This window comes from Apus apus, chromosome 3 (genome assembly GCF_020740795.1).
Source record: "Apus apus isolate bApuApu2 chromosome 3, bApuApu2.pri.cur, whole genome shotgun sequence".
Taxonomy (NCBI): domain Eukaryota; kingdom Metazoa; phylum Chordata; class Aves; order Apodiformes; family Apodidae; genus Apus; species Apus apus.
The window spans coordinates 3148772-3251355 of NC_067284.1; the positions used below are offsets into that span (position 1 = coordinate 3148772).

Below are 102584 nucleotides of genomic sequence, written 5' to 3' on the forward strand. Positions count from 1 at the left end.
TGTTAAGACTGTCATAAAAAGTTTCCTCACAAGGAAGGAGTTTTCCTGTGAGAAGCCAAATGTTCTCCTTATTTTGCTGTGTGTTTAAAAAAAAACCCCCCGACCCTCATTAAAAATTGTGGGTCAGGGGATTACACACTGCTCTGCCAAACAGAACCATGATATAGGGGTGAATGAAAGGTCCTGGCTACATTTGCTGTTGACCAATAAAACTGGAAATAATTTATGAGCTAAGCTATCATTTTTGCATCAAGTTTCCTACTGGTGAGAATAAAGAAGCTGACAAAAGAAAGAGTGATGTGCAGTGAAGGTGGGGTTAAAATTTCCTAATTAAAGATCTACACTTCTGAAATATATATATATTTTTTTAATAAAGCCTTATAAAGATGAGGAAGCTGTAAGTCATTAATTAATATTGACTGCTCCCTTTAGGAACTAGTGTAAATTTGGTCCGAATAAAGAATTGCCCAGAGAGAGTCAGGATGTGTAATTATGTTTTGCTGAAGGATGAATAATTCCTCTTGAAAGGACCCGTTTGCTGGTGCCCTGCATTTTAATCCTGACCCCATCTCTAAAGGTACTTCTATTTGTGCAGGGAGAATGGTGCTAGAATCATAGAACCATCCTGGTTGGAAGGGACCTTGAAGATCATCAGGTCCAGCCATAATCTAAATCCCCCAACCATAACCTGATCTACCCATTCAGTGCTTAAATCATGTCCCTCAGCACCACATCTACATTTCTTTTAAACACCTCCAGGGATGGTGACTCCAGCACCTCCCTGGGCAGCCTGTTCCAGTGTCCAACCACTCCCAGATCCCAGCTCAGGAGACAGGCAGCTGGCTAAAGCCACCTGCAGCTCTATCCTAAACGCGTGCCAGTAAAGACATGCTTTTCTCCTCATCTGGAACCAGTACTGCACCCAAAGCAGTGCCCAGCTCCATACACAGGCTCCCACCTGGGCACAGGGTGCTGGGGAGCAGGGGCAGTTCAGGTGCTGGAGCTCTGCTAGCACCTGTGCACACCTTGCCTTCCTTCCCAAGGGAGCAGCAAAGGGTTAATCCTGCAGCACAGAGGACTTCTCACAACAGCATCCGTGATCTGTTTGATAGGATGAGGGGGAATGGTTTTAAACTGGAAGAGGGGAGATTGAGGTGAGACATGAGGAGGACATTCTGGAGTGTGAGGGTGGTGAGACCCTGGCCCAGGTTGCCCAGGGAAGCTGTGGCTGCCCCATCCCTGGCAGTGTTGAAGGGCAGGTTGGATGGGGCTGGGAGCAACCTGGGCTGGTGGGAGGTGTCCCTGCCCATGCAGGGGTTGGCACTGGATGGTCTTGAAGGTCCCTTCCAACCCTTTCTGTGATGACTATTCTACGATCTCAAGCAGCACAAGTAATTTGTAAAAAAAATCAGCTCTGTTTCTTTTTGATGAGCTCCTTGGACACGAGCAGCACATTGTGCACGTGCCTTTGGCTGAGAAACTGGATCTGCTGTACCTCTCTGTGGTGTAAATACCTTTTCCTGATGCTTCCCTCCACCTCTCCATGCTTCTGCCTGTGTCAAGCTGAGGGAGGAGGTGCTACAAAACGTGGCATGGTTTACTTGGTGGGAGGTGCAGGGAAGGTATGAGATGCACCTTCTTCCACCCCACCCTCCTGCAGCTGTCATGCACCTGGGGTTTAAATAGAGAAGGTAACTGTGAGTGCCTTTGCTTTCAAACCTGGGTTGGATTTAATGGCAGGGGAGGACGTGCTGTCCCCCCAGCCCAGGCCCTGCAAGGCAGCCTCCCAAAAGCCAGCTTCCCCTCAGCTGTCAGGACTGCTTGAGGGCTGCTGTGAGCCTTTCCTACTAGGAAAGTCTTCCCAAAACAGGTCCCCAGAGGAAGGTGCCACCCTGAGATGTCTCCAGGCTGGGTGGTCCCTGTCTCGTGACACAGGCAGATTTATTGAGAATTGTGGTCATTGTCATCCCAAGAGGCTCCAGTGGATATTTAGGTAATCTAAAAGCTCATGGTTGGAGGGAACGTGTTGCTCCAACACTGCAAGTCTGCCAAGGCAGGAGAGGGAAGCTGGGAGCACCACCCCTGGTGCTGTTTGATGGGTGTCCCATTGTCACCTCCTGTCCCCGTGCTCTGAGATCAATCTCTCAGGTGTCTCCTGCTCCTGGGGTGCCTCCCTCTGCTCCCTGGCCCTGCAGCTCAGCCTGGTTTTGGGGCAGAGCGAGCACACTTGAGCCATGGGGCCTTCAAGGAGTGGTGGGGGATCTTCTGGGGAAGCTTCCCTGCTGACCTGTGCGATAGAGAGAGAGGATTTGTCATTGTTTTTCATGTGAGAGAATAATCGAGTGGATCAGTGTTACCCAATTTATTGCCACTAGGAAGCAAGGTCTGGTGAAGGATGTGTCTTGCAGAGGACACATCCATTTGGCATGGCACCTCAAAAATCCTGCATGGGGAACTGAAGGAGGGCTTCAGTCATACTGTCTCTGAGGCATTTTTAAGATCTCTTTGCCAGAGAGGATGTCTTTGCCCTGCCATGGAAGAGTGCAGCCCTGGTGAGGGCTCTTGTCTTGCAAATGTCAAGTGTAGCTTCTCGAGTGAGCACCCCTGAGAAGTGGTGCAAAAGGTCTCCCTCCCCTTCCCTGCACCAGCTGCCAGTAGAGGAAGGGCTCCTGTTATGGTGCCAGGAAAAGAGGGGGCTCCAGCAGGTGGTCTCTCTTCTCAAGGTGAGCAGGTGGGGGTGGTGCAGGGCCCTGCTCTGTCCTGGGGGGACAGGAGGGACTCCAGTGTCACCAGCAGGGAACAGCAGTGCAAGAAGTAGAGCTCCAGTCTGGATGTGCAGGAGACAGACACGCAGAAGGTAGAAACCAGCAGAAGAGATGCTGTCTTCAAGAAACTCTTTATGATCATTATTTATGTATATGTGGAAACTCAGAACCCTTTCCCCTGCTGCCTTAAAATAATGTTTATAGCATTTATCTCCTGATTTCATCTGGCAGCCTCCATCTAGTTCCCTATAAACGACGGATGAGAGATGTGCCCAGTAACTGTCTCTTATGGCTCAGTAAATACTTGAATTTATTTGCATTTACATTGTGCTCAGGCAATGCAGCACCACAAAACACCACGCCGAGGAGGCTGCTTGGCCATTAATGTGCTGAGAATTTATGGGAATGACTCCCTTTAACATTAGTGGAAGTTATTTACACAAATCGCCCCCCAATGGGGAAACAGCCCATCATGTATGTAAATACCTGTTAGTCACTGCCCCTCAGTTATTCCAAAGGATGCCTGGCAATCTACACCAGCACTCTGGGACTGGTGCTCAGGAAGTTTGCCTTAAACTGTGGTGCTTGTGGAGGGTGTTGTGTCCCATCTGAGCTGGCATGCCCTCGGGGGTGGCTGCAGTCCTTCATGCTTCAGTGGGACACTGGGGAGAAAAGCTCTGCAGGGCTCGGTGAACCAGTGACCCCTGTGGGAGCAGGGGCAGCTCTGCTGGGATGGAAGAGCTGGAGAAATGGGCTTTTCTGTCCCACCTGGTGCAGCTGGGTGAGGCATTCCCATGTCCCACCCAAAAAGCCCTGCTGTGTGTCCTGCTGCCTTTCAAGAGGAGCTGCAGTGACCCTGACCCTTTTGTTTCTGGGGAGGAACCAGCTTGCTCTCCCTCTCCAAGTCTGGTTTTTCCCCCTCTCCCACCTGGGTAAAAGGCAGCAACGTGCCTGGTGGGTGCAAGTCCTGCTGTACCTGCAGCTCAGCTCAAACCCCTTTGCACCACCAGGGCTGCTGTGCAGGCTGGAGCTGGGTGTCCTCAGCCTGCTTTGGGGACTTTTTAACTGAGCTGGTTTTTGTTACTGACCTGCCACTCAGCCCTGCTCGGTGCCCAGGCTGGCAGAGCAGCTCAGAGCAGCTCTGTCCTTTACTCATTGCCTGATTTTTTTTGGGCTGGGTGCTGAGGCTTCTCTCTGGCTTCCCAACAACACCCTGCTGAGGTGAGGTGGCTTTGGTCAAGCTTCCCAATGAATTTTAGAGGGATCCCACGCTGCTGAAACTGAAAATCCACAAGTCCCAGTGAGGTGGGGCTGCATGCTGTGTTTCTCACAGGCATGTTTTTAATCCACACTTGCCCCTTCTACAGCTCCCTGGGTCCAGCTTGTCTCTCAGGGACCTCTGTTCTGCTTGCATGGGTGCATGTGTTGCCATGGGGCCAGGAGAGGAAGCCCTGCTCTTAGCTTGCTGGTGAGGACTGGGACTGGACAGGGTGGCCAAAGCTGGGCTGTGGTTGCTGCCCCCTCAGCTGTCTCAGCTGCAGGAGAGGAGGTGAAAAAGATGCTCCTTCTTTTCTGCCCATCCTGTCCCCCCCTTGCCAGCCCTCCCTGCTCAGCCACCGAGCCCTGTGCAGCATCATTTTCCTGTTGGCCAGAGGAGACAGTATCCAGGCAGGTGAAGAGAGAAAACCTCGTGGTAAGAAGATGACAAGCTCCAGGAAGGAGCATCTTGACCCTTGCCTGGGGCACCGATGCCCCACTGCTCAGGAGGCACCTCACAGCTCTGATAGTCCAGGGATATTTCTCACTTGGTGCTCTTCCCTTCCTGTGTTGGTTGGAGACACAGGAATGTGTCCACCTCAAGATGAGGAAGAACTTCTTTACTGAGAGGGTTGAAGAGCCCTGGGACAGGCTGCCCAGAGAGGTTCTCTGCAGACTTTCAAGACCTGCCTGGATGCCTTTCTGAGTGACCTGCCCTAGTTGTTCATTTGGTGTGGTTGTTTGGTTTGGGGTGGGGTTTGCTTTGGGGTTTTTTTTGTTGTTTTTTGACTTGATGACCTTTGGAGGTCCTTTCCAACCCCCTAATAGTCTGTGACTCTGTGTTCGGTTCCTCATGGGTTTGCTGCAGTTGTACCAAAGTTAAGCCTGTGCAAATACATATATTTTTTTTTTTTGGGGGGGTGATGCTAAAGAAAAACCAGAAAACAGATCTGTTTGTTACAGCAGACAAGGTGAAGGTAGATTAGCTCTGAATCAAAATATCAAGTAATTAGGCTAATAGGACCAATCACAATGTCACTATTTCAGCCTTCCCACTCAGCTCCAGCCACCATCCAAACCCCCCATCTGATGCTGGAGATGGGCTCATCACCCAGCATTACATCAGGCAGCCTCCCATCCTTGCCAGCCTGCTGGGGTACGCAGTGCCCCTCACCCTGGCCTCAGGGCTGGGTTGCAGGATCGCCCCTCATCCCAGATCCAGCTGAGAAAAGCTACACCAGCAAAGATGCAGCTCGTTGCTGGGAGGCACTTTGGAGCTGGGGCTTCTGCTCCGTGCAGCCGGGTGGAGGAGGCAGCCACGTCTCCCCCCATCCCTGCCTGGCCACCAGCTGCTGCATTTGCTGCACAAATTCATTTGTGTCCCCATGCTGGTCCTTGGAGATGGTTGGTCTTGAGCTGTGCAGCATGGGAGGAGCCTCCTGGGACAAGCCTTCAACTTCAGAGGCCCTTTTGCTAAGGAGGATGGGAGAGATGGTGAAATTCCTGCCATCTCACGTGTTTCAGAACTGATATTAAATTTACCTGCCGTGGTTGCTCCCTATGATTTCTAATTAAATGAAGTTATTAAACTGGGAGACAATATTGCAAAAAAAAAAGAGAAAAAGATGATTCATTTCTTATCCTTCCCCCCTATTTTTACAGAATTAGCAGTGGCACTCCCTGCTGACAACAGGGACTGATGCTGCTTTTCAGGAAAGAAACTCAAGGACTTGTCCTTGCTGAAAAGCAAGATCTGCTCAGGTGAGCTGCCATGAACCTCGTGGCAGGGCCTTTATCTCTCCATCAGCTGAGACTGTGTGCAGCAAGAGGGGTCTGATGCAGGTATTTATTCCCCCAGATAGACAGGAGGCTGCTCCATGTGGAGGAGAAAGCAAAGACTTGTCTGGAGGCAGGCACAGAGGAACATCCTCCTCTGGGAAGGGGGAGAGCAGGACTGATTGAGGCTTCTGGTGGGTGCTTTGCTCTAATGCATTTGGAAGCTGGGGAGTTCTCCCCAACTCAGTAGTGTTTAGCTCTGCAGATATAGAGGTGTCATGCATAGGGATGTGCATAGGGGAGATTTAGGTTGGACATCAGGAAGAAATTCTTCACCATGAGGGCAGGAAGGCACTGGCACACTGGGGTGTGGTTTTTTTTAAAGCAGGTCAAGACAGCAAAAGCAGACATTTAACCAGCAGGGTATTCCAAAGTGCCCTGCCCAAGGTATGCAGGCAATGACACACAAACCAGCTGGAGTGTTTTTGTTCTGAGCCTTGAGTTTCTAGGTGATGAAAACAGGGTTGTTGCCAACCAGAATGTAAAAATCATTTAGAAAACAGGAAATGATGGCTTGTTGGAGGGGGAAATGGATCAAAGCAGCTCTGAAAAGTGTAATTCATTTAGAAAATGAATTACAGATATAATCAAACAGGGGCAAACTTTACTCCAGGGTGCTGCATGCTTTAGTAACCAGCCCCAGTTAGCAAAGCTTTCCTTCCCAGTCACAGGGAGTCACACCTTGCTAACTTCCCACATGGTGTTCCCACAGTTCAGTTTTAGGTCTGGGATATTTTGCAGTTTCCCAGCATGTTTTTATTCCAGATGTGTCTGCTCTGCATTGCCAGACCCAGCCTCCAGCAAGGCTGCAAGTGGCCAGAGCTCACCTTCCCAAAGAGGGGTGCACTGGGGTGAAACCACAGCTGATGGCCCCACAAACCAGCCTCCCCAGGGGTCACTCAGGCACCAGAGTTTTTCTTCTGGAGTGGGAAGTGGTGGCAGTGGGTGACTGTCTAGTTCCCAAGCAGTCCTGGGTAACACAGCAGACTCTAGCAAGTGATGCACATGCTTTCCTTGTTCCTGAGCTTAATGATTAAATGAATATCCTTTTATTGATGTTGTCCAATTACAATGTTTAAATGTGGTTTGAAGATAAACACATGTTCTGTGCATGGAAGTGAAAGCTTTGAACATCCTCAGAAGCTCTGGCCCCTGCAGTCTCTAAAGACAGAAACATAAGAGCTGTTCCAGTTTATGCCAGAAAAGGATGAATCTTTTATAAGTATTATTTCTCAAAATCTAATATAAAAGTGCAGCAGGTCCCTGAGGAATAAGGAGAACTTTATGTGGGAAATGTATGAAATTCCTGCCCTCTGTTTAAGACAAGAGATTTCCCTATTGACTTGTGTAATATCACTTCAGATTTAGGGGGTTCATTTCTTGCCTGGGACAGAGAGATCTGTGCTAGGCCTATCAGCTGGTGTGCACCAGCCAGCCCAGCGTGGTCATGGTGGAGAGAAATCATCCCAGAGCCAGTGGCTGGACGTTACTGGTGACAGCAAGAGGCAGAGCAGGGGGTGTCACAGGAGCACAGGGACAGGACACGGCTGCCCGAGCCCCCTGGCTCCTCTGCACTCTGCTGGGACATCATTTGTGTGGGAGAGGGGACGTGGATGGTTTCTTCTGTGCTCACACTGCCTGCAGAGCACATTTTAATGGGAAAAGAGGGTGTTCCAGCTCTCCTTCCAACATGGAGTTAGCCCAGGTGATTTCATGCTGTGGACATAATTTGGCTAGGAAGGAGGCACGGAAGTTTTATTCCATATGGTGGACTCAAGAAAGGTAGGAAAAGAAGGGGGTTGTACCCAGGACCAGGGCTGTCTCTGTTAAAAATGTGTTTCCTTGGGAAGGTAATTGAGGGTGGCAGTAGGTAAGACACAATGAAATGAGTAGCACAGGAGGGCAATAAATGCCAGCAAAGAGCACCCAGACCACCTCAGACTGCTCATCACAACCGTTTTTTCTGCTATAAAGTTTATTTGTATTTCATATTACACCTCTGGAATCATAGAATCACAGACTGGTTTGGGTTGGAAGGGACCTTCAAGACCATCCAATTCCAACCCCCTGCATGGGCAGGGACACCTCCCACCAGCCCAGGCTGCTCCAAGCCCCATCCAACCTGCCCTTCAACACTGCCAGGGATGGGGCAGCCACAGCTTCCCTGGGCAACCTGGGCCAGGGTCTCCCCACCCTCACAGGAAAGAACTTTTTCCTCATGTCTCACCTCAGTTTCCCCTCTTTAAGCTTCAGCCCATTGCCCCTTTCCCTCTCACTACACACCTGTGTAAAAAGCCCTATCCCAGCTTTCTTGTAGGCCCCCTTCAGAAACTGGAAATTTGCTTATAAGGTCTCCCTGGAGCCTCCTCTTCTCCAGGCTGAAGGTCCACTGGGTCTGGGGAAGACAGGGAATTTTTCAACTTGACTCCTGTTTCAGTGCCAGAGACTCTTTCTGCTTATTCCAGATGGTTTCAGGGAGCAGCCCAGGTTGTGCAGCCCAGGTCAGCTCCGAGCTGGCAGGAACTGAGGAAAGGCTGGGGCACCATCAGCAGGGCTGGTGGGAAACAGCTTGCTGTCCTGCCAGCGTTTTGGGGGTGGAAAGCTCATTTTCACTCTGTGCTGGGTTTAAATCATGGCCATTTCAATGTACATGGGGAGAAAGTGTATCCAGTGTGGGAAGCTGGGATGGAGTCGCCCTGTGAGGATCACACACAGCATAGGAGAGCCATGACAGCAGGTGATGGGAAGCTGGGACCTCACGCTGGGCAAGTCTGCCCTCAAGGGGTCATCTCCTCATAGCAGAGCATCCCTTTTTATGAGTGTAAAAGGGGCACAGCTCTCAACACTCTTCACTCTGCCTAATATTACCATCCTCACTGGTGCTCATCCAGACTGCTTCATCCATCTCTCCCAAAGCAAACCTGCAGCCCAGGGGCCAACCTTAACCAGATGGATGCAGCTGCACTGCACCCCTGAGCCCTGGAGATGGACATTAGTCCTGCTCCTCTTTTATTTAGTAGTATAGCTGGAGTTAGAGAGACTCCTATTTGGTCTTGAGTGTGATGGGGACCAGGTTTTCATGCTCCCACGAGCTGGGGAGTGCCCAGGCAGAGGGGGAGCAGGGCTGGGCTGAGTCTGCCTCTTTTACTCCTTTTCAAACAAAAGTTTTGTTGCACCTTGCTCTTTACTTAAAGAAGTATTTTTATACGTTATGGTTTCCTAAAATTCCCAGGAAGCTCTCACTGCAGTGAGCACCAGGCAAGTTGGGAGAAGCAGCCTGAATCCTTGCACCTCTTCTTGTTGGTGCGACGCTGGTGAGAATTCCTCTCCACTGCCTGTTGGTATTTATTCTCCTCCCTCTCTTCCACAGAAAGGTGTACAAAATCCCTCCTTAACTTCTGCTGTGCCAAATGCCCTTGAGAGGGATTTTGTGTGGTGAGAGGGCACATAGGATCTCGAAAAATGGGAAGTGCTTGGTCATTGCTTCTTCTCCTTGCTCATCTCCCACCATCTGACTTGAATACATTGGTCTCCTGTGAGTTAGGTACCTGCTTCTTCTTCCTGCTACATATAAATGCCAAAGTCATTCTTTTTTTTTTCCTGGTTCAAGAAAACACTGGAAGCAGTTCAGGGAAATTATCTAGGTATTTGGATCCTTCTTTGAAGTGAGAGGGCAGCTTTGTGAGGCTCACCCATTTATGGCAGACACTGGTTGAAGATGTCCCATAAATGTCAAAACTAGAGAAAACTTGGGAGGGGGAGGAGGGAGGGGAAAAGGCAAGCAGTTAGAAAAGAAGAGGTCAAAGAACTGCCAGAGGGAAAAAAATAGATGAGTATCAGCCAATTACACACTCAGCTGGAGAACTGAAAAGGCCATAATAAACATGTTGCTCATTCCACATTCATTTGTGCCAAATCTTTGCCCCTGAAAATTGAACAGGGAGCAGAAAGGATCTGTGGCTGATGGGTGATGAAAGGATCTGGCTTCTGCACGAGACACAGAAGATGAGAAAGAAAGGAACTGCATTCAGAAGAGAAGTTGGTGCTTTCTTTGCTGGTCTGAAGGCTGTAGATAAATAAGATGTTGCTGTGTGTGCCTGTAGTTCAAGGCGGGTGAGCTCGTTAGCCCTGCAAGTTCCCTGGTAACAAAGCTTAGTGGCAGGAGGGGACTTCTGGAATGCAACCTGTAAATTACCCTGGCAAAGTGTGTGATCAGAAACGAGGGTGTCTCAACTAGCAGTCACTTGGCTGAATGTGTGGAGCTTGACCTGCTATGATGTAAATCCCAATTTAAATTTAATTGCTAGTTCCGAGTAATTCAGCCTCAGTTTTATGGGCTGAAGCCCCATCCGGGCTACAAACAGTCCTGCATTTGCAGAAAGCTTTGCTCCAATGTCATCTAATTAATTAACAACAGATATTCAATTCTGGAGTCCCCAGCATAAAAAGGATGTGAAGCTACTGGGCAAAGTCCAGAGGAGGCCACCACGATGATCCTTGGGCTGGAGCAGCTCTGCTCTGGAGACAGGCTGGGAGAGTTGGGGTGTTCAGCCTGGAGAAGAGAAGGCTCCAGGGAGACCTGAGAGCACCTTCCAGTGCCTGAAGGGGCTCCAGGAAAGCTGGGGAGGGGCTTGGGACAAGGGCAGGGAGGGAGAGGACAAGGGGGAATGGATGAAAACTGGAGGAGGGGAGATTGAGGTGAGACATGAGGAGGAAATTCTGGAGTGCGAGGGTGGTGAGAGCCTGGCCCAGGTTGCCCAGGGAAGCTGTGGCTGCCCCATCCCTGGCAGTGTTGAAGGGCAGGTTGGATGGGGCTTGGAGCAGCCTGGGCTGGTGGGAGGTGTCCCTGCCCATGCAGGGGGTTGGAACTGGATGATCTTGAAGGGCCCTTCCAACCCAAATCATTCTGTGATTCTATGATCCTGGCCATCTTTGCATCTCCAGCATTTGGGGTTGGAGCTGGAGAAACTGAGGGTGGAGGATCTTAGTGTTGGAAACCCCATCTGCAGGAAGAAGCACTGGCACAATAAATATCACCTTCTCACACTCAGTCCCTGGCCTCAGGTCTCTGCCCTGCCCCTTTCACCTTGCAGAGGGAGGTTTGCATGGCCCTCTCGGGTGGCTCCACCAGCAGCCTGTGTTTTGCCACCCTCAGGATTTCAGGAGAGGGGAATTTTAAGAGGCTTCCCTCAGCAAACGGAAAGGGCACCTCTGCATGCCCAGAGCCTGAAGCAGAAGAACTCGGGAGAGGGAGGGGAGGGACTCGAGATGTTTTGCTAGGAGCTTGTCTTGCAAACAGTTAATGACAGGCTGAGGCAAAAACCTGCAGGAGGGACTCCATCCTCTCCTGCAGCCCATCCGTGTAGGAAGCAGCCCAGGCACTGCCTTTCCCTGCAGTACCACAAACGTTGCCGGTAGCTGCACGTTTCTTTCACCATAAGGGAGAAAAGGAGTGAGTTGCCTTTGTTTTCTCCCTTTTTTTTGCACACATTTGGCTTCTCCAGCTCAGCCAGAGCCACCCTTGCCACCCAGCTGGCCTCGTTGCTCCCGCTGGCCACCGCTTTCCTGTGCTGCTCTGCCCACTCCTCCTCGCTCTCCCTGAACTTTTATTTCCTCCCTTCCCAGCCACGGGCTGCTCCTCTGCAACAAAAAACGTCAGGGCAAATGAAGACAGGTGAGATGAAGAGGCGAGGCTGGCCTGGCCTGCTCCTGGGGGTCCCATTCTCACCAGGGTTTGCAAGTTCTTCTGGCTCATTGAGCAAAGCTGAGTGAGGGGAGGGGTGGGTGGGCAGGCAGCTACTGCCCTGCCTGCTGTCACCAGGGTGCTGTCCTTCCCAGGAACACCTCCTCAAGGACAGCACTGTCACTGCTGCTGGATATTTCACTTAAAATACAAACGAGCAGGCTGCGGGGTGACCCCAGGAACCGTTTTTCCTTTTCTTGTGCTCTTGGTGAGAAGGAGAGGAGCTGACCCCCATCAGGATGGCTGGGTCTGGAGGAAGCCTGTGCTGTCTCTCGCCAGCTGACTTCAGCCTTCCCAGATGGTGACAGGGAGGGGACAGGACTGGGTGCTGCTTGCGTGGTGCCTGGTCCTTTCCTACCCCAACACAGTGACTCTGCCAAAAGCAGCTCTGCAGGGCCTGCCCCCAGCATCTGCAGGGTCCCTGCTGAAGGGGGGAGCAGCCAGCACAGCACCCGTGGCAGGAACCTGGCTGGGGTTCTGCTGCACTAGGGCATATTCACAAAATTAGAAAGGTGTTTTCTGGCTTGAGCTGGGCTTGATTTGGATCCTCCAGCAAATTATATATTAAAGCTTCGTGTGATGCCTATTGCAGGGTAACCTGACAGCACGTTTTGCAGCTGGAGACGTGCAGGTGAAAGGGGCTGAAATGAGCTGCAAAGGGAAATGTGCCATTTCCTGAGATGCAGATATCCTAGAATCCTAGAAATAATCCAAATATCCAAGCAGCACTGGGCCAGCCATGTCCAGACTGGCTGCTGCACCTCCTTTGGTACCCATGCAGCAGGGGACAAACACAGAACAGCCCTAGGTAGGGTTTTAAAAAAATTAAATCAACTAATTAAATGGATTATAAGTTAAATTAAAGGATTGATTAATTGAAATGAAATTAAAGATCTATTTAAAAGAAAAGCCCCAGGTAGTTGTGTGAGCAGAGGAGAGAAGGATGCTGGGTTTTCTATAAAAATAGTGCCCTGTAACTGCCTGATTCTGGTGGCTGAGAGGGTGTTAGAGCTTTTCCCAGCACTGAAGCTTTTCTTTTCTGTCCTCTGCTCTCACTGTCTCACAAGACAGCTGGTCAAAACTGGGGGGGCACAACTGGGGTCTCACATCCCTCTCTGGTACACATTTCCACTACACCTGCAAACCTTTGCATCCCTTGCTCTTGTGCCCCACCAGGTCTGCCTGAAACAAGTCAGCAAGTCCAAAAGCCACCTGAGGAGTGAAGGAGAGCAGGGGGTTGTGGTTGCATGAACCCTGCAGGGAAGAAAGATGATGACTAAAAAATTGCACAGCACTTCCTTGCCCAACGTGCGTCTCGGGCAGAAAGGGGGGGCACAGGAGGAAAACTTGCCCACCCCACCCTCACTGGCACTGTCCTCTGCTCTTGTCTCTGGCTGACATGGTGGCCACAGGCCAAGGTAGACAGAGTCATAGAATCCTAGAACCATTCAGGCTGGAAAAGCCCCTTGGGATCACCCAGTCCAACCATCATCCCTACCCTGCAAAGTTCTCCCCTAAACCACGTCCACTGACACCACATCCAAATCACCCTTCAACACACCCAGGGATGGTGACTCCACCACCTCCCTGGGCAGCCCATTCCAGTGTCTGACCACTCTTTCTGGGAATAAATGTTTCCTAATGTCCAGCCTGACCCTGCCCTGGTGCAGCTTGAAGCCCTTCCCTCTTGTTCTGTCACTAATGACCTGTGAGAAGAGACCAGCACCCACCTCTCCACAATGACCTTTCAGGCAGTTGCAGAGACTGATGAGGTCTCCCCTCAGCCTCCTCTTCCCCAAACTAACCATTCCCAGCTCCTTCAAGGGTTCTTCATCAGGTTTATTCTCCAGGCCCTTCCCCAGCTTCCTTGCCCTCCTCTGTCCTCGCTCCAGCACCTCGAGATCTCTCTGGAATTGAGGTGCCCAAAACTGGACACAACACTCCAGGTGTGGCCTCACCAGGGCTGAGCACAGGGGGACAATCCCCTCTCTGCTGCTGCTGGTCACCCTATTTCTAACACAGGCCAGGATGCCAGGGGCTCTCTTGGCCAGCTGGGCACACACTGGCTCATGCTCAGCCCCTTGCCAGTGGGAACCCCCAGCTCCTTTCCTGCCAGACACTTCCCAGCCACACTTCCCCAAGCAGTCTACACATCTACGCAGTGAGGGATGCTGGTATGTGCTGCTTTGGAGGCTGCTACTGCTTTCAGTTCTAGCAAGGAGAGTTAAATCTCTGCTGCTTCTCTGCAGGGAGCAAATGATGTATGGCTACCAGGTCTAACAGAAGATCACAGCTCATTAGAAGTCCATGTTTTTCCAGCCCAGAACAAAACCACATTCACTTCTCTTTGAATCTGCTCCCAGGCTGTGCTGTGGCACTGCTCTGTGCAGGGAGTACTTATAAATACCTCTGGAATATTTGGGGATCAACACCCTTGGGAGCAGCTTCAAGCAGAAGAAAAGGTGTCTGTATCTTCTCCAGCCTTTTTTCAACTGCTTTGTGAGAACGTTTAAAACACGAGATAGTGGGCAAAATTCAACTTAGAGGGGAAACATATTATTATATCTGAGTGAGAGGTACTGAAATGTTTTGCACACCCTTCCTTGGGAAGCAGCCTGTGGCAGTGGTTGGGATGTAGGTGCTGGGAGAGTGAGGAGCCTCTCAAGCAAGTCACTTCACATGTCTGCTTGCCTTCCTGGCTCCTGGGAGGGATGCTGTGGGACACATTGGAGAAGTGAGAAAGTGAGACACTGAGTGGGTATGAAGTTCCTCACCCCAGACCCCAGGGAGGCTGGGACAAGCCCAGGAACCTCAAGTCCACCTTACCTGTGAGACTTGAGTTTCCACCCCCCAAAAGGCCATGCTGTCTTCTGCAATGCAATGTCCTGCTAACCAGAAATACCCTGAACACAGGGTAAACCAGAACTGGCCATTGTGGGTAGGGATGAACAACCAAGGGTGGGATTCACCTGAGCATTGTAGATATCTAGATATAAGCTTGCTTTCTTGGGCTCACTTTATAAACAGAAGAACCATGTATACGTAGGACACAATTAACCTCGCCCTAATGTCGCAGAGAAAATAGACAAATCACAAGTCACCCCCACCTTTTAGAAATGGGATTAGTTCTGGATTAAGACACCTAGATACAGGTGTCTACAAGGAAGTAACAAAGCTCCCATCAAATTGCACCTGGTCAGTGAACCTTAGAGCCACTGAGCCCACCATAAACTACATCTCTGTCTGGCCAGCTGAGTGACTGCAGACCTTCAGCCTTGTTGGCTGATCTTCACTGACACCATGGGAGGTCAAACATCCAGCACACACAGAGACACTTCTGTGTAAGGGTCTGTATGCAGACACTTAGGTGTCTTCATCTGTGATTGAATTATTCCCTATGGCTAAGTCTTGTTGCCTAAAATAGTCTCCTAGCGCCACCTGAGGTGACCTGAAGTGGCCAAGACTTTTAGGCAGATGTGACACAGGTTGTAAGAGAGATCATCTCTGAAATGTGCCTTTGCTGAGGTGATGGAATGAGGTTAGAAACGAGGTGGGGTCAATCCCATTCTTGGTTCCCCAGCTGGCACAGATAGCTGAGTCATTTGTTTCTTTAATGATGGGTTTGGGAAAACAGGCCTTTCTACTTAGATCCCATTGGCTGGACAGTCTCAAGGGTTTGATGTAGAAATTCTCTTCCTGGGATCAAAATGGACAAGAGAGTCCCTCAGAGAAGCAGCTTCTTCTCACTTCAATCCCCAAGGCAACAGGCAAGAGAAGAGAAGCTTTGCAAATCACTGTAGAGGAACCTCGTGCCAGGGCTGAAAACGATCCTGACCTTTCTTTGAGCAATGGTGAGATGCTCCCCATGCAACATCATCAGGCAATCACACCCAGCCACGCAGAGAATATGGGTTCAATGCTTTTATTAGCAAAAAAAATTCCTCCTGTCTGCTTCACCAAACACTGACTTTTCAAGTAGTATGTGGTGCTTTGGTTTTCCTGATGAGGGGACGTGTAACACCTCGTGACCCTGAATGCTGCCCAAGAGGAGCAGGCAGGGATGAAGCTTTGCTTCTCATTTTGCTCACCTCCTCAGCAGGCCAGCATCTCCAAGCAGTCACAGCCACAGGGCTGCCCTGCTGTGCACAGAGAAGGAGGGGCAAATAGTCCTGTGGCTGGCTGAAAAGCATCCCCCTCCCTTTTAATGAGGTGATATTATTGTTCCCCAGCAGAGTCTGCTTCCCTGAGCAGCAGCTGAAGGAAGGACAGACAAGATGACAAGGAGTTTGTGTCTTTTCCACTTAGGGCTGTTGGGTTTGTAGAACTGGGAGCCACGGAGCTCTGCAGGAGCCAGGAGTTGGAGGCAGGGCTGCAAGTGCTGGCAGGGACTCCTGGGTCAGACTCTTTCTGCAGCTGGGACCAGTGGTTGTACTGGGAGAGAAGGGAGTTCTCCTTCAGCTGCTGGGAAATGGGCACATTTCCTCCCCAACTGCACTTTTGTACCTTCCTTTGGCTTAGGGCTTGAAAAGCTTGTTCCTTCCCTGTGCATCATCCCTGTGCCAGCCCAGGCACAGGTTTGCATGAGTCCTGGTGTAAACCAAGTTGAAATGATCATCCTCTGGAATTACCAATATAAAATTTAATGTGATATTTTTACCTTCAGCCCTCACAGTTACTGGGGTGCAGGTTAAAAGCTGCATTTATTGCAGACATTTCTTTTTATTAAGAACAGATCTTTGCAGTCCATCAAAAATACTCAGCTTGGAAGGAAGGAAATGCCCTGTAGCTCCCTCTGCTCTCAGCTGTGGTTCCCAGCCCTGTAAGCTGTGTTGCTCACTGTACAGGAAATACACCAACACCTGGTGCTGAGCAAGCACAGTGGAAAGCACAGGTTGTTGGCAACATCCTACAAAGGCACTGGTGTTGGTTTAGGACATGTTTTTCTCTCCAGCCCAGCCATCCACAGGGGCAGAGTGCTATGCACAGTGTGCTCCTTGGGAACTTCTTTTGTCCCTCTGCTCCACACTTATGAGACCCCACCTGGACTACTATGTCCAGTTCTGGAGTCCCAACACAGGAAGGACATGGAGCTGTTGGAAAGAGTCCAGAGGAGGCCACAGAGATGATCCTTGGGCTGGAGCAGCTCTGCTCTGGAGACAGGCTGGGAGAGTTGGGGTGTTCAGCCTGGAGAAGAGAAGGCTCCAGGGAGACCTTAGAGCACCTTCCAGTGCCTGAAGGGGCTCCAGGAAAGCTGGGGAGGGGCTTGGGACAAGGGCAGGGAGGGAGAGGACAAGGGGGAATGGATGAAAACTGGAGGAGGGGAGATTGAGGTGAGACATGAGGAGGAAATTCTGGAGTGTGAGGGTGGGGAGACCCTGGCCCAGGTTGCCCAGGGAAGCTGTGGCTGCCCCATCCCTGGCAGTGTTGAAGGGCAGGTTGGATGGGGCTTGGAGCAACCTGGTCTGGTGGGAGGTGTCCCTGCCCATGCAGGGGGTTGGGACTGGATGATCTTGAAGGTCCCTTCCAACCCAAACCATCCTATGATTCTTTGAAGTCACAGCAGAACCTCTGCTGCAGAGAGGGGATTTCACACTTCTGCAGCACTTGTCCAGGTGTCAGGGTGGGGAGAGCTGTTTCCCTGCTTCCTCCACTCTGGGATCTGGTGGGGCAATGTGAAAGTCAGGGCTGGAAATTACATTTCCAGATGGCAATGTTTGAGAGACAAGTAAGGAAGGATTGCCCTGTGCCCAGCCCTGCATTAGGTGATGAGAAGGCATAAATAAAAAGCAGTTGCCTGCTGTTATTTTTAAACTAAGATCAGCAAAATCATAGACCCAGGTCAGACTGAGCTTCACCACCCTTGGTCATCCAAAGCTAGTGCCTTAGGAAAAGAACAAGGACAGGGCAAACACACAGTGGCTGCCCTCCCAAACACTCTCCCAGGCTCTTTGTGCTGCAGTGAGTTCCTGAACTGAGGCGGTGCCCGTGTGAGTAGCCTGTAATTTTGCTTCCTTGAATTTGCCCTTAAATTGCATCAAGTTCTCTTAACTTGCCTTGAAGCTGACAAAGTTTCCAGCAGGTCAAGCCCAGGTTGTGGCAGCAGTCAGAGCTGCCCCGGGAAAGTCTTTCCAAGGGAACACCCTCACTTTGTCACTCAGGCAAGCCCTTCTGTCCCTCTGCCTCTCTGGCCAGCTCACAATTGGACTGTGTGTTTTTTCCAGCCTGCTCAAGAGCTTTCTCCTCCTGGCTGTAAGAGGAGGTTGTGCTGTCACCCCCCCCCACACACCATCAGACAGAGGCAATTTTTGCTTGTCTGCTCTTCCCCACTGCTGGGGAGCACAGTTGCCTTCCAGGAACTGCAGTGAATCCCACCAAAGGCATTTTCCATTTCCCTCAGCATCAAAGAAAGGAGAATCAAGTCACGGTTGGTTTTGTAATTAAGTGTGATGACAACAGCTTGTGTACTGCTGATGACTCCTCTCTGCTGTATCAGCTCACACACGTTACACTGAGATGATTTTTGTGCACAGGCCAGTTGGGCCTCGTGTGTCAGCACGTGTGGCAAGGGGTTTTCAGAGGTTTTGCCAAAGCAGAGTGGCTGAAGTCTCAAAAGCAGAGGTAGAGGAGGAAAAAATGGTGATTGCTGATCTTTAACTGGGTTTCCAGGCCACTGTGTGTTTCGCACCTCACCAGCTGTGAAAGAAAGCAGCATCTCAGTCAAAGAAGTGCTCAAGTCTCAGAGGTGCCACCACCTTTTACCATCAAAGGACAGTGTGATAAAGGCAGAGCAGTGTGGTGTTCAGTGAAGGACCATACCCCCTGTCTCACAGTGGCCCCCCCTGTAGGAACCACTGCTCTTCCCCAGGCAGGGGGCAAAGCTGGGCTGGGCTTGTCTTCATCAGTCTCTGCCAAGATCCTCTATGAAGAATTGTCTTGCCAGGCTTTATTTAAAGCAGACCAAAATGCAAAGCCTGAAGCACTAGGCTTTCAGGGTGGGTTTTTTGTGCCAGATCCAGTGGAATCCTTGCATTTCCCATCCCTGCTGAACTCCCTGCCTGCAGCCAGCCTGTGACATCCCAGGCACCTTTTGTTGTGGGAGGTGAAAGAGGCAGCAAGGGTGCCCCTCAGAAAGCACTACAGGGAGGAAAATGCACATTGCTGGAGACAGAAGGAAAGCAGTGGTGCTCAGGATAGACAGAGCCTTTCCATTTGACTCCTGCTGTGACAAGCCTGATGGTTTTAACCCTGAAAGTACAGTCTCTGCAGTCACAGGAGATTTTACTTGGTAAAATTCAGGGCCCCAGGGCAGGTTTTTAAGTGGTTCCCAAGCTGGCTGAGCACTTGGGGAGTGCAACCACAGTGGCCTTGGGCAATGGGGTGAAGTGGGCACTGCAGGTTTGTTCTGATCTGATGTTGGACATTCAGTCTGTGCCTCAGTTTTTAGGCAGCTGATGTTGAAGACTGAAAATTTCATCGTCAATCTAGGACTCCTGCCATATGTAATGGATCTATCTGAAATGAGCAGATACCCCTGGTGTTATGAAAAAAAAACCAACACCCAGTTTTTAATAAACTTCAAATAAATATATTTACTGGAGGGTAGGGCTGGGAGCTCTTTGTTTTTCTTATCCTACTATGTAAACTACTGCCTGGATAAGACCAGAGAAGTGAATTGCTTATTAGTCAGTCATGCTTACCAAGTTTTAACTGGACAAAATTTAATTGCCTTGGAAGCAGAGAAGCCCTCAGGTGCAGACACTTGTCACCAGTGGCCCCTTGGCTGAACCCTTCCCACTATGTGGGTGAGCAACCCTGATTTCATTCCCAGCAATGGCTGCTTTGATCAGTCCAACCACACCAGGTTCTGAAATGGTGAGATGGGAAGTGTTGTGAGCCATCTGTAGATTTCAGAGTCTGTAGATTTGGTAAAAAATTGTAGCTGTTTGTAGGAATAAACAAACCTTTGCCTGCTTTGTGTTTTTGAGCTGAGGGGGTGCTCTTGGACCACATCTTTAAGGCTGTGTGGCTGAAGGGGCTGAGACTGCTCTGTAAAAACAGAGAGCGTGAAGTCTTCTGTTATCCCTGTCCATGACATGGACAACATCAGCCATCACAAGGCTGACTATAAAAGCCTGGGAACTGCCTAGACCCTGACATCTAGCAGTGCATGCAGGCAGGACTGGGACTAGTATTCTGCACACACACAGGAAAGCAAATGCCTGAACAACCCAACATTGAAAGAGTGTTTCTGCAGGTTTGTTTTTATTTTTTAATTGATCTTTGTTAGCACGTGACCCTTGCCAGAAGCTGTGAAGAATGCTCCCTAATCCCTTGGTACTCTGGGCGTGGGTGTGTATTTGTTTTCTTTACTGAAACCTGGACAGAGGAAAATGGACCAGATTCTACTCCATGACCCCTGCTCAGCTTCATCAGCTCCATGGAGTTGTGGTGAAGTAACAGCTTGGGATGGAGTTCATCCAAAAGCCCACTACTAGCACGTGTGGTAACAGATGCTGTAAAATTGCAGAGAGTAGATGTTTGGCAACCTCCTAAATGTTTGTCTCCTCCTCTCCAATGCCACTACCTTGTGCAGGTCCTCGTGGTCCAGCTCAGCCTCCCTGCTCAGGAGTGCTGCCTGGGAAGTGGAGGGGAGTCCATTTTGGTATTGGTAGCACTTCTGAGGTGAGGGAGGATTTGCAGAACCACAGAATCTGGGAGGAAAAAAAAAAACCAACACAATAGGTTGAGAGAGACCTCAGGAGGTTATCTACTTCAACCCCCCTCTGAAGCAGGAACTGACTGAGGGGTGCAAACTCCATCTTCTCTGCAGGATGCAGGGCTAACGTGGCCCTTGTGGGATTCACCTGTAGGACATCTGAAATGAAGGCCTCACCACCTCAGCCAGCTCCCTGTGTTGTATTTATGGTCAGTGGAGAGAAACAGGCATGACAAGGGTTTGCCCCACTTTGGAGAAGCTGAGGCAGCTGAGCTCAGGTGAATCCCACCCAGGAATGCACAGCTCTGGGATATTTCTTCCTGCTTTATGATTAATGGTAACAGGGAAATGACAGCACAAGAAAACTGCCTTTGGGTGAAAAATCTACAATGAAAAACAAATAAAAAGGTCTTCCTTCCTTCCTTCCTTCCTTCCTTCCTTCCTTCCTTCCTTCCTTCCTTCCTTCCTTCCTTCCTTCCTTCCTTCCTTCCTTCCTTCCTTCCTTCCTTCCTTCCTTCCTTCCTTCCTTCCTTCCTTCCTTCCTTCCTTCCTTCCTTCCTTCCTTCCTTCCTTCCTTCCTTCCTTCCTTCCTTCCTTCCTTCCTTCCTTCCTTCCTTCCTTCCTTCCTTCCTTCCTTCCTTCCTTCCTTCCTTCCTTCCTTCCTTCCTTCCTTCCTTCCTTCCTTCCTTCCTTCCTTCCTTCCTTCCTCCCTCCCTCCCTCCCTCCCTCCCTCCCTCCCTCCCTCCCTCCCTCCCTCCCTCCCTCCCTCCATCCCTCCATCCCTCCATCCCTCTCTTTCAGATGAGCCACGTGCCATGCCTGCCCCCCAGCCCAGCCCCCAGGGAGATGCAGCCCCCCAGGATGGGGGGCAGGAAGCGCGGGCGGCCCCCGCTCCAACCCGCGCCCATCAAGGTGCCCGTTCACAACCTCTACTCTGCACCAGCCTTGCCAGTCATGAAGATCCCAAAGAAGAGAGGGAGAAAACCTGGGTATAAGGTAGAGATGCGATTTTCACTCTCCTTCTCCACCTCCTGCTGGTTTTAATACATTTTCTTGTTTAATTTAATTAATTTTTAATATATTTTTATAAAGATGATCCCAGGGCTGGAGCAGCTCTGCTCTGGAGACAGGCTGGGAGAGTTGGGGTGTTCACCCTGGAGAAGAGAAGGCTCCAGGGAGAACTTAGAGCACTTTCCAGTGCCTGAAGAGGCTCCAGGAAAGCTGGGGAGGGGCTTGGGACAAGGGCAGGGAGCGAGAGGACAAGGGGGATGGATGAAACCTGGAGGAGGGGAGATTGAGGTGAGACATGAGGAGGAAATTCTGGAGTGTGAGGGTGGTGAGACCCTGGCCCAGGTTGCCCAGGGAAGCTGTGGCTGCCCCATCCCTGGAAACAAGGTCAAGCTTGATGAGGCTCTGAGCAACATGATCTAGTTAAAAAGGTCCCTGTGCACTACAGGGGGCTGGACTAGATGACCTGTAAGTGTCCCTTCCAACCCCAGACATTTCATGGTTCTATGCTTCAGCCCCAGGTGGCCCAGCACTCTCTGAAGAGAAGCTCTTTCCCCGCTGGCTGCCACACACGCCTCCTCTCCATCCCCAGGAACTTCCCTTGGGCAGCCAATCTGGGCTGCTGCTGCTTTTCAGTGAGTGACAGGGAGTAAAAAGGCATCCTTTTCTAACTGATGGCTTCAGCTGCTGGAGCTGACCCTGCTGAGCTGCAGCACCCGTGGCACCTGGCCTGGAGCTGCTCACTCGCAGGATCCCTGCGCTGGAGCGACGTTTTCTGTGAGGCACCTTTGTGTGCTCTGCTCTCAGCTGAACTGAGCTCCTCTCCAGCACAAACTCTTCCTCTCCGTGTCAATCAAAGGTCGCCCTTATTTTCTGGGGGGGAACTACTAGCTTGATTTTAATTAGCTCGCTAACTGTGTGACTTTCAGATACCACGAGACTTCAAACACAGTTGAAAAAATGACTCCCTGCCCAAATGGCAGGTGACCAATTTCTTTATAGCAACCAGATAGCTGAATTATTACAGAACAGATGGAAAAATACTTCTGAATTTGTAGCAAACCAGGAATTTACGGCCCAGATTTAAATTTATTTTGACTGAGATGTGAATAACAGACATTTTTAATCACATGCTCTTTATAGCCAGATGACCCACTGCCTGTTTTCATTGATGTCTGTGTCTTCCTAGAAGGACATTTCATCAGGCTTCACCACCAAGCAAAGTCCTTTCCCTCACTATCCTGTTTATTTTTCACAGCTTTGCTTATAAAATTTTATCAGCTGTTTTTCCAGCAACTGTTTTGTACCTGATGCGCAGCTATTTGCCATAAAATGCTGTACTTTCTATAAATACAATATTTTTTCTGGCTGTCTAAATCTCTTTACAGTCCGTTCTGGCAGCTGGGAGGTGGTCAGTAGGTGGACTGGGTTTATTTCTCTGGCTGTAAGTGAGGGACAGTTCCAGAGAGCCACCTGGAAAGCCCCATGGAGGAAGGCTGAGTTAGCATCATGGGAGGACTGGTGGTGTTAGAGGACATCTGAGTGACATGCAAAGACCACCACGTCCCTCCCAGAGGCCAACATAGCAATGGCCCTGTCTGAGCAGCCCAAGGACAGTTTGTCCCCCCTGTGCCATGGCAGCAGCTCCCACCAGGGGAGGTGGCCCCAACCCAGGCCAAGCAGTTGGCTGGGACCTCGGTTGGTCCTGCCAGGTGGGGTGGGCAGTGAGAGTCACTCCAGGCAGGACAGCAGGTGGAGTGACAATTGTCATCACAGGGCATAGGCTCCCCTGCTGCCCTAGAAGTCACTATTCATGATGACAAATAAGCAGTGAGGATTTTGGACACACAGGGACTGAAATTGCAGACAACCTTAAGGTGCCCTGAATTATTCGTCACAGCAGGGAGGGAGAGGACAAGGGGGAATGGATGAAAACTGGAGGAGGGGAGATTGAGGTGAGACATGAGGAGGAAATTCTGGAGTGTGAGGGTGGGGAGAGCCTGGCCCAGGTTGCCCAGGGAAGCTGTGGCTGCCCCATCCCTGGCAGTGTTGAAGGGCAGGTTGGATGGGGCTTGGAGCAACGTGGGCTGGTGGGAGGTGTCCCTGCCCATGCAGGGGGTTGGAACTGGATGATCTTGAAGGTCCCTTCCAACCCAAACCATTCTGACATTCTATGATTCTATGTAATACATATATCAGTATACATGAATGTCTTTATATCAATGTATATACTTTTATGGCTGTATATATATGTACAAATGCATACATATATATATGCATTTATGATATATGCTTAGATGTGTATGTTCAAAAGCAAGCCCAGAAGCCTAGAACAGGGGCTACCCAAAGTTTCACAGTGCCAGCCCAATTCACCATAAAAAAGTGAGTCATTGACACGCTACAGAAAATAACAAATCATGCTGCTTCTCACATGGGATAAACCCCAAACTGGATGGGGACCTTGATTTTTGACACAGCATCTTCCTCCCATTTATTTTAATTGCTTGGAAAACAAACTGACAGCACTTTGCTGTTGGTCTTTCCTGCCCCCAATCTGAAGGCAAGACAGAGGACAACACAGGCAGGTGAGGACTGGCACTAGCCCGGGTTCCCCATGTGCTCCAGCTGCCACACAGCAGGAGGTCACACCCATAGGTTGTCTTGGATTCACTTAGTGAACATTTTCTCCCTTGTTGAGGAGGGGAGGCAGTGGTACCACGTGGAGGTGGTGTCTGGCACTTCTGAGACAGGTGTGATCCAGCCTCTGCCCCAGGCACTGAACATGGCCCTGCAGGGAATGGTGCCTGGATGAGGAGCCACCTTTTTTGCTTATGGTGCCCATCTGCTCACAGAAGCTGCTCTGAGGGAAACTCTGGGTTGAGGAAAGGAGCAAGTTCAGGAAGGGCTTGGTGGAGGTCTGGCTGGAAAACCTTACACCCACCCGAGCAAAGATGGCCTTTTTCTTTGTTTTGGTGGGTACCATCTCAGCACAGGCTGCTGTGCTGCTGAAAATGAGAGACACCTTGAATTCTCTCTTAGTGAAGCTCTTGCTGGGATAAGCCAATAACTGGGGAATTATCCAAACTCCCAAAGATTTAATGATTAAAAACTCCCTTGGATGGCACTAAGTTCAACAGCCTTCCCTCTCTCTTCCCCACATCTTTGTTTTTACCATTTCACTGAATCAGAGACCATTATTTTAGACATTTGTAGCATAACCATGAACAACACGAATCTTTCTCCAAAATGACTTCACCTCTCCACCAGGACTTGCTCAAGGTTTGGGTTGCAGATAGTGGTGTGGCTTAATTTCTACCTAAAATACACTTTGTGCATTATTTCCAGCTTGGGTGTAAGCTCTGAGAGGAGCAACCCTCTGCAGGTCTAACAGGGCTAAAAATTCCTTTCCATTCTTGCTCTTGTCACTTACAGCATTTTTACCTTTGGCCACTGAAAAAGAATAACAAAAAAAACCACCTGCCAGAAGAAGAGCTCAGTGTAGTGTAGCAGATACATGAACCAGCCAGGTGTGTGCTTGGCTCTCTGCTTTTCTCCTGCTTCTGAGTGGGACCTTCAGGTCATATCCATCACATCAGCCCTGTATAATGATGAAGACCTGATCATCATTTGATGGGTGAGATGTTACCAGGTAGCAGGAGCATAAAGACATAGTGATATTGCACCATAAGTTCCCCTCATGTTTCAGTTCTCCAAACTGGACTGCAGGTCACAAAGGCTACTGGGTGCAACAGTGCAGGAGTTTGTATTTACTACCTGGTAATAACACACTGTGGCCCACAGTCTGAGCTTATTTACATGGGTGTCAGCCCAGCCCAAAGTAGTCTCTAGGTGCCACTGGATTTACACAAGATTTACAACCCTGTAACGAAGAGCAGAATTTGGCCCTAAATTATGATGCAGTTAAAGACCCCGTGTTTCTGAATTGCAGAGAATTGTTTACACCCACATGAAATGGGTCATAAAATGCTATTGCTCTGATTTGTTAGAGTGTTAGACCCAATTTGCTCAGGTGTAAATAACTACCGGGTGGGTGGCATAATATTTGCATCCTGGAACTGAAGGCACTGCTGTCTGCTGCAAATCAGTCAGGCTTCAGGCTCCAGCATCCTCCCGGGAGCAGAAGGGATGCTCCTGGCCTGAAGAAAGTGATGCAATAGCAGATTGCTAATGAGTGGGAGTTCATGGGGAGTGACAGGCACAGAATAAAACTGGAGTATCTGGTGTACACTTTCCTTACTCAACCGGTTGCATTTTGCAGCTGAAGTCTCGTGTCCTGATGCCTCCCTTGGCGACCTCTCCGCCGCGAAGCACCCCGGAGCCAGATATCAGTTCGATCCCCCAGGATGCAGCTACAATCCCCAACTCGGCCACGCCACAGGCTCTCACAGGTACCCAACCTCAGGTGCTCCTTGGCCAAGGGGTGAGCAGGAACCATGGGCTGGTAGCCAGGTGCTCTGCTTTCCACAACAGGCAGAGCTCATGAAAATGGGGTGTTTGTAGATGAGACTGGTGAGCAGTGACACAGAACCGAGGTGTCCCACAAGGCTATATTTTGATTGCTGTGTGTCGAGTTCAGTGGAGATGTCAGACCCATTCCTCTTGATATGCAGACACCAACATCCCCTGAATGCTGCCATTTTATGCCCCACACTCACCCCATCGAATGTGTTGCAATGACCAGACAAAACCCTGGTGTGAACATGAAGCATCTGTTACAGCTGTGGGGAGAAGAAGGGTGGAGAATCCAGAGTCTGACTGTAGGCAGGGTTACCAGCACATAAACCCCAGTGCCTTATCACAGCAGCAGACTGGTCATTTCTAACTGTAGTCAGGGAAAAAAACAGCCTTATTCTTTTATGGCTTATATTACCAGAAGTAACATAGGTCAATGCTTTTAAACTGACGTAAATGAGAAGAAAATCAACAAGACAGTTGATTTACCCTGAGATTTCAGCAGAGAAATGGATTAGATAACATTAGAATCTAAACACAACACATCAATCCCATTATTTCTTAGCTGGGATGCACAGAGGAGAAGTTTTCCATCTGCTCTGGTAGCAGAACGATACTAAACGTAGGGACAGTGACTTTAATCATATATTTTATTCCTGTTTATACCTTCACACATGAAGACTGGAAAGTGCTTGGCAAACATCAGCTGAGCAGTGTTTCATAGTGCTGCCCTGAGAGGTGTGCCTGGTGCTGCTTTCAAAGGGGGACAGGTAGGCACAGCCCACCAGCCCCAGCAGATCCCCAGGGTGGCTGCAGAGGCTCCATGGGTTATTTCAGGCTGTGCTGATGCAGTGCCCCACAGCTCCATCTGCCTGTCCTCATGCCACCTTTTCTCTCCCAGCACCTTCCCAACAGTGCATGTAGGCTCCCACTGGAGCAGGGTTTGCAGGAGGCAGAGGCAGCTAAAACCAACTTTTACCTCCCTATCTGCACTGAAAGGACAACAGGAGCCCTCACTCGCCCGAGAGGGACCAGACCACTGCAGAGTGCACCCAGGCTTCACAGAAGCAGTGGCCTGTCACAGCAGAAGCCACATCCTGCAGCTACAGTGAGGTCTGGCTCAGTGGCACACCGGGAAAGCTGCACCCTGGCAGCTCCCTGCAATCCGTGTGTGCTGCTTGTGTCTTTCCAGGTGTTGCCCCTTTGTTTGGCACTTGGAAGGTGCAACGCACCATGGAACGAGAAGTATGATTGCTATTATTCTCCTCTTTACCCAGGATGTGCTGCTCGAGCCCCTTCTGCTGCTCAGTGAGAGATGGGGTAGCAGAGTGTGCTGTGACAGTCGCACTAGATTTTCATTACGGTGATGCAAACTGTAAATTATTTCCAACTTCACACAGCTGTCATCATGTCCTCCACTCCACTCGATGGTATTTTTTTGTCACATATCTGATTTCTGTCAGAGGATAGTGTTATATTGTCTGAGAGATGACAGCTCGAGCACACTCAGCCAGCTATTATAATATGTCTCACTTTAGCCTGACTCTAGGCTGTGTCTTAGTGGCCCTAGTTACCACAGCGTTATCTCTGCTTCCTCCAAGACACAGTGAGTCTCAACCAAGCTTAAAATAAGTCCATGCTAGCCAGAGGAGAACACTGAATTTTTGGCTATCACTGGCAGGCCTTATGGCATCTAGAAAAACCTGCCTTTGCAAGCAATGGCACATGAGAGGAGGCATGCAGGGCTTGGCTGCAGAGAGGCCAGGGCATCCCTCACAGATCTCCTGTTTGGCACAGTCACGATGTTGTGGTCCCAAGTGGGGACTGAGCACTGCATGTGATGTAGTTTCTCTTGAGGTGATGCAGTTTGTAGGGTGCTGGTTTGGACACGGAGGGCAAGGAAGCTCCCAAAGACCAGAGTCTTTGCCATCACACCGTGTGGCTCAGTGCAGCATAACCCTCCAGAAATTAGAGCTGCCCTAAGTTTGGAAGCAGCAAGGAGCCAAAATCTCAGAGCACTGCTTCGCAGAAGGCCTCTACACGAACCAGTCTAAAGACATGTAGAGTTAAAAAACAAACCCAGAACACACCTCAGGGTGGAGGTTACCCCTTGCTGTGAGGCCACCCCGCTAGTCGCTGTCCCTGGGCATTTTTTCTGGTGATGGGCAAGGTAGTCTGCAAAAGAGCAGAGCCCAGGCACACACAGGAGCTTCTTTAGTTAGTTCTTAGATAAGAACTAACTTAGATAAGTGGCTTATCCTCCCTTCTGGCACCAAGCAAAGGCCCAAACTCCACTCATGGGCAATCAGTGCAAGGAAGCCTGGCTGGGACACCCCAAAAGGCAGGAATTCACCAGCAAATGGAAGAAATAAACAGCAATAAATAAATAAACTGGTGAAATAAACAGAAACGTATACAGCCAGCATCTGCTCTGAGGGCCATTTTGTGATAACTGTGTACAGTTCTGCAGCCCTCAGCACGGGAAGGACATGGAGCTGTTGGAGAGAGCCCAGAGGAGGCCACAGAGATGATCCTTGGGCTGGAGCAGCTCTGCTCTGGAGACAGGCTGGGAGAGTTGGGGTGTTCAGCCTGGAGAAGAGAAGGCTCCAGGGAGACCTTAGAGCACCTTCCAGTGCCTGAAGGGGCTCCAGGAAAGCTGGGGAGGGGCTTGGGACAAGGGCAGGGAGGGAGAGGACAAGGGGGGATGGATGAAAACTGGAGGAGGGGAGATTGAGGTGAGATATTAGGAAGAAATTCTTCACTCTAAGGGTGGTGAGGAACTGGGATGGGTTGCCCAGGGAGGTTGTTGATGCCCCATCCCTGGAGGTTTTTAAGGCCAGGTTGGACGAGGTTTTGTGCAGCCAGGTCTGGTGGTTCCCTGCTCATGGTAGGGGGGTTGGAACTGGATGATCTTTGAGGTCCCTCCCCACCTTCACGATTCCGTGATTCTATGACTCTATAACCTTGTCGGGGGTTGTGTTTTGTTGTTGTTGTGCCTGCAGTCTGCATTTACGTCAACAAACAAGCGCACCCGGGGCCTTACCTGGACAGAAGGAAGGTGCAGCAGCTCCCGGCGCAGTTCGGGCCCGAGCGGCCGGCGGCTGCCCTGCAGCAGGCTGTGCAGGCCTGCCTCGACTGCGCCCTGCAGCAGAAAGCCGTCTTCTCCCTCCTCCAGCAGGGCTACGGAGGCGAGACCGTGCCAGGTAAAGCATTTCTGGAAAGGGCTGGTGGCCCCTCGGGTGTGGGATTCAGCAAGGCCAAGCGTCAGGTCCTGCGCTTGGGTCACAACAACCCCAGGCAGCGCTACAGGCTTGGGGAGCTGCCCAGCAGAGAGGGACCTGGGGGTGCTGGGTGACAACTGGTTGGCATGAGCCATCGTGTGCCCAGGTGGGCAAGGACACCAGCCCCATCCTGGCCTGGATCAGGAATGGTGTGTCCAGCAGGAGCAGGGAGGTGCTGGTGCCCTGTGCTGGCACTGGTGGGGCTGCAGCTCCAGCCCTGGGGGCAGTTCTGGGCCCCTCACTGCAGGAAGGACATGGAGGGGCTGGAGCGTGTCCAGAGGAGAGACACCAAGCTGGGGAAGGGCTGGAGAACAAGTCCTGTGAGGAGAGGCTGAGGGAGCTGGGGGTGTTGAGTCTGGAGAGGAGGAGACTCAGGGGGGACCTTCTCACTCTCTTCAACTACCTGAAGGGAGGGTGTAGCCAGGTGGGGTTGGGCTCTTTTTCCAGGCAACCAGCAACAAGACAAGAGGGCCTGGCCTCAAACTGCTCCAGGGGAGGTGTAGGTTGGATATTAGGAAGCACTTCCCCATGGAAAGGGTGATCAGACATTGGGATGGGCTGCCCAGGGAAGTGGTGGAGGCACCATCCCTGGAGGTGTTCAAGGAAAGGCTGGATGTGGCACTTAGTGCCATGGTCTGGAGATGTGGTGGTGTTGGTCACAGGCTGGGCTTGATGATCCTAAAGGTCTTTTCCAGCCTTGGTGATTCTCTGATTCTGTGAAGTGCTTCTGTCTTAACCTGACCCCCAGTGCTGACTGTCCTGGCTGTCCTGTTGCCACGTGCGGCTCCAAAGAAGAACCCGTGGGGGATTCAGCTGCCTGTGCTGCACTTCGTGAGCCAAATCTGAGCTCAGCTGTAGGGATTGCAAGAGTCCCACAGCAATTCCTCATACAGCACAACTACACAGACATATCAGAGAGAATCAGACATCAGAGGGAACTTCTCAGCAGCTCCTCATCTCCCCACAGTGATACTTCTCGCTGCATCCCAATGAATTTCCCATGTCCCACGCTCAGTCCCCTGGCCTGGCTCTCAGAATGAACATGAACTTTTCCTCCAGCCACAGTTTTGTGTCACAGCACCCTTGTAGCACACAGGGATGCAGTGGGAATGGAACAACGATGGGAATATGGGAATAATGCTCTCCAGTGAGCTCCACAGATGAGTCAGGCATGAATACAAAGCCAAGAACTGCAAGGCCAAGCAGTTTTGCAGGGATCACTGCAGCTCAGCTGTGCCATTGGGACCCTCTGGTGTGGGAGCCCAGGCTCTGACCTGCTGTGCAGCATATAAATCCTGCTTCTTCCCTCTCCTCTAGTTCACTTTAGTCACAGGTGTGCCTTCCCTAAGGGACATCAGGAATACTCTAAGAATTGCTCACAGAAACGCAAGGCTGACACAGTTTAGTGCAAAGCTCATTTTTGCCTGGATCTGTGCTGTGTGTATGACTTCCATTACAAGCAGGAGAGTCACGTTGTGCACCAAGCCTGCCAAACCCCTTGGTTTCAGTTCCTCTGAGCTGTCTTGGCTTCAGGTACCTGAGCTAAAAGCACCTGGTCAACATTGCTCCCAGCTTCTGCCCCTTCTAATCATCAAGGAGGGGTGAATGGCCTCCTAGTCACGGTGTGGCTCTGAGATTGCAGCTCACTTCCAGCTCAACACCAGAGGCAGGTTTTGTCATGCACTTTCCAATCTCCCCATGGCTGGCCCACAGATGCTAGAGTATGATCCTTTACAGCAGCTCAGGCCAGCAGGAAATCTCTGAAGTTATCCCAAAGATTATAAGCCTAACATTGCAATTTATACTTGTTACTAAAGACTGGAGGCTGTAGGACTGGAAAAAAAACCTTCCAATTGGTAGAGTTCAGGCAGCCACATCATGTAGTCTTCCCTGCAAACATGTTGACACCTGAATGTGTCCTGCTACAACTGATTCTGGAGAGTCTCTTGTGACCCCTGCACTTCTCTCATGGCTGAGGCCTATGCCCTTTTTGATTCCTGGCTAAATATATTCCCTGACAGCTTTGCCCAGGAATTTTATTTGCTCTGCTCTCACCCTTGAGCTCAATCTTAGGTGAATTTCTAGAGAGCAGTCCTCATCTTGCTGAAATACACAGTTTCTTTCAGGTCCTCTCTGCATTGTGAGGAAGATCACTGGATTAGTGAGAGAAGTGTCATCCCACAGTCCCACACAGCAGACATGGTGAAGGCTGCAGTGCCACAGGGAAATCTTCTGTTCCCTGATTTTTGCTTTGACTTGCACCTCTTCAATTGTGAATTCATCCTTCTCAAGCCTGGATGACCAGAATGGTGCCCATCAGTCAGCTCAGGTTTCAACAGAACTTTATATAGCAGAATTGACACTCCTTTGTCTCTCCTGGAAATGCTTTGTCCAGTATCTCCTTGAAATCATGGAATGATTTCGTTTTGAATGGACCTTCAAGATCATCCAGTTCCAACCCCCTGCATGGGCAGGGACACCTCCCACCAGCCCAGGTTGCTCAGAGCCCCATCCAACCTGCCCTTCAACACTGCCAGGGATGGGGCAGCCACAGCTTCCCTGGGCAGCCTGGGCCAGAGTCTCCCCACCCTCACACTCCAGAATTTCCTCCTCATGTCTCACCTCAGTCTCCCCTCCTCCAGTTTTCATCCATTCCCCCTTGTCCTCTCCCTCCCTGCCCTTGTCCCAAGCTCCTCCCCAGCTTTCCTGGAGCCCCTTCAGAACAACCCTGGTACCTTTTATTCATTCACAGCCATGTCTTTAATTCTAGTCTCCCCATTATCTTTTAAAACCTTGGGTTTTGCTGAAGTCAGCCTAATAGCCCATCACTGGCAGATCACTTTCTTTCCCCTTCCTTAGACCAGGGTATCATCATTTCCTCCTTCCAATCATACAAGACAGTTTTCAGTTGGATGCATATATTAGAAATCCTTGCACTGCTGGCCATGCCAGTCAGCATCTTTCAGCACTCCAGGAGGAAGGTGATCTGGGTCACACAAGCTCCTTGAGCTCCTCCAGCTCGTTTTGCACTTCAGGTGGGGTAACTCTGTGAAAGACTTTAAGACATACCAACACTCCTGTGAAATATTTTCCCCTGCTCTCACCCTGGAGCTCAGTCTTAGGTGAATTTCCAGAGAGCAGTGCTCATCTTGCTGAAATACACAGTTTCTTTCAGGTCCTCTCTGCATTGTGAGGAAGATCACTGGATTAGGGATCTGCTTGCCATCCATCCCCAGGTATTGAATTCCTCCTGCTTGCTTTCCAGTTTCAGCATCTTTTGAGGGGAAGCAGCATCTCCTGAACCTGCTGGCAGTGAACAGCATCGGGTATGTCCTGCGCTTCCTGAAGAAGCTCTGTCGCAGCCTCTTGTGTGACAACCTCTTCAGCAACCAGCCCCTGCCACAGCACAGCGCCGTGCCTGAGGGCCCAGAGGAGTGTGGAAACAGGAAGATGGAGGCAGGTAGGCTCAAGATTTCATATGGCTAAAGAAATTACTGTCTTTTTTTTTTTTTGGTCCTGTACTGTCTGTGCTAGAGAACTGCAGGTTCCTGTGGGACCTTCCAGCAGGCTGATCTGCAGGATTTTTCTCAGTGGCTATAGAGGAGGTTTTCATGTGAGAACCACTGTAGTGAGGAACCCCCAGCAGTGATAGAGATTTTTGTATTATTTTATTATTTAATAGATATTTTACAAAAATATTTATATTCATTTATATATATTTTTTGGTGTCTTTTATCTCTTTTCCTAAGGCTCGTATGATCCCATTGCCTTTGTTGCTGTCAATTCTCTCCCATAACTTTCTGCCCCCTCAAGCACACCTGACCCTGGGGTAGAAGCCTCAAAGGCATTAAATTCATTCAAATTTCAGGCAAGTGGGAAGGTAGAGGGGAAATTTCTCTCTCCATCCAACTCAAGCACCATATGAGGCACTGAAGGATCCCCACTGGCTACCAAGCCTTCCCTGCTTGCAGACCTGCCATAGAGTGCTGCCTGTCCCCACTTCCACACCCCTCCACTCATGCACTGCCTTGGCTTACTGGCTGCAGCAGCAGGTGGGAGGCCTCTAAGGTAGTGGTATCAGCTGTAGGACACTCAGCCTGGATCCACATCTGTCACCTCCACCCCTGGGTGTAAACCCACATGAGAGTTGAGACTGCTATGAGGTTTGCTTTGCTATTGCAGGGGTGTTCCTGCTGGCTTAAAATGCCAGTGGGCACCTGCAAAGTAGCAAGTTCCCTGCTTTAGTGCTTGGCCATGTGGGGCGAAGCCTGGTGTGGCAAAAGTTAGTTTAGAAAAAAAAAGAAAGATAGAAAATTATGGCCCTGACCCTCCACTTCACCTGCAGGCTTCCTCCTGACTTAAATTATTTTTCCTTCCCTTTTATTAACAGCACTGTGGGTGTTTGGGGAGCACACTCTCTCATGCGTTCAGTTCAATGGCAGATACATGCTGGCAGCTGAGAGAAAGGTGTTTTAGTGTCCACCATTATGATCCACGAATCACTTGTTTGCCAGGAAGACCCTAAGTGTGTGCTTCCCACACCAAAGCTGGGAGTGGGCTGTGCACACAGTGCAGAAATTGCCTTTTTGGGCAAAGAAATCCAGCTGCCACTTTCACACGTAGGGGAGGAAAAGCAGGAACCCAGACTGAAAAGCAGTATTCATTTTATTTTATTCATTTGGACTAGGACATTTACAGCAACCTGAATATTTTTGAGAGGTCAAGGGATTTCTGCAGCACTAAGTGAATGCAGCCCAGGAGGCCTGGCATTTGCATTTGCATTTTAATTTGCATCTTAATTTGCATTTACTTTTGCACGGCAAGGCTGTATGTGATGGGAGGCAACACCAGAACTGGAGTTTTTACAGTTACATTCTAAGCATCACCCTCACCAGATCATTCCCACTGGCTCTGCCCAGCCACTGAGGAAGGCACAATATGTTATTTTTGCCCCAGAGCAGGCAGGAGAGAAGTATGTAGGGAAGGCTTCTCTTCCCTGGCTCTCCTACTACAAGGTTTCTCCCCCCAGCCTGGATTTGTGCCTGGGGTTGCACCAACCCTGATGCTCTTGGCCTTGTTGAACTTCATGAGGTTGGCAGGGACCCACCTGTCCAGCCTGTCAAGGTCCCTCTGGAGGGCCTTCCTTCCCTCTAGGATGTCAACTACTCCACACAGCTTGGTATCATCAGCAAACCTGCTGAGGATACACTCAGTCCCACTGTTCATGTCTCCAACATAATATTCCTGTTGATCCTGTCAGAAGCAGCTCTGTTGGCACCAGTGGAATAAGTCCAGTTTTAGGCACTGGGGCTTGAGCCACTGAGTCTACGTGTAATGCTGCATTGCCTAAATCACCTTCCATCTCCTCTTCTCTGCAGCAAGGTCAGCACAGGGGGGAACAGAAACAGGGTTCCCCTGTAGTGGCAGTAATGAGGACAGTAGGAGCTCTTCTCACAGGCAGGTCTGTGAGGGAGCCTGTTGGGACAGAGCTCTGATGGAAGGAGCAGGGCCATAACAAAGCACTGCAGGAAGCCAGGCAAAGCAGCCACATTTTTCATTGTTTCTGTTCTCCAGCTTGTAAGCGAGATGTTCTCTCTTTAATAATCATGTGCTTTCCAGCCCCTGTGTACCAATGGATGTCACACATGTATTGACTTCAGTGCAGTTACTCTTGATTTACACGTGCAGCAGTGAGAGGGGGGGGCAGGCATCGTGTCCAGTCATATTAATCCCCTTACACCACTCCAGAGTCACCTCTTAACCTTGCCCTGCAGCACATGCCCCTGAGCCATCATTCCCCTGTGCTCACAGCAAACTGCCAGGTGCTAATGGCTTGTGTAGCTCAGGTGGGATTTGTTGATCCATGCATGTATCACTTACAAGGATGTTTTATGTGTCTAAGAAGCAGGTGTGCACTGGGCTGTACCCAGCACCAGGCTCTGCAATCAGCCTTGCTGGCTGAGCACTGCCCTCAGTTTCCCCAGGCCCCTGTGCTCTGCCTGCCCTGACAATGCCTCTCACACCAGCAGCCAACAGCCCCACACATGGGGCAAAGGCCCCTCTCCAGCCCTCTCCCAATGTCAGTGGTTTCACTGCCTTGTCTTGGCACGTCTGGGAACATACCCCATGGCTCTTTCTCAACTGTGAGGGAACTTTCTGGCTCATGAGAGCAAACTGTGGGGAGCAGTTGTTGGATGATTCCCAGGACTACATCTGGGAAGTGCCTGGCTTCAGGTTTGCATCACAGGTAGACCTAAGATGTCTGTCCTACAGAACCTCGGTTGAAAGCAATCCTGGACCTGCACCCCAAAATTTTCCATGGGAGTGGCAGTGCAGTTTGAGGTCAGATGATGGCAAGATCTGGGTTAAGTCTGCAGAAAATGCTGTCAGGAGTGCCAGGGACTACATGGATGAGAAGCCAATGGGGCAGGGATCCTGTGAAGTGCCTCCACCTACACCCTCTGCATTCAGCTTCCAGTGGTCCTCTCGTGCTGAGCCAGCAGAGGCTTGGGTGTGTGCATGGAAAAGGGACATTTTGGAATCCCCTACATACTGTTGAGGTGCACCAGTGCAATGATGGATTGTTATTTTTTTAGAGGAAAGCATGTTGGCTACAGAACTTCTTGTGGACACAGCGACTGAAGAAGAGCTTCTCTTAAAAAATGGGGTGCTGGCCTATGTGGGAATCATCAAATACCATAAGCACCTTCTTCTTTCCCTTTCAGTTAATTATTTTCTTTCTCTTTCAGTCCTGAACCCTGGGCTTTGGTGGTTTTCTGCTGTTAGATAATTGCTGTACTCCACAAAGAGCACAGCTGCACAGAAGCAGCAGCTGCAGCAAACCTTTCTTTATCTGAGGACTCTTGTGGCCACTCTCTTTGTCCTTGCCAGGGAGGGAGACAGGAAGGCCTGTGAATAAGGTCCCAAACCTTGCTCCTCTCTCAGGTCAAATCTGCACATGTAGATGCCATATGGTGTCCTCTCCAGCTGCTCACAGGAGAACAGCACCTCTTCTTGTGGCCGTGGCTGGAGGTAGGGCCCCACATGGAGCAGAAGCACTGGGGGGTAGAGGTTCCCTTGCTACATCAGTGCCTCTGTCATATGCATAGGAAGGTGGGCTCTTCCTATTCACGTGCACTTGAGAAGCTGGTATGAGAAGTGCTAGAGCAAGGCACTGTAGGAGTGTGAGTAGGAGACAAGCCACGAGGCTGGCAGCTGAGTTTCATCTGAGACTTTCCCACTGATAGTGTGGGCAGGTCACCCTTCTCTGCATTGCCTTTATTTGAGCATCTATCCAAGGGGGACAATAATTCTTGCCACCATGTGCAAAGCCCTTCTAAAACAGCCGGGGGGGGGGGTGGGGTGGGGTGGGGGAGATAGAAAATCACATATTATTACAATCAATATTTTCTCTTCCAAGCACCAAATAAGCAGCTCAAAAATTTCAAGCCCTGAGAGGGCAAGAAAAATGTTGGATTTTCCCTTTCTAGTACTGTGGCTTGTTTAATCTTTTCTTGTTGCACACTATGAGGAACAGTGTTCCTGGCTGCTCAGCACACTCAGAATAAATGGCTTTTATGGCTATCAATAGCTGCAGCTCTCTTCAGCATTTAATTACCTGCAAAGGCCATTTATTGCCTCATATATTCCTCTACCATGAGTATTATCCTTTCAACAATAAATAAAATATTAAGGTCACTCCTAAAAAGGGAGCAGAGGAACTGCACAAGCCATCCAGCCACAGCAAAGTCTGATATAAAAAGTTGTTCTGGTCTTTGGGGCACTGGAATTGATAGCAGAGCCTGCAGGAGAGCAGAGAAAGGGTGGGATGGCTGCAGGCATTCCTTCCTTCCCTCCTTCCATCTTCCTGGATGCATGAGTCTGTGCATCCATCAGCAGGCTGGGTGCCTCCTCCTTCTCCAGACTGGACCCAGCCAGTCCCAGGGCAGGGCATCCCACCAAGGAACCCCCCACTGTGGTCCTGCCTGCAGCTGGAGCACCATCCCCAGGAATGACTTCCTGAAAGGACATGTCCAGGCTGATAGCTCTGTGGCAGAACAGAAAGAGAGGCAACAGCAGCTGGAGCTACCTGGTTTCATTCAGAAACCTAGGGAAGGGCAGGAACAGTTTAGGATGGCACAAGAAGTAGGAAGTAAAAGCAGGAGGGTGAAAGAAAGGAGACAGGCAGTGCTGCTGGGGACAGGTTTCGTGAGGGTGGTAGTAGAAGCTTTAGCATTCAAGCTCTCTAAACCTAGATCAGAAGAAACCAATGGAAGGGGCAAACCCTGACAGGAGGAATAATAAGAGATGGGTGGGAGAGATGAAATTCACCTGTGATATAATTTGCCTGAACTCTACAGAATTGGCACAACTGGATAAACTGACCTTGCTGACCTTTCAGCAGTGTGATTACTGTTTGCTGACCCCCACATGAAGAAAGAGTCCCTTTCTGCTCCTTTACATTTATGAAAGTGTATCTCCTTGTGAATGCTGGGCAAGGAAGCAGACATCCCTCCAGCAGGTCTGTGAGGGAGCCTGTTGGGACAGAGCTCTGATGGAAGGAGCAGGGCCATAACAAAGCACTGCAGGAAGCCAGGCAAAGCAGCCACATTTTTCATTGTTTCTGTTCTCCAGCTTGTAAGCGAGATGTTCTCTCTTTAATAATCATGTGCTTTCCAGCCCCTGTGTACCAATGGATGTCACACATGTATTGACTTCAGTGCAGTTACTCTTGATTTACACGTGCAGCAGTGAGGGGGGGGGGGGGCAGGCATCGTGTCCAGTCATATTAATCCCCTTACACCACTCCAGAGTCACCTCTTAACCTTGCCCTGCAGCACATGCCCCTGAGCCATCATTCCCCTGTGCTCACAGCAAACTGCCAGGTGCTAATGGCTTGTGTAGCTCAGGTGGGACTTGTTGGTAAGTGTTGATACAGTCAGCCCAAGGGAAATCGTCCTTCTCACCTTCTGCTGGGCTGCTTTGCCTCTGGTTTGGAGAAGGTGCAAGAAAATCCATCCCTTTTGTAAAGCTACCTCCTGGGGGAATAGGCACCGAGCTCCCAGCGGTGGCTGAGGAGAAGGCCAAAGGCTCTTCTGTCCTTCAGCTCAGTGTGTGCTCAGAGCCATGGCACAGGCACCAGCAGTGCTGGAGATTGCCTGGGCTGCAGCCATGGAGGTTAGAAGAGAGAGCAAAGCCATGAAATGGAGTTTAAAAAAAGGGAAATAGGATGCTTTCTTTTTCCACATGAAAAGGTATGAGTGAGGAAAGTGGATGAAATGATGGGCATAAATGCGTGGAGCACGATGGACGGAATCATATCCTGTATAGAAAAGAATCGTAGAATCACAGAATGGTTTGGGTTGGAAGGGACCTTGTTCTGGTTTGGTTTGGTGGGTTTTTTGGTAGCAGGGGAAGGGCCCCAGGAGTGGCTCCGGTAAGAAGCTGAGAAGCTCCTCCTGCTTCCAAAACCCAGCCAAGGAGTCAGTAGAGGGACAATAGATGCGCCTCAGCAATTAACATACGAAAGAATCAACGTCACACCTGAGCAGAGAGGCACTTAGGCGAGAAGAGCTGAGCTGGAGGAGGAGAGCGGCGCTGGTGGTTGGTGAGGAAGAAGGGGAAGAAGGTGCCCAAGCAGAAGTTTCCCTGCAGCCCATGGCGAGATGGCAGCTGTGCCCCTGCACTCGTGGAGGAACACTCTCTGAAGGCACCAGGAGGGGTGAACTTGGCCACTGGGCTTGGATTGTGTGGCCAGAGGATTTGCTGCCTGTGGACTCTGATTACGCAGTTGTGGAAGCCCCCGGGCTAGGGGAGGTTCCCCCCCCAGAGTCTCCTCCAGACTGAATAACCCCAACTCCCTCAACCTGTCTTCACAAGAGAGCTGCTTCAACCCTCTGATCATTTTTGTGTTCTCCTCTGGACATGCTCCAACAGGTCCATGCCTTTCTTGTGTTGGGGGCTCCAGAGAGGGATGCGGGCTCCAGGTGAGGACTCACCCGGGCAGAGTTTGTGCTGGGGTGGTGCTGGCTGTGGCAGCACTGAGAAAGGTCAGGGTACAAGGTGGGGAGCTGCATGACCAGCAGTTGGGCAAGAGAAACAGGTGGGGAGCAGCAGTGGAAAAGTCAGGAAAAGAAAGGATTTGTGAAGGACAACTAAGGCTTTAGTGCCCAGCTGTGTTGTATTTATATGGCAGAAGAAATACCAGAAAGTCCAGTTTTGCTGCAGCACTGGGCAGGGAGAAATGAAGCAAAGACTTTATAGAAGATCTTATATCTACTTAAAAACACATGTACAGGCTCCTGCTTTTAGGTGCTCTGCTGCATTTCTGGGTGAGATGATTAGTTACTAGCGGGCAGATGCAGCTTGTTTTGCAGTTACTGCACTTTGCTCTAGACATCTCACTTCTTGGACCTCAAATTACTTGTTTTCCAAACAAACAAACAAACAAATGCTGTCGAATATTTTAAGCAATATAATTCAGGGAGATGCATCATGGTGGTAGCAGAACAGAAACGCTCCCAGCACTTCAGCTGCTTAGAATGCCAGAGAAGAACACCTTGAAAATTCCAAATAACACAGGCATTTTCATCTAGTCTATTCTGTCTACAGGCTTTTTTTGACTGTTATCAATGCTGATTTATAAGCATGCAGAGTACATTATAAACTACCTAGACAGAGAAGCCCCTCTAGGTTCTGCTCCAAGCTGGAGACAGAAAAGATGGATGGCAGCCTCTCCTGTCTCCCTCTGCCAGTGCAGAACTATGGCTGTGCTATGACACAGAACTCCACAACCCCAATAAATCTCCTTTTCTTGATGCACACTTTGGTGGAACATAAAGGCAGGGGAGAGGATGGAGGAGCAGGTCTGAAATTGGGAGGAAGGGATCAAAGGAAGATTTTTTTTTCTGAAGGCCAGATCCTTGTGTCACTGAAATCCCTTTGCCTTCACTCAGGGGGCTGCAGTGCCTGAACCATTTGCCTACACTGTGACATGGGGCTAAAACCTCTCCATTGCAACACAAGACATCTACTCAAACATCCCCAGGCACTTAAACAAATAATAATAATACTCCTCAATGGGTTATTTACACACATGAGCACCTTTTATTATTAAATCTTGTGTATTTCAGCAGCTAGCTTGTGAATTTACCTTTTTACTCAGTTTGGACAATAAAACCATGTTGATCTGTTCCCAGCTGGTTTCATTCCCTGGTTCTACTGCATTAAACACAATGTGGCTGTTGTCTGGGCTGCAAACAGTTGGGGGAAATGGTTTAAATAATGAAAAACAATTGCCTGTGCTGAAATCCTTGTAATCAGGACAACATTGGGTTTTGGAATATTCTTTAAAAAATTCACATTCTTGATGTTAGCTGCCTGGCAGCTTCTCCTTGGGGGACTCAGCATTTCAGTTACTGCAAAATACTTTTTTTAGCAGCTAGGACCCAGCAAGGTGGTACGTGGTGCAGTAAAGCCTCGGAATAAACCCTGGGGAATTCACTGCTGGTTCTCGTGGTTTCCGTGTTCCTAATATCCACATTCACAAGTGGATGAGGAATATTTACATTTTTCTCTTCTGACTGACTAGTACCACCCTTTCCCCCTCCCCCCGTGGATGGAACTGTGTGTTCCTATAACCCATGCAAAGTTATCCCTGAGACACCAGGCGTGACAGCCCTGAAACTCTGTCAGTGGATGCCCTGGGCTGCCTGCTCACTTGCTGCCTCTGCAGCAGCCTCAGGGATGCTGTGGCTCCTTGGGGACACGTCTCCATGTCACTTCACTTCACCTTGGCAAGCAGCAAGCAGCACTGCTGCCACAAACCAGATGTCATTCCCTGTAACATTTTCCTTCTCCAGCCAAACCCTGGAAAGGGTCCAGCCCGTGCCCAGCCCTGATGGGTGCAGATGCATGCACCAGAGAGGGGTGTTGACATGATGTAGAAATGCCTGCTAAAGGGTGACATTATATTTTCATTGTGCTGCATGTCTGGACAGGAGATGGAGCTAAAAAGAATGGGCTGATGCTGTAATCCCAGAGTAAATCACAGCAGGCAGAGCTGGAAAGTCTTAATCCATCACAGGAAGCTCTTATCTTTAGATAGATGCATGCAGGCTCAAGCTGCAAGGAAGATAAGGTCCATAGTCTGTTTCTGACTGGACGGAAATGTGTGAGGCTGTTTGGCAGACACAGAAAAAGTGGGGTTTTTTTGTTATAAGAGCTGATGTTAAAACAGAAGATAGCAATTCAGAACTAAGGCATCTCTTTCACACTCTTAAATACTGTTTAGATCTCTCTGGTCTCTCCTTCTCCTGCTTAACTAGGTTGAACTGATAGTGAAACTCACCAGAAGTATTTCCTTCTGCTTTGCTGCATTTGCTTTTTGTGTTTCTCCACTTCTATTTTTCCTTCCATGAAGGTTGAGCTGGATGGTTTCTAACCTCCACAACTGCTTAGAACTGTCCCCTCCCACTCCTACCCCCTGCCTCCCAGATAGGGCAAGTGCCATCTTCGTGTGGGAAGCTGGAGCCAAGCTCAGGAACTATAAAATACAGGTGAAGATAAAACTGTCCAAGGAGGTTCTCCACAGGATTTTGACACTGTGGCTGGCTCCTCTCAAAATGACTGGGAGATGAGAAAAGGCTGGCCCTGGCTGAGGGAGAGGAGAGGTCTGAGGAAGATATGATATCATGCAGCTTAAAATATGGAGTTCACATCTGGTCAACCCATTATAGAAAATATATGGTAGCACTTAAAAAGGCACAGGGAAGGGTCAGAGGGCAAAGCCCATCACTAAATGATATGAGGAACAGGAGACAACGTGAAAAAGGAAAAGTGGGGGAGAAGAAAAAAAAAAAAAGAAAGAAATCTATATTGACTCTGAGGAAAAGAAGTTAATGGGGAATTTAATTAGAGCAAATACAAATGCTTGAGCATTGCAGGTGGTGGAGTCCAAGGTTATGAAATGACATAAAAATATTGGTCTAGAAGGAAGGGCAGTTGCCCCAGGAAGCTACTGGGGTGCAAAAGAGGACATCCCTGGTTTGGGAACACTGTCTGGGGTGCTCAGAGGGGGGCATGAAGGTTTCCATGGGTGCCTTGTGCAACCTTCACAGGCTTGTGCAGGACATGGCCTGTTAACTGGGAAAGAGGATCCTGGTCCCAGTTCACTGCCTTGACCTTGGGCTCTGCTGTGCAAGTGACAATCTGGGGGCAAACCCAGAGAAAGGCTGGGCTATCAGGAGAGGGAAAGCTGGATGAATGACAGAGTGAGATGGATGGAAGGGGAACAGCCTGGGGAAGAAATGGCTAGGCAGGTCAGCAGTGCAGGAGGAGGGGAAATAGCAAAGAGACAGGAAAATAGCTGGGAAAATGGGAGAAGGGTGATGCTGCTTGTGTGGGAAAGCAACAGTGGAGCAAGGTTGAGATGGTGGGAATATGATGGAAGAGCCAGTAGGAAGAGATGATGGGGAAGAATAGAGGGAGGAGCAGATGGAGGGGAATAAGGAAAGGGAGCCTGAGACAGGTAAAGGGAGAGAGGGATGCAACACAAGAAGTGATGTGGGAGCAGCAGCAGCTGAGGAAAACAGCCTAAGGTGTGTTTGTCTTGGGAGGAGAAAAGGCAGATTACAGAGTGTCTCTGGAGTGCAGAAAGAGCTTTTACCTATAGAAACAATTTTAGCACAATATGGTTGTTTGGGGTTTTTTTTTAAGACAAAGAAGAAAAAGTGAGTGATTAGATCTGCTCAGGAAACTGTCAGCTAAGGATCATCTTTCCTGAGTATACACTCTACTTCATTTCCTGCTTGACTTGAAATTGATTTTCATTTGCTTACCTAATGCACAGTGGGAGACATGATTTTTTTTGTCTTTCTGGAGTGTCTCTATTCCCAGGTGCTACCAAAGGTCCATGGGATGTGTTCTGCATTCACATCTATCTCTGTGGATGCTGTAGTGGCATTTAGCTGCCACTGAGGCAAAGGACTTGACATATTACAGAGATGAGAGACAAAAAAAAGTATTTTTCTTCATCCTAATGGAGAACTGGGCCCCAGAGATGACAGATGACCTGATCAAGGTCATTCCAGAGGTATGCAGCAGAGCTGGGAAGTGAGCTGTAGGTTCTCATGCTGGTTTAACTCTCAGCTGACCCATCTTCAGGTACTGGGCCAGGAACCACCCAGGCTGCTACTTTGAAGAAACGCAGCTAGAGGAATGTGGATTTTTAAATGAGGAAAGTAGTTGGCTTCTTTTCTCACCTCCTTTGCTGCATTTTAAGGTGTGCTGCACGTAACAGCCTTGGGTTTTCAATCCAGGTGCCTGTGCACCATTCCTGGAAAGGAAAACTCTGCCAAAATGGCTTTGAGGATCTCAGGGTGGTGAACAGTTGTAACAGAGACTGCTGTGCTCAGAGCAAAGGCTCAAAGCAGCTTTCTCATAAATCCTGCTTTAAAACATTGGGTACTAATTTCTCATCAATGTGTGCCCTTCTGCTGACTACCTAGAAAATAAAATACAGAAGTGTGACAGAATTCAAAAGAGCTAAGCTGCAGATTTATGAAAATGTTGCATTTAAAGCCTCAATAGAGAGTTACCGTTTTCCTCTCTTGTCATGGAAAACATGTTTTCCCCTAATTGGCCAAAGTGGGATTAGTAGCTGGGAAAGCCATACACTTCACAAGGCCTTCTGGGAGCTCACAAAATGCAGATATTTTTATACCCATTGTTGGTAGAGCCCCAACTCACACAGCTTCTCCGTTGTGCAAACTAACAAGGAGTTGCAGAAATAGGAACACAAAGAGCGTCCACAGTCTTTTGTAGGTTTTGGGCAGTGGAAACTGTCCATCTCATTGTCTCCTGTGCCACTATAAGGCCCTGGACCCTTCACACAAGCCATTGCCATGGCCCTCCCCTACCCCCTGTGGCTGCTTCTTACAGTGGAGATGTCAGTCATAGGATGAGAGGACAGTTCAGGTGGGAACAGACCCCAGGAGGTCTCTGGTAGAATGCAGGGCCCAAAGCAGGGTCAGCTTTGTGGTCAGACCAGGTTACTCAGGGCTTTGTTCAGCTGGGTCTGGAAAACCTCCCCATGCCAGAACCTGCACAGTCTCTCTGGTCAACCTCTGCCACTGCCCCAGTGTCTTCACAAGGAAAAAGTTTCTCCTTACATTTTCATTTCAATTTTTGCCTGTTGTCTCTTGTTCTGCTCTGCACCACTGTGAGTGGCCTGGCTCCATCTTCTTGGTGACCTCCCGACGGTCCTGTGGGCTGCTGCTAGGTTTCTACCCCCAAGCTGCCCCTTCCCAAGGCTGAACAAGCCCTGTTCCCCCAGCTCCTCCTGGCAGGGCAAGTGCTCCAGGCCCATGGTATCTTGGTGGCCCTCTGCTAAACTCACCCATTTCTCTGGTATCACAGAGACTAAACCATGACACCAGGTTAGACCCCCGTGGTCTTACTGGCCCACATACAACACGTTAACTGCCACCCACTAAGCCTGATCCTCCAAAGAGTTTCTCACTAATCCCAATCATAATGTTCTCACTTAGAAGCAATATTGTGGGAGATGGTGTTGAAAGCCTTGCTGAAGTCAAGGCCATGACATCCACTGCTCTCCCTTTGCCTGCAAACCCAGTTGCTTTATGATAAAAGGCAATCAGATTGGTCAGGTGTGGCTGATCCTTGGTGAAACCCATACAGACTGTCCCCAGTAACCCTCACCTCTTCTCTGCTACTCTGGGGGGGGGGTAATGAAAGGCACTTGTCTTCTCCTGCCCTAATGTGTGAAGATCAGAAGCTCTGAAAAGGCTTCCTTAGAAACCCTGGCTGCTTGAGATGATCCCTGCTTCCCCCTGTCCAATGAAGACATGAATATGACTTTTTAAATTCCCAGAGCACCTTCCACTGGGACATGTTTCAAACGTAATGAATGAAGGTTCCTGCTTGGTCCTTGGAAACAGGCATCATTACTTCCATTTTTGAAGCAGAGACATGTGGAATAAATTGATCTAGATCAAGAAAAGAGTCTTAAGCAGGGTCAGAAACAGAACTGACAGCATCTGGCTCCTTGTCCTAGTCTCATACACAACTCATGAGTGTCCTTCCACCTGCTTGTGTCCTGTCTCCCAGGACTACTGGGTGTCTGACATCAGTCAAAAATCCCTGGTGTCTGCTCACAAGTTTTGGAGTAATTTATATCCATAGCAATAAAAGCTGTGTGACGTTTACTTAGCAGGGCTCTTTTAATGTGCTGTTTGTTGTTTTGATAGTCTGCATCTTCTTCATATTGTTATCATATTAAAAGAGGATCCTTTTCCTGGAATAAAGAGGTAATGATTCACAAGAGGCATAATTATTCCACGTGGTGCAGGCAGGATGCTGCAGCAAGAGCTGTCTTCTTTATGCGTAAGAGGCTTTTATTGCAAGTGTTCTACACAGTAATTAAATTCCTTTGAATGAGGAGGCTTGATTGGATTTTCTTGGGTTTATTGGGAGGAGTCTGGAAAGCCAGGTATTTAGCTCAATTGCTGGACAATTTAGGCTTCTGTTGGAGGTTAGGGAGAAAGATTCAGAGTATCTGATTCCCATTTCTCTTATGCTACTGTTCCGTTAGCTGAACTGCTCTGGAGACCCTCAGGAGGTTTGCAGACAACACCAAATTGGGTGGGCGTGCTGATCTGCCTGAGGGTAGGAAGACTCTGCAGAGGGACCTGGACAGGCTGGGTTGATGGGCTGAGGCCAATTGCATGAGGTTCAACAAGACCAAGTCCTGCATTTCAGTCACAACAACCCCAGGCAATGCTACAGGCTTGGGGAGCAGTGGCTGGAGAGCAGCCCAGCAGAGAGGGACCTGGGGGTGCTGGGTGACAACTGGTTGGCCTGAGCCATCGTGTGCCCAGGTGGGCAAGGACACCAGCCCCATCCTGGCCTGGATCAGGAATGGTGTGTCCAGCAGGAGCAGGGAGGTGCTGGTGCCCTGTGCTGGCACTGGTGGGGCTGCAGCTCCAGCCCTGGGGGCAGTTCTGGGCCCCTCACTGCAGGAAGGACATGGAGGGGCTGGAGCGTGTCCAGAGGAGAGACACCAAGCTGGGGAAGGGCTGGAGAACAAGTCCTGTGAGGAGAGGCTGAGGGAGCTGGGGGTGTTTAGGCTGGAGAAGAAGAGGCTGAGGGGAGACCTCATTGCCCTCTGCAGCTGCCTGAGAGGAGGTTGCAGGGAGGTGGGAGTTGGGCTCTGCTCCCAAGTGAATAACAACCAGAGGAAATAGCCTGAAGTTGTGCCAGGAGAGGTTTAGATTGGATGTTAGGAAAGATTTCTTTACTGCAAGAGTGGTCAGGCACTGGAGCAGCTGCCCAGGGAGGTGGTGGAGTCACCATCATGGAGGTATTCAAGAAATGTGTAGATGTGGCACCTCAGGGTGGCCCGGGTTGTGGGGGATTTTTTGTTTCTGTTTTGTTTGGTTGGTTTTTGGTTGTTTGTTTTCTTGGTTTGGTTTGGTTTTTAGTGGGTATTTTCTGGTGGAGTGTGCGTGGTTGGTGGGGTTTGTTTGGGGTTTGTTTGGTTGATGGTTGGACTCAGTGACCTCAGAGGTCCTTTCCAACCATGATGAATTTGTGGTTCTGTGAATTACACCCTATCTGTGTTTGTGTGAGATCCAAGCTCAGAAATCCCTGGCAGGAAGCAGCAGGGTACCTGAATGCATGCTGCAAGAATTCAATTTATCTAAGGAAAAAAAGCCTTGCTAAAGGGAAGTTACTTGCAATTGCAAAGGCAAGTGCCCTAAAGTGAGGAAACTTCACATTTACAGCTGCCCCTCAGATCTGAGGTTTGCCTTATGGTGAGTCCAGCCTTGGCCCAGAATGGGATAAAGTTTTGAAATCCAGCAGCAATAAAATGAAGTCAGGCAATCATGGAACAAAAATCTGTGCTGTGGCTTGACACACGAGCCAGGATGCTGGCATGGCACAGCTCTTGAGCATTTGAGTTGTCAAGCTAAATCATGTTTGTTTAACATCAACTACAGCACACAGTTGCCAAGGTTTTGTTGGTTGGGTTTTTTATTTTTGCAAAGGAAAAGAGTAAAATTGTAAATTAAAAGGAAAACTCTATTATGTACAGTCTCAACATCTCTTAGCAATGGGGTTTGGGTCTTGTAGCATAAATTCCAGCATAATTTCTTCCAACAGGCTACACAATCTGTCAGGAGGAGTGTGTTGCTCAGACAGAGATGGAGATGTACAACACCACGGGGGTGATTTCACCCTTCTCAGGTGTCTCTGGAGGGAGAGAAGTCATGATAAGGAAGGTGACATTTTCAACAGCCCAAAGAAATATTGTGGGGCAATGGGAGGCACCTTCCTCTTCTGGGGGCTCCCTGTTCACCTTGTTTATTAACACCTTGGTTCACCCAGGGAAGAGTGGGAACTTCTGAAGAGCTGATTGCCAGGATTTGTATGGATCTCAGAGAGGTTTTCTGGGGCTCTGCTTGTGTCTCAGTGGTGGAAGTGGAGGAGAGGGTCCTGGGTCTGGGTGACTGTTGGTTTTGCAGGGAGAACGGCAGTGGGAATGGGAAGAGCTTTGACTATGTTTTGTGAGGACAAAAAAGGCAAGCAGGAAGGAGCTTGGGTATTGAGGAGGAGACTGGGAGTGGCCAGAGGAGGACAATGACACCGACAAAGAGATCTCAAACCAGACAGCAAAGCAAGATGGACTTTGACCTAGGTCTGAGGGGAACTGGCAAAAAAAGTCTGTGTCCTGCAAAACCTGGGGCTAGAGCTGCCTCATGCCTGAGCATTAGACCCCCAAGCAGAGGGGAATAGAAGTCTCTAAAATAGGTCTGCAAGTGCCAAGTGTGGTTTATTGGAAGGAGTCTGAAAAGCAAAGTATTTGGCTCCTACACAGTGTGAGAAGTGCAACCCAGAGGAGAGGTCTGCAGTCATCCATGATGCTGACGTGTGTCTGAGGCCAAGGCAGGTCCCAGTGACTCACTCACACATCTCTGCCCCTGGTAAACCTTAGGTGTGCTCCTCAGCCATCAATCCTGCTCTCCTTGTGGGATACCAGGCATGATGGACATCTGTAGCTGAGGATATTTTCTGGTTAGTTTTGGGACCTGCAGCCAGAATGCTTTGGTTCTTTACCTTCACTCCCTCCTACTGGCTGCCAGGCATTATGGACCCAACAGATAGATTGCCCTGTTGTCTTTGTCTTCTTCCTTTCAAGTTTCCTGTTTTAAAATGAAAGACAGAGCAAACAACCACAGCACAATTGCCTCCAGTCTTGGTGGAATCTGGGGGAACGTTATGAGGCAAATGGGACCCACCAGTCAGTGGCCTAGGACTTTATGGAGATTGTTGCCATAGGCTGATAGCAGATGAGTCACATCAAGCCATAGTTTTCCTCTTGTGACCCTCCTGACTTCTGAGTGGTTGTCATCTCCTTCATTATTTATGAATTCTCAGCAAGGATCCCTCCAGCAACCAGCTGTCTGCAAAGACAGCTGGAAAAGGAGTTAAACTTTTTGCCAGAAGAAAGGGAATTTTGCCAAAAAAGTACAGAAATATATCATTTTAATTATTTTTTCAAGGGCTGAATTAAAATTGCTTCTGTCTTACGGATGTTTCTTTTGTGTCTTGGCTTCCTGAGCAGAAACAGCCACACCTGAGGACTACCTGGTTGATCCCAGCAACGCAAAGCGGTTCAACCTGGATCCTGCTGATCCTGCCTCTGGTTGCACAGGCTCCACCTACACCCCCCGGCAGAGTCCTGCAGATGGTTGTTCTCCTGGAGGCTCCTCTTCCTCCTGCAGCCATCGTCCTGCCCAGGCATCTTCAGGGGGGTCCTCATCTACTGGCCTGAGGCATCAGACCTCCAGCCCAACGATAAACGGGAGCTATCTGGAAGGAAACAGAAGTGGTAAGATCACACCTTCCCTGGGGGTATTAGTGGATCAAAAAGCTGAACATGAGCCACCAATGTGCAGTTGCAGCCCAGAAGGCCAGCTCCATCCTGGGCTGGATCAAAATAAGTGTGGCCAGCAGATGTAGAGAGGTGATTCTGCCAGTCTGCTCTGCCCTGCTGAGACCCCACCTAGAATACTGTGTTCAGCTCCGGTGCCCCCAGCACAAGAAAGATGTGGACCTGTTGGAATATGTCCAGAGAAGGGCCACGAAAATAATCTGAGGGCTGGAGCAGCTCTCTGATGAGGACAGGCTGAGGAAGTTGGGGCTGTTCAGCCTGGAGAAGAGAAGGCTCCAGGGGGACCTTAGAGCACCTTCCAGTGCCTGAAGGGGCTCCAGGAAAGCTGGGGAGGGGCTTGGGACAAGGGCAGGGAGGGAGAGGACAAGGGGGGAATGGATGAAAACTGGAGGAGGGGAGATTGAGGTGAGACATGAGGAGGAAATTCTGGAGTGTGAGGGTGGTGAGAGCCTGGCCCAGGTTGCCCAGGGAAGCTGTGGCTGCCCCATCCCTGGCAGTGTTGAAGGGCAGGTTGGATGGGGCTTGGAGCAACCTGGGCTGGTGGGAGGTGTCCCTGCCCATGCAGGGGGGTCAAGACTAGAAGATCTTGAAGGTCCATTCCAACTCAAACCATTCTGTGACTCTATGACTCTATGAAAACCATCACTCGCTTTGCTGTAGTTTTCCCACACTAGTTTCCCTGGTTTACCTGTTACTCTGTTACACAGAGCACAGATAAGCACTCAGCTCTCAGCATTCTTTTTCTTTACTTACAGAGTCAAGTTTACTCAAAGCAAAGTGGCTAGAATAGCAATGCCCTGCTGCAAACAACTTGTAAAAGGTTGTCACTGAGAACCAGGGGCCTCAGTTCCAAAGAAAAGGAAATGAAAAGCCTTTTCTTTCAGATCTTGCTCACTCCCTCTTGGGCCAGTGTCGTCAGGTGCTGGGAGAACAAGAGGCTTCCCGTGCACAGGATTCATTTTCCCTTCTCCCACTGCTTCCCTAGAGACTCCCTGGGACCCTTTTGTCAAGCTTCTTAGTTGGCAGCTGCGAGGAGCCAAGATTTAACAAGGTTGTTACTTCCTTGCTTTGAAAAATCTGTATCATTCTACATGGGGTCAGTCATTATCCCTTCCTAGCAACACAGGAAGGGTCAGAGCAGGTCAGACCAAAGGTCTGTTGAGCTGAGCATTGTGTCTCCAGCATGAGACAGCAGCACACCCCCAGGGAGGAGGTAAGTGCAGAGATGGTGGCACTTCCCTCTCCACCTTCAGAAATTTGTGGCTCAGGAGCTTCCTGAACCAGAAGTGGTGGATTCATATTTAGTAACCCTTCATAGATTTTTCTTCCCTGTATCACTCAGTGGCTTATTGAATGCTTTTTTTTTTTTTAGCATCCTCAAATTGCTGTGTTCCCATGCTTGAAAATGTGTTGTGTGGAGAAAAGCTGAGGTATCAGGGGTTTGAATCTACTTTCAAGGGACAGAAGCTTAAAATCAGAGCCCCTTAAGCTTGCTCAGCTGTATTACGTTCCCTTCTTGTTTCTGACTGTGAATCTCACTGTTTCCCAACCTCAGCCTTATGAAAACTTGCTGTGGTCCTTGATCAGGGCACTAAGCTTCAGGAGACAGTGCCATCCATCTCTCTTATCATGACTTCCCACACAGTTGGCAGTCTTTACAAAATGAAAGCCTAAAAGATGGCACATCTTTTCTCTAGAACTGAACCAATGGGAAAATCATAGAGGAGTGATTCAATAGGCTTTGCAGGTTCCTATATTTCTCTAGCTTGAAATATATTAAAGAACTTCGAGGAGAGAAGAAGAGATTGCTTTTGCATCCGGCACCCATGATGTGTGGATGTCTTTGAAGCTATTTTTAATTTCAGTAATTTTACTTTTCAGTGAAGTCTCTTCTAAGCCTTCAATAACCAGCAATAGGACGAGAGGAAATGGCCTCAAGTTGTGCCCGGGGAGGTTTAGATTGGATATTAGGAAAATTTTCTTTACTGAAAGAGTGGTCAAACACTGGAACAGGCTGCCCAGGGAAGTGGTGGAGTCACCATCCCTGGAGGTGTTAAAAAAATGTGTAGATGTGGCACTTTGGGACATGGTTTAGTTGGTATGGTGGGGTTGGGTTGGTGGTTGGAGTTAACGATCTTAAAGATCTTTTCCAACCTTAATGATTCTGTGACTAAGCTGCTACATAGGATACTTTGGAGTGACAGGACTCATCCCAAAACTGCTTAATGTTTTTAATGTGATGAGTATTTGACTCTTGCATGGATTAGCTCCTCTGGGTCCTTTGGGTCCTTTGGTCAGCTCAACAGCTGCTCCCTAAAATGGGCAGTTATGCAGTGAAGAGCACAAAAACGGTTACTGATGTATTTATATTGCTTATTTATAATTATCAGCAATGTATTAGTCCCAGTTTCATCCATTGTAGATAAAGGTCTGTCACAAAGGTCCTCACAAACCCATGCAGAGATGGGTTTGCTGTCAAGGTCTCCAACAGAAGGAACAGCAATTCCTGGTGCTCCACCAACATGAACCACTGTGCAGCAGCCCAGATCGTTAGTGTGTGTTTGTGCCACCACCATCCTCTGCATCTCCTCTGATCCACTCAGCTGCTTTCTGGGGCCTCCAGCAGGGTCTCCCACAGCGCACGGGGAAGAGCTGGGATCTCTGAGGCAGAGGAGGGTCATTTGCTCTCAGACACAGCCAGGCAGTTTGCAGTGATACCCATGAAGTCAAGGTGCCCACAGATTCATCACGAGATCCCTTCCAGCACGAAACGGTGCCGCTCCCACTCACCTCCTGGTTTCATCTCCTTCTCTGTTTGCAATAGTGTCAACTCTGTAATGCTGGAATTCCCACTGTAGTGTCCTACAAAGCATTGCTCCTCCTTAAAATTAGAGACTGAGTTTCTTCACAGCCCTCACACTTCACCCACTGTGCTGCTTCCTCTTCTGCTGCCAATCACAGGCTTTAAAAATCCACGTCTCTCTGTACTTGCTTTAGAGCAGCCACACTACAGTTTGATAAGTGACTTTGCAAAATCTCTCTTGAAAAGGTCTTCGGAATCTCTTCTCTCTCCAATGCTTCTGCATGTGTTTTTCCTCTTTCTAGGGATAATTTATGTGCTGCTGAATCAGAAGTGAGCAAAGATGAGTAAACGGTGCATGACAGTCTCTGTTCTTATCCTTCTCAGTTTGCATATTTACAAGGCAGGGATGGGCAGGACTCATTAAAAAGAGGAAGAATTCCTCTCTGAAACCTCAAAGTGATCCTCTTTGTTTGTGGATATTTTTGAAAAATAGCTTGCCTTATTTATCATGGTGAGCAAGCATCATGGAAAAACCTATAACCATAAAACACATCTCAGTGCATAGCAGCACATCTCTTTCAAGCAGAATGGATGAGATTAAACATCAAAGCTCTCATTAATGTGATAGGAAGTTTGATGCCTAAATCTCCATGATTATGCTAAACAAAACTGAAAAAAAAGCCAACCAACCAACAAACCCAAACAAACAAACAAATAAAAAAAACCTCAGCTGATTTCAGAAAGCCAGTTAGGGCTGCTAACAGATAAACATGCACTGTCCTGTCATCATTTGCCAAACTGAAGTTCTTAAATCATGTAAGGAATAGTCAAGGACATCATAAACCTTTCCAAGTCTGCTTACAGAACAAACAAAGCCTTTATTCCAAGTATGAAGAATTGCACATTCAACCACAACATCAGAACCTTAACCTTGCCCTGTAGCTTGTTATTTTTATGTAGATTTTATTATCCAATATTAGCAGTTAATTATTATCACCTGAGGGCCTCTGTTAAAGAGGCAATCCTGCTTGCCAATGCATTTATTTCCTGAAAACACTGGGGGAGTGCAGGGGCTGAAGTTCCTCTGTTTCCAGAATAACACTGCCAGCACCCCACGGGGACCAGATCCAACACATCCCAAGGCAGTGGCAGAGGAGCTGCTGGTGGCATGGCAGGGGCACCAGTGGGTACCACTTCTTGGGCAAACACAGCCTGCCTGTTAATTCCTGAGGACATTTACAGCCTGAAAGTTCCAGTGCTGTCAGTGAGCTGCCTTGTCTTTTTCCCCTGCACAAGACAGGCAGGGCAAGAAAAGGCCAAACAAACGTTGAAGGCCACATCTCATGCAGCTGGGTACTGGGCTGCTCTTGCAGTGGGTGGAGGAGCAGCTCCAACATTGTGTCCCTGTGCCATGCTTGCCATGCTGGGAGCAGGAGCAGCCACAGTGCTGGTGGGACAAGGACTCTGCCCTGTCATGGCACAGGGCTGAGGCAACCAGCCAGGTGGGGTACAGCATCTCCTGCAGGCTGCTGCCAGAGCAAATCAACATGATAAGCCCAGTCTCCTATCTTCTCCCCAGTGACCAGTGATAGGACAAGAGAAAACGGGGTCCAGTTGCACCAGGGGAAGTTCAGATTGGATATTAGAAATAATTTCTTCACAGAAAGAGTGGTGAGGCCTTGGAACAGGCTGCCCAGGGAGGTGGTGGAGGCACCATCCCTGGAGGTGTTCATAAAATGTGTGGACATGGTGTTTTGGGAGATGGTTTAATGGTCAGGGGCTGTAGGGCAGATGGTTGGACTTGATGATCTTGAAGGTCTTTTCCAACCTTAGTGATTCTACGACTCTTTCCAGAGCTCTCTGCTGACTGTACCTTGTTAATCCCCCCCTGCACCCATAAATATCCTGTAATTGTGTTCTCCCACATGCCTGTGTTAGCCTCCTCTTTTGCTTAGTGTGGCCTAGACTTCCAGAAATGTGTCTTCTACAAAGTCTTCCTCCTGTCCTTGTTTACCTGGGAGGTGGTTTGTTTTTAAAAACAATTCCCATTTCTCTGCACCTCGGAGGGCTTGCTGCTTCTGCTTAGTTTCAGTAGATCTGCTGCTCCTTATTATCTGCTCCAGTGCAACCAGAGAAAACCTTTTAAAATTTCATTCCCACCCCCTTCCCCTGAGGCAAGGAAATCATTTAGGCCTGCAGCAATATTAAAGTTCATCTGTCACTCCCTTTCCACTCTTATCTATCAATGACCGTGCTCCCTCTGGGCTCTGTTTGTTTGCCAAGAACATATTTAGGGAGTCTGTTATTTATCTTCCCTTCTTTCACAGGTTTAACTCCATTTTAGCATTAGATTTCTTTGTCATGCCTTTGCAGTGGTTCAGTTGTTGGCTTGTTTCCTCTCCATCCTCTTTCTCAGAAAGGTTCTGAGGCCAGAGGTGAGGACCAGAGAAAAGCCCACGTGGGGTGAGAGCTCAGACCAAGACAGGCCACGACTTTCCATCAGTTTTGCTGGTCTTTGCCCACTGACCTGGTATCTCCAGCTGTTTCTGTTGCAGGCAATGGTGTCAACTGGGGTGCCCCAAGACCTTCCCCTGCAGAGGAACCTCTTCACTCTCCTTCCCCAGCCCCGCTTCAGGCAGGAGAGGGAAGTGCTTCCCTCTGATTACCTACATTTCCATATCCCATTCCATTAATTTGACAAATTTTTGCCGTCTGTCAAAAACAGGAAATTGGATTTGACCTAGATTACCATCTCTAAAAATAATTATTGGTCCCGAGCACTCCCATCTCTTTGTAATCTGAGTATTCATTATCTTCCTGATTAATTCTGATGACAGGATGGCATAGGATACCCCGGAGACATGAGACTTCCTCATTTATCTAATTCTTAGGTTAAGTGTGAATACCTTCAGATAAGAAAAAATGTATAGTGCTTGCCCTGCTGCCATCAAACTCTTTTGTGCTTAATATCATCTTTCAGCAAAGTGATGCTATTGGAACAAATTCCGTGCCTTTGTGTCAACCTGAAATGACTCATTTTCTTTTGCAAATAGGGAGATTGCACTTAAATGGGTGAATTTTGCTGGTAAAAAGCCAGAGCGAATTAAACAACAAACATTTTAAAATATATGGAAAACCAGGTTGTTTCAGACTCCCCAGCTGAAAACTATGTTCAAGATATTTCTCTGCAAGCTGGTGGTATCCCAGTTTTGCTAACAGCATTTAAAGGTAGCCCCTCACACACAAGTAAAATAACACATCTTAATTAATGCAAAAGCAGCAGAGGATCCAGGACCCTACACACTTAGGTAGCCAAATTAAGACTAAACAATATCTGAACAGTTAGTATCTACACATAATCCTTGGGTTTATATTATTATATTATAGCTCAGGTGGGAATCTGAAAGGTTTATCTTGACCTGCTAGGTTCTGGAAGAGCTCTAGTCATGCAGTCTCTTTAGAAAGGTCATTTCTATATTTGTCTTTAAAAAATCAGATTCATGCTATTGATCTCTGGATTGCAAAGAAGTCAATAGAATTCCCCTGTCATTTCAACCTTTTCTTCTCATCCCCCTTGCTTTTACTACAGATAATTCCAATACCTGTGAGGGTTCCCAACCACTCTCAGGACTCTCCCTTTGCCCTTTCCTGGCATTTCTGGAAGCAGCAGGTTGTGGGGAGGAGTCCCTGAACCAGGGGCTGCTCTCTTTGTGCCTGCTGGAATTCCTAGGCTGAGGCCCCTGGGCTTTCCTTATATTCATACAAATGTAAAGGAAAAAATGTGGTCCTCAGCAGTGGCACATCTCCCCTGCCCAGGCCATGGCAGTAGCACAGAAACTTCTGAGATCCTTTGGAAGCTGCCACACCCTTCTCCACTCCCTTTAATTTTCCCAGCTGGTTAATGAAAGCCTGGTTTTCTCCCTGACCTTTGGTTTGAAGTGCCAAGCCCAGTATCTCCACACATCAGCTGGCACCCAGACCACAGCAGCTCAGGCAGGGCAGAAATCATCACCTCTCTGCCTCCAAGACCAGACTCAGCTCTCCCGCTTGTCCCTGACAAAGTGACTCGATGTTACTGATGATCCAGGGGTTGGCCAAGATTACCCTGCTCATTTTTGCACTCTTTGTCTTCAGCATTTCGTGCCAAGGGCTCCAGATGGTGTCTGCACCGTTGTGTATTCCATTAATTCTGTGAGCAGAGCCCAGGGTCGCCTGAGTCCACACGAAAACCAACCCTCACTGTCTAATTAAGAGGACCCGCGGCTATTCCTTGTCCTTTATAGCCAGAGCAGTGACTTAGCAAATGAGGGTGTAATTATCATGATATTTACATCCCATCCCATTACGAAGCCCATCGACCAGATTTGCACATTCATAGCGCTGCTGCTTCCTGGAGTTCATCCTTCATAACTGCAAAATAGACATGACATTCTACCAGGGGATGAGCAGGGCAGCAAGAAATGAGGGGCCAACGTGCCCATAAAGCCATTACTGGGCATATATGGGCAGAGCTTTAGCTAATATAAATCAGCACAGCTCTGCTGAAGTCAACGGAGTGACCATCTCCATAAGCCACAAACCCAGCCCACTGCATTTCCTCACGTTCTGAGTCACACAGGAGGAATCTCACACCATTCATCTGTCTCTATAAGCTCATTATAGAGAGGGAGGGAAGGACTTTTTACAAGGGCTTGTAGTGAGAGGACAAGGGGGAATGGATGAAAACTGGAGGAGAGGAGATGGAGGTGAGACATGAGGAGGAAATTCTGGACGGTGATGAGACCCTGGCCCAGGTTGCCCAGGGAAGCTGTGGCGGCCCCATCCCTGGCAGTGTTGAAGGGCAGGTTGGATGGGGCTTGGAGCAACCTGGTCTGGTGGGAGGTGTCCCTGCCCATGTGGGGGGTTGGAACTGGATGGTCTTTAAGATCCCTTCCAGTCCAAACCGTTCTATGATTCTGTGATTCCATGATTCTATGATTATTCCTCTGGAGAGCTCAGCCCTTCTCTCCTCAGCAGCTCTGATTGCCCTCTTGGCTACTTGTGGTCTCTCCAGGCTCCACTTCAGGTATCTTTAGTCTCCCTCTACTTGTACTCTCCCATTTCCCTTTCTGTCTTCTGTAGTGCCTACTTCCTTACAATTTTTACCTCTCTCATTAAAAACTGGGCCTTAATGGAAAGAGAGAAGCAGGACTGGGCAAGTGACACTTTGTACAGCTGGGTACTGCCACCTGCCAATGCAAAGTTTGCTTGGTGTGGATATAAACATATTTAAACAGATTTCCTGTAGCCTAGCATGATATAGTCCTTGTAATAGAGAAGCAGCATAAGTGGGGGTGCAAATTATATTCACGTGGAGGCTGAGATTTATAATTCTGTGGAGACAAAGAATAAAAACATAAATGCACTTTCATTCCAATGTGCCTTTATTCACTTGATTTAAAGCTACAGCAAGCCAAAGTGACCTTAAATCATCCAGGGCTTGTACCATTAAAAAGTCACATGTGCAATGTTCATCTTTGTGTGTTTTAGTATCTTTCCAAATAGGCATTCCTTGGGGACCACCAGCTTCCTGAGAGCCTAAGATTAGGAGGATACAGACTAGAAACTTTCCTTTAAGCTCTACAATAAGTCTGAATACCTGACTGCAAAGAAAAAAAAAAACCACAACAAAACCCTATTTGCTAAATCCTGATTTTATCCTCTAGCTTTTGCATTCAACCAAAGTCCTTTGTTTAGTGCTGAAGCACTTTCTCTCCAGGTGGGAGGCTGGTGCCTTCTGGAGCCAAGATCCCTGCTGCTTGCAGATCAGACAGCAGGGGCAGCTCGGTTTAAGAGCCTGGCAGTTGGCACATTGCTCCTTCCCCAGAAGGAACCTGAGGGTTTCATGTTTTTTAATGCAATTTGCCAGCTGGGATCGTGTCTCCTGATAGGCAGTCAGATCAGAAACTGCTTCAAGACCCCTTCTCTCCCCACCCCACCATCTCAGGCTGATACTTGCACACACAGAGCTGATGTCCAATGCTGTGCCCCTGCACACTTACCAACCCAGGCAACCACCCTGTGTCACTGCCATGCACTGTTGTGGGCTTTTTTGTGTTGACAGCCTCAAGTCCTTCATCAGAACAAGAAGATGCAGCTCGGCCGTCGAGCAAGAATCCTTTGACCTGGACGGTGGAGGACGTGGTGTGGTTTGTGAAAGATGCAGACCCTCATGCTTTAGGGCCCCACGTGGAGCTCTTCAGAAAACACGTACGTAGAAGGATGCCCTTAGCATCTCTGGGTAATTAAAGCCAAGAGATAGTCAGCACTCATCACCCCCCCCCCCCCCCCCTCAGATGCTGTTGGCTGCTCTAGGCAGGGTTTGTGCTCAGCCAAGTTGATTGCAGGGCCCTGCAAGGTGTTCAGCACTGCTGAGGGGTTTGAACTGAACAAATGTTCACTAACCACCCAAGAAGGTGGAAAATGCTGGAAGGGGCTTCCTGGAGAGATGGTCAATGCCCAAGTCTGCCAGTGTCTAGGAGGCATTTGGACAATGCCCTTAATAACATGCTTTAACTTTGATCAGTCCTGAAGTGGTCAGGCAGTTGGAGTAGATGATCATTGTAGGTCCCTTCCAACTGAAATTTCCTTTCCTTTCCTTTCCTTTCCTTTCCTTTCCTTTCCTCTCCTCTCCTCTCCTCTCCTTTCCTTTCCTTTCCTTTCCTTTCCTTTCCTTTCCTTTCCTTTCCTTTCCTTTCCTTTCCTTTCCTTTCCTTTCCTTTCCTTTCCTTTCCTTTCCCCTTTCCTTTCCCCTTTCCTTTCCTTTCCTTTCCTTTCCTTTCCTTTCCTTTCCTTTCCTTTCCTTTCCTTTCCTTTCCTTTCCCCTTTCCTTTCCTTTCCTTTCCTTTCCTTTCCTTTCCTTTCCTTTCCTTTCCTTTCCTTTCCTTTCCTTTCCTTTCCTTTCCTTTCCTTTCCTTTCCTTTCCTTTCCTTTCCTTTCCTTTCCTTTCCTTTCCTTTCCTTTCCTTTCCTTTCCTTTCCCCTTTCCTTTCCTTTCCCCTTTCCTTTCCTTTCCCCTTTCCTTTCCTTTCCCCTTTCCTTTCCCCTTTCCTTTCCTTTCCTTTCCTTTCCTTTCCTTTCCTTTCCTTTCCTTTCCTTTCCTTTCCTTTCCTTCCCTCTTCCCTCTTTCCTCTTTCCTTTCCTATCCCATTCTATGCTGTCCTATCCTACTCATAGGACACGCCAACAATGTCATTAGGAACTGCTCCCTATTTGTTCCCAACTATGCCAGAGTAAATTGTTTCTGTGACAAGCCCAAGAGAAAGCACAGAGGGTCTGATGCTCATATTTCATTGTCAGCCTCATCTCAATGACAGTTTTTTCTCCCAGTCCATCTATGATTCTTCTTTGAAGAACATTTTTATGTGTCTCAAGATACAAAGCAGGAGAAACCCCAAACAGCCCAGCTTTTAATCCTTTCCCCCTCAGTATTATTATGTCACTACAGAACCAAATTCAACAGACCTGCTGACTCACTGGAGAACATGGTAGTTGCTTTTGCTGGGCAATCTCCAGTGGTGGAAATTATATGTCCCTTGATTAGCTAAGGGAAAGACAGTAAACATCTGATCTTCAGTTACTTGTTCTTCTGCTGTATAGGGAATTGACATCAATGAACCCAATAGTGTCTTCAGTCTTCTCCTCCTCCTCCATCCCCCCTTGATCAATCCAGTCTGGATATGAAAATGGGTTTTGCCCTGAAAGTGCCTTGCCTGTGCTCACTTGGAGGTCATAGCTTTGGATGTAAGTGCCTGGACCTTGGTCTAAACAGGAAGAGCTCCCCAGCCCTGGCTGCTGATCAGCATCTTAGGTTTCAAAGCAAAGGAGAGGCCTTGATGGCCAAGTCCTATTCCTTACCCATGGGCCAGCAGGGATGGGTGGGAATGTGGGGTAGCAGACAAGAGCTGAGGGAGACAACTGATGGCTTCCAGCTACACACTGGATGCAGGATTTCCAGATATGAAATGAAAATATCCAGAAATGAAAATGACCACCTGAAAATGAACCTGCCTTCAGGTTTAAGGGAACTTACTTTAGAGTGAGTTTTTGAGACTACCAGAAGGGTTTGTGCATCAGGGAGAGAGAGCTGCCATGGCCTGGGAGATATACAGGTACATCCCAAAGGAAAGTGAACATTTGAAGTTCATCTTGTAAATATATACATTGCAGAAGCACCATTTTTGCCTCATTTCCAGTTGTAGCAGAGGATGACACCAGGTGCTGTTACCCTGCAGCAGGGCAGTGACATGCTGCAGGCAGTCATGGGCCAGCTGCACTTGAGCATGCCACGATACTCCAGCTGCTCTGTGACCACAGAGACTGAGCTAAATTGCCACTAAAGACTGTCCCTGTCATCCTTTGTGAAACACCCTGCACCTGTGGGCTCTGCTTGTCATTGGTTTTCTTGTAAAATGTGCCATAGGTGTGAGAAGCTGGGTAAGGTTGCCACACAACTCAATTCAATTATCCCTTCCAGTTATATATGTCCCTGCAATTTTTCAGCCTTCAAATCTCATCTGGATTAGCGTGGAGACCCCAGGGGTGAGAGACAAGTGATTAGTCCATTAACCTTAGCCATATCTTCCTGTATGTTCAATCTTTCCATGAAGCAGGAGCATAATTTACTTAGAAGCACTTACTGTCATTGACAAGGCCCAGCTATCACCTGAAATGGTTGCACTGGCAACCAGCTCATCCGAGCGATGACACTGGGAGGGAGAGAGTGGTGGAACCACCAGGAAGAAAAGGCTGAGGGAGAGGTATCCTGCACATGGACAGTGTGCCTTTCCACTGCTATATTAAGCCATTTGGGTCTGCCCCTCTAGTCCACTCTTGTAAGACCCCATCTGGAGCACTGTGTCCAGTTCTGGAGCCCTCAGCATAAGAAGGACATGGAGCTGTTGGAGAGAGTCCAGAGGAGGCCACAGAGATGATGGGAGGGCTGGAGCAGCTCTGCTCTGGGGACAGGCTGGGAGAGTTGGGGTGTTCAGCCTGGAGAAGAGAAGGCTCCAGGGAGACCTTAGAGCACCTTCCAGTGCCTGAAGGGGCTCCAGGAAAGCTGGGGAGGGGCCTGGGACAAGGGCAGGGAGGGAGAGGACAAGGGGGGATGGATGAAAACTGGAGGAGGGGAGATTTAGGTCAGATATCAGGAAGAAATTCTGGAGTGTCAGGGTGGTGAGACCCTGGCCCAGGTTGCCCAGGGAGGAGGCCCCATCCCTGGAAACATTCAAGGTCAGGCTTGACAGGCTCTGAGCAACCTGATCTAGTTAAAAAGGTCCCTGTGCACTGCAGGGGGGGCTGGTCTAGGTGACCTTTAAAGGTCCCTCCCAACCCCAGACATTCTATGACTCTATGATTCTGTGACCACAGGCCCCAAAGCCACTTACTTTTCCCAGCGTGCAGTTCAGAGGTGCAGCCTGCATCCTCCACTCTTGCAATAGGCATTTCAGGATGACCTAGTTCTGCTCTTCCCACCAGGAAAATCAACTTCTCTTCTTCCCAAGACACCCAAGGAGCTCTGACACAGGTGGCTCCTGAGAGTGTCCACCAAAGACCATGAAGCTACCTCCTACCTCCCTTCTGCTGTGCTCTGTCAGCAAGAAACACTTGGTAGAAAGACTGTAGGAGAGGAAATGGAGGAGGGCAAAGAGTTACACAGGGAATTAGCAGGTAGAAAACTGAAGCTGGAAGGGATCGAAGCAATGTTATGGTCTGACAGTTTAATTATGGCCAGTGATTGGTGAATGCATGTGTGAAGGAGACAAAAAGCTTTGAGTTAAACACAATTAATCCAATTAATTCTAATAGCAACCTGTTTCTGCCGGTGCTTGACATCAGGCTTGTGAGCATGCATCTTTCTCTAGACCTTTATCTTCAGTGTTTGGGCACTGACCACTGAGCTGCCACTCTCTGCACTCCTGTCACATGTGGTGACCTTACCAGGGTTGGTGTTTGTTCACAAGATTGCAGAACACAAAAGAGAGGCTATGGATGTATCCCAGGCAGGATAATGACTGTGAAGTCTTTGATTTAACTCAGAATTAAGTGCTGAAACACTCGTGAAGATGGAGACTTGTTTCTCTCATGAAAAGCCTCATCCTGGGGGACATCCACCACCGAGTGCTATTCTTGGTTGCAGGCACAGGGCTTGTTCAGGGGCTATTCTGCTTTTTGAACAGTGTCCTCAGCACAAGTGCTGCAAGCAGCTGCCACAAACACAGTCATACTCATTCTTGCAAGTGGAAGCTGTGTGTTCATACCCACTGTATCAAGCCCTCACAGCTCAGCCCTTTGCTGTGTCCACCCCCTTGCAGGAACATAGCAATGATCTCCACCAACCTTCTAAGTTGCAGTGGGTCAGATTTCAACTCCTGTGAAACAAACCAATTGCACTGATGGCTCTGAATGTTACCAGCTCCTGATTTGGTTCAAGATCTGGTGGGGCTATTGCAGATGTGGGGACCCTGCTCCAGAATTCCTCTTTTAAAAATTATTGTTTAAAAGGGCTGACACAGTAATACTGTAGAGAAGTCCAGCCAACAATCTGCACGGGGACATGGCTAATATGGGATATTTAATTGGATGTGAATACTCCCTCTGGCATACTCCTGTCATGGAGTTTAATTTTGACCCCTACACAGTAATAATAAAGGAAATCATAAAATGCTGAACTCAGCATTTAGAAACAGCTGCCTTCACACCAAACCCTTGACAGTGTTTTTACCCTATGGCACCACAGTTCCAGGAGTTGTTCTTTCTTACAAAAATATTAATTATGAGTTGTACTTATTCTTACTTTCCCTTAACTTCCTTAAGATAATAGGAAGGAGCAAGGGAAGGGGAAAATACTTTCTGCCATGGATAGATTGGAGTTTGCTCAATGAAGAGCATTCATTGATTGAGTGAATCAGAAAGTGACCTTAACTGCTCATCAGCTAAGTCACCTACTGAATGGAATAATACTGATCAGGGCAAATTAGGATCCATAGTAGTGCTTAATTAGTAGGTAATGGATCACAGAGGAAAGACCTGACCATCAGAACCAGAGTACAATATACACAGCATGAGTATGTGCTATGTTTAGCTCTGATGGTCCCAGTTTGTAAGTGGAGACTGTGGAGGAGGGTAGATTTTTTTTTTTTAGTGGATCCACCAGTAGAGTCAGGAAAAACCAGACAAGCTGAGGATGTGAGGAAGGACAGGGCAGCTGAAACTTTCTGTGTTTCACAGTGCATAGTAAAGCAGAGCCTGCTTCTCTGTGCACCCAGCTGCCCTGTGCTCACTTGGTGCTTTCACAAGGCTTCCAAGCCAACAGCTCTGGGATGAAAACACTGAATTAGGTGGTAATTTCCTCCACTTACATGATGGCAACATGAAATTGTAGGAAATTGTATTAATACATACAATGAAATCAGCAAGTTACTACTATCTTTAAGAAAAAGAACCGGAGAGAGAGAGAGAGAGAGAGAGAAAGATAGATAGATAGATAGATAGATAGATAGATAGATAGATAGATAGATAGATAGACAGACAGACAGACAGACAGACAGACAGATAGCTAGATATCACTGGATAGAAGTGCACTAGGAACATGTGAAACATGCTGATAGCCAGGAACAAAGCTGGAACTGAGATTCAGAGGTGTGCTACTAGCAGTTCCTGAGGCCACATCCCTCTCTCCCTCTCCCCATCACTTACTCCTTCCTCTCAGGGCTGACTGGCTTCTCTCAGAATTGGGCTTAGAGCAACCCTGATTTATTAAATCTCGACAAGCCTTAGAGTTCCTTGAAGAATAAAAAGTATTAACCCCTTCTTTAAAGTTACCTTCCGTGATACCTCAGATTTCAGTTTTTAACATGAAATTTCAAAATGCATGGCATTCCAGCTAGCTGCTCTAAAAGACATGTTGTTTCTGATTCACCTTTCCTTATGTAATGTGTTGGGACACAGCACTGGAAAGGGGTGACCACATTTTGATGCTTCTTCTCTCTTTTGACACCAGGAGATCGATGGCAATGCTTTGCTGCTGCTAAAAAGTGACATGATCATGAAATACCTGGGGCTGAAACTGGGACCTGCACTGAAACTCTGTTACCACATTGATAAGCTCAAGCAAGCCAAGTTTTGACAATTTATTGGACAACAACAGAAATCTAGATGGGAAACTAAAGGTAACATGTTGCCTTACAGAAATGCATCCATTTGCAGATTGTTTTTCCTTCTTTTTTCTAACAAAGACTTTCCCTTTTTTAACATTTATGCATCGTCACCTTTTTTTAGCCCAATGGGGTCCTTGGGGCTGCTTTGTGTTAATAATTTGCCAAAAAGTATATGATTACAATGATTATTTTGTATCATGAATATTATGATTATTGTTATTCTTATTATAGTAAGCCCTATTTTTGTAATTAGAAGTGGGAAATCCAAAACAAAAGACAGCTACAGCATATGGTGAGGACTGTTGGAAGACTAACCAAGAGTCCCTCCCTCACCACGGGTCTGCCTCAGAGGGGTAACCACTGCTGACCTGGAGCAGATGGGCTCCAACTCCACCACTGGTGCTCCAGGGCTGGAAGAGCACAGCTTGATGTCACCTCCTGTCTGATGGGAACAGCCCTGTGTCTTGCACTATCTGGAACACTTGAATTCTCCACTGAGAAGAAGACATGAAATGGAAAGGAGAGGAGAGGAGAGGAGAGGAGAGGAGAGGAGAGGAGAGGAGAGGAGAGGAGAGGAGAGGAGAGGAAAGGAAAGGAAAGGAAAGGAAAGGAAAGGAAAGGAAAGGAAAGGAAAGGAAAGGAAAGGAAAGGAAAGGAAAGGAAAGGAAAGGAAAGGAAAGGAAAGGAAAGGAAAGGAAAGGAAAGGAAAGGAAAGGAAAGGAAAGGAAAGGAAAAGGAAAGGAAAGGAAAGGAAAGGAAGGAAAGGGAAAGGAAAGGAAAGGAAAGGAAAGGAAAGGAAAGGAAAGGAAAGGAAAGGAAAGGAAAGGAAAGGAAAGGAAAGGAAAGGAAAGGAAAGGAAAGGAAAGGAAAGGAAAGGTAAGGAAAGGTAAGGAAAGGAAAGGAAAGGAAAGGAAAGGAAAGGAAAGGAAAGGAAAGGAAAGGAAAGGAAAGGAAAGGAAAGGAAAGGAAAGGAAAGGAAAGGAAAGGAAAGGAAAGGAAAGGAAAGGAAAGGAAAGGAAAGGAAAGGAGGAAGGAAGGAAGGAAGGAAGGAAGGAAGGAAGGAAGGAAGGAAGGAAGGAAGGAAGGAAGGAAGGAAGGAAGGAAGGAAGGAAGGAAGGAAGGAAGGAAGGAAGGAAGGAAGGAAGGAAGGAAGGAAAAGAAAAAGAAAGGAAAAGAAAAGAAAAGAAAAGAAAAGAAAAGAAAAGAAAAGAAAAGAAAAGAAAAGAAAAGAAAAGAAAAGAAAAGAAAAGAAAAGAAAAGAAAAGAAAAGAAAAGAAAAGAAAAGAAAAGAAAAGAAAAGAAAAGAAAAAAGAAAAGTTACAAAAAAATAGGAGGAAGGGTTTTTTTTTTTCCTGCAGCTAAAACACTTTTTCCCACTAGAGGGAGCAGCCTTAATAGACTTGAGGCTGGAGCCCTGACCCGCGGTGCTTCTTGCCTTGATGAGCTTTGACCATCACGACTCTCCCCTCGAGCACATCTAGAAATACCGACTAGGAATCTCAGGCTCCCAGCAGGACAAGCCCCTCATCGCTTACAGATGATTAATCCAAGAAAAGCCCGAATGCAGAGGGTGTTTCTGGCAGGATGTTTCCCCTCACACCAAAGGGGATGGGGGCTCCCTGCTCAGCTGTCGGGCTCCCTTCCCCCAGCTAGTTCTGTCTGGTGTAGCTTGTGACACCTTAAAAAAAGCCCAGAATGTCTGGGTTTGTTTCTGTTTGCATTTTTAAAAAGCGAGGAGGCAGGTGGGAACCTGCCCCACAGGAGCTGGCAATGCAGGACACAGCTCTGCCCTTCCCAGCCATGGTCAGGTCCAGGGTGGACACCGTAGGGTCGGTCTCTGGTTGTGCTGCAGCTTTCAGGGCACATGCAGATGTGCTGGGCTTTCCACCTCTAGTGGATTAAAAATAATGCTCTTCTGCCTCTTACACAAACCCAAAAGGTGCTCATTGATACTCCACGTAGGCAGGCAGAAGCAGGACAGGTCTCAGGGTGAGGAGATAATTTGTGGTGTGGGTAGGCCCTTGTTTTCAACCTTCACAAAGGAGGGTGATGAAGGGACACATCTGTAAAGTTTAAACCCCTAGTGCATGACAAGGAGATGTAGCAAGTGCTTGTGGGTCTTGCAGATTATTTTAGAGCTGAACTGGGAAAGGGGGTCCTGATAATATCCAAGTCATCACACCACCTGACCCTCTGTTTATGCAGAGCAGAGTGTTACCAAAAATACCTCATGGAAGAAAGTTCAACTTGATGCACGTTGCTAGACTGCAACCCCTACAACAAGGTACCTGGTCAAGACCTAATCCTGAAAATCCTTAACAATGTGAGAAACCATACTCCATAAGACTTTCACTGAACTCTTGGGGACTTACTCCCCAAATTAAACAAGTTGCCTGCCTCCGTTTGCAGGATTGGATCTTTACAGGACTCAGCAAATCCTGCATGCTGGAACACCTTTACCAGGGATGGCTGAGCAAGTGTGTGAAACACAAAGTTGTACCCTACCAAGTGATGTCACACACTGAACCCTAAATGTGCTGGTGCTTGGAAGGTGACACCCATCTGCACCACTTTGTGTCCATGGTGTAGAGAAGGCAAACCCGTTCATCTAACTGCCTGGTTGACACTCCACCCCACCATCAAACCTGTACACTTGGCTTTTCAATCTTACATTTATTTTAAAAATGAACATTTTCCCTACGAAGATCCCCAAAATATGTAAAAATGTTGCTGTGTTAGTAATGTCACCCTCAGAGAGTCCTCATGCAATTTTTTTTTTCTCTTTTCCCCTTAATTTTGGATTTACTTAGCCTCTCCTTTTTTTCAAATGCTGATTTTAATTCTCCCACGTAGAAACCCACCTGGCTGTAGTACATCAGGAGTCAGAGCTGGTTAGAATTGATCAGATGGCTTCAAGGCTGGAAAATCCCACTTTGTCAAAATGAAAACTCTTGATATAAGCTTGTCACTTTCTGACGTAAAATTCTATTTAACTGGAACTGCAGCTTTTGGTAATGTCAAAACATCACGTTGACATTTTGGAAATGGAACATTCTTGTTCCAAGAAGATTTTTGCTTTTTATTGTGTTTTTCCTGGAGAATCTGTAACCTCACATTTTGTTCTCCAGATTCTTGTCAGTAAGAATCCTTCCCATTCAGCTCCGGGTCTCACCCCTTCTCTCCACCTCCCCTGTTCTGGACATTATAGCTGAGAGGGCTGAGAACACTAACCTAATGTTTACAGATCAAATGTTTAGAACCCAATATTTACAGACTCCACAGCAGCAATGATGTTCTTACATGTAATATGCTGAAATAGTTTTCATAGAATCACAGAATGGTTAAAGTTGGGAAGGGACCTTAAAGATCAAGTTCCATCCCCCTGCATGTGCAGGGCCACGTGTAAGTAATGCTGGTAACAAGAATTCCTCATTTCATTATTATTTTTTTTTTAATGAACAGCAATTTGGAGGCAAACATTGCTGCAGCAATATAGCAATTATACCTAATTTTTCTCTTTCAAGTCTTGTCAGGGAGGGTGGTTAAGCAACTCTGCTGTGCTGAGGGTGTCAAGGCCGTTTCCTCAGAGCAAGCACTAAAGAGCCAGAACATGCATTTCAGCTGCTTCTCCATTAGCTGCTGCTTTAGACATTGCTTGTACAAATTACTTCACTTGCTATTCCACCTGTAGCTCTTGCTTCAGACTGCAGCCCATCCAGCTGTGTATTTGTTCCCAACAAGTGGGTGCATTCCCTTAAAAGCAAGTCATGTGCCTCCTTTCTGCTTCGGAGCACTCACGGCTGGATCAAAAGGCACTTGGGCTGCTTCAGGCTGGTTCATAGAATCATATCCTAGAATCACAGACTGGTTTGGGTTGGAAGGAACCTTCAAGATCTTCTAGTCCTGACTCGCCTGCATGGGCAGGGACACCTCCCACCAGACCAGGTTGCTCCAAGCCCCATCCAACCTGCCCTTCAACACTGCCAGGGATGGGGCAGCCACAGCTTCCCTGGGCAACCTGGGCCAGGCTCTCACCACCCTCACACTCCAGAATTTCCTCCTCATGTCTCACCTCAGTCTCCCCTCCTCCAGTTCTAACCCATTCCCCCTTGTCCTCTCCCTCCCTGCCCTTGTCCCAAGCCCCTCCCCAGCTTTCCTGGAGCCCCTTCAGGCACTGGAAGGTGCTCTAAGGTCTCCCTGGAGCCTTCTCTTCTCCAGGCTGAACACCCCAGCTCTCCCAGCCTGTCTCCATAGGAGAGGTGTTCCAGACAATAACATTAAAAAAAGCGAGCAGACAAAGTCTAAGGATTTAGGAAGAGTTCCCCCCTTGCTCAAGTGCTGGTTGCAGGGCATTAAGAGGTCTGGTGTCCCAAGCACACCATCTTCTTGCATGCAGCATGGCCAACCAGCTCAGCCTCTGCTATGACAGGTCAGCCACCTTCCCACCCACCTGCTGCCATGGCCTCTCCTCTTACCCCAAGAAATACCTCCTTCCCCAGCCAGACCTAACTGAGTGTCTAGCAATGCTTCTAGGAATGCCTCCATCTCTCCAAGCCCACTGCCTTACTTAGCAGGCTGAGGAGCACAGTGGCCTCTGCAGCTTAACAGCCTTGCCCAGTGTGATTAATGCAGGCAGCACCCTTGGGACTGGCAGGTAAAGCATCACTCAGGGCTGTTATTGCCTTGAAACTGATCACTGAATTTCTACAGGTTGTCAGCAGTCTTCATGAGTTCCACTTCTTTCCTTCTTAAAGGAAGGATGGCTGAGAGAAATTAAGTAGGACATGATAAGCAAAAGGAGAAATAACCAGCAAAATGACAGGAAAATGGCTGATGAAGTTTTGGCTTATGAAGATGCATCTGTTGGACTAGTGGCAGGAGCACAAACAACCCTCCAGTCCAACCAGTGCCACCCAGGCAAGGCAGGACCTGCAGGAGCGGGTGTTCAGCTTTGGAGAGGGAGCAGATGCAAAGCCTGGCCCTGACTCTGGCAGCCAGGGATGTCCTTTGATAGTGGGGCACAGTGATCTTAGAAATCTTTTCCAACCATGACAATTCTGTGATGCTGTGTGATTTCCTCTGGCTCCAGCACAGCCACCTCACAGCCCTTCCTGCCCTTCCTGCTGCTCCTTTTGGGGCTGAGCAAGACCAGGGAGGAATTTGTCAGCTCTCACCTCCCCAAAACATACCTCAAAACCTTCAGTTAATTACTTAGTACCTCGTTTATTTTCCCTCCTCCTTTCCCTTATCTTTTGAATGGCTTCTGTGTGGGAAAAGACAGCGGGAGGGGGATCCCTCCAGGAACTTGTGGGTTACTCCCAGCTCAGCCTGAGGAGATGCATCTCTGGGGTCCAGCATCTGCCAGGATGCAACTGGTCCTGCCTTGGCACGGGGAAGGGGGGCAATAATGAAACACACCCTTTTTATGAATTCAAATTAGATGCTTTTAGGGCATTCCTCCTCTCTGAACTGCAGCCTCCCTCCCCAGGGGCTTGGCTGTTCCCCATGCAGCAAGGAGGGAGGCAGAGGAGATGCCCACTGCTGGCAGGTCCATTGGGGAGGCAGGTATGGCAGGACCAAAACCAGCTGCTCTGGTTTGAAACTGGTTTGGCTGGAGAGAGGTGTCATGCCCAGGGTTTCAGTCCAGGGGATTTTGCTCTCTGTTGCTCACATGTTGCACCCCAATGTTTCTCTTTGCACCTTCAGCCTGTTGCTGCCTGGATTTGGTCTCCAAATCCACCACCTTAGCTTGTCTTTAGGGATTGCTCTGCTGGCAGGGGCTGCTTCCTCATCAACAGGCTTGGGGTTACGAGGGAAATGAGCCACAATCAGCACTTTGGGGGCAAAAATGCAGGGACATGGCAGGTCAGCAAGAGCCTCCCTCCCTTCCTGAGCACTTGTGCTTGCAGAATCTTCCTGTGGCAGCTCCAGAATGGGGCCCACACGCCGTCGCTCCCCGTCGCTGGTCATTGGGTCAAATGGAGCTGTACAGATTTGCCTTCTCTCCCCAAAAACGTGGGCCCAGATTTGCACACCTTCACCAGAGAAGGCAGGGGAGTAGCTGCACACGTTGCCTCTGGTCCCTTGCAATGCTTGCCTGCTGCTCTCCAATTCATGCTCCCTTCATGGACAATTGGAAACCGATTCCCTTGGAAATCCAACATGTTGCTTGAAAAAGTCTCACTTTTATTCACTGCCATGAGTTAAATATTATGGAAACATGTCTGCTAACAATTTGCTTTGTGTAATTTGTACTAATGCTAATAAGCAACAGCTGCAACGTTTCCTGTTGTAAATTCTTTGGTGGTTGCAGTGGTATTGCCACATCTGTACTTCCCAAATCTGATAGACTCTCACACGACTCGCTCCTTTTGGCCCCAGCTCCAGCAAATCCCCCTGCCTCAGAAGTACAGCTTTGCAAAGGTGAATTTACAGTCTTTGTCTCCTTTTGGTCCCAGAGCCTCCACCCCCCTACCAGGTGCCTGGAGCTGGAGGGGTGGGTGGGGATGTGGCAGCCCAAAGGTCAGTCCTTCCATGCATGGTGTGGTTGGAGGGCTTTGCTTTCAGCAGAGACATCGCTGACCAGGCCAGGTTTCCTGCAGTTCAAGCAGACAGGTTTTGGTCAGAGGCTAAATGCAGGAGGAATGTGATTTATTAAAGAAAAAGAAAGAAATATGAGTGTGCAATACGCTGCCACCATAAGACTCAAGCTGAAACCCAAGAATCTTTCAACTGTAATCTAAAGAAAAATGTTTCCCTCGCTCAAGACGCTAAATAAGGCATGTCAGGCCAAACCCAGGTCCCACTGAGGTCCGTGGAAGTTTTTCTATTGAATTCATAAGACCAGGGCTTGGCTCATAAACCAGGTCAAGCTTCAGCCATGTCCCATAGTAACCAGAGCCTAACAAGCTATTTCATCCTCCCTTACAAAGAGCAGAGACAGCTGCCGCTGGCCAGCCCCCTCTCCCCTGCTCCCGGGAGAGCTGCTGGCTTCCTGGTAGAGAGCTCTTCCAGCTGCACCTCTACCTGATCCCCACACCTTCTCCAGTTAGCTCTGTGCTTTAGCTCTGACTTTCAGAGAGGGTGGTTTGGGTTTTCCACGTTGCAGCAAAATCAAAGCTGAGGATTTCAGCCGTGCCACCAGGCAGGAACTCGCCCCGCTTTGAACATGACTTCACTTGGCCGTCTCCACACCTCCCCGAGGCAAAGCCCTAGGTGGAATTTAAGAATAAAACTTTGCAAGATCAGTCCCAGTGACCCACAATTTTTTGGCTCCTTCGGCATCCACAGCACTTCATCATACTTCAAACAGTTGAGTCTCCTGGCAGTGCCATAACCGGACAGGAATAGCTCACAGGGCTTCAGAAGAGGCTCCATCTCTGACTTCAGAGTCTTGCTCCTCTCGGTCTCTGGGCAGCTGCCAAAAAAGCTGCAGTTGAGGCTGGACAGGAGAGAGTGCCAGTGTGTGTGTGTTGCTCAGAGAGGCTTGCCTGGCTGCACAGTGAAATAAGAGCAGGGCAGAGCAGCTAGGAGGGATGGGATTTAAAAGTAGGCAAGTCTCGGGCTTCTCTGGGCTTCCCCTGGAGCTTGTGCCTTGTCTCCAGGTCTGTAGTGAACTTTTCCTGCATAGACCAGGGTGTCTTTATTACCCAGAGTTTTCCCTTGGTGTCACAAGAAACTGGGATCATGCTGCCCTTCTCTTTTTGAACATGAAATACAGGAAACCAAATTCCTACTGTCAGAGATCTCCAAAAGAGTGAGGAATGGGGAAAACCTGAATTCCAAGTGGTACAGGAACGAGGACCTTTCAGGGGGGAAAGAGTTTCACAGCCTTCGGTGTCTTTTCAGCCAGAACACGGGAGAAGGGGAGAAAAAGGACTTGTGATTTGCAGTGAATCCAAGCCAGTGAAAGACTAGTGATTAATTTTATCCCTCACTTTGATGGTTTCCTGATCTGTAATGTGTTTTATGGCCCCGAGCATTTGCTGCAGTGGCAGGATTGTGAATTGATCCATGTGCCCAGGTTCCACTGGAACCAAATGACTGCCTCTAAAACCTATCTGTCTTCTTCATGGCTTTTCTGATGTGCTTTAGCTTCCAGAGGGTTTCTGATCAGCTTGGTAAGAGTCAGTATTTAAAGAAAAATACCTTTTTCTTTCTTTTTCTTGTGGCACAAAAACTTCAGAAAGCAGCTACAGCCATAGCTGTGTAGCAGGTCAACATGCAATGGCTTTTCATCTCATCCCTCTTAGAAACCTAGTAGTAAAAGTTAGTTTCTTTCTTGCCCAGTCTACACACTTAGAAGAAGTCAGTCTAAATTCCAGTCTTCCATTGACACTGCAGCAAATTTAGCAGAATTATTCCACCTTTTGACCAGTGTAAAGGAGATCAGTATCTGATGGACTATCAGTTCCAACACAAGCAGGTCAGGCTGCTGCTATCAAAACTCACTGTCAGTATTTGTGTCACAACAGCAGAAATTGTGTCTGGTGCTTGTATGAGACACTAAACCTGCCCTGGAGAGCTGACAGCCTCATGCAGCAAGAGGGACAACCTAAGGGTTTCCTAGAGGCAGTTTTTCTGCCCTGTTGCAGATAAATGCTTAAAATAGAAGTCGAAGGCATGTGAGGGGAAAACAGCAAAGCACTGAGAAAGATGAAGTAAAACTTCCATGAAGGTGAACAGTATTGCCTGCTTCCCAGCACTGTGAAACCTGACCTGTGGTGAAGGCAGAAGCTTGAACCCAGACCTCCTGGTCTGAATCTAGTGCCTTAACCACAAGACCATCTGCTCTCATGGTGCTCCAGGCTTTCTCCCCACGCTGGCCATGTCTGACCTACTCCTTGCACCATCCTTGCCTACTCCTTCCTTACACACCTGAAAGATACTGCCCAAATGGGCCTCTAAAGGTCAGTTAGTCCCTCACCCTGCCCTCATTCTTCTCAGTCTTCCTCTACTCTCATCTTTTCCTCTGGAACTTCCCACCCCTTCCCATTCCTCTTTCCCCACTGTAGTTACTTTCATTCTTTTCAGTTCCTTTCTTGCAGCATCTCCTTTTCTTTCCTTTCCATCCTTCAGTGACCAGACTTGTGTCTCCTTCACCCCTGCTGCAGCTCCTTCTCCACCTTTTGGCTCTTTCCTGCTCTTCCATTTCTCTCTGCTTCCCCTTTCTCCTTCTCTGGAGTTTTCTGCAACCCTTTCTTTCCTTTCAATCAAGTGCCCTTCACAGGAGAGTCTAGTACCAGCTCTGCTGTGACAAAGACCACCACACACTGACATCTTTGAATTAAACTGTATTTTTTTTTTACATACTCTTTATCTTGCACACAAAAAACCCCACAACAAACCCCTTCACTGCTTTCATTCACCAGCATGAAAGGCACTTTTTGAGGATGGTTTTTAACTAGTTGGCTGATGCCCATTTGCAACAAATACCTCATTAAAGGCTCAGCACTTAGGTGAGTGCAGTTTTCCCTCCACCTTCCATCTTTTCCTGTGCTCTCAGTACCCAAGCTGCTCAGATGCTTATTGGTTTGAACAGTCCCAGTTACCCTGCTCACTGGGATGAATCCTTGGCTCCTGCCTTCTTGCTGATGCACGTTAAGCCATCTGGGCCAGGCTTGGCCCTGTGAGTGTCACACCATTAGGCAGGTGTGAACACTGATGTGTGCTGAGCACAGAGCCACCAGCATCACTCCTCCAGGCCTGGAGAAGGTCCATCTTGCTTCCAGCCAGCACCAGAAAGCTGGTTGGGATGAACAGGCACCCACTGCCAATGATAAGGACAACAGGAGGCAGGAAAGAGCCCTCCAGCTGGATGAAGGAGAGAAGCAGTGCTGGCCAGCTGGGGGGCAGTGGTGGGACAGACAACAGGGGCAGTGAGGACAGGCCGGGCTTCTGAGCCTACATGAAGAGTTTTGAGAAAAATCTGAGTGGCAACTGGCACTGCAGTGCTCACAGCATCATCCCTCCTGCTGAAACACCTGCAGGAACACAGGGCAGAGTCACACCTGGGGGCACAAGTGTGAGCTTGGAGTAACGACTGTAGCTTCTGCGGGGCTACTGCCTCCTCCTACCAGTGGGGATGAGATCAGGTCTTGGCTCTGGGTCTGTTTCCAAACAGTGGGAAGGATGAGAGCAGTTTCTCTCCAGCTGGAAAGTGGCAGCCTTAAATCAGACCACAAAACAGTGCAACTCCTGCTCACACTTTTGTTGTTGTTTTGATGCTGCTCTGAGCTCCCTTCCAACTCCTCAGCATCAGCTTCCAAGGCTCCTGAAGCTTGTGTGAGGCTTTTTCTGATGTATGTGCAGCTATTAGATGTTACTTTGCTAATTGGGCTCAAAACATGTTAGCTTTGATTTTTAATGTTCTGTAATTTACTAGATAAGCCTCAGTTTCTGCAGTAGCTGAATCAGTGGGGCTGCTTTCCTCACATCTTGCAGGTATTTTACCAACTTGGACTTCTTTACATCTCTACTATTGATTAATCTTGCCCTCCTTGAAAGGTGAATGACACCTCTTCCCCAGTCCTGTGCAACCTTAGGAACAGACATTTTGCAAGGGACATCACCTCTCAAGCGACTACAGACTTACTAGAATCTTTTCAAGCATAAACAAAATCCAGAGAGGAAAAAAACCCTGAATATATAAACAATTTGGTTATGATCAAGGGTTCAAACTGACGCTGTCTTGCATCTAGTCACTCCAGCATCTATGACAGCCCACACCACTTACTACTGGTAGACACAACATCTCCACACCTCACACCATTTTTAAAAAAAAAAGCATTTGTGACTTCTCTCCTGCCACTCCCCCAGCAGCCAACAGGAGCCTGTCCAGCACGTGGCACAGGCTTCTCCTCTGTGACTGCTCTGGAAAGAGAGAAATCAGCTCACGTACACTAGCTCACCAGGCTTCCTTCACCTGCCAGCATCCATATTAAAAAACAGAATGCAAATAATGAGATTTCCTTTTTAATAAAAATGTGCTGTCATGATAAGATTATGGGCTTGACTTCAGTCTTAGGTCTCGTGACTCGGTGCGAGGTGTGTTGATGGGTTTCCAAAGCCCTTGGCTCAGCCTGTCCCACTTTTTTTCATTGTTCTGCCTGGTTTTCCTCCAGCTGGTGTCACCAGGCTGGTGTCACCAGGCTTCTACCCCTCCTGATGGCACCAGGCAGCTGGGTTTATTTCACTGGCAGTGTAACTCTGTTAGCAGCAGCCCCGTGGGCTGCGACAAGGACGATGCTGCCTGGGTGTCCCCTGGGGGAGAACAGGCTGTGTCAGCTCCTCAGGGCACCCCCATGCCCTCTGACCATGCCCCAGCCCCAACACACACCACCACCCAGCCTGCCAGGGTGTTTTCATCAGGTCCTGCTGTGTAATCCTGCCTTGGCTGCTGCTTTTCTGATGCTGATCATAGAATCATAGAATGGGTTGGGTTGGAAGGGACCTTCCATCCAGTTCCAACCCCCTGCCTGGGCAGGGACACCTCCCACCAGCCCAGGTTGCTCCAAGCCCCATCCAACCTGCCCTTCAACACTGCCAGGGATGGGGCAGCCACAGCTTCCCTGGGCAACCTGGGCCAGGGTCTCACCACCCTCACACTCCAGAATTTCCTCCTCATGTCTCACCTCAATCTGCCCTCCTCCAGTTTTCATCCATTCCCCCTTGTCCCAAGCCCCTCCCCAGCTCTTCTGCAGGCAACCCACACCTCCACATGGAGACCAGAATCTAAACCTAGACCATCCCCACCAGCCTCAGTGAGATGGTACCGATGTCACACCCTCTGGTCAGGACTTCTATATTCATTTTTTACACATTTTTGCCTTAGCACTGACTTGCTTTGCTTTCTTTCAACGAGAGAAACAAAAAGCCATCTCACCCTGTGACCATCTCAAGGCCCCAGCACAGCAGTGCAATCCTGTGCACACACCTGGAGTCTTCAGCTTTTTTCAAGCTGCCCACTTAATGTGCTTTCCTGAATCTAGGTAATTTCTAGTTCTGTGAAGCCTGAGTAATTCCTTCACTGAACGTTCCCTGTGCTACCCATTCCTTCTACATGGCATTATATTTTAGCATTGCTTTGGTTTTCTACTATTGTCAGGAGGTGCTAAACAATTTGAGGTTACAGAAACAGCTTAGATGCCTACAACCTAATGCAAACCTTCTCCATTTTTGACCAAGAATTCTTATTGAAGATGACATATAGAATCATCACAGAACCACAGGATGGTTTGGGTTGGAAGGGACCTTCCAGATCATCCAGTTCCAACCCCCCTGCAAGGGCAGGGACACTTCCCACCAGCCCAGGTGATATTATTAATTATGCCAGGATTACCAAAGGATGCTAACAACCAGCAGGGAAAAGACATTTCCCACTTTGTCCCACTTACTGGAAGAGCAATGCACACACTTGAATGCTTTGCTGTTTCTCAGCTATCAAAATCTCCTCTAATAAATAATCTCCAGCAGGGAACTGTGCATTATATTGAGTGGTTTTATATTCATTTTCCAAACATGCCAACAAGGAAGAGCTGAGGTAGACGTGGTGTTTCAGGAGATGGTTTAGTGCTCAGGGTTTGTAGGGTGGATGGTTGGACTTGATGGTCTTGAAGGTCTTTTCCAACCTTGACGATTCTGTGACTCTGTGAAAATGAATGTGGAACTTAGGGGTGAGAAGAACACGTGAATGAAATGCCTGGGAGCAGCAGGACTGTGACAAGCAGTGTAGTAGAATTGCTCTCACCCTGCCCCCAAGGGTTTTGTTGAAGTGATTTGTCTTCAGCTGCAGAGGTGGGTGCCTTTCTGTGTGTGTGTAGGCCCAGGGCTGATGTCTGCACACAGACATGCACATGGACACCTCAGCCCTAGTCACACATCCCAATGGAATCATATAGCATGTTCTGTAAGGGTGGGTCCAGTCTATTCATTCTTAATATGTACAGTGTTCCAACACATATGCAACCATTTAACAAACCTAGTGTCCAACTCTGATCCCTTTTTTATTTCTTCATTGCTTTTTTTCTAATTCTTTGTAACTTACTCCTTCCAGTGGATTCTCTGTCACTATTTAGAGGCATGTTTTAATGTAGAGCTGTATATTGACTGTTCTGTGTGCTGTATGCTACTGTTTGCATCTTAATTAAACTGAGTATTACTGGTCTTAATGTCCTTAATTTTGTACCACAGACTGTTGCTTGGGTTTCAAAATTTGATGCAGTATGTTGGTTGAAGAATGTAGTATAGAGGGGGGAGCAGCTGTGATAAAGCAAAAAGGTCCCAAGCCTTCAGATTTATGTTTCACACAAAAAGCCAGTACTTTCTTTTACTATTGCAAAATGATTTCTGTATTTTTTAATAAAGAATTGGATTTACTTGGTTCAATGTATGTTTTATCTAATAAACTGTATTTTTTAAATAAGGGTCTGGCCTCGGTCTTGACACACCTGCAGTGCTCGTGGGCACACTGAACATTTTTACCTGCTGAATTCCCTGTGGTTGAGCCTGCAGTTCTGCTAGTCATAGAGTCATAGAATCATAGAATCAGAGAATCATAGAATCATAGAATCACCAAAGTGTGGGGTTGGAAGGGACCTTCAAAGGTCATTCAGTCCAGCCCCCTCCCTGCAGTGCACAGGGACCTTTTTAAACTTCTGCTAACGCCAGAATTGCCTCCTAACCTGAGCAGTGAAGAGCTTATCTCCCATTTTCACTCCCATTTCTCTGCTATGCAAATAGGAGATGGATCCTGAGGTGTCAGCCTGTTGATAAATCCCCACTGCAATACATGAGCATCAACGCTCATTTGCAGGGCAAGCAGTTTCTTTGGTTCTCCAGTGAATTAAGGCTGGGGTGTCAGTTTGAAGCAAGGATACAACCCACAGGCAGACTCCTGATCCCTCAGGCTGCATCTGCATGGGCAGACCCTGCCCTCATTTGTGCTGATGTAAATCTGAAGTGGCTCAGCTGAAGTCATTACTGTTGTTCTGGATTTACAGTGGGGAGAAAACGAGAGCAACATTTGTCCCGAGACCATCATATTTCAAGGTTGATCTGCCCACTTTCCACACTGGCAGCTAGTGGAATGCTCTTAAGCAATGTCTCAATAAAAAGCCTGGAAAAGAGCCAAAAATTTCTCAGCTCAACTACCATTAAAAAAAAAGAAAACAAACCTCCTAGAAAATAAGAAATGTTTTCCCTGTTACATGGAGTCAGCTCTAGCTATCCAAGAAATACATTGCATTGAATGATTCCCCTCTTTGCCCTTTAATTACACTTCCCTCCACGATGGTATCAACACTACAGCATGATGAAGTTTCCCTGGAAGTCAATTTGCCATCCACATCAGTGAAAGTGAGAACAGGCCCCTGGATAATAATCTTTGTGTCCTATCTTCTTCTTGCTCTCTGTAATCGGGTAGAAATCAGTTGCAAAATCTCATGTTACAGAAAAAGTAGATGAACGTATCCAAGGGGCTCTGTGAAAGGAAAGTGGGTTCAGGTCACCCCTTGTTTTCTTGGATTCTGGCCCCTCTTTGTGAATCCTGAATTTAAGGTGGATGTTCAAAAATGTTCTAAAGTTGTTTCTCTCTCTGTTATTCCTTCACGTGTTAGGATCAAAACTGAAAGCTTGTGAGATCTGTAGCAACCCAGCTGCTTGTCCATCCCCAGCTGGGGCTTGTAGCTTCTGCCTCCATCCAAGGGACAGGAGAAAGAGCAGGAAAGTACATGTCCTGGTACTGAGCAGCCAAGGGATGGGGCAGAGTCAGGATGAGGCCCTGAGCCAACACAAGGTCCCCTCCTCTGGTGCTCCCATTCCCAGTGGGTCACAACATCAGGACCCAGTTGATCCATCAAACCTGACCCCAGCCACGTTCCTCCCTTGTGCCTCTACAGACCCGCAGCATTTGGGCTCTTCTGGCTAAGAGAAATTTGCCTCTCTTTTATTTTTTTTTCACCAGACAGTTCTTTTATCTCCAGACTTTAAAGCCAGAACGGAGATTTCCTTCAGACTGAATATATTTAGAAGCTGTCTGAAGTCATTTAGAGCCTGGCTTCTGAGGTGAGGCAATTTAACTTCATCCTTGGTTTATGTGTCTGTGAAGTGCTCTGTCGCCTGGGTTTGAAGCTCAGACACTCTCTGCAATAAATACTGGGGGGAGGAAGGAGAAGGCTCCTTCCCTTGATTATAAGAAGTCTATAGAGTAGACCGGACTTGAGGAAGCCAGCACTGATCCTGGAGATCACTGAATAACACGGGCCATGCAGCAGCTTCATTTCCTATTCTGTCTAAAGATCCCAGTTGGGGCTCACAGCCCAGCTCCAGGAGGAATCACAAAAGGAAAGAAGGCATCAGCATTCCTCACAGGCCAGGGTTTAGATCTCATACATAACTCTAGATACAGATATATACATGTATATTTAATATATATGTGCGTATATAAATATATAGAGAGAAGCAACATGTGCCAGAATTGCTAGTGCAAAGCAAACAAAAGATTTGAATGCACTTGCTAATTGTTGTGTAAATACAGCAGGCTCTTTTCTTCCCCTAATTACTTGGTGTGATGACAACAGTGACCTGCCTGTCCTTCCACATGTACCAACTTGCCCATTTAAGAGCAGCCAGTCACTTGCTCATGCAGCTGTTACCTCTCACACATCTGCCAGGGATCTATGGTCCAAGAGCCAGGGTATGGTCAGTGATTACATTTTATGCAGCCCCTTGCATAAAAAATATGGTTAAATTGGTTAAAAATCATGCCCAGGGAAGAGTTGTTAAGCTGGAAGAAGCTACTGGGAGATAGGAGTCACCTCCCATGCCCTTGACTCTTGCTCTGCACGTCCAGGAGAAGGATCAGAGAGCTCTGGTTTAGCAGGGATTTCCTCTGGAGGCAACAATGCACACTCTTCCCACCCTGTGATTAATTCCGAGATCTGTCTGTGCAAAAGCTCTCGGGGGAAAAACCAAACCACCAACCTCCACTCATGCCCTGGCAATGGAACTCCTTCTAATGAACGTGTCTATCTGCCAATGCCATCTTGACTTCAAACATGCCAGCAAGGACCAAGCAGGGCTTTCCTTCCCAGCTGTGTCCAGACCACTGTGACATCTGGCACAGAAGCTAAGAGGAAAAACAAAGATATTCCTTGTAGCCTTGCTCAGTGCCCTGTCAGGGCCTAGAGAGCACAGAGGAGAAAGATGCATCCCAAGCAGGGGGGTAGAACTGGGTCTGAGGGACAGGGTGGTTAGAGAATGGACATTTCCTGGAGACAAATGAGAGACTGGGAGCTGGTGGGCAGCTCATGGCATTGCTTGAGACTGGGAGAAAATCAGAAAGACAGGAATTGCAGGCAAAAAGGGAAAGTGCTGAAACAAAACCAAAAAAAGAAGAGAAAGAGGCAAAAATGTGGGACAAGCCGGTGAGGGAACAATGGGCAAGGAGGGAGTCAGCTGTGCTGGGGTGTGAGAGGACAAGATGCTGGAGCCAGGGTAAAGCACATGCTCTGGGGCTGGGGACTGGAGCATGGGTAGCCCCAGGGCACTGCAGTGTCCCTCTACCCCCTGTTCCCACCATCAACCCCTCTCCCCGACCCCAACCCTTTCCTCCCCACTGCTGATTTCTCCATCTCTCTCTTCCATTCATTTCTATCCCTCTGGCTTTTCAAACCAACTGGAGCTCTTTGTGGGAAAACACGGGGCCTTTTGCAGCAGTGTTACTTCTCTCCTTGAACTTTTCCCTGTGAATGACTTGACATGAAGCTGATCGTTGCTCTTAACTAATTGTTAACCTATTAGTCGAGACCATAAAAATTATTGAAAGGCCAAGGCTAAAGCTGTTTCAATGAGAAATATTTCGACAGAATCCCCCTGAGATGAAATAAAAAAGCTCCTGCCGACAGAGCTGCTGCCAGTTTCAGGCTAAGGGGTCTGAAGAAGATGTTTTGCTAACAGCAGTTAATCAGTAAATTCCCATTACTAATAAGGCCATCACTCTTGGCTGAAGCTGCAAATTACACGTTACGTTGCTCAGTGCTGAAGATAAAAAAAACAAAACCACTTTACATTTTGATTCTGCAAACAGAAGGTTTAGGACAAAACACGGTCAGGAGAAAAAACAAGAGGAAACCTGAAAAAGCGTCACGTACACTCGGCAGCAATTGGCTTCTCTGTCACTAAAACTGCGTCTCTTTTTTGTTCCTGTATTTGTTACCACCTTGAAGTTTGTATTTAGGAGGGGAATGGAAACCTAGAGGGCTGAGTTTTGCTCTCAGGCACAGCGGTGCTGCACCAGAGGCACCCTGAGGTCAGACAGAGAAACCAGAACGTCGCCCTGTCGCTTAGGACAAAATGAAAAGGGAAACGACCCCAACGTTTTCATTCTAATGCTGCATCTTTCTTCTCAGCCAGATCTTTTGCTCATTTGCAGAGTTGCTAATCTGGCTTCCATCCACCGGTGCAATCATCACTCCAGATTCCAGCTCTCTTACTAGGGAGTAGGATTTTTGCCATCAATGTCCAAAGAAGAGCACAAGAAGGTGTTTTATCATGATTAGAAAGCTGGAGGTGCTCCTTGATTGCCAGTCCCTTTGGTACAGCTCCCCTTGTCCCAGACACAGCCAAGTCACAATCCAGCTGGTTGCTTGGAAAAGGAAGATGAAAAGCACCAATAGTTCCCTCGACACGGGGCTGTTTTCCAGTATGAAATGTTCTTTATCTACATTTCCAGAGACAGCTATACCAAAGTCAGCTGCTTTAGACAAAGTTCTTCCCTCCAGCTCCAAATGATCTTTTCAGGGACATGGCAGCCTCACTTCTGCTGACCACTTCATATTCCAGTGCCTACTCACCTGGCATCCCCCCACAACCTTCACCAGCATCTCCAGACTTGGTTGTTGATGAGAGCAGAATTTTGCCCTGGACTTCTCATTCTGCATAGGAATGGGTGCACACATCCAGGCAGTGACCATGGGTCATAGAATCATAGGATGATTTGGGTTGGAAGGATCTTCAAGATCATCCAGTTCCAACCCCCTGCATGGGCAGGGACACCTCCCACCAGACCAGGCTGCTCCAAGCCCCATCCAACCTGCCCTTCAACACTGCCAGGGATGGGGCAGCCACAGCTTCCCTGGGCAACCTGGGCCAGGGTCTCAACCCCCTCACACTCCAGAATTTCCTCCTCATGTCTCACCTCAATCTCCCCTCCTCCAGTTTTCATCTGTTCCCCCCTTGTCCTCTCCCTCCCTGCCCTTGTCCCAAGCCCCTCCCCAGCTTTCCTGGAGCCCCTTCAGGCCCTGGAAGGTGCTCTAAGGTCTCCCTGGAGCCTTCTCTTCTCCAGGCTGAACACCCCAACTCTCCCAGCCTGTCTCCAGAGCAGAGCTGCTCCAGCCCAAGGATCATCTTCATGGCCTCCTCTGGACTCTTTCCAACAGGTCCATGTCCTTCTTATGCTGGGGTCCCTTAATGTTGGAGGATGCTGGTTTGACTGTGGAGCACATTGTTCAGCCTCTGTTCTGGGGTGAGTGCAGCCAAGCTGCCCTGGGTAATGGTGCTGATAAGGGTGTTTCCCTGCCCGTTTTGTCTCCAAGGCTGTGGGGCAGCCCCTTTCTGGAGCACACAGACCTGATGTTCCCTGAAGAAGGAGAGATGGTGCCATGTCCTACAGGCAGCAGGCAGGAAATCTTGTGCTTTGCTCCAAGAGAAGCTCATTCCCTCATGGCGAAAAAGCTGAAAGACAACAGTTGTTTTGAGATGGCAGCATATGTGGCCCAGGAGAACACAAAACATGCTGTGCTTGCCGTGGTGTCCCTCTTGCTGTGAGCAGGGCCTGCCAGGAGTCGGGAAGGGCTCAGGACCAGAGTGCTCAGACCTGATACCCAGGTGGTTTTTGAATCCCTGGTGCTGGTTTTTTGGCACTGAAAAAGCCTGTGAATTTCCCAGGCAGGACGATGCCGGCTGGTGATGTCTGGTGTTTTCCTCTTCACTTTCCTCTCTGTTAACACATCTTCTGCTTTCTCTGGTATGTCTTAGATCTATGTACAGAACTCTGTAATTTTTGGCTGTGTTTCTAACTTTCTACATTTTCTACACTTATTTTCCCACTTTTGCTTGCACCTCTGTGTCCTTCCTTCACTCATTTGCTAATCTTGATCTAATTGTTATTTCCCTCTCCCTGCTCAGGAGAGGGTTGGTGCTTTTCTTACAACTTTGTGCTTTGCACCAGGAAAATTCACTTCCAGGGCAATTCTTCTTTCAGGATTGGTGCCCAGGAAACAGGATGTCAGCCAGGAGATTTCTGCCTCAAACTGGAAATGTTGACAGGCATGAAATTCGGGTTCCAGGCACCGGTCTGGAAAGCTGGGAACTCATTTTCTGTCACAGCTGTACAACATGAAAGTCTGCATGTGGCCTCAGAGCAGGCCAGTGACCTATACTGCAGTTCTTCTTTTTTTTTTCCTGTTGCCAGGGATGTTCCCTCAGTCATGTTACCTCCAGCTTTGCCTCAGATCACCTACCTGCAAAGAGGAGTTCTTAACAATTCTTCTCTTCACGAGCAATTTTACGCATTATTTCTCACACACTGGCATCCACCTGAAGTCTCAGCTGCTGTCACCTAAAAAACAAGGCACAGTGAAGTAGTACAAGTTGTCTTATGTATAGATCGATATACACATATATATGTGAGCTCCTGGAGAGTCCAGAGGAGGCCACAGAGATGATCCTTGGGACGGAGCAGCTCTGCTCTGGAGACAGGCTGGGAGAGTTGGGGTGTTCAGCCTGGAGAAGAGAAGGCTCCAGGAAGACCTTAGAGCACCTTCCAGTGCCTGAAAGGGCTCCAGGAAAGCTGGGGAGGGGCTTGGGACAAGGGCAGGGAGGGAGAGGACAAGGGGGGATGGATGAAAACTGGAGAGATTGAGGTGAGACATGAGGAGGAAATTCTGGAGTGTGAGGGTGGTGAGAGCCTGGCCCAGGTTGCCCAGGGAAGCTGTGGCTGCCCCATCCCTGGCAGTGTTGAAGGGCAGGTTGGATGGGGCTTGGAGCAGCCTGGGCTGGTGGGAGGTGTCCCTGCCCATGCAGGGGGTTGGAACTAGATGATCTTGAAGGGCCCTTCCAACTCAAACCAGGCTGTGATCCTATGGTTCTACATACACATGAATGTCTGTCTGGTCTCTTAGCAGTTACCACCATAGACTGTGAATCGTGCATCCCAAAGAGACAGGAGATGAACCTGGTTTGCATTTGAAGTCTCCCCTGAGCACCCCAGAGATGTTCAGCTTTCCCAGTCTTTTGCCTTCACATGTTGCACTCCTGGAGCTTCAATCAGACACAGACCAGTGACATTCCCTCCTGGTGGGCTTCCTGAGTAAAGGATAGTGTCCCCCTGCCTATCTCCTTTTGACCTTCTCCATGCTAACCTTCAGAGCAGTTGACACAACTCAGACTGAGGGCAGAGGCTCAGGGATGCTGAGAACCTTCAAGTTTTACCCATGGAGTCCCCTTCTGTATGAGGGAGCTGGCATCACTGTCTTTATGACTGATGTCTCCATTATCATAAGCACCTCCTTCTCTCTTTGGGATCTGAAGATCCCAAACGGTGATCTTCAGGGCTTTCTTTTCATGCCACCTGCACCAAAAGCTGACAGACGGACCTCAGCTTTCACCAGAGAAGTTCCCTGAGGACCATAACAGCTTGGTTCTGGGCATGGGCAGCTGTTCCAAAGCCCTTGTGAGGGGGAGACTCTGCACATCACTTGAACTTGCAGGACACACAGAGAAAGCACCTTTCTGGCTTACTTCACCTGCAGGGCCTGGTATGGCAGGGCTTTTTTAGGCTTTCTCCTAAGAGATGTAGATTTTTAGCACCTCACTCAGGCTTCAAATTTATCCTGGCTTATTCTACACCTCAGCAAGTCACCCAGCCACCAACCTGCCAAAAGAAAGAGCTGCCACCATCTCACCAGGTTTTCTTTCAGAAAGACTGAGCTACTCTCTGCTTTTGAACAACCAGGCTTTGCCTTCAGTGCCACAAGGTTTAAGGCTGTGAATCCTGAAGAGGAACAAGTACCTTCCTTCAGCACACAGAGCTCATCTCCCCTGGGAGGGAGGGCATAAAACTTGAGTCCTTGTCTGTAATGTTTTCCATCAGCAAAGCCTCAGGTGATCTCTGCCTTCAACACCCACAAACGAAGGGGTGCAGGGTCCGGTGCAGCCACCAGGAACATAAAGTCAGATCTCACAGTTTTGAGTAGCGTTGTGAAAGGGATGGTTTGCAAATCTCCTCCTGGGTAGGTGAGTCAGTTAAGCCCAGGGGGAAGTTGGGAGAAACCCCTCATCTGAAAACAACCAAATCACCGTGGACTGCAGGGATGGTGGAGGCAGGAAGGGGATCGTTTTCCTCCAGCCCTTTTCTTTCCTAAATGTCCGTATTCTGATTTTCCAATTCTGGAAAAGAAAACACCTCTGTCTGTCCCCTGTGTTTTAATTATCCAGTTTGAAGCATTTCAACTGGGGTTTGATTTTATTGACTCGGGGTATTTTTGTTGGCTCCACCATCTGCCATCAGCAGGGACTGAGGAGGGGTGGGTGTGAGAAGCATCACCAAGTGCCACGGGCAGCACTGGGGTTCTGTCTTCTCCAGATAAAAAACTGCCCAAAAGAGGATGCAAACCTCCAAGCCAATTTTTTTTTTTTAAAAAAAAACAACCTCCATTAGAGCAAATGGATTACTCTGGGTTTCCTTTAATGGTTACTGGAAATGTTAATGAGAGGGACTGGCTGTTCCTGCTGCAGAGGACTGTGAAGTGTGGGCTTTCAAATGTGAACTGGGTCACTTGCAGCCAACTACACAGATCCACACACCAGCTGCAGAGACCTAAAACTCCAGCCCTTGCTTAGCTCAGGAACAAATTCAGATGAGCAATCTGGGGAAGAGACTCTCCAGTTTAAGAAGCAAACTGAATTAAAAAGCATGATTAATTGCTACAGCTTATTTAGCTTCAGATTTCTCTGCTTTGCACGCTTCCTAGAGAAACCACAGCACCTACATTCGCTGCTAATAAAAAGTCTATTAATGCTAATTGATTTTTACATTGTAAATTTATTACCTAGAGCTTCACACTTTGTGGGCACATGGTTTAGCAGCCTCCTGTCTGCAGGCTGGGAACAGATTCTTGCATTAAAGCTCCTCATGTAGGATATTCCAGCTTCCAGACCCACCTCAGCACAGAGTCCAGCACAACAGAGGTTTCTGAATTTCACCAGCACTGCCTGAAGATACCCTGAGCTGAAGGGAAGGATGCAGTAAAGCCAAGTAAAAATGAGCTGGATCTCTTAGCATTCAAAAAACTACTTGGAGATTCATCCAGCATTCAAAGTGTCAGCAATTTCTGAGGTTGCAAGAGCACTTTTTGCTTTCATTACATTTTGTTTTCTTAAATGATCACCTCTGCCTGGATGCTGCCATTTCAAAAAAAGCAGAACCATTTTTCCCTCTCTCTTTTCTTTTTTTATTTTTTTCCCCCTCCCACTTAAAAAACAAAACCCAACAAATAACCCCTTCATCTCCAGCTAGAGGGGAAGCCTGGAAAATTTCAGCCTTCTAAGTGAAACTTTTGGATAGTGGCAAGCAAGTGAAAACAGGGAGATACAACATAATGGAAACAACTCTGGCAGCTTTTGCTGTAGCTGCCACCAACGCTCCAGACCTAATGAAAACTTTCCTGAAGTAAGGCTGGGAGAGACACATGAACCCAGTGAGGGCCCTTCCTGAGCTCACCAGGGTTTGCAGGCAGGCTGAGCCCTCAGAGACACAGAGGGCTGCTCAAGCAGCCGTGCTCTATCTCAGAAGGGGCTTGGATGTATAAATCAGGTTATTTCTCCAAGGGTTTAATCCTCTCTGCCTGAGGTGAGAGGCCACGAGGACTGTCCAGGTCAAAAGGGTTTTGCATTCCTGGTTCACAGAAAATCCTGACTCGTGTTCCCCAAGCACCAGCAGTACTGCTCTGGACAGCTTCCCTGGACGTGCATCCCGCTGCCCGCCAAGTTTCCGTGGAAAGGACATTGAGCCTCTCCTGACAGGAGACAGAGAGGTTGTGTGCTAAGCTGCTGGACTCCCAGCAAGGCAGGAGACCCAGACCAACATCCCTTGGCTCCTATCTCACCCTTCCTCATGGGGCAGCCCTGCACCCTGCAAGGTGAAGAGAATGAGCCTCAGCACAGCCCCCAAGCAGAGCTGGAGAGGGTCTACCAAGGCTTCCCCCACCACAGCTCTGCCCACAGCAGCCCCAGCCAAGGGGACAGAGCTGCACCACATCTGGGGAAGCCCTCTCCCAGAGTGGGGAGCAGGTTGCAGAGCCTTTGGGGCCACTCTTGTCCCCCCCAAAGCTCCGCATTTGCTGTCGATGGCAAACTGGTATTTCTGAGAAAGGTTCCGGGGGTGTTGCCTGCCCTGTCAGCGGGTTTGTAGAGCCATGATGTTCTTTAGATGACACCCTACTGGCAATCCACACCAACTGTGTGGCCTTGGAACTCCACATCCAATATCCCAGTGGCTTCCAGTGAGAGCAAAACCTGACCAGTGCTTTACTCACCATCACTTGAGACTCTTGCCTGAGAGTCTCATTTAGATAAAACCAAGATGTGGGATCACTATTTGTCACGGAAAACCATTAATTTTGGGCCCAGACTTTCACAGCATCTCAGTGCTGCTCAGCTTCAAGGTTTCAGATAAAAGGGCTTTCCTCATTACTTTCTTATTATGCATCTAATTGTCTTATAATGTGCCTAATTTCAAGAGAGGCCTGAGGGCTGATTCTGAAGAGAACTAGCACACTTCCCTCTTGATGAAGTGCCTGAGAGGTCAAAAGACCTCTGTTGCCAACATGGCCAAGTGATGGGCTGCCCCACCAATATGCTGAGCACCCCTCCTTCTCTTGGGGTCACTTCTCTACCCAGTCACCGAGTTAGGGCCCCCAGGGGGGACCACAGGGAGCACTTCAGGAGACCCACAACAGTGTCACACCCAGAGAGGAGGCCAGTAGAAAGCCAGGGCAGGGAGGCACAGTCCTGAGCTGAAGGAGGGCTGAGCAGCCAGCACTGCTGATTTCTGGTCTCCCCATCATCAGAATATGACATTTTGCACTTTCTGGGACAAAAGGGCTGCAGTGCAGGCACAGAACAAGCTGTACACAAACCACAGCCTCAGGGCCACCACCGGGGCCAAACTGATGCTGTTTGGAAACCAGGTAGCTGGCAAATTACCACCTTGTCACTGGACTGGTGACCACGTCTGCAGCTCCAGACCCTGTTCCTGAAATGCAGAGCAGTGGGAAACGCTGTCCCTTTGGCCTTTGGGTTCCTGAGCATCCATGAGGGCTGAGGCTGGTTGGTTTTATTTTCACATGCCCCAATTTTACCCATAATATCCATGTAACTCCTGCACCTTTATGAACAGATGAGTATTGATCTCTATTGATACAAGTATTCTTTTTGGTGTCTATCGATCAGTGGTCACAGCTGCTAGTTTTGCTCTGGTCATGGATTTGGAAGAAAGTAGTAAAAACCAATGACCACTTGAATATTTTTTCCTCCTGTCTCCTTAAAAGAGGGAGGTTTCTGGCCCCACAGCCAGAGGATTGCCAGGCAAACAGTTCATTTTGCATCCAGCATAACTGAGACACGGAAAAGAACGGGAAAAGGATCCTCTCACAGCAAATTTACCACTGGCAGGGAAAGTTTCTGTTGTGTCAGAAGCTGCTTGACACAAGGCTGCTGCTCCCTTGCTCCCTTCACTGCTCTTTTCTGCCCCCTCCTCCTCCAAATCCCTTACTCCCTGGGATGAACCAAACAGCAACAGCAATTTTTGCAGAGCTAGTCCAAGTCAAAGCTAAAAGCTTCCAGGAGGGTCAGGAACAAGCAGCTGGGGCTGCTGGCAGAGGGTAGAGGGAAGTTTAAAAGAATAATAAAACCTAATTATAAATTGTAAAAGGCTGACTGGCTACTGTTTCACAACCCTACCTGTGACCAGGATGACACTAATATTAAAACCAGGAATACAGGGATGGCACGTGCCTGGAAAACATTCCATTTCAGCACAAAGGCTCTTAAAAGATCAGCTCAGAACATCTCTCTGACACTCAGCTTTCAGGCCACTCAGAGTACCTAGATATATGGAGCAATTGAAAGGACACATACTGTAATTACAGGGATCAACTGATATGCACATGTTTCAACCCTAGCTTCAGAGCAATAAATCTTTGCTAGGTAGATAAATCTTTGGTTGGTAAGAGAGGGCTCTTGCAGCTGGTTCCTGTAAAGTAAACGTGCTCTCACATTAATAAGCTTTAATAGTGAATAGTTCCATTGATTTTGGTGGGGTTCCTTGAAAAAGTGAAGATTGTAACATTTCTTTGGAAGAAATTTGACAGGGAGACATTCCTTTCAGTGTATTTCAGGACCTTTTGCAGTAAAGCTTACTAGCTTTTCCAAACCACGGGTTAGAGGTGTTTCTTTTTCATTACTGAATCAGTGATTTATAGCAGACAACATTTTTCTGTGGAGTAGCCCTTGATACATTTGCTCCTAGCAAGGAAGGAATCATGAGTTTACTGTGACACAAGGGAATAATTGTGCCATTACCATTAAGTCTGTGTCCTGCACTTACTGCACTGATGGGTTAAAAATTAGTGCACAAGGCTCACAAAATTCCAAAAATGGAGTGGAAGCACGTCCAGGGTTTACCACTATATAGTCAAAGGACTGACTTGATCTGGCTTCTGCTTGTGCAGGTGGTTGTCTTACCCATGGTAGAATTGTCTTGAAGCCCCAGGTCCAGTTCTGACTGTAACATCTCTCTGACTGGCAATTAATGGGAGCATCAGAAGCTGGAAGGACCCTGAATACATCCAGATGTTTTGCCAGTCACTCTCAGCTCTAACAGCTGGCTTGTGCTCCGGAAAGCAGAACTCATGTTCTTCCCTCTGTAAACACATGTTATCTTTGGGAAAGTTCCTCTGGCTCCAAAGGCCTTTAGCAGTGGCACCCTCAGGTTAATTCACAATGCTAAAAAATCCCTGTACTGACTTTTTAATTTCTTTCTGGATTACGAGGGGTGAGTAGCAAGATTTTACCCACCTCTCCCCGTGCCATTATTCTGTGCTTCTATCCAGTTAGGTAGAAGCTCCTGACAACCAAAGTCACTTCCTTCTATCTCTCCCCTAGCACGGAAGCCTGAGCATGTGTCCAGTTGTTTCTGTCGTGCCAGGCGTGCAGGTCTAGCTCAACAAGGATGCACTACTCCCTAGTGTTCCCTTGAAAGTCCATACCTAGAGGATGCCCCTCATCTTCTCACTATGCCAACCAGCTCTTTGGAGCTAGGATTGCTTTTTAGTCAGTCTGTGACCCTGAGGGGCTCAGTCACTCTTTAGGCAACAGGAATAATTAACCTTTAACCAGCTGAATCCTCCAACTGGTTTGGGAAGCGCGGCAGCTCGAAGGATTTTTTGCTCTGAAGCACTCTCCCAATTAAGCAGCAGTTCAGAAGAGGCCGTGGGATTTGGATCATTAGAGGTGACAGTCCCTGGGAGCTCTGAAGAAAGGGCCGGAGGGAACAGTCCCCTCTCTCACTTGAGCAATGAGGTGACTCCCCTGGAAACCACTCCTGTTAGTGCCCTATTAATATTCTGACACATCGTTCATCCTATTAAAAATTACCTTGTCACCGGTGCCTTTACTAACTGTCATAAGCATGGATGGAGCATTAACAGCCCATCCATTAGCTCTGCTTGTTCCAGCACTCCAGAAGCTGCTGAGGAAGAGTTTCTTCTATGTGGGACAGAGCCTGCCCTGGAAACGTTCATAAAGATGCACATGGACGTGGCCACAACATGATTTTCCCTGGTGCTCCCAAAGCAAGATCAGATGCATTTCTCCCTTTAGTCAGAAACAAGCAGGGAAAGCCAACAGGACTGTCAAGGACACAGGCCGGGCAGGGAGATCTGGAAAAGCATTTTGAAGATACAGCATCACCCCACATCTTCCTTGTACTTTTCTTGGGGGGGAAGCATTCCTGGAGAAAAAAGGTGCAGACAACTGCTCCATTTGATCTACTAGGAATCCCATTTCATAAATTAACTAACTTTTTTTTTTTTTTTCCCCCCTCCTCTCAAAGATAGTTAAGTACTTAATCAATTTTAGCGAATTAACAGGAAAATTAATTGGTTATAACACAATCCATTTCGTGTCATGGGCATTCAAAGCAGGAGTAGAGATAAAGATATGGAAACTTGACAGCAATTTTTGAAGTCCCAAAGAAGTAGGACCTACTGTTCAATCATCTGTGCTCCCTTTCTGATTTGATTAGAGGTGTGGAAATAACTGTGACATGTGAGCTAATAACTGTCTGGACATTGAGAAACACTAAATTTGAGTTTATTTTTATCTTTCCAGTTGTTTCTATATCCAGTTTAGGTTAATTCTGATCCTAAAGTGAAATGTGTTCTATTTGTTTCTCTCTTGAAGGCTGTGGTGTCTTGCACTCCCCGCCTGACTCAAGAAGGCATATTTATACACCTTCCTTGCTTTTGTTTTGGTTTCTATAGAAAAGGATCTGTAGGCAATCTGCATATGGCATTTTATTTGAGGAAAGGAAGCTTCTTCAGTGAGGCTTTCTTTGTGCATAAATACTTTTAAAGAGCAGAAGGATAAAAGCAGTTACACAGAAGCGTGATCCAGAGGCAAATGAACTCCTGGAAATCTGCAACGGGGCCTCCTCTGCCAAAAACATCATCTCAGCTCTCTAGCAGCAACAGATCATAGCGGGGAGAAGGAGCCTTCTACAACCATAAGACAAAAGGTGAACCATGGAGAGATTATCTTGACACGATGTGGACTTAACCGAACTAATCCAGGAAATCATCACACGCAAAAGAACTCCTCCTCGGAGCGGATAAAATCTCTCAGGCTGAGCCCACTTCCTTTAGAAAGTGCTCTGCCTCCCTTCCCAGAGCCTGCCTTTGGAGGTGCAGACAAAGCATTTTCTGAGGCACTGTTTAGTCCCTCACAGGCCCGCCAAGGGGCTGCCACAGGTTTACTCGCAGCAGAGGTAAACGTCAATCTACAGTGAACTCTAGGGTTCGTCATGAGGAACAGTTGAGAAATCCGTTTCCTGCTCTTCACCTAGGGAACCAGGACTGGGACCTGGCTCCTCACTAAGCATCATAAATAACTACACACACAGCAGAAGAGAAAAAAAAAAAAAAAGCTGCTTAATTTATTTCCACGAGCGAAGCGCATACTTTAGGAATAAGTGAATCGTTTCCTGTCTCCTACCAATAAAGAGGGGGGGGCTTCCTTTAAACATGATGCGTGCTGCTGCGCAACAGAGCCGCTTGGTTTTCATAAAGAACCGTCTTGGGTTGGCAAATCCCACCAGCAGCCTGGCTGCAGGTTTGCTGGAGCTGCCAGGCCCCGCGTGCCGGCTTCCCAGCGGGGAAACGCGGCCCGGAGACGCGAAGCCCGCGGGATTGCCCAGACCAAGGAGGGGTGGGCCTCGTGGCAGGGGCTCGGGCGAGATCTGTTGTTCCTCTGGAGGTCCAGCGTGCCATCAGGGCAGCCCTGCCAGGAGACCCACCTGCTCCCAAGCAGCTGTTACAAGCCCGAGCGGCACCGATCGCAGAGACGCGGGGCCGCGGTGCACGACGCGCTCAGGCAATTCTTGGGCTCCTCATGTGGCAGAATCACAGAGTCTGAGGGGTTGGAAGGGAGCTGGAAAGATCACCCAGTCCAACCCCCCTGCCAGAGCAGGGCCACCCAGAGCACATCACACAGGAAGGTGTCCAGGGGGGTTGGGATGTCTCCAGAGAAGGAGACTCCACAGCCTCTCTGGGCAGCCTGTCCCAGGGCTCTCTCTCTCTCTGCCTAAAGCGCTCGGCTCCTCAACAACCTGCTGTTAAGAAGACCCTCGGCACGAAGGCGGCCGATACCAGCAGGTTCTTGGGACAGACCCAGGAGCCCGGGACACACCGCCCAGGCCGGCGGCCTGACAGAACCCAGCAGCGCGGGGGGCCGGGTGCGCTGCCAGCCCCGGGCACAGCCCCCCGGGGCGCCCGGCTCCTCCCGCTCCCCTGAGGGGAGGAGGCTCCGACCCCCGCGGCGGGAAGCGGGGCCCGGCTCCCCTGCCCGGCCCGCGGCTGCCCCCTCGTGGCTGCCCGGCCGCACGTCCGCCCCCGGCCGGCGTTGTCTCGGCGGGACGGGGCGCGGAGCCCCCGCAACCAACCAACCCACCCCCCGCAACCCACCCACCCACCCCCCGCAGCCACCCCTGCCCTTCCCCGGGGCGGCCCCTCCCGCCTCGCAGCCGCAAGATGGCGGCGCAGAGCGAGCGGGGCAGGGCGGCCCGGGGGGGTGGGATGGGGGGGGGGGCTGCGGGTTCATCGCCGCCCGGCGAAACCGTGCGGGGCTTCCTGGAAATAAAGCAAGGCGCCCGTGGTGCTGGTGCTGGTGCTGGTGCTGGTGCTGGTGGTGCTGCTGGTGCTGGTGCTGCTGGTGCTGGTGCTGCTGGTGCTGCTGCTGGTGCTGGTGGTGCTGGTGCTGGTGCTGCTGGTGCTGGTGGTGCTGGTGGTGCTGGTGGTGCTGCTGCTGGTGCTGCTGGTGCTGCTGGTGCTGGTGCTGCTGGTGCTGGTGGTGCTGGTGCTGCTGCTGCTGCTGGTGCTGCTGGTGGTGCTGCTGCTGGTGCTGCTGGTGCTGCTGGTGCTGCTGCTGGTGCTGCTGCTGGTGCTGCTGGTGCTGGTGGTGCTGCTGGTGCTGCTGGTGCTGCTGGTGCTGCTGGTGCTGCTGCTGGTGCTGGTGCTGGTGCTGCTGCTGGTGCTACTGGTGCTGGTGCTGGTGCTGGTGCTGCTGGTGCTGGTGCTGGTGCTGCTGGCCCGGCCGCCGCAGGCGGGTCTGAGCTGTCCCTGCCCGGGGTGTGTGTGTGTGTGTGTGTTCAGAACGGCGTTTTGTCTTTAGAACACAACCTTCCCGAGGCTGCGCTGGCCGTGCTGGAAGGCGTGGAGGTGCCCAGCGTTCAGAGATACCTGCCTCGGCTGTGGCGGGGTCAGAAGGCAGCCAGCCTGGCTCCTGCCGCCCGGGAGGCAGCGCCTGCCTGGAACCACAGAGCTCGGCTGTGCCTTCCTCGGGGCCCTGCAGCTCCCGCCTTCCCCTCCTTCTGCGCCATCAGGATCTGAAAATAAAATGTGAAATATACTGGGAAAAAGGGGATTTTCTCCGCGGGGTCACGCTTGCGGCTCCAGCCGTCGCCCCCCGTTCTGCGTCCCGGGAGCAGCCGGGGCTGCGGCCGTGGGGCTGGCTGGCCCGGGGCTGGCTGGCCTGGGCTGGCGCGATTTCTGGGGGCACCTGAGGAGCTCGGGTGATAGCCAGGCTGGGAGGGGAAGTTAGGGAGAGAGGGGCCCCGTCTGACTTTGCCCGGTGCAGCGTTTCATGACAGGACTTGGCGCCCATCAACGTGATGGAGCGTGTTGGCTCTGCTGGCTAATGAGTCTCTCAGACCTTCTGCTCCTCTGGAAGCCCCAGCCCGGCTGGGCAGGATGGGGCTTGGTGTTGCTCGCCGTCGAGTGGCCGGGCTCCGCGTCTGTGGTGGCCGCAGCTGGCCGGTCTGCGGGGCTCGCGTTTGGCCCGCACATACCGCCGACATCTGCTGGGGTTGTGGTCGGCTCGTTGGCTGATGGCAGCAGGGGGGGGGTGACCTGCTGTCCTCCTCGATCGGTTCTGGAAGAGCAAGCGGGATGCGGCGTGGAGGAGCTTGAGAGAGCAGGGAGAGGGCTCAGCCGGTCAAAAATGAAAGTTAAAGCTGTGGAAACGGCAACATGCTGCAATGTAACGGCCTAGGCAAAGCACAAGCTTGTGCTCCCAGCTTCCTTGGCCTTTCCCACACGTTCTCTAGAACCTTTCTTTTAATGCGTGTTGACAATTGAGCGCGTTACTTTATCAACCCGGTAAGGTAAACAATAATCTAGAGTCACTTAAGAGGAAGTCAATTATGAGAAGAAAATGTGCCTCCTGCCTACACTGATAAAGTACCCTTAATTTGATTTAGTCAGGGAATAGTTTGTTTTAAAGTGATGCAGCAGCCATAGCCCTGATCTCTATGACGTCTTCTGCTGCTGATGTGGGTGTCGTGTGTGTCTCAGGGAGATGTCACCGTGGTTCAGCAGGCTGAGGAGTGATGTAGAGAAGACTTGTCCTCCACCACAGCAGTGTCAGCTGGAAGGATTTCACTGACCTCTTCCCTCTAGCTCCTTTGGATTGCCGTGCACGGAAACAAAAGGCAGGACTGGACTGTCAAAGCTGTCAGCATTCATCCTCATTTCTTCAAAAATGAAGCCCCCGCCACTGATCTGATTCTCTCCTGGGCCAGGGTGGATCAGGGCTGATTCTGGAGGAGTCGATGGAGTTGCACGAGCTGGCCTTTCTTCAGTGAAACACGCATAGTTCTTTCCCTGTAAATTCAGTGTAGATGCAGGAGTTTGGGTGAAGAACTGTCGGAGAGGCTTATCCCACCAGTTATTCTATAGTCTCACTGAGCATTTATTTCCAGGGCAAGCAGGGCAGCACATGCTGAGAAGGAGCAATGGAGCACAGCTCAGTGTAAATAATACATAAGGCCTGATCTGGACCCATTTCTGCTGGTGAAACAGACTCTTTGTCCAGGAACTGAGTCCAGTTGAGACTTCTAAGGCATGGAAGTGTTTTATAGCACAACCTTGTAAACTACTTAGAGATTTTGAAAAGAAACAAATACAAGCAAAGATACTGTTGCTGTTCTCAATGCCTGGTGGTTTCCTGTCAGCATGGATGGCCGAAGAAAGGTTTCTTTTCTCCTGGTTACACACTCTGACATTTTGGGGATGACACTCAACTGGACTGCATTAGAAAGAGCATGTAATGAATCTCCCCTTGAGTTTGCATTCCTGAAGAAAGCCACAGCAGCCCAGATTGCAACTAACAGCAGCCTAACTGCTTCTTGAGCCCATGCTCATCCTGCTGGGCCACCTCCTCAAGACTCCACAAAATGCAGACGAGTGCCCGATCCCTTTGGGAGCCCTCGAAAATCCCATCCAGGGTCTCCACCCAGAGGTGTTCCTGTCAGAAGCACCAGGTCTGGACAGGAGCAAGGTGAGGACACTTCTGTAAAAAAAAAGCAGTCTACAAACACACGCTCTTAATGGAGGATGAAAAACATGCTGCTTTTTTTTTTTTTTTTATCAACTGTGGCCACTCTTAAGATAAAGTTTTTCATTAAATTCTATATGGTGGGAAGTTATCACTTTCTATCAGATGCTCCTGGATTTTCCTGTAAGAGCAAACGTGTCTGACTGATAACGTGTGGCTATCAGACACAAGGAAAGTTATCTAATTTATAGCCAGTATTGAGAAAGCTACCAGCAGCAGAATAAAATCGTTCTCCATATGGTACCGTAAAGCTTCCAAAAACTATAGTTAAAGAAAACAACAATGTTCATAGAGAAATTCTCCTTTTGTGTATCAAGGAAGGGGTTACAGCAAGAAGGCTGGTGAAGCCTCACAAGAATGAACGACGCCTTTGATTGTCTAATATGAATTTATAGCTTTTATGTACAGGATTACAAGCATTAGATGCATCTTTGTGCTAACAGAGCTCATGTTTTGAAGTACGAGAAAACTCTACAGTTACATTCTGTGGAGGCTTCGGGACACAGTTTGCCAAATGGAAAAACATTTGGAGGTTTGGAAAAATCTTGCACATAAATTACTAAAGGCACGAAGCGCCTGAAAGATGGATGAAATCAGAAGCCAAGGAAAAGCAGCATGTGTGCCAAGGAACAAAAAAAAACATGTAATGATTTCTTTTAATGACTCTCCTGCAAAATGGAGAGCGAGCTTCCAGGGCATGTCATATTCTCATAAAAGCAGCTTGCCTGGGTGATGAGAAATGCTCTGTAAGTGGTCAGACCGAAAACCCAATTTTTCATCCTTTCTGCGTATAGCTCTGCATTGATTATGTTAAGTGCTACCCACTGGTTAAAAACACAGCAAGCTCCTTGTCTCTGCCTGTGGCAAAGGGCAGCTACACACTTGCTAATTTCCTGATTTATGGCACCCTATAGAAGGAATTGAAAGTGGGCACATGGTGGGACACACACACACACGTTATTAAAACAGAGGGAGATCAGGAAGTTTGTGATAAAGAAAAGGCAGGCTCTGGTCTGACATGTAATCTCTCTTTTGGCTTGAAGTAAACCTGCTCCTTCAAGGCTATGCCATCAACAGGGCCTGGCTCAAGTTTCACCACTAAATCTGAGTCAACAATCTCTAATCTGGACACTGGGCTCGGGATCCAGGCTCAAGTTGCAGTTGGAAGCAGACAACAGGGACACGGGGAGGTGGGGGCCCGGGGGGGGAGTGGGGAGAGGAGGAAAAAGACAATCTTTGTTTCTCATTTGATTGTCCCCACAAGGCTGAACTGAGGTCATGTGTCATTTTATTTTTGTCATCTCCGAGATAAAACTTTGCACCTCCCTGGCCTTGAAATTGCCTTCCTGACACTTATATTAAGTACAGAAGATGTATGTCCCAGAATGGGGGACATAAGTTTGTGGAGCAGCTCAGATTTGGAGTTCTTTTCATCTTTCTGACATGTGATACCGTGACACAAGCTGCCTGCAGTGGGGTTGCTATGCAGAGATACAGTTTCTGAAAAGTTACACCAGGAAAACTAAAACCTACCGATGGATTTAGCATTTCACAAAGGAGCGGGACAAAATGTGTAGCAGTTAAGACTCAATCGCTGAAAAAGGTGAATTAAACTTTCGCGAAAACCATCTCCCTTAAAAAAGAGAAATAAAATTAAAAAAAAAAAAAAAGAAGGATCAATAAGTAGAAAAGTATCTTGTTGCATTCCTAGCCTTTCAGCCGCTGGTTTAATCCCGCTACTGTATATAATAAAGGAGACCCTGTGTGTTCCATGGCAGGGACGGAGAGAAAGGGGAAATACTTGGGTACTGTTCCCCCTAATTTCACCCTCTTCCCCCACTCTTTGTTGCTCGCCTCGCCATGATTTTATTTTGAAAAATAAAGGCTAGAATAAAAAATATGTTGTCTGAGGCTTCCAGCCAAAAATGTGCCAGCACTTTCCCTTCCCACCCCCACCCCCCCCCCTTCCCACCCCCCTCAAACTCCTTAGGCCAAAAGCCTTAACAAAAGCTGTTTTCTGTTTGGAAGATCTCCGGGTCCTTCGCTCTCTTTCCTAACCCCTAACACAGGAAATGATTTTATAATTCAGGTTATTAAGGAATTTGACTCAGGCTGCCCCCCCGTTTCCCACCCTGGTCCCTGGATGTCGACTGACAAGAAGCCTGTGGGCTGGCACCCGTCCTCCCTGACCCGTTTGTGTCAGCTCCTCTACCTGACCCTGCCTGTAAATCATCCCTCAGGGCAGGCAGCAGCCAACTTTTCCCTGCATCCAACTGTGCTTCAGCACCTGGGTCCCTGCTTAGGCTTCTCCCTGGAAAGCTGTGTGGGAGCTGAACAACAGCCTGCTCCCCAGCCCAGTGTCCCCCAGTGTTGTCCCCCCCCAGCCAAACATGACGTTTCACCTCCGTGGTGGTGCCAAAGACCACACTGGGAGGCAATAAATCAATCTCCCTTGGCCAGAGTTGAAAACCTGTGTCTCTCCTGAGGTTCTCCGGAGGGAGAGGGCAGGTTATGTGAAGGTCCAGCAAGTTTGGGGCAGGCTGCTGCTGCAGACCTGCTGGCCTGGCCCCCTGCCTGGCTTTAAAGCCACTGGGTGATGCTGTGGCCCCAGGGACCCCTTGGGCTGTGCTGAGGGACTTGGGAGCGTGGAGAGCTAAGGGGATGCAACACGCTGGGATGGACCCAGAGAGCTGCCTCTGCTTCAGAGATGGGCTCTGGAATGGGTCAGTATGTACTGCAGCAGCTCTGAAGCCATTGTGGGAGCAGGAGCAGATGTGGTTCTAGGACAGAGCCTCAACTGCTAACTCGAGGGCTGTGCTCCCTCTTCCTGGCCCTGCAGATGCTGCCTTCATGTCTCTTCCACGAGGAGTGAAGAGCACCTCTCCTGCCTTTCTTGGCAGAGCTCGTGTCCCAGTGGGCAGGCCAGGAGAGATGACATCTCATCGCTCCTGGGCTGGGACATGGGAAGAGATGAGAGTCTCTCTCAACACCTTGTTTTATGTGGCCCTCTGTGGGCTCAATTCCTTCGGCTGAAGAAGAGGAGAGAAGCCGAGTCTCGCAGCCCCTCAGCAAGCCTCCTAACCACAACACTTCTCTGGAGAAGAAGGCAGCATTCCTTCTTCATCAAGCCCTTTTCTTTTACTAAATAGGACCAGCAAGGTCCTTCAAAGAAAAGTTAGGCCTGCTGACAGGTGGGAATGGCAACGCATCTCTGTCCTCAGCTAATAACAACCAAGCTTTCCTCCCCTGGTTGGGCAGTGTCCCACCAGCAGCGTGGGCTGCCCAGGTGCCAACAAGCCCCATGCAGGAGGTGCAGGGAGGCTGCCCCTTCTCCCAGCACAGCCAGATGCCTGGGCATTTCATGTAGGGACACAGAGCTTTTAGATCATTTGTAAGAAAAGGTCCCAGTCAGTGTACCTGGCTGTCTCTCTGTGTCTTGTATGTCCTTGGAAAACCATTCCAGTAGAGGAGAGGGTGCAGTGGCTGGGACACTCACCTGCTGCAGTAGATGTGTGATGCTTCAGACAGCAGGGACCATCTTGGAGAGAAGAGATTGTCAGCAGCCTAAGCTTTTTTTCTGCCTGAAGGCTGGGTCAGTTCCTCACGGTGTCACAGAAGTTCTAGTCCCAGCAGGCATTGAATGGCCAACGTGACAGGCTGAGGAGCACCCCTGTGCTAGAGACACCGTGTCCCTTGGAGGTGCTGCAGTGCCCCGCAGCCAGCACCCATTGCATCTCTGAGGGACCATGTTCCCACCTTTGCTGGAAGAAAACAACACCCAGGAGCTGCTGTTCAGCTCTACTTTTCACATCTGTGTGTGTTTTGCTGGTGCATCCTGTGCTTTGCAGAAAACACCCTGGGGCTGCTCAAGGTCACGTGGCATTTCTTTGCCCAACACCACATAAATGACAAGTAAAATGTCTGCAAGCCTGGGTAAAGGTGTTCTACCCGTTTCCAGACATTTGAGCAGTTACGTTCAATGTGGAGCAAGTTCAACTCAGTTCCCAACTCTCTTTCTCTCCCTCTGCTGCACAAATGCACATGGATCCTCCCTGTGTACCACCTTCCCAAACTTACAGATCCCAAACATCAAGTCACCTTCGGGTGGGAGTGGAAGGCAAAGCAACTTAAGGGGCCGTTTCTTTTATGAGTTGTACCTTTGTAAACCCAGAGTGATTCCAGAGGAATCAACCTGCACCAGCGAAGTTGTCCTTAGTTTGAGCACAGCATGTTTGCCATAGTTGTTATTAAATGATGCCTTTACATATTCCAGGCCTATTTTTAAAACAAAGGCAATGAAGTTAGGGCGTCCAGTTCTATATATGGACACTCCAAATGGCACTGAAATGCCTCATGCATGTGTTTGGCTGAGTGTTGATTTGGGTGTCCAAATATGGACCTCAGAAGGGGATATCTCACTTGGATAAGCATCCTTGCAAATTTGGCGTGCAGCACTTACTTGAACAAAGCAAATTTATTTCTATCATTAAGCACAAGAAAAAGCACAAAATGTTTTCATTTTGAGGGACCTTCTTATTCACCGTGGAATTGGGCCACTCAAATGCCAACGTGTGTAGTAGTTTGGGAAAAAATAAAGCCCTCAGAATCATCTGAGACAGCACAGGAGGTCATCCTTGCAGTGTTTGCAGCACGCAGACACCCTCCTATTGCAAGGACAAAATTCTCAGTAACAGCAAGAGCTGAGTGCCAGCAGAAGGACCTCTCTGTGTCCTGATCATCTCAAACTCTCCCTCTGCCCTGGCTGCTTAGAGACCTGAGGCAAAGCTGCCTCTCTCTGCTCATGAAGACAAGTCTCTGCATCTCAAAGCTGCACGTGTGCAGCAGCTGGAGGGATTGCTGGTGCACACAGGAACCTTCCCCTGCATCTCCCAGTGCATCAGGATTTTCTTTGTCTGGCTCCTTGATGGTGAGTCTTCCAGGAAAGAGCTTGGCTTGACTATTAAGTCTTAGTGAATCATAAATAACTTCAGCAGGGAGCAAGCACTGCTCCATAAGCCTTTGCTGGGTTCCTGTTAATGGCAAAGGACCTTCTTACATCCTTTGTGTAATTCCACTCATGTTGTTGGCATCATACAAAGGATGGATTTGGCCTCAAAAATAAAGCAGGTTTCTTTTGCATAATGTATTGTACCATTTGGGCTACATTTTTGCTGAAGGTTTATGTGCACTTGGAGATTCCTCCCCAGATATGCAGCTGTAGATATTTTAAAAATAGCAAACAATGAACTGATTCAACTGTCCAAAGCAGTTGTTCAGGATCTGAGTTTTGGGGTAAGTTGTTAAGAAAGTGTAAGGTGGGTGTATTTTCAGGAAAGCCAAGGTGAGTTTGTGATTGTTGGAAACGCATGAAGCCAGTTCCAGCCTAGTTCACTTGCCCCACCTCAGGTGTCCTGATGATTTTTGAAAAGCTGATTCCATATCTGGGGGAAAAAAAAAAAAAAAAAAAAAAAAAAAAAAAGCAGTTCATGAGAAAGATTTCTTTAAAGAGTCTTGTTTTTCAGGAGAGTGGCAATGTGTGCTAACTATTCTGGACCACTGACAAAAGCAAAATCAATACACACGGCCTTCATTTTACAGCCAAGTTCAGATGAATAAATAGAGATGCAGCAAGCTGCTTACCAGGGAGACAAGCTCTGCTCTGCATGCCCTTCCAGGCAGACATGCTTGTGCTGTTGTTGTTTGCCTTACAAGGCTGGTTAATGGAATCAGTCAAACAGTTGCAGAGCTCACCAGACATTTCGACCCCTCCATCCACCGGACGGGCCGTGTTAGCCAAGAGCTGGGAAGCAAAGGCTATTGTGAGAGATGGAGAAAGGCTGGAGAGCAGCCCTGAGGGGAAGGACTTGGGGGTGGGAGGAGATGAGAAGCTCGACATGAGCCTCCAGTGAGAGCTGGAGCCCAGAGGGGCAATTGTGTCCTGGGCTGCAGCAATAGAAGTGTGGCCAGCAGGGCCAGGGAGGGGATTGTCCCCTGTGCTCTGCTCTGGTGAGACCCCACCTGGAGACCTGTGTCCAGCTCTGGTGCCCTCAGCACAGGAAAGACTTGAATCTGTTGGAGAGAGTCCAGAGGAGGCCACGAAGATGATCCTTGGGATGGAGCAGCTCTGCTACAAAGACAGGCTGAGACAGTTGGGGTGTTCAGCCTGGAGAAGAGAAGGCTCCAGGGAGACCTGAGAGCACCTTCCAGTGCCTGAAGGGGCTCCAGGAAAGCTGGGGAGGGGCTTGGGACAAGGGCAGGGAGGGAGAGGACAAAGGGAGTGGATGAAAACTGGAGGAGGGGAG

At 48.8% G+C, this 102584-nt stretch overlaps 1 protein-coding gene across 1 annotated transcript; it reads left to right on the forward strand.

The window, feature by feature from the left end:
• Positions 1–21118: 21118 nt before the first annotated feature.
• SCML4 (Scm polycomb group protein like 4) lies at positions 21119–64022 on the forward strand. Its single transcript, XM_051613156.1, has 7 exons — positions 21119–21313; positions 25605–25734; positions 28801–29001; positions 32345–32539; positions 48725–48991; positions 57961–58106; positions 63897–64022. Exons 1-7 carry the CDS (start codon positions 21119–21121, stop codon positions 64020–64022), a joined length of 1260 nt encoding a protein of 419 aa, XP_051469116.1.
• The last annotated feature ends 38562 nt before the right edge of the window (positions 64023–102584 follow it).

Excerpts from the sequence above, each read along its gene's own strand:
- SCML4 (XM_051613156.1), top strand. The coding sequence starts at position 21,119 with ATGAGCCACGTGCCATGCCTGCCCCCCAGCCCAGCCCCCAGGGAGATG. Across the intron at positions 25,735-28,800 it reads CACGCCACAGGCTCTCACAG|TCTGCATTTACGTCAACAAA; the intron begins GTACCCAACCTC and ends TTGTGCCTGCAG. Across the intron at positions 48,992-57,960 it reads TCTGGAAGGAAACAGAAGTG|CCTCAAGTCCTTCATCAGAA; the intron begins GTAAGATCACAC and ends TTGTGTTGACAG.